Below are 136258 nucleotides of genomic sequence, written 5' to 3'. Positions count from 1 at the left end.
GAAAAAACCCCTTTTAAATATATCAAGAGGAGTCTGGATTGGAGAACCAGGCATCTGGAGCTTGACACGAGAGAGAGAGAGAGAGAGAGAGAGAGAGAGAGAGAGAGAGAGAGAGAGAGAGAGAGAGAGAGAGAGAGAGAGAGAGAGAGAGAGAGAGAGAGAGAGAGAGAGAGAGAGAGAGAGAGAGAGAGAGAGAGAGAGAGAGAGAGAGAGACCCCCGCAAACAAAACAGGAAAGATAATGGTGCTTGAGGCTAGAGCTCAATCAGGACCAGACTCTTCCCCAGACTGAGACAGAGACAGCCTTCCCTCCTCCTCCTTCTCCTCCTCCTCCTCCTCCTCCTCGTCTCTTTTTCCTATTCTGAGTCCTTTATCTGTTCTGGGTGACAGGGAGCTAAGGGGGCTGGGTGGGCCTGGTTGTCACATTACACTGGTTAGTTGTCTATGGGAAGCCCTTAACCAGAATTGGATTACACACAAATATGCGTGAATATGTTTATTATCATCCTGGCTGTTTCAATGGAGAGTTTTAGTCTGGGGGATCTGGGGAAAACACTGAATAGCACTGAATAGTCATGATTTTTTTTTTTTCCGTTGGCATGAAAATGGTTTACTATGAAGGTAAAGAGCAAGTGAGAGATGTCTGCACAAAAGAAAAGTGAAAAGTCCTATGATGTAGAAGGTCTGTCTCAGTTGCGTGCATTAAAAAAAATCCTAAACAAATAAAAATGAGCAAGAACTTGCACTCCAAAATAGCCCAATTGATGCAAAAACGACAAGTGAAGGTGAAGGAAAGTGCTTTTTTGCCAATAAATGTCAGTCCAACACCCATACTGGTCAAACCCTGGACTCATCATATTGCTGCTGTCAGACGAAAACCTCATACTGTCAAAAAGTTGACTGATTGATTGATTGATTGATTGAATGATTGAAACACTCTAGGAGTCACATAATTGACTCAACAGAAAGACGGCCATTCAAAATTTCACTTCAAGTAAAAAATGAAACGTATCATCCATAAAAAAACATGGCAACAGTAAAATGTCATCCGCCACAAATGATGCTCTCCAATTGTGCCAATCAGCGTAATTTTGAAAATGCTGGAACTTTATGGTGAGATGCATTATTTCCTCAAATTTAGTCAAAATCTGATGAGCAGTGTCTGAGATATCGCGTGTGACGGACAAATGGATGCATGAACGAACAGAGGCAGGCTGATCCATAATCCCTCCTCCCCTCCAATTTTAATTCCGGGGAACATTAATAGCGGGAGTTTTCTGGAGAGGCCGGCTGGGATCGGGGTGATTTGGCGTTCCCCCGGTGGTTTACGAGCGCCTCGCCTGCTGCCGGGGCATGCCGACACAAAGCGATGCCCCGCAGAGGTTCATAATATCTGTTACTCAGATATTGGGTGAGTAACAGCTCTGCCTCCTCCCTCCTATTGATTCATACACTGACGAGTCCAGACACCACATGTATAAATCACTGCTCCACTGTTTTACTCACACATACACACAGGCCCAGACACACACACACATAAAAAGGGAAACACAACCACCTGGCAAAGTCATAATATAGTATGAAACAAGTCCTGAAGAAACCTGCACACTGCTGAATATTAGAAAAAAAAAAATTTAGTAGCACAATATTATAGACAAACCCCTCTAGGCTTGGGCCGATATTCAATATTATTATCGGATATCGTGAAATTTTGTGAATATTGCAATTTTTTCCACAATATTGAATATTAATATAATTAATAGCCTAGAAATTTCATGTAATTTAGGAGAAATCAAATTAATAAAAACAACAACAACCAAAAAACAACCCAAAAAAACCTGAACCCCCACCCCAATGGCGATAATATCGTATATCGCGATATTTTAGTGGGACAGTATCAGGATATTAAATTTTGGATATCGCCCAAACCTAGACCACTCACAATATATACTGTATACAGAATATAGACTTATTTCCATTGGCACCGACTTCCACAACAACAATTTTTTTCCTTATATTCAGCAGTGCAGATTCTTCAGGAACTACTCACTCCACATTACGTTTGGAATCAACGTACCTGCAGGTCAATGTTATTTATGAACTAATTTTTCATGGACTAATTCTTTCGCTCTTTTCCTGCTTATTAACAAAGTCATAATATGGGCATTCGCCACCACATCTGTCTCTCTCTCTCTCTCATCTCCCCCCGCACGTTAACCTCAGATAGACAGCAGAGGTAGCAGAGCTATAGGCTACATGTGGTCGTGTGTAAATAACAAACCAGCCCAAAGACATTAGACGAGCTCCGGAGTGGGAAAAAGAAAGCATGAAAGACAGAAAGCAAAGAAAGGGAGGGCTGTTTCTGAGATGAGTGGTGCACTTCCTTCCTTTTCCCCTGTGTAAAGGCAGTTGTGTAATGTCAGGGATGGCATTCATGTGGGCACAGTAACAGACAGTGCCAAGGGCCTCTGCAAGACTAATGGACAGAATTACTAAGGCTGTCTGTATGTGTGCAAAGGGGAGAAAGAGAGGTTACAAAGAGCAAGAGAGAGAGAGAGTGACAGGAGGAGGAAAAGAAATCCTTCAATCTGTCCATCCGCCGCCAAGACTTTCAGTATTTTAACATCTGCAATCTTCTCCCCCCAAAAAAACGGCTTGTCTGTGTTATGAGGAGTGGGCTTGAAACAATGCAGCGGCTCCGAGAGTCTGGGGGGAAAATCTGCAGCAGACAGAGCTTTGAGGCTGAAGTGTCTGGCCGGTGTTGTGTAATCGTACGAGCGAGATAATTAGTTCGAAAAGGAAAAAGGATACTGGTGTCCCTGCAGGCTGGTAATGAAGAGTCTCGCATGGAACAACTTCATTATAGCCGCAGTATCAAAATAACAGAGTTACTGTAAGCTGGGATCTGGTGGGGATTCACACCGGTGTTGAGGGTGGAAGTGATACGAAGCAGGTGGCTGACTCGCATGACTGTGTTTTCTGTGCAAATGTTCAAAGCCGGATGTCTCTTAATTTGTTACAACTGAACACAGATAAGTAGGAAGTTGTTATTGTTAGACCTACTACTGTTAGTGCTCACTCCAAAAATGATCTTGGCCCGCTCTCTACTAATGTATCTTCAGTCTGGGGGATCTTGGAATCGTTTCCGACTCCGATCTCAGCCCGTACAAACACGCAGAGGCAGTTGAGCAGTCGGGTTTTCTACAAACTCAGGAGACTTTCCAAAATTTTAGCATTTCTGTCTTTTAATCACCTGGAACCTGTGACCCATGCTTTGCTTTTTTTTCAAGTCTCGACTACTGTAATTCCCTGTACAAACATCTTAGCCAGCAGAGTATATCCACATTACAGTTGGTCCAAAATACCGCAGCCAGACTCCTGACAGGAACAAGGAAGTGACATTGGCTCAGAACAGTTCAAGATTGATTTTAAAATGTTAATGATCACCTTTAAGGCATGTTTTGGACTAGAGCCTACTTTTCTAGGTATTAGAACAACCTGCCTGTTCATTACCCTCCCTCATTACACCTTTAAAAACACACTTTTTTAGGCTTGCCTTTATTCGAACAGTGATTTAAATTGTATTTTTAATGGTTTTAATTATTCTGTGCATTTGCCGTTTAGTTTCTTCTCCTTTACTGTTCACGTTTTTGTCGCTACAGTGAAATCAGGGGAGGACAATGGATCAGTCTGCTTCTGTTCGTTCATCCATCAGACGTCACTGATCAGATTTTGATCAAACTTGGGGGAGTGATGATGCGTTACAGTGGAAGTGGAGGAGACGAGACGAAATGTCGGGAGTGAAAACTGATCATTTCCCTACAGACAAAACCAGCCAAGGCTCTGAGGAGGGACACTGTGCACGATCATTTGTCTTCCTGTTACACTTCACACCTTTTTGCCACACACACACACACACACACACACACACACACACACACACATACACATGCTGCAGTTATCCATCAATGCAAACCCTTACTATAATTTGTACACAATCTGTTGAGGTGCCACTAATGATTAGCCTCGTCTTGCAGCCAGTTAACACAGCGGCTCAGTGTGCATCATCCTCTGGGGAAGACAAGGCTGGCTAGCTTCTGTTTCGGGCCGCCGGTCGCCACGCAGGGTGGGATGCACGAAGCCAGCGAGGGGCCGGGGACTTTACACAGGGGCTGAGCATTGAAAGAGGCCGTCAGGAGAGGGAGGTGAGAGGCCGGAGGCAGACAATCCCCCCTCTGTCCTGCCCTTCACTTCTCTCTCCTGTTCTGCTGCTGGCAGCACCTGACAGCCCTCAGCAGAGAACGGGCCCTTGAAAAGCCTCTGTGTTGAAAAAAGCCCCGGGTCTTTTCCTCTTCTCTCTCCTCCCTCCCTCCCTAGCTTGTTCCTCTCCTTCACCTCCCTCTCCTCTGTCACGTTCTCTGGGAGAACAAGGCCCTCTCTGACCTCACCTCTCATCACCGCCGCAGAAGAGGAGAGGAGCGGAGAGAGAGCGAGAGGGGAGACAGAGAGACAGAGGGGGATATTTATGGGGAGAGAGGGAGACAGAGAGAGAGTCGTGACCCTCTCCACAGAGAGCCTGACCTGCCCTCCCTCAGGCCCCCCAGTGTTGGCTTGAAGTGGTGTCATCCCCGCAGACTGGAATGCACTGCGGTAGTATCAAATGCAAGGCGCTGCCCACACACACACACACACACACACACACACACAAACGCACGCACACACACACACACAGCGCTGATCCGTCCAGACAGAGAGGGAGAGTTACAGCCGCGGCGGTTCGCGACGCCGTCACGTCAAATGACATTCCTGCTGATAGTGTCACATTCCTGGAGCGACCCGGCCGCTCGCTTCCCTCTCTGTCTTTCTCTAACTGGGATCTGGGAGTACGGCTCGACTGATATGGGTTTTTAGAGGCTGATACCAATATTTTTGGACTGAAGCTGCCGATAGCTGATAGGCCTATATTGTTTAAATTTGACCATTTTCCTGCCCTGAAAAAATCCCCAAAATGACAAGGAGTCAGTGTTTCCCACATCATTTTATTCTTGTCAGGGTGGAAAAAGCCTCTGGAGAAGCATATAGCCCATCATGGGACACTAAAACTCTTCTGGTCAATGATGGGAGAAACTACCTTTAAATGAAGAATTATTTTACAATAAATATTACTGAACAATTTAATGAATACATGTGCAAAGAAAAGAAAAAACAACAGCAGTCAGGGAGAAAGCTCCATCATATCAGAGGCGGACGACACTGACTGGATGATATCCGATTTTTAATAAACTACATCTGCAAATAAATATATCGGTCTAACCCTTTCTGGAAGCCTAATGAATAACCTGGCCTGTAGCGTGGCAGGGACCGGATGCTACAAGCCAGCTTCCAGCCTCAGTTCAGTGCAAATCAGCTCAGCAAACATGCCTTCCCCCACGGTGGTCTGGCCGTGTCAGTGCAGGAACGAAACAGACTGGAGGCAAGAGGGAGAACTGTACTCCATCTTGATGTTCACAGCTCCTGCCTTTGGTTCATTTTCCATGCTCCCTTTACGAGCCAAATGGGTTTTTTGGTGACAGCGCTACAAGAAAGGCTCGACTTGGAACATTTACAAGGACTTTCTTTATGAGTGCAGGTTGTGGCGCGCTGGCACATGGTAAACAATACAGAGTCTGTAAAAATCACACCACCAATACAGCCGTCTCTACGCAGGGCGCTGAGCAAAGCCGACACATGTGTCCGACGTGGCATCGGCTGTCAATAAAAGAGGTTCTCTGGTTTGGTTTGAAGAAAAGAGCGCTCCAATTTGTCCACATCTGAAGAGGAACACGCTGGGGGTTGTCGAAAGGCATTCTGGGAAATGCAGGAAATCGCTAACACAAGTAGAAACAGATGAGGCAGTTTGAACCAAAGTGGATAAACCAAAAACAATGTATTGAACATCACAGACCGATGATATCTGACAGTGTAAGAGTATCGGAGGGTGAATTCTTCATTTAATTGCTCCTTCTTATAGTTTTTCCAATCAGGCCAATTCAGCAATGAGCGTGCCTTTGTCCAATCACAGACGGCGGTGGGGCGTGATTTCAGCGCAGAACTCTGTTGGGAAACTAAGTAACGGTGTTGTAGCAGCTCTGCCCAGCGCCGGCCCGGTGTTTTCCACCCGCCGCCTCAGATGTCGGGGCGGCGCTGACGGCTGCTGGCAGGCCCGGGGCTCCGCTCCCATACAAAAGGCCAGAGCTCCCACCATGGCCATTCAGACGGGCCCATTCCAGCGGCGCTCTCCATAGAAACACATCCCAAACACAGGGCCAACAGGCAGCCGGAGACGTCAGTGGAGCCTCAAATACTAATTTGTCTCACAGGGACGCAGAAAAGACCTTCTTTTACACACGTTAACGCACCCTGTGTGTGTTTGTTCGCCTTTCTCAGAGGGGAAAATACACACACAGGCAAGTAGGCACACACACTGGCATGCATGTAAATAAAGCCATATACTATCTCTCTCACTCTCTCTCTCACACACACACACACACACACACACACACACACACACACACACACAGAGTAAACAAGAGTGATGAATGGCCGACCTGCACTCACACATTCACACTCACACCCTTAATAACACGGATATATGAGTTAGGCCTTACCTGATGTTGCCTGCCACGCCTACAGTCAGAGAGCTTGAGTAACAGCCTTTCATCAGGTCTGTCTGTCTGTCTACAAGTCCTCACCTGATGAGAACTCACTCCAACATATCATTGAGCACAGTCACATCCTTTATCTTTACCGCCGCAGAAACAACTCAAAACTTTCCATCTTATCAAAACATCCATGATAACAGACTGTGGTATCTGGATACACCTGGAGAGGCAGGGCAGAGCGGAAAAATGCACAAACCGGGTACGCACTCATCCCTCAGTCGGAGATTCCCATCCAACTCATGTAGTTTTAGATCAAGGACTCGGAACGGCAAATGAAGCGGTCCTGGTATCGATGTGTTGATGAGATGTACTTTGGCAAAATATTCAACTTTTCTAGCAGGGCAAAAAATGGAGGAGCTTTGGCTAAATGTCATTCTGTTTTATTAGGCCTAACCTACCAGACTGTTCTTTAGCTGTTAACCTATTCTGAATAAGCCTTTTGAGAGTCCGTCAATAAGCCGTTTGACAAGTGTTAATATATAGTGCTATACCCTCTAGTGAGTTCAATGATCAAATGAATAAATAGATACATTTGATGCACTGTTCCTGTAATTGTTTTATAATAATATGCCAATACTAGGCAGCATGAATGACTGTAAGTTAAGTAGCACTTGGATTGGTACTCATATCAGCCAATCTACCTAATAAAGTACTTGGTACTTGTATATGTTCTGAAAATGATTGGTGTGCCATCAGTGAACCAAAGCTAGACATGTATTTTTGTTAGCCTGTAATGTTAGCCATGTCAACTTCTATGTATCTGGCTGTATCTGTTGTCAGCAGACTGTAAAACGGAAGAGATGAATAACTTTGTAATCCTAACAGGGATAACATGAGACTACTAGCGTTGCTAGTGATTTAGCTGTGACACACAAGTCCCTGGATGGTGTGAGTGTAGCTATAAAGCACGTACACAGCAACCATAAAAAAAGATGAACCTCGTGAACACAATTACTGAGTGCTGCCTGGCTGTGCGTAAACATGATATGACATAAACGAATGGAGACCTGAAGCGGCGGACACTGCCAGGACTGTGGGATATTGTGCAACAGGAATGTTGTGTTAAGATGCTGAGTGTGATTGCTGCAGTAGAGGCGGAGCTTCGTCTGTGTTTAGAGCTACATAGCCCAGTGCAGTGCCAACGGCACTGATGAATAATGAAAGACCTTTTCCTCCGCTTGAGATCCACGGTCCCCATGGAGGCTATTAGCCCCAACACTCAGACACACACACACACACACACACGCACGCAGAGGGGAAAAGACATGCTAATGTTGCTTCCCAAACATATCATCACATCAGCTATGAAAGCCTAAACTTTTTCCTGCATTATTTTTCCTCCTCTTACTCGCAGTAATGGCCGGACGCCCTGGCTGTCATCACTGCATTGAGCCATATAGGCTCTTTGTAAACACTCCTATCTAATCGGTCACGGTCCAGCCCTCTTCTCCTGACGCCCCTCGCTGACCTATGACCCCGCCGGGCTCCACCCCTCAAACCCCCTGCCCTCTGAGGGGCCAACAAAGGCAGAGGAGGAGGAGGAGGAGGGCTGGAGATGCAGAACAAACACTTCAGCATGGCTCAGGACTGAGCCGGTGATATACAGTGTGCCAACATTCCCGCTCTCTGACTTGTCTGTTTTACTGCCCTCTCAGGGCCGCAGCTTATCTAAAGCTGCTCTTTGCTCGTTGTCTGCTGCTCCCTTTGGGCTTTTGTTAGGCCAATGCCGTTTACTTAAGCTGAAAAGGCACCAACTTTGACAGTTGTTTTGTCCAGGGGGCCATTAAGTCATGTATATCAGTGGTGTATACAAAGCCTCCTCATAGACCCAGCTGAACTCTGCTTCACACAACACACTTTCTGGGACTGAAACATTTGGGCTACGTTTGGAGGAGTTTTTATTGTTTTTATGGTCTGATTGATGAACTGATTGATGAACTGATTAACAGGATGGTATTCTATCAAATACTGAGAGTTACTGTGAAAATAATCCCAATAATAAACTGGAATGAACTTCTTGAAAGGCTTTACAGGAAGGCAAGAAAACAAGAATAGAAAAGTATATGAGGAGATAGAAACAAAAACATTGGTTAGAATAAAAATAAATGCATACAACAGATAAGCATAAATAAGCACATGGATGGTTTTGGCAGCTGGTGAGGCTGTCTACAAAGACAAGACACCTCTCAGAGGAAGAGAGAAACAGCGTGAGAGGAAACAGGGAACAAAAAAAACCTTTTCACAAAGAGAAATATTGATGAGGAGAGAAGCTAGGCCTAACTTTCTTCATCTATTTCTTCTTCCATGCTAATAAGCGTCGAGGGGGGAAAATTTAGCAGTCAGCGTTTCCACTGGCTGACGGGGCAACTGGGGGTTAGCAGACTGGCGGTGGCCCCTGGTTCAGAAACACCTAACCGAGCTCTAAATGAGTGTTTTGACACCAGACACAACTACCACTTCATTTTAGCTGCTAACTCAGCTAAACAGATCAAAAATGAGCATGACCCTACCCAGGAGCAGAATGTAGCATGATGCTAAAGGCATGCATGTCTGATATAGCTTTGGTTTCCAATTCCACAGCTTGAGTGGTATAGCAGGATATATTGCATAGTGGAAATAGTGTTTTATAGATGCAGAGGGAGCACCATAATGACTGGACACAGGAGAGAATTTGGCTCAACAGCGACCTCGCTGCGAGAAACGTGTCCAAAAATGTCTTTTTATAGCATTGACTTCATCACTTACCCATCTGTATCCTGGTAGTTGACATTCAGTTTCTTGGTAGAGCCCAGCAACTCTGTAAAAAAAAAACACAAAACAACAGGTAACATTAATATTTGACTAGGATATGTTGGCCCAATCTGATTCTTAACTGAGTTACCTATAGTGGCGTCAATTCACTAAACCCTAATATATGGAAACTAATATCATGTACCAACAAAACTTCCAAAACCCAATTATATAAAGAGATTACATTTATGAGAAGTTGAGCAAGGAATGATGACTGACAACATTATTATTTGGTCAATGTGATAAATTATTACCAAACTATCAGCTCAGAGAGAACTGATTGGTCCTGAATGCTCCATTGATGTGATTTTTTAGATATGGCTTCTAAATAGATTCCTGTGATTTTTGCTTGGTCTTTGCTGTCCATTTTAATGATAAAAACTACAAGATTAAATTTGTATTCACTTCACAAAAGTATGGCTAGTGTCACACCTTCCCGTTCCCAACTGGTTACCTACATTAGATACAACATCCTAGTGTCTATGCGAGGGAGTGTGATGCCTTGAAAATAATAATGTTTTTGGAGCTGGTAAAGCCGAAGTCCTGCAGGCTATGTAACTAAAGAGACACAGATCCTCATAAAGATACAGTGTCTAGTAGGACAGACAGTGGGAGTCAGTGTCCCAGGGAGGGCAGACTATGGAGACTCCTAAGTCTCCTTAGGGTGCCAAACTAGACCAGTACTCTCTCTCATAAATCTGCCCCTTTCTCTCGCCACCTCTTGAGGAAATCCAATCAGTGACACAGACTGTGATTACAGGGCCGCGGTAGCCGTACATTTCCTACAGAGAGTGCATTCAGCCAAGCAGGACACCTGACCGGTGCGAGGGTCATAAATCCCTCCTCTCTCTCCCTCTCTGTTGGGTCTCCTGAGGAAGCTTCATTAGCCTCTGACCCCGGCTTGACTTCCTCGGCCAGGTCAGAGGACGGTACACCGCTAAGACCGAGGAAGAATAAAACGCAGGTCCCTTTGATCTCCTGCTGGACAATGACTCCCTGCCTTACTCCCCCAGGCCTTTACATAAGGACAATGTTGCTGTCAGCGATCACCACGGGGACTTGACCACAGACCCCCCCCTCCCTCTCCCCTCTGGACTCTTCTGCTCAAAGCTTCAGACCCCGTCAAGTGATGGAGACATCCACCGAGACCCCTTGTCTTGCTACTGCCTCATTTTGCCACTTTTGTCACTCTCTTTTGAGTGACTTTATATCTCCGCCCCCTCCGCCTTACTGGAATGTTCCCTCGCATGGCATTTAGGCTACATGTGATGCAGAGAGTGGCGTTTCTTTTAAACTCTGCGGATTCCCCTAACAAAGTCGCTACTCTGTGCGGTACAGTTGTGGCCTGGCTTGCGTTTAATCAGCATGTCATTATAATGCCACGGTCATTGACTCTGCACTGTAAGTGAAAAAGCTGCATTCAGTGTGAGTACAAGTCACTTAGCCTGTTGGAGCAAAGGCCAGAGTGCTGGCTCTGAATCGTCACACAATCACGGCATTGTGCGATGTCAGAAATGTTGTATTTAGAGGCGGAGATACAGCCATATATCAGCTGTGTTGTCTCCCATATGATATAAGTAGGGATGGGTTCAATGACAACAAAGTATAACTGTGCAGAATTATGTTTATTTCTGAGACACTTATGTTTCTAGCAATGGCATTAGCTTACTAGAATCATGTAAACAATTTAAAAATGTCATTACAAAGTGCAGATAATATCATTTGGATGGAGAGCTTGTGAAATTGTGATGGTCAAGCCGTCTCATTTGTGATTACTACAGCAGAATAAAATGGAGCTAATATCACCATTCATTTTTCTGCCCCACGTTACATATTGTCACATTTTCGTATTGGGATATATTGAATTTCAATATATCGTCCCGTCCCTAGAACAAAGTGTTTGTGTGCGATTGAATGATCGTCTCCCACGATGTCTGCGAAGGTGCGTCTGACGCTGCCAGAGTCGGTGTTTACTATCAGAGGTGACAGGGGGTCAAGGGTCAGTCGGCAGGGGGTTAACAGAGCAGAATGGCAGAGCGATCCCAGACACTGGATACACCCACAGCGTAGAGACCAGGCGACGCACTCCTACCCTACTCATTATGGCTGCGCTGGAGCCCAGAGGAGGGCAAGGTAGCACCGCAGCCTCTTTAACATCTCTGCCCCCCCCCCCCAAAAAAAAATAATCTAACCCCCCTCCCCAAAAAAACGACAACAGTGCTTTGAAGTAAGTTCCTATTCGAGTTCTTAGCAACACAGCAGGCTTTGCCCCTGGGGATTGGAGTGCTGCTTTGATAATGACCTGGATTCCATAATTAATGGGAATAAATCAGACGCTGCTCATGCACGAACAAGCAGGCACACACACACACTCACATATACAAATTGATACCCAAACATGCACACTTAAGGGAGAGAGAGAGAGAGAGAGAGAGAGAGAGAGAGAGCGGCAAGTGAGAGCCATGAAAACTTTGTCCTGAAAAATCTTTTCGCCAGCATGTAACAAGGCCAATCTGATATCAAACTCCTCTCATCATGTGACTGACAGCTTCGGCAGGTTGGCTTTCGCATTGCTGCAGCAAGCAGTCGCTAGTTGATGCTAAATATTGCAGCCAGTGCTCCTCTTAAGGCTATCATCTGCTGCACATTTGTTCAAAGTTATTTTTAATGTTGTTTATGGAGAGAGAGTGAGGGCCAGAGCGGAGCTGCAGCCTGTTTCAGTTACAACATTTGCAGGGACTCCATATCTTTTTATAATTTGAGCTGAAAGTAAAACATCCCATGGATTTGCTGCCACAAGAATGCAGGGCAGCAGGGAGGTTTTGCAGGAGTCTGCAAATTTGAGAAGTCTCCTTGGGATAGGGCAAATGGATTCGAGTCTCAGCCTGCGCTTCTGGTGCAACAGGCTGAAAGGGAATCTGTTGTAAAATCTCCTGACTAAAATTAGACAACCACTGTGAGTATCAAAACTATGATTATATGTCTGTCCATAAAAGAACAGGCAACGCCTCAGAAATCTTTTTGTTTCTTGGGGCTCAAGTGACTGCATTTGGGACAAGGCAATAAACAAACTAGGCAAAATGGCAGGCCATCATTTTCCTCTCTGCTCTCTTTGTGGTACAATGCAGAGACCATGCCACCATTCTACATCCAAAAGCTGCTGCGCTAAAAGTAAAAGTTACTTCTTTTTTTTTAAGAAAACAGGCTGTCCTCCAAAAAAACACAACAGACCCTTGTCAAAAAATGTTCCCTGAAAAACATCAGCAGTTTAATTCCTACCACTTATGACTTATACTTCAGATTCAATCTTGTAGTCTAAATATAAACAGGCACTAATAGTTTTAAAAGGAGCCATAAAAAACAACACGTCTTCATGTTGCTGATAGAGTGGGACTGGATCCACATGGCTGTTGTGTGGTTTCAGATTGCGCGGCTGATTGGTCTCCAGCAGCATTACTATGGTGTCAGCTCTCCACTACAGCACAGCTCAGCTCAGCCTGCTGCTGCTGGGACCGCTCAAGTCAACCAATAAGACTGAACACTTCCCTTCACCCAGATATTAGACTGCAACACAGCAGATATTTTTCTCTGTATATATGAGCTGACTAGCGGTCATTCGCAACTGATATACTCTTTGATATTGTCCTTTTACTAAAAACTGGACATGGGCCAGTCAGTGTCGTCCACCTCTGATGTGATGGATATAATGCAGTTTAATTGATTAGATATTTATTGTAGAATTAATCAATACTACACTGGTTGTTCATGGGAAGCCCTTCACCTGAACTGATTCTAATGAGACATTTTGATCAGATTCTACAAGAATGCATGAAAATGTTTACTATTGTTATGATGATCATTATTATTATCATGGGTTTTAATTGAGAGTTTTAGGGTGCAGTCACACCTACAGTTCATTTTCTTTGGTCCGTACCATAGTGGAAAAGTTTACTTTTGCACTGCATTTTCAGGAGTTGTCTGTGATTTTTGTTGTAACTGACCTGCTCTGGTGTTCACACCAGTTAAAACACATGAAGACAAAGCTGAATATGTCAGTCCAAACTTCATTTTGTTATACTAGGCTTTCTAAGCATGAGGAACTGCTGGCTATCAGATGTCAACATCCATCTCCTTCTACCCATAAACCCTTGCGTGTTGGGGTCGTTTCCTGTAGTTGGTTTGGATTACATTCTCACTCCTAATGAACCGCTCCACAGTTCTCTTGGAAGAGAACCAAGACCTGCATTTTCAGGCGTCTTGGTGCAGTTGTTTGGTGCCACCCGAGTTTGAATGGCATGAACCCAAAGGAACCAAACTGAAAGAGTAAACACTGCAGAGTTCAAATAAACTGCTCCAAGTATGCTTGGTGTGAATGCACCATTAGTGTCCCACATCAGAGGCTTTTCGACCCTGCCAAGAATAAAATTCTGTGGTAAACACTGAACACTTGTAATTTTTGGAATGATATAGAATTTAAAGATATAGAATATTGGAACAAAATATTGGCTATCGGCAGCTTCAATCCAAAAATATATCAGTATCAGTATTGGCATTCAAAAGCCCATATCGGTTAAACCCCAGTGTGTGATAGTGTCTTTTACAAGCACCACTCAAAAGGATTCAACCACTTGGCAAGCAAACATCTCACATGATTAAAGGGCTAGTGCAAAGCTTTTTTCCCTCCCCCTGACAAATGGAAGGCTGATTGTTTGGTGTATCGGAGACAGTAGCTGGTTTGTTTGATCCAGCAGCTCTGTTTGAAGATGGAGGAGTCTCAGAGGAAACCCTGGGCAGCAATCGGCGGCTGCAGTCTCCAGCTCCGAGTTCACAGCTCCGCTGCTCTCCTCCCCTCTGGCCTTCACAGGGCCTGGCACAGGAACACAGGAAGCTGTATGTGTGTTTGGCCAAGGCAGGAGCGGGACAGGATCTGTCTCTTATCTGCTGAGTGAATGGGGACGGCCAGGCAACTACGCAGCGACAGCAGTGGAGTGGAGTCGCTAAGACTGTTTTTTTTCTTGCTTATCTGTGCTTTGGGACGGGGACAACAACAGGGTCTGAAGGGACACAATGGAGGTTTTTCCCTTTGGCCTGTCCTCCACCTCAATGTCATGTTTGCACAAGGCTCAGCAGCAAGGAGACAAGAGCCACCATCCCCCCACCTCCACCCCCACGTCTAGACACAGTGCCAAGTTGGACCACGATCACACAGATGTAAATACAGATCATTTTTATCAGTTTACTTAGTCCTGTACAAGCCAAATACATATATACCGTAGATATCATACAAATACCCACAGTAAGGATCCAGCGATAGATCCAGTCTCCTGTTTGTCTGATGGCTGTGGCTCAGTAAGGCGAGACATTATTGACCATTTGGCAACGCTTTCAAAATCACAGACATATATAACAATCCCTAACTCTTATTATGACCTGTTGAAGCTGAACCTGTATGATTAGCTCTTAGAAGCTTTTATGCTTCTTCTTGACCAGGTGCTCCATGAAAAAGATATTCTTAATCTCAATGAGTCTTACCTGGTTTAGTAAAGGTTAAAATAATCTATATACATGTATACAGTAGCCAAATTCCAGATTTAACATGACCAAAACACCACCAGGAACACTCATAAGCGGTTAAGAGACAAGTTACAAGCTACAGGTTGCTTTGGAGCACTTGACTGCATTTTCCTCATAGATATTTATATATTTTAACTGCCATTCTCGCCACCCCCAATCATCGGTAGCTCAGCAGAAGCGTCTTTACCCGTGAGATGCATGTCTAACTTAATCCTCACAGCCTGATCCTGTACAAACATCTGCCCACGCTGAGCGGGAGAAGCCCCTCTGTGAACAGGTAGAGGCCCTTCCTGACCCAGGAAGAGGTGGAGTGAGGGGGAGACTAGCTGCGGCAGCAACTGATGGCCATTTCCTCAGACCTTGGTCATCACTTTCTCAGCTCATTAAGCAGCTTTGGGCCAGACCACCCATGTTATTGGTGCAGACGCAGCTCCAAAGAATAGGCCAAGCCATCAGGGGCGTTAAGAGTTAGGAACACATCAGAGGCTTTGCGTTTTTACATCTGAGGACAGAGCAACCCAACACTGGTATGCTAGTAGTGTGTATTCTATAAACAGTATATATTGTGAGGGGTTTGTCTACAATATTGTGCCACTGAGGAAGATGTAAAAATAAAATATATTTTTCTACGCCTTTTTTGAAATAGATTTTTTTCTAATATTCAGCAGTGTGCAGGTTTTTTCAGAACCTGTTTCACACCATATTATGACTTTGTCAGGAGGTGGTGTATCCCTTTGTGTGTGTGTGTGTGTGTGTGTGTGGTGGGGTCAGTGTGTGTGTGTAAGCAGGGATGTAAACAACGTCCTCTTCGATGGTGTACCTAACTCCACATAGTTTATGCTAAAGTGTGATTTTGGTGTCTGTGTTCTCATCATGTAACAGGTTAGGTTGATGAGCCAATCTCTGTCAAAATCTTTTTGTATTCCTTTACAAAGCTGTGAAAGAAAGCCGCTGTACCTGAAAGAGTTTGCAGTATAGTGAGCCAGAAATCAAGGCACTTTTGTATGATAATCTTGAAGAATGAGGTAGGTCAGCGCCAGAGTCTTATGTCAAAGTACAGTAAAGTCAAAACAAGTGTGATATCAGTCAGGACACACACGAGGGTGATGAAGGCCAAGATGGCTGAAATGCATCAGCGGCTATTTTGATTTCCCTATATTTAATCTGCGTTTGCTTTACTGTGAAATAAAACTCTCTTCTTCTCTCATCCTCCCTGTACAAGAATGTTTTAATTTCTGGAAGAGCCCATCCTCACCATACTGTGCGCTCTTTCAGGTAAACTAGCTCTCTCTTGCAAGTGTTTCACAACCCCAAAAATGTAAATCCTGTTGTTTTACAGAATTTTAGGTGTTCAAGATCGTTCTGCGCTGGTATTTTCCCACAGTGCTCACTCGGTACATGATAGCCACTCAGAAGGCAGAAGAAACGGTGAAACAGCAAACGCTCACGCTCGACCGGGCAGAGACAAGCCCATCTCAGTTCACCTCCCGGCTCTCCTCCTGGTCGTCTTTGTTTATGTGTTGTTTTTCCCTGCGGTGGAATGCACCTCGCATTGTGAGCCACTTTTCCGGTTCGCTCCATCACCTCCTACAGGGTGGTGCCTGTGTGTGTGTGTGTGTGTGTGTGTGTGTGTGTGTGTGCCGTTGTTGGTGTTCCAGTGCAAGTGCAGTGACCCCTGTGTAAGTGGCAGGGGTGGAAACAGTACCAAAAACTACTCAAGCAGAAGTTACTTTTTACTTTTTAGTCAAATTACTGGTGTAGAAGTACTTGAGTCAAAGTAAACTGCAGCTCACTCAAAAATGTACTCGGAGTAAAAGTACTGAGTTACCTTTTTACAAAAGAGAACATCGTTATATATGATCTTTCCAATGCAATGCCAAAAGCACGAGAGGTAATAGAGCTCAACCTAGATTCTTTTAATTACAAGTTCAGAAAAATTTGTTAGAAAATAAGCTAGAAAATAAAGTGCATAAAAACAGTAAACCATGAACCAACATGATTCATTAAGATTGGCCAGTTTCTTATGAGATGTTTATGGAGAGCCTACAAAACTTTGTAGTGGATGCGATTTAAAGGTGCTCCGTGTAGCATTTTTAAACATCAATATCTCATTGTCAAATTTATTGTGATGCCTTGGTATAATTACCGTAAACAAATGAGACCATGGTCGACCACATTTCTCATAAACCCAGTTACTACAATGTTGCCGTTGCCAGAAACTCTGAAAACTTGATCTCTGTTTGCTCTGGAAGAACAGCGCCTTCTTCCTGTTTTGTGCCGTAAAGCAAATCCGACCAGGTGGAGAAACAATGTAAAATGCAGAGTAGAGGCCAGTAGAGCCTGCCAGTTTTCTCTGCGATGGTCTTGTTTGTTTACGGTAACTTAACTAAAGTCTCAAAAAAAATGCTACACATAGCACCTTTAAAATTTAGTGAAGTATTATACTTAAGTCAGAACACACTAAAGTAAAAGTAAAATTAGAAACAGTTGCACAAAAAAGCTACTCCATTATAGTAACGAGAGTGACGAGAGTGAGTGTAATTTATTACTTGTACCCTTGGTATGTGGTGTGTGTTTGCGTGTTTGGTGTGTATGAAGAGACACTCAGCAGGGGCTTCTTTACTGGAAAACAGTAAAGGAACAAGGAAGTAAGAGTTGGGGCAGGAACAGGGGATGTGTGAGTGTGTGTGTGTGTGTGTGTGTGTGTGTGTGTGTGTGTGTGTGTGTGCGTGTGTGTGATGGACCTCCGAGGCGTTTGGCTGTAACCTGGCCGTGACACGGGTGTCAGAGGAAGAGGAGGGGGTGTGTTGACAGAGGCTCTCCTAGGCGTGGAGGAGCTCTCGGGCACAAAGCGGGGACTTGAGCAGGGCCCCTTCTACACTTCCTTTCCCAAGACCATTGTTCCACAGAGCGGGAGGCTTAACTATTGTGTCGGCACAAACCCCTCCCCGAGGAAAAAGAAAAAAAAAAAAGAAAAACAGACGGAATGATAGACAGAGAGAAAGGGAGAGGAAAAATTGACTGAGTGGGTGTCTAACTCCAGATATAGTCTAAGTTGCTAACCCCCTCTCCTTTTCTGATCACAACCTACTCTCGCTTTTTTCCCCCTTCTCCATCTCCCTCCCCCCTCTCTCTCCCTCCCTTTTCTTTGCAGTCTATTTCCCTCTCCTGCTCCCAACTCTTCCTCTGATGATTAGGGTAATGCCTGAGAAACGAGGACCTCCCCCTGCTCTGTTCACAATCTATTATATTCTGCTTTACATGCCAAACAGGAGCGCTTCTTGTACTCCTTGTACCAGCAGACTGCAGCCGTCCACCTCAAACTGTTGTTATTTTGCACACCTTCAATACGCTGTACTTTATATTCCTTTCATGCATTTCTTTCATTGTCAAGTTGTGTTAAGTTTAAATGCCCTCTCCGTTTGCTATATTCTTATCTACAATACATGTACTTCCTTACAATTTGCTGCTGGAACGACCCAATTTCCCCTGGAAGATCAGTAAAATCTCATCTTAACTTTTCTTAATGCACACAATAAAGCAGCCTTAATTGGACAAACAAGAGAGAAATGACAAAATGCCTTTTCCCAAACAGCACTGATTGAGTTGAAACATACAATTTCACAAATATCACTGAAAAACTGTGAAAATCAAGCTATGAAGAATCAATGTTTTATATTTCTGCCTCAAACTGATTTCAGAAAACCATGTCCGGCAAAACACAAAGCTGTGTCCAACCACAAGAGACCTTTCATACACTTCCAACCAGGGTTCAACCAATATGGGTTTTTGAAGGCCAATACCAATACTGATATTTCTGGACTGACGCTGCCAACATCTGATATTTTGTGCACAGACAACCAATTCTACAATAAATATGCTATCAAACAAACATATCTATCATATCAGAGATGGATGACACTGACTGGCTGATATCTGATTTTAAGGAAAGGGCCAAGATGAGCAAACCCGTATATCAGTCTACCTACATGGACCTACCTTCCTACCATTAACTGAACTCCATGCGTCCTATATCCCCGCCCAGGCCGGCCGCCATGCCCAACGCCTCTCTGTTGCTTTGTTCGCGCCACACTCTTATCAGCAGACAAGAGCCGGCCGATAACACAGACGTCAGACGCGTAACAGGTCAGATAAGACCGGGTTTGTTCCTGTATCCCCGTCCTATCTGCACAGCCTGCTCTCCTGGCCGACTTGGCGCTAAACAACCTAACGCTCTAATGGCTTGACAGGAATGTCAACAACGTGCGAGCGCCGTCTGCCATCTTCAACAGAGGTTGGAGTCTGCAGGTTCAAAAAGCCAAATTTAAGACTTAAGGCTTTTTAAATGCTAATGGAAACAACAAAACAAACAACAAAAGAAACATACAGCTGGCAAAATCAGCCAATTTCCAATTGGATATAGCTGATGAAAATTCAAAAACTAGGAAATAGACAGTATGAGGAAAAAGCACACTTGTATTAACAACTGTATCCAAACCTACTGTGATCAACTGTAAATGCAAGTAATGCAATACAATATAATTTAATGTAATACGAAACCAGTCCCATTCACATCTCTTGGTGAAACTACACAATTCATGGCATTTGCCTTATATCGTTTGTGTTTGTGTGTGTTTACAGTAATTATACTAATGTCTCACAATGAATGCAGTAATTATTTACTGATGTTAAAATGCCACACGTATCACCTCAGACTTAAGACTTTACTCAGATTTTTTCGAACTCGCAGACACCCAGCTGAAATAGCCCAGTGTGTGGAGTGGAGCGGAGTGAAACTTGAGGCCCTGCGCTGTCTTCCCAGTCTGGAGGGAGTCTGGGGTTTGGAGGGCCGGGACAGTTTGGCATGAGGAGGAACGCCACGGCATGGAAATACAGAAGCCCTGCAGATGAGCCTGGAGGAGGAGTGTGTGGTCACACTAACACTAACACACACACACACACACACACACACCCCACACACTGCAAGGGCCAACACAAACATGGGAAGATATGAGTACTGAATCACACACACAAACAGAGGCTTCGACACAAGTATATGTGGGCAGACGCAAATGGATGTCTAGACATATTCAAATTAATGACAAGACACACACACACACACACACACACACACACAGCATACTGGTTAAGGGGGTCAGTTACTGGGAAACAGTGATTTGTCCTGTCAGTGGGTTAAACTGCTGACCTCTGAAACGGCCTAAAACCCTCAGAGGGCCAGACTGCGATCGACAGGGATTTCTGTGGTTTCAGGAACATTCACACTGCAGGTTAGTCAGCCTGACAAAGAGATAGAGACGGTCAGCCAGCGTTTATTCACCGGCTGGATCAAGGTATTGAGTCCGGGAAGGGGAGAAAAAACAAAGCCCTGATTCCCATCTTATGAGAGGTTGAAAAGGCCAGGGGAGGATTAAGGTTGAAAGCGGGGGGTTGCTTCACCTCCCCTGGTCTGCAGAGTCTCCAGTCAAGGTGTGTTTGCGTTTGGCTTTCTGACCGGTCACAGGTCCGGCGGTGAGACCAGACGGGGCTGAAGGTGGGAGGATTAGTCCTAATAACGCTGCGTGGTTTTAGCTGGGGGAAAGGCTGAACGACCCACTTACGCTTTACTTAGGCCTACATCTGTGCTGCGTGAGAGACTCAGGTGGTCATGAGAAAAGCAGCGAGGACCACTCACATTGGGATCGAACTGAGTTTTAACTTTCAGATAAACTGTGGAGATAGGGAAACGTGTTACAAGCAAGGAACAAATAATATTGTGCATGAGAACAAAGGCGACCATATCTCACATGACGTCCCTCACTTCAAATAAAATGTGTGTTTCCTGCCCAGAGCCTACACTAAGCTCCCATGAATTAAGCACTTTATTCTACTGGCCAAAGTGAATTACTCTTATTTAATTTTTTCCCCTCGTGAATATAATGTTCTCATCGGACCCCGAGCGCAATCATAAAAGGATCACCGATATGATCCTGTTCTCAATTTATAACAGACCTGATATTTAGTGGATTCACTCTCATGACGCAAGTGGTCACAGTTAAAGACATGGCCGCTTTCAGCTTCAACATTAAAGAAGCTGTACATCAACGTCATTTGTTAGAGCTATAAAACTGCTCAGAAATGTTGCACAATGGCCAGACTTCCTTGAGTCGGCCTAGCAGCTGGGCCATTCCCTCTACTGTTGGTCAACTGATGTCTATCAGCCTTTATTCCACTAGCCATTGAATTGTCCTTCGCACATCCAGTGCCTGTTCAGGGAGGCCATTCTTCTCAGTTCACTGAGATCAGCTCTTAAGGGTCAGTTTCTGTTAATCTATGTATAGTTTAAGAGTTGTATAATATAGGCTACGCATGTGTATGAAACAGGCTAATTTCTGCTGTCGAACTTAGTACTTAGCCTAAATGTTGACGCTTTATCATTCCTTTGTGTTTGCAACTGTAACTGTGATTATCACAAATTTTATTAAACAAATGCAGCAATCAATTTCTATCCAACTTGCTACGGCCAAACTAGTCGGCAATATTACTTTGTCAACAGCACCAATGAGCCTAACAAATCTTTTCCTATGTAACCTAAGCCTTTGTGAAAGTGCACTTGGTTCAACCACACTACACGGAGAAACCTGGTGTGACACGATAGAAAAGTACTGTAGTGCTGCACTCCAAGGCTAATGAAGTGTACTCTGACTGCTGTCTTGCACTGGACTGAAAATCACATTTTCATCCTACTTTACACTTGAGACGCAGAGAAGTGTACTATGCAGTATACATGGCCAAGGCACGAACCTCAGCATGCACGACAAGATCATTAATAAAGCTTCCAGCTGAGATGCCTTGGATGTTGGTTTCTGATTGGAACTGAACTGTCTGTCAGAGCTGCTTTAGGATATCATTAAGCATGAAGAAGACAACTTTATGGCTTGTCGAAAAGGAGCCGGAGGCAAAGCACCCGTCCAAGTGCTTGAAATTGACACTCTGCAGCCCGGCTTAGCCAGATGCAGCAACCATGCACTGAATTTATGACCCATGAAATGGTGTTCAATAAAGCACTGCAAGTCCAAACCAAACACATTCTCTAGGTTTTACATCCATAGGAGACACAACACTGGTTTGCCTTTAAAGTCGGGGAAAAATGAACTTCCCAGAGAACACAGGGGGGCCTGCTGAGTCGTAATAAATCATGAGCGTGTTTGATGGGTTTCACAGCTCTCTGCTTCAGAGTGTCAGCGTGTAGCTTAGGTCTGTTGTATATCTGAGTGTGTGATTGTTCATATTTGACAGTTAAGACGTGTCTATTAATGATATTTTGTGCCGACATTCAACATTGTTAAAATTCTGGGGAAAATACTGAATCCGAGTACAGTTTTGGCATGAAAATATTCAATTTTATTCTTCACAGGGTGGAAAAGCCCCAGGAACAAAAGCATTTTTTCACCATCAAGTAACACTAAAAGTCTCCATTGAACCCATAACAAAAGAAATTGTTTTAGATGGGTTAACAGCTCTTTAAGGCAGGGTGACCCACACCACTTATTCAATGGGAGGGGAAGGGTTAGGGATACATTACTGCCTTTAAATGAAGAATTCATTTACAAAAAACATTACTGAACAATTAAATGAACAAGTAAAATGCACAAAATATTAAAATTGAATTGGGTTACAAGCTGCCACCCTTGAAGCTAAACATGCTCATTAGCCGTGGTCAGGGAGGAACCTCCAAAATGGACGACACTGCTTGGATGATTTTTAAAGACCCCATGAAGTGGCATCTTTACTTCCTTGATTTGATGTATTTCCTGTTGAAACAAGATGTTGGGGCGGGACATAACGCAGGGAGGGATCATTCAAAAGTCTAAACCAATGGGATGTCTGTCAGGGAGGGAAAGGCAGTTTTATTTGATAGGAGGGGCGGAGGGGCTCTTCAAAAATCTGTGATGGTTTAATTGGTTGGTATTTTTATTTACACCTAGTAGTGCAGCATGAAGTCACCATTAAAGATATTCTATTTTCAAGGGAGTAAAAGTAATGGGAGTTCATTTCATGGGGACTTTAATAAAATTCCAGTATCTGCCCCATATAGATATATCGGTGTATCCCTAGTGAGTGTTCTTCTTCTGCCTGCGTTGTGCAGTGACCGGGGCTGTCAGTCATGTTGACTAATGGACACATCCGTGACGACATGGCGGTCAGGAGAAGGAGAAGGGCTGCACCGCGGACTTTCATCTCCGGGTCGACTGACATGGCTCAGCAGCTGCAGGGCAGGCCGCTGGGGAGCTGAGGAGCTGGGAGGCCTTCAGTATCAGCACCGAGTCCCACACTGCTGCACCACACACACTGAGGAGAATCTATTTCAGCATCACGCGAGTTGCTTTTCTGACGAGGGGTCTCGATGTGAACTAGTATATGAAGTTGTTGGTTATTGCGTAGGATAAAGCCACCGCACACAAGGATGTTTCCAAAGTGTTGAGTTCAGAATAAAAACACAAAATAAGAGGCGTAGATGGGGTGCAGTGGGGGTAAGGGAAAGTTTTCCTTGGCAGTGGGAGAGCAGAAGTGCATTCCTGCTGTTTCATGACAAACAAAGAATAACGTGTTTTAATTATATGTGTGTAAAACACTAGTTCCACCACAACTATAATTTGTTAGGTAGATGCTGAGCAGTGTGAGGACGGCACGCACTTAGGAAAGCACAACACTGAACGCGACGGTTCCTCTCAAGGAAAACCTCAGAAAGTTCAGCTTGAGGATTCAATAACTTCAGGTCATTTTTTACGCAAACAAAATTTTGGATGATTAGATGTGTTTTCCGTCTGTCAAGACTTTGCCTTGATGTAGTATTATCTTATTAAAGGAAATATCAGTCTGCACAAATACACAAATCACAGTGTTCTGCAATACAAGAGAAAAGCCCACAACCACTGCCACCCCCATTAGACAGTGGTATGTATGTGCCAATGTCCCCAGTAGAGAGAGCCAACAATGGATCAGCCCAAAACTGAAATAGAAGTAGGGATAATTTCCCTGACCACATCCTATTTTGTCTTGAAAGGCTGGCCAAAAAGTGGGAAACAGAAAATGCCTCACAACGGGAAACATCTGTACAATCTTCAAGGCTCTAGTCTGCAACTTAGCTGACTAATTGGAGGACAAAATGAAATGATGAATGAAGCACTAAGTATTATTGTCTGGGACAACTAGACATACCCTTAGCTATTATCATACAGCAGGAATATTTTGATTTAAACACAAACACTAACTCCCAAACTAGCGTGAGAAATATTCCTGCCCATACGTGACACTGGTTGAATTCTAGCTATAGCGCAGTATCCATTCTTTTAGCTGGCAAACGGCACTCTGCCCATTCTTTTGGGGTCTGGTCAAAAGGAAAACCTGTTTAATCCATGTTTAACACCAGGCTTTCATAGCAGCTACAGATGCCACATCACATCTGGGTGGCCCGAGACCTCTGTGCCACCTTTGGGGATAATCCAGCGGCCTCTCTTTGGGCCGGCTGTGTCCCTCCAGCAGCCCGTGTTGTTATTCGGGCCACAACAGTTGGAGGATGCTGGAGTGAGCGGAGATTGATGCCAAGCTACAGACCTAAGCTCCAGTGTTGGAGCTCTGCCTGGAAAACGGCCACAGATACCAACCTGCCTCAGCTTCCCCTCTGTAGTTTTACCTTTTTGAATGCATGATCTACCCTCCAGCACAGCAATACACGCCTAGTGCCGCACGTGAGGGAAAGAACTGAGACAGGATCACATCAATGGCAGCCATGTCCTCAAAGACATGTTTTAATGTGATGATCAATTTGACCCAAATTATTTCATACAAATCTCCCTGTCACAGATCTTTTTCCAAACCTAGGGCCTATTTGTTTATTTTTAAAGATTGCCCTTACATACCAACAGCAGTCATTAAAACCTGTTAAAAGGGAGGGGCTTTTTAGATACTAATTGCTTCGACAAAGTGCTTCACTCTGTCATTTGTTCCCAGACCAGACCTTTCCTGAAAGCCACGGCTGGCCGGAGGCCCGTGGGAGCGGGATGCAAAGCAAGACGACAAGTGGAGATAAGGTTGTGTACTCCCCCTGCTGAGGCCCATAAGACAGCTGACGTAAAGGTTTGCCAGGCATGCAAATGACCTGCCCTTGTGCATTGTGTTAATTCCCAGCTGGGAGCCAAAAGAGAAAGAGGATTGACAGAGGTGTGATGCATTATACTGCAGGTTTATCAAACAAGAGATATGATGCGATGAATGAGGAACAGCATAATTGTCTAGACGGGGGTTCCACCGATAGGGAAAATGGGGCAGGGGTAACCAAGAACCAGGTGCATGATAAGGAAGAAAGAACAAAGTTTGCATATGATGCATACCGAAAAAACACCCTAAATAACCATTGTTGGCAGAAGTAAAACTAACACTGAACAGAAGGATCTTTCTTGACAAAGCAAACTACAGTCACAGGAAAGGAATTATTCTGTTCCTTTGTGCCTCTTTGGGCACCTGTAGGTTTATGACACACTATGAGTATGAAATACGAAAGGGGGACTTTTTTTTTTCATATATACATTGAATGGTTAGCAGTTTGTTTTGGTTGCTATTTGCCAAGGGGCCAGAGTCAACAGAGCCTAATGAGGAGAAAGAGAGATGGAGAGGTGGAGGGAGGACGGTTGGTTTCTGTGTGTTGATCCAGCTGGAAGCCGCTGACAGCAGCCTAATTCACACTCTGCTGTGGAAATGCTAAGCAGGACCCTTCAGCCCCGTACGCCACTCCAGACTCGGTGACAGAAACGGACAGCCAGGAGACGAATGGTCCTCATGAATATGGCTGATTGCAGGGCAGGACCTAATGGGACCTAATGGCCAGTTGACGATGTAGCGGCAGCCTCCTGGGTCCTCTTCACTGAGCCGGCCAATTACTGCACGATGGTGCTGGTATGCATTTAGCAAAGGACTCACCCATATGGGCAATAAATACCCACATTATAACACCAAGCTGTTAATGAGAGCCTTATTTTCCCAAAGCACAGCATGTTTCCTCTCAAATAAAACAAACCCTTCATGAAGTTTGGTGTGACGCTCCCTGATGACGGCCACAGCATGGCTGAAACATGTTGGAGTATGTTTTTCATATGTTCTTTTGAACTACCCATGAGTTTCTGCTTGAAGAGCGCCTTGGAACTTCTTTTTCACTAAGCAACAACCCCAAACCAAAGAGCGCCTTCAGCAAAAGCCTCTGCACACAGAAACCCAAGAGAAGCAATCTGTATCCTCTCTTTGAAACCCTTTCACACCCGCCTTGTTTTCTTCTTAAAGTGGCAGAGGGTGGGGTACAATGTAAATTGTATGCATTTTGTGTTCTCGAGCCTGTTCCTCTTTCACCCTAAAACAAGACCTTGCAGAACACTCCACACGTATTGTTCACGGGATATGAGGAAAACTCCACACCCCATCCTCTGCTCATAATGGACTTCCTCGCGGCAAAACTTTCATCTTTCTGGCCAGTAGTAGAGTGGCAGGCCGGCCCCCTCCCCTCGTCCTGAGCACGCGCTTCTAGCATGTGACCGGCAGTGTCCGCTTGGCGGTCAGCCTGGGTGCGCCGCATCAAGCCTTCACTTACAGTAACAGCGATAAGGTGACATATTAACCGCGGGAGGGAGAGATCAGAGCCAACTCTCCCTTTCATTTCTGACAGTTTTCTCTCCTCTCCTTTTCCGTATCGGCGCTGCAGCACCACATTTCCCCATCTCCATGACAAAAAACTAGACTATTTTTTCGCCTTTGAGTGAAATTCCGTTTGAAGTCGTCTTAAGACTCCTGGGGAAAAGAATAGTAATAGTCTGCTGGCAGCGTTCCAGCACCCATGAGGCGATGCTTGCCCTTCTCTTTGTCATCAGCTGAAAACTTCACCAAGTCTTCGGGAAACTTGTTGTATACTGCATTTCAACCAAGTGGAGTCAAATTCCAGTCCCAGAAAAGGCATCGGAGGTATTGCTGTGGGGTTCACATACCAGTGCCATGACATCACCCCTCCTATTCTTCCCCCTGCATTCAAATGCACTGTGTGCCGCTGTGGTGCTCCTTGGACAATGGTTGGCACAGATACAACGTTGGGGATTTTGGAAAAATAACTGTGAAACCTTTAGTAAGTCCGCAGCTGTGAGTCATAAGTCATGCTGTGCTGTTGGCCTCTTCTGCGGCTTGAACTGCAGCAGCACAGCATCTTAATGTAATGACTGTTCAGTTTAAATGTATTAAAATAGGCATACCTGGACCTATAGCTTTTAGTAGTCGCATCCTTAAAGCTGCACTAGGCAAGGATTTTATGTAAAAATACACCTGTCTTATCAGCGTAAATCACAAAGTGGGGCTGCAACAGAGAAGAGTGTCCTATCCCCACTAATTAAGACGCTGTAGATTCGCCCTATTTGCCCAAATTATTATTATTTGGGAAATCTTCTCCAAGCACAAGAAGATATGAATCAAAATTTAAGACCTAAATCCAAAAGTGTCTCCTAACCAGCAGTGAGTGAGCGCTCCGTCCAGAGAAAGCTGGACTCACCAACAACGGCTGAACCTCCTCACCATTTCCACACCGCCACCAGACACTAAGAAGCGGACATCGACGCCACATTACAGGATTTCTGGGTATTGCAGTCCTCAAAATGCAAACTCTTCTTGCCAGTTGGGGCCACCAACATGCAAATCTGCCTGGTGCAGCTTTCACTTCTGCTCACCAGAGGGATTGGTCAGCAACTGGTTCAAGCTGTTGACAGAAGGTGTTGCTCAGCACTGGTGCCAGTAGGAAAAACCAGTAGGCTCAAAATAGCAGCTTTCCACTATAATGCACGTGTCCAAAATGCAACAAGCTTGTCCAGCAGCAGAGGTGCAGAATAAATTTGTTGTGGAAATACTTGGTGTTTCTGATCTTAACTGGACAGAATTATTGTTTAATACTTGGGAAAATGCAATACTAAATAATAATAAAGTCATAACCTTGTGGTTCAGTCATGTAACTTCTGAGATGGATAGTGACAAAGCAGAGAGTTTGGCTTGAGAGTTACAAGAGAGCCTAGTCTGGAACAACGGTTACATAACACACAAAACAAAGAATAGCTCCCCTACACTCTACTGTGCTACACACACTGCATCCCACTACTCAAAAAATATAGCCTAAAACCAGATCCATTATCATCTAGTTTTCATTTCAAAGCCCATGTAAAAAAGTAAGGGTAGGCCAATTACGCAGTTTACCGCACCATTGCCTTTGGTATGCTTGCTGGCTGGTTGTTTTGGAAGAGACCATTCCAAATTGCATTAGAGCAGGCATTTATGTAAAAAATAAGAAGAGGGTTAACTAACAACATGAGACTGACAGTTCAGCAGCAGTTCAGCAGTCTGCCTCCTGCACAGTCTTCCTAAAGGGACGATTAGAGACGGCTCTGTAGGTTCGGAAAATGCATTCAAAAATAAAAAGTGGGTTATCTCATTCAGCTCAAAACAACTGAAACACAACATGGATAAAAACTCAGCAGTAGGCCTCCATCCCTTTTATAAACACTCTTCAGCAATGATAACCTTTGCTTATCCTTCCGACTTCCAGTTTGGCCTTTCTTCTCTTCCCCATTACGTCACAGACAGGACTAAACCCCTGACAGCCAGAGGTCCCGAGGGGCCCCCTTTCCACCAGACACTGTTTTCTTTTTTCTTCGCCAGAGGTATGACTGACCTCCTTTAAAGGCTATACGGGACCTGCCTGTTTAGTGGACCAATTAAACATTTAGCACACCAACAGCAGAGTTGACGGGCAAACACTAGCAGCTAAAGTACAGAGACAGAATTTCACGGTCTGTCTAAAAGGTTTTAACACTCTCCCAGCAATACGTCCCGTCTGAAAGAGAGTGGAAATTTCCCTCCTCATTATGCTCTTGCCATGCTTGCGTTCTGTGATGAGGTGAGCGGGACGGGCAAAATGTAGAGCGCAGTCCCACAAACTTCTATAACACACACACACACATTCTTATATATTTGCCTAACCCCTTCCCCAGAGGAAAGTACACATAATGTATAGGAAATTTCCCATTCCTTGAGTTGTTGGGAGTTGAGTGTGGATGGAATAATGCGGGTGTGAAATTCAGAATTTGTTCCACTTACATACTAAGCATGTCAAGTGACTCCGTTATTTTCCATTTGTCAGCAGGAAAACCAAAAAAGTTTAAAGCTAAACAGAAAGTGATTTGCTGGTGAAGACTCTGCAAATTTCATTTTGTTTGCAAACATCTGATCCACAACAGTAGAAACAGCTTGGTAGAGGAAAACAGAATTAGTTTGAAAGAGAGCAAGTGGAGAGAGGAGCCGGAGAGTAAATTGGTCTATAAACCAGGAGCGGTGCCAAAAACACTCAAGAGAAGAGCCGCAAAGAGGGAAGATTTTGTGGGGGATGATTGGGTGGGCTGCGTTTGAAAACTCATGAATAATACATAAGTGAGATATAGTCTAGGGTAGCGAGCGGATAGAGTACAGACAGGCAGAGTGGGCGATAGTGGGCCTGTCCCGACAGCTGCTCCCTCCTCCAGCGACAGCAGAGACTCCACCACGCTGCTCTGCGTTTTGTTTGGGGGGCTTTCTCAACGGCCCGGCCTTTCATAGAGGCACGACAGTTTTACGAGGCTCCAATAATGGGACATTGATGGGCTTCAACACCGAACATCACTCCCTCTGGTCAATAATAATGCCTTGTGTGGCACACTTGTGTATAAAAAAGACAGATGGTGATGCTATACGCCGAGCAAGGTTTCGTTTGCAATTCCTTGTGGTTTAAATGCATGCAAGTCTAAAACCCCACTCACTTCTCTGGCATTGCAGATTTTAATTAGCAAATAAGTTGTTGAGGTTAAAAGCGCTAATGAAGCTTAGCTTTGATGAGAGTAATGAAATGAAATAAGCTTTAATACATTTACTATCTCAGACTAAGTAAATCCTAGCTGCAGTGGAAGGAGATAGCTCAGTCAAAGCCACAATACACTCCGCTACACACCGTTTCAGTCCATTTACAAGTACTCTAGTCTTGGGTTTGGGTTTAATTTGCCATTCTGATTAACTCTAAAAAGTACTGAAAATGAGCTGAGCCTTCAGTTCACTCTCTCAAACAGCGTTTTAGCTGCACAGGAAACTGGGGCTAATTCCAATTCAAAGTTCCTGATGAGGATGGAATGAGAGATTGGATGACACAAACATTTGCGGGAGTAGATATGAGGAAATGAGGGGGAAAAACCTCAATAACAAGAGTTTTCAGCGCTTTATCCCCTCTGCAATACCATAGACGCATCATAATAATGATCTAATTATGAAAGCTCTTGACTAAATAAAACAGAATTAACCAAACTGGAAAGAGGAGTGTGAGTAAAAAGAGATTTTAAAAACAGAGATATTCCTGGTATTTGATGTCTAGGAGGCTGGATACAGGACTAGGTCATGGATTTTTGCTTCTTCTAAGTAACTCCTGCACAATCCAACTGGGCTCCTGCATCTCTTGGGGCAAACATGAGCAAGGAAGAGAAAGGTGTAAAAAAGGGGGTTTCTCAACAGCCCAATAGGCCAATACTCCTATATCCTGCTGGCCATGGAAACCCAGTTCTGCAGTCCGTTTAAACAGCAGTGGTAGCAGCCTTTTGAAGACCTGTATGAGGATGGGATTCCAGTGTATCTGAAACGCAGAACCCCTCTTCCTCTTCCCCCATGCTTTAATTCCCTTTAATCCTGGCGTTGCACCATCTGGGTGCTCCTTGCGATTTGGGTAATAGCAGTTGGGCATGGGGCAGATAAGGGCAGACATTGAAGTACCAGATGTCAGTGTGTGTGTGTGTGTGTGTGTGTGTGTGTGTGTGTAAACCAAGGGGTATGGGGCATACATTCCCCTTAGAGTTCATAAAATCATAAAATACCCCTGAAATTCTGATGACAAAAGCATCATCTGCCTGTGAAAAAACATCAAGGACAGAATATGCAAAAAAGTCTGTCAATATTTGGACTAGTATGGCCTGGTATATATCAATGTAGTGTCATAATTCTCGTCTTAAAGAGTAACTAAACCCCAAAAACACTTTGTGATTACTACAGAACAAAATGTAGCTAATATTGCGATTCATTTTTCTGCCCCATGATACGTATTACATTTTTGTATTGCGATATATTGAATTTTGATATATCGTCCCATCCATAGTATTTATTAGTGTTGTTGACGTATTCAAGTCCAAATCTTGACATTTTAGTGTGTATTCTCTTTATGGTACGGCAGACACAGTTTTTTGTGAACATTGCCTTAGAAGTGCTTAAAAGCCTCCCAACATCAGCTCACAGGGGCAAAATGAAGTTCATTTCCGACCCTGCTGATCTGACGGCAGAAGGGAGGGGAGGAGGTGATCCTGATTGTTCCAAGCCATTTAATAGGCTGGTGTCGCCCAAAACAATGGCTGAAAGCTCTCGCGTAACGTATAAGGTGATAAATTGGGAGGGGCGGGATGCAGAACAATGGGCGGGGGTAATCTGACAGGCTGTAGGAAGCCCCTCAGGGAGCAGAGACAGACACATGCAGAACGGGCCTGTCAGCTGGCTGAGGGTGGAGGCCTCCTGTATTAATATGAACACATTAGGAGGTTTTATAACCCCGCATCACACAGAGAGGCCCGGGTCTGTGGCCTCCTTCCCACCTGGCACTAACATGTATCCGGACTGAGTCTAGATGTGATTTAGCTGCGTTACATTTTCACACAGGGCTGGGAGATATTTCAAAATCATCGTTTATTGTCTTTCAGTGGAATCGTACCATGATAATATGGTGATTTTGGGATATCATGACACACAATTCTGCTGTCTAAATAGACCATATCTCATTTCACTCATAGTTTTTCAATAGAATTTGCTTGTTATCATCAATTTAGACAACAGAATTGGGCGTCACGATATCCCAAAATCGCTGTGTCCTCATGATATGATTCCACCGAAAGACGATAAACCATGATATTGAAGTGCAGCTTTAATGCAAGGCGTAAAGGGGAGTCTATGTGTCTGCCATTATTACAATATAGCCTTAACAGCCTGTCTGAGTTTGATAAACAGGGCAGAAACATAGTGCAACTGGCAAGCACTGTTGACCCTATCAACAACCTTTTAAACTCGCAGCACTCCATCATTTATCCCCCAGAGGTCAGAGCCAATAATGACGTTGGACGTTGGCCGTCTGGAGAGCCCCGGGCCCCAGAATAGCCCACGGGGTGATAGGTTATCACCGTGATAAAGCCTGACCTCCTGCCGGCCCGGGCCATCACCAGGCCTTTCTTAGTCACTGGGCTATCAAACAAAAACGACCGTCAGGCACCATCTCTGTGGTGAGGAGGGAGGCAGACAGAGGCCACGCAATTAGTCATAGAGATAGTCTAGAGAAAACAGAGATAGAGGGAGAGGAGGAGGAGCTAAAAGAAAATCAAGAGAAGCAGAAGAAGCAGTGGGAGTAGTCGGACAAAATAACCCTTCAATATAAGTCTTTCTCTTTTTTTGACAAGTCTAAGTTTTTCATCTGATTATTTTGAGATAACATCCACATGTCACACTGTGGCTCATTTTGGCAAACACTGCTGTCACAAGCCTTCATTTTTCTCCCAATTATAAATGTTATGGAAAGATACAGAGGCACACACACAGCATACACACAGCCTGCAGGGAGTGGCCAGTATTAACACAAAGCTTGCAGAAACGTTTCCCAATTCTCTCCAACACATTCTCCACTTTGACAGCGCAGACTCTGATTGGGTCTACTTCTAGAGATGTAGTATAGCCAATGGGTAACTTCCCCAAATAAAATTATAAGTAGAAACTGTCATGATAGTGAACATGATGTCTTTGTCTTCCCCAACCAGCAAATGACATGATTTTAAATAGTAAACTAAACTCTATAACACTGATTAGTGGACAGAACCACACAAATGACCATATTACAACCCAAGCAGGCCACCGCTGCATTAAGTTATTTGCATTTTGTTTGGCCAATCAAAATGTGTCTGCAGGAGCTTAAGGGTGAAATAAATGATCTACACGTGTTTTAACTGCTTCTGCTCACATTTAGGTTTTCCAACAAACCTAACACAACTTTCAAGGCCTCGTTCACCACTATTATCCACTGCAGTATGACCGCAACAAACGATGGATTCCCTCAAAGCTGTACACCTTCCATCTTAAGCTTCTGGGTGGGAAAACACTCCAAACTCCAAACAAGTCCACTGCAATTTGGGTAATTACACACACAAGTAAACAACACTCATTCATTGTGTCAAGGAGAAGGTCATCCCAGGTGTGAGCGAGATACTGTGTGAACCTGTGTGTGTGTTGTTTCCTCAGAGCCAGTGGGCGAACTATTCAACGTAACCAAACCCAAAAGAATGGAGGGATAAAGGAGTGGTAAACACGAGTTGCCGTGCTATTGTAATTTGAGATAAGAGCCATTGTAGGGGAGGATGATGATCGGAGGACTTGATATCTAAAGCTGCACCTGAGTCACCCTTCTCCAGCTTGCTCTCTTTGGAGCCTTTGAGGAATATCTGATGAGGATCCGTAGGAGGGGTCCCATCAAGGTGCACCCCCCACCTAGTAGTAGTAAGGGTGGAGAGTAAGGTTCGACCAATATTATGGGTTGTTGAAAGCCGATACTTATATTTTCGCATTGAAGCTGCAGACAGGCGACAATTTGTGCTAATATTCAAGATCTTTAAACCATATTAATGCCAAAAAAAATCCAAAAAATCCCAAGGATTTGGTGTTTGCCACAGAATTGTATTCTTAGCAGGGTGAAAAAGCCTCTGAAACAGCATTTAGACCATCATGGGACACTAAAGCTCTCCATTGAAACCCAGACTAATGAAATTCTCAGATTGAAGGTGCTGGTAGGCAAAATTTTGTGCTGATATTCAAGATCTTTAAATCATATTAATGCCAAAAAAGTAAAAAAATTCCAAGGATTCAGTGATTACTGCAGAATCGTATTCTCAGTAGGGTGGAAAAGCCTCTGAAACAGCATTTAGACCATCATGGGACACTAAAACTCTCCACTGAAACCCAGACTAATGAAATTCTTCTAGGTGGGTTAGCAGCTCCTTAAGGCAGGGTGAGGCAGGTTTCACTGCAGGTTTATAGACTTAAACCCTTGAAGCTGCTTTAGAAAGAACCTCAGTCATATCAGAGGCGGACAACATGACAATGGAAACATGACGTGATTTTTAAAATAAGGCCAATATCGTCTATAATCGGTCTAACCCTGGTGGAGAGGCCCTGTGCAGAGTTCATGGTCTAGTAAGCAGTACTCCCATGAATTAAAGCCAAAGGGGGAACGTTGAGGATCGGCCCTCAGTGTCCCGGGACTGAGTTCATTATACTGAGCCGTCATCAGGAGGGGCTGGATTGGAGCTGGCTCGGTCTAATCCTTGGGGATAGATTTCCCCTTAAGCTTTAGCTGGGGCTCAGTGTCTTCTGGAGTGAAGTTATTCCTGAGCCTCCTTGGCCACAGAGGAACGCACTCACCTCACGGCTGCATAGCAGCTCCATTCTCTGTACAAACACACTTAATCACTCAACACGAGGATCACTCTCGCTTTCAGCAGGGCCGGTTCACATACTCCACTTTCATAAACAATGTATGCCTCTAAATCCAATAAAAGAGGATTTGTACCTTTTTTTCCCCCCCCCGCTACGCACAAAAATGCAGCTGTGTGTTGGAGGTTTTAAATATTCATTGAGGCAACAACGAGACAGAAAACTGGTTCATTCGTCAGTAAGCTACCTTGGTGGAATCGTGTCTGAACTGGGAGCTGTCAGTTTCAGCTGGCTCGACAACTGCTGTTTGAGAATCACTGGCATCATACATTTAGGAGTTTGGAGATTTTTACTAGGTGCGACAGCAGCAGTAGACAAAACTCAGCAAACTGCTTGTTTAAGCAAGTTCCCGAAGCCTTTCCTGTCTGTGGGTTTTTTTCTAGAAGATAAAGTAAAGCACATATTTAATTGTTCTGCTTTTGAACTGTCTCTCTGTAAGCCTGAATATCAGATCCCCTAGAGCCTCATTCTGCCTGTGTATTACCTTGGTGGGAGCAGTTGAATAGATCAAATAAGATTGATTTTTATATGTATTGCAAGGGTTGTTAGTAGGGATTGACAGATATGGGTTACTGAAGCATGATATGTCTATTTGCGGATTGAAGCTGCCGATAGCGGAGTTTTGAGCTGAAATTCAAAATCTTAAAATTTGACCATATTCATGCCAAGAAATTGCAGAAATTGTCACAGTGGAAAAGCCTCTGACAGCATTTAGACCATGGAGGAAGAAGAATACCAACATATTCATGCATTCTTTTGTGAAATCTGATCAATCAATTCAAGTTAAAAGCTTCCCAAAGACAACCAGTGTAGTATTTATCAATAAATACAATAAATATGTAATCAAACAAGCTGCATATCCATCATACTAGAGGTGGACGACACTGCCTGGACGATATCTGACATTTAATAAAAGGCCAATATCGGCCCGATACATCGGTCCAACACTAATTACAATGCAAGTGAATGCCCAGCAGTGACAGACGATTAGCTGATGCATTTCAGTATCAAACGACAAACTGGACTCACTGTTTCTGTTGGCTTTGAGCTTGGCCAGCAGCTTCTGAGTGGAGGTCAAGTCTCCGCTCTTGACCGCCTGCAGAAGGTCCTGCTCCTTTCCCATGGCCCCGCCTCACGCTGAACAAGCTTCACCGGCGTCCGACGCAGATCCAGCCGCCTCCTCAGAGCAACATGCTGAGACCCAGAGACATCAACCCGCCTCAGGTGAGACCCTCCGCTCCCTGTCGCCGACCCACAGCTGACAGGTGAGGAAATGGGACGAGACGGCAGACGGATTTAAAAAAGGAGGCTGAAGCGGCGCTCGGAGCTCTAAATTCTAGCCTGTGGTACTTCCTGGTCGCCAAGCCGTGAGAGATGGAAAAACTATTTTGCTGCTTAATTTCCTGTTCCAACTTTTCTTCTTTTCAGTCTTTATTTGGGAGAGATGTTATTTCCAGAGGCTGCCAGGGGGTTTGGAGGCGTGCGGAGCTACTGTTGACGGGACCGGGGGGCCACCGCTGGGTGCTGCGGTCGGGGGACTGAGAGGGGGCTGGAGCCGTCTGAACCAGCCGAAACAGAGCCTGAGAGTGGAAGGAGATGAGAAAAACAGCTCAGTTAATATATTACGGTACGCCAGGCTCAGTGCTGGGCAAAACCACACCAGCGCTCGTGTCTGTCGATGCACATGTGTAGCTGTAACATGAATGGAAGTGAAACTAAAGCAAAGGTGCTGGAGATGGAGCAGCTGATAGCCTTCTAACCACAAGGAACCAAAGGAGAGTAACAGGACTTTGGCGTGTTTCAATCAGCTTCCAGCTAAACAGTAAATGGATGGATTTACCATGATATCTAACAACTACGCAAAACAAATAGGGAGGTTGGCACCATTCCTAGCATGCCAGGCTTTTCTCCAACAACCCCCACTATCTGGGAAATCAGTCAAAGGAGTTGTTGCTCTCAGGAAAAGTGAGGGAGGTAGTAATATCCTGAAACTGAAAAGAAAAGACTCCTCATACCCTAAACACACCCATACATTCACCATATATCTCTCTCTCTCTCTCACACACACACTTACAAATACAGTTACATTTTAGACATTCAGCAGACGCTCTTATCTTGAGTGACTTACAACAGTGGAAACAGCAGAATAAGTGAATGTTGGCACAAAGCCACAGTAGCAAGTACCCTCGCAATAAAACAGTAGATGGAGCAACAACACAGTGCCAAGATATTAAAAAGGATAAAGGAAAAGTCTTTTAGTAGTGGAAGCAAGGGGAAGCTAAGAGCATAGTTGGTTTGGGTGCTGGTGTAGATTTAAGAGGAGGTGGGATGATGGAGAGATTTGGTTTTCGGTCAGCGACAGAAGATGGGGGTGAAGAAGAAGTCTTGACTAAGGAGAGTAATGCTGCATTCATGAGTAATGCTGCATTCACGACCATCCGACTGGGAAAAAACACTCACATCAGGCTCCTAGTGGCAATTACAAGTAGGAGATGTGGGATTTTTTGTGGGCTCCGATATCTCCCACCTTATGAATTACGTCACGAATTGCTGAAGTCGAAATCAAAATTACAGAGTTATATTCACACTAATACTAATACTTACAAAATGCGAGCAATATCTGCTGCAGTTGGTTTACGGCTGATTTTATATTCATAAATAACAATGATATTGGATGTGGGCGTTCCGAATTCAACAACACTTCAAACACTTCCAAGTTGTAGCAATAAGATTCGTCATCCTGTTCTTCCATTTCTTCCGATATGACGTGAACGCAGCATAAGGGCAAGGATAACACACTCAGATATGGACGAAGAAACACACGTGCACACACACTTCTCAGGTGAGGCCGGGCCCGCATGATGTGCTGCTACCAGGGATGGGATGATATATCGAAATTCGATATATCGCAGTACAAAAATGTGACAATACCTATCGTGGGGCAGAAAAATGAATCACGATATTAGCTCCATTTTATTCTGCTGCAGTAATCACAAATGAGATGACTTTCCCATCACAACTTTATAAGCTCTCCATCGAAATTATATTATTTGCACTTTGTAATGACATTTCTAAAATGTTGTTTACATTCTAGCGAGCCAATGCCATCACTAGAAAGATCTGTGGCTAAGAAATGAACATAATTCTGCACAGTCAGACTTTGTCAATTAACTTTTATTTATTACATCATATCGTGGTTGTATCGAATCACGAACCCCATATGAGGGTACCCAGATGAGCATATCTTCCAATCCCTTGCTACTGCCACAGTGTCAGGCTTGTGACAGGGCCATTTAAGCTGCTGGAGCTGAGAGGACAGTTTAATCACTGTTAACCAGACCTTTACGGACAAACAGCTTGTGAGGGATCCACTTGCTGCTTGCCTGTGCTATGTAAATATTGATGCCACTGCTGGTGCCTTCCCAACACGTGAGCTGGTGTTGTTTTACAGCTTCCCTCGGGGCTCCATGATAGATTTTATGCTTGCTTTGGCCACGCATGGACTTCATTTCAACCGGAGAACAGGCTACTTAAACTCTTCCAGCCCAGTGGTCAAGCAGGCACAACTCAACGATATAGGGGGAAGAAGTTGCCACAGTTTTTGTCACAGAAAGCGATTACATGTTAGTCCGAGCTCTAGGTCAGCGAGTGTTTCTTGTGGGTTATTCGCATTAGTGATGACTGTCCCACTCTCTGTAGCTATAGTGGGGGAAAAAAACAGCCTGCATGCATGATAACTGGTGCAATACCTCCAACTGCGAAAGCTCTAGCCAGGCAGATCATGCAGGGCCTAAAAACAGTGTTGCTATATAAACATCAGCAGTGTTTTGGGGAATGTGCACAGTGTACACCAGTCGAAATATGATGGCTCCTGGCTTGTACCCCTGTGCTCTATTCTGCACTGTTTTCCTGGTTACAACTTGTTTCATTACATAACCAGGCAGCCAGAGCACACCACACACCCAGAGAGGAGCGCAGGGCGTAAGCAGAGCTGTCATTCCCATTAACAATGATCATGTCCCCCTGCTCTTCCCCCCCAAAGGCTCTTTTCATGCTCACTGCATTGATGACAGGGACAACAATATATATAAATGTGAGTTTGAGACAGTAGGGACTCAAAGTCTTACTTGACTGATCCTAAGTGGGTAACAAAACAATGGAAATGGAAATAAATTAGTAATTCTGTTGGTCACAAACTAAAGTCACTTCACATCTATTCCCTCAAGAAAGGTTAGACTGATACACAATGTAGTATCCCATCATGTTTGCAAATCCTGTTGCTTAGTAAACATGATTGTGTACTTAGACTTACAAGGGATTTACATGCCAAGATTGTGTTAGTCTATGTTTATGAAGCTGTTTGGATATGTTTACACTGCATAGCTATCAGCCAGCAAAAAGTTTGCACAGTGCTCTCTCTTGGTTAGCCGCAATACGTGCCGTTCTTTCTCCCATGCAGCGATTGTCATGCCAAACTTCGTTCAAAGATCTGCAAATTTCACGCTGCCTTGCTTATCGACAAACACACGAGATTAAATATGACCTTCTCTGAATCGTTAGGAGACACTTTCCAATTCGGCATACATCTATTCCCCTAAACAGCACTTTACTTCAACAAATCTTCAACTTTTATAACTGGTACGTCTGTTATTCCCACTGTCTTCTTCCACCAAAATAGCGAGCAGTGTAAACCAACTCTAAAACTTTACATTTACCTGAATTTAAGTGCTTTTTCGGGACATATATGAAAGCCGAATTCGTGAGTGGCTCCTAAAGATCCAGAAAGGGTCTTGAGTCATATTTATGTAGCATGTACTTCTGCGATAAACAAGTACACATTAAAATTACACATTTTGTTTGGCGTGACGTTCTCTCCATACGGAGAGTGGCACGTCTCGCGGCTAGATTCAGGCATGCAAACATGCCAGACGAGGAGTTTGCCAGCGACCTTTGTACTGAACTTGGTAACTCATCAGGACCGTTGTCTTGTGTATGATAAACTTGGAACTCATATTCGACTTACCTTATTAACGTAGCTACTTATTCCAACATGTCAAACATTGATCAACCCCTAAAGTTTAACCAAGGTGGCAGTTTGTAGGAACACTCCAGTCCTGGCAGTTGCTGTGTTGATATTCCAAAAGTCAACGAAAAGAGTTTCTTTTGGTTTCTTTCATATAAGGTAGTCACCCTACTTTGTCTCATCCACGCATAGATATCGATAAAAGATGTGTATTACTTGTTCGTACGCCGGTTAACGTTTATCCTGCTATTCCTCCTCGCCGTGAATGCCATTCTCCGCTACATTGTCACTTGGATACTCCAAAATGTGACCAGTGTTAAGCCAGCCACAACACATAATAGAACATCTGGTTACAACTTTCAAAATAAAACACCCTTTGACGACTATGCGTTACTCACAACAGTAATGTTACGGGAATAATTTTATTTTGAAGGAAAACAATCACCTTACTTCCGGTCTTGTTCTGGCTATCGCTAGCTAGCTTGACGCAGCTCAGTGTATTCGTCCCTCCCACACTGCTAACTCTCCCCTCCCAAAACAGGCAGAGAGGATAATTTTTTAAACTCGGTTTTTGTAAAACTTGATGACAGGATGCAATTTGGAACGATTTAACAATATATTTTGGTTAATTGATACCAAAAAAAGATAAAAAAATAAAAATAAAAATACATACGTATTATGATGATGTGTAGTAGCAGGGATTGTAGTTCACCACTATTTGGGCTTTAATATTTTGTATGTCAAATTTAGGGCAAGAGGAATTTCAAACCATGCATTCCTCTGTAACATTTACCTACTATTAGGCTTCTGCATGTACACACACCACACACACACTTGTATTAAAGTACGTGTAAGGACCTTTTATTGACTACATGTATTCCCTTAACCCTCATTTTAACCCTTACTTTAACCTAAACTTAGCTCTCATATTAACCCTAAACTCAAGCCATAACCCTAAACTAGCCCCTTGTAGAAGTGAGAACCAGCAAAACTGGTGGCATCTTTCTATCCTTGTGAGGACATTTGGCTTCATAATGATAAAATTAAAGAGCACACACACACACACTCACACACCAAGTTAACAGGGGATCAAAGCCGGACTCCCTGCCGTGTGTCATGTTCTTTCTTGTGGCGCACCATCGGCCTATCCTTGGATAAGCACTGGACAAAAGCTCTGAAAGTCAGATGTCCCGTACAAAAGGGTTAGGGTGAATGGACTTTCCCCAACACATAAAGGTGAAAGCTTCCAGTACACTTCAGCCCCGGTCCAACCAAGCATTTAAAAAAAAAAAAAGGAGAACTAAGGCATGTCCAGGAGTACAAGAAAGAGAAATGAGGCTGTTGTGGTGTGAGTGCACCTGCCTTCACAGAGAACAGATAAGGCTTCTTCTCCACATGATCAAAGACGCTGCTGATCCCACAAACAAGACGCTTGACAACACCTGAGCTTGGCTTTACACGGTCAAAAAGGCCTTTAATGTCGGTGTGTGGCGGTAATGACAAAGAGCCGCTCCTTCACAAACAGCTTCCAAGCAAACAGGAGGTTGAAAAGGCACAAAGTGGTTTTAAAACAGAGAAGTGCAATAAAAGAATTCTTATTAACAGAATTATCATTATAATTACTGATCAGACTGGCTAAACATTAAATTAAATGATATAGCAAGTATTAAAAGATAAGATTAAAAGAAAAAATCACATAATAATCTGCTATATACAGTATAAAACATCAAAATCATTATTAATCATCACATATTTACAGCCAAATTAAGCATTGTAGATACTCTGAATATTTGGGAAATATGGCATAGAAAGGTGCAGTTAGTCTTTATAGTCACACGGCCTATTACTTACGCAGTAACTTTGTCTTTTGGCATTAGGAGATAAAATATCCAGCCCTTGTGTCAACAGGATGTTTGTATCCAGCTTTTTAGATGCACCTAAGGGCAGAGGTGGAGACTCAAGTCATGTGACTTGGACTCGAGTCAGACTCGAGTCACAGTCTTAATTGTTTGAGACTTGACTTGATGCATGAAGAGAAGACTTGAGACTTGACTTGACTTGGGTTCTGGTGACTTGGGACTTGACTCTGACTTGTACTTTGATGACTTGAAAAGGTTTCTAAAGTCTTGACTTGAGATCTTGTGTCTGTGTAAATGAAGACTGAAAGTGATGAGATTTGTTCCAGCAGACGACTGAATTTAAATTCTGTTTTCTGAATTTGTATGGAATGATTGAATTTATTGAAGTTGACACTGATTATAGAAATCAAACTCATGATGCTTTTACCAAGTTTTTATCCTATTAAAACCATATTGCATTGAAAAGTCCTAGATATTTAGTTTTCTTTAACATATTAAATTGATACTGGACTCTTGGTTTGTTCTGACTCGACTTGCTGTTCTACATTTAGACTTGGGACTTGACTTGAGACTTGTGCCTCAAGACTGGAGACTGACCTGGTCCCACCTCTGCCTCAGGGTGACAAAACCCAAACCAGACTCACTCTTCCCTAATGAGGTGGAGTGAGCAGGTCTATGGACTCGTTCCTCTCTCAGTGTCGGCTCCCTCTCTGGTATAACCGCATGAGTTTTCGGTGGTTCAGCATTTCCCACAGCCAGCCCTCCATCTTCATGTCGTGGTTGGCGTAGAACCGCAGGGGCTTCTTCACCGAGTCGTAGTAGTGGTCCGAGAAGTCCGCGTAGTTTCTGGTGATGAAGCCGTAAGCGGAGACCTGAGGAGGTGCGAGAGGCGTGATGCACATGATTTATTTAAGGTTTATCTGACCAAAATGACGGGAGATTTCCTGCACTATTCATGCGTCAGCACAGTTTACGTAAGCTCAGTTTACCTGCCTTGTTTGCAGAATAGAGTTTACCCACCTTTTTAGGCTGATATAAATCTTGATGAGTTAAATTAATAGTATGCATCATAGTAAGAAGTATCAAACTGATGTAAGTTATATGAGGATAGGGTCTTTAAAAGGGGACAAAAACCATAAATTCATGTTTCTCTGAAAGTATTATTGATGTTTGTTCAGTTTTGTGGTTGAATGCCTGATGTTGACCACTGACAGAAGGTCACAGTTTACCCTCCTTTTTATTTACCACCTCATCACTGCATATCCTTCAATACAACTACGAACTAAGGGCAAAGCCAGTGAACAACAGCAGATACTTGATAACTACGAGTGGGCAATATGGATCTGACACCAATGAATGAGATCCATGTGACGATTATTAACAAAAAAAGACAGAAAAAACAGCATTGTACCGTGCATTGCACAGTCCAATGCACACCCATCATTTGCTCTGCCTCTTCCTCTCTGTCTGAACTGACAAGGGCAGATTGTTGACATTTTATGCACTGTGGGATGGGTATCAAAAGAATTAATGACATCAAACCAGGATGCGGCCATCTTTAAGCACATGGCGGCAGGTTGCTGTTTGCTGACCTCGTCACATGTGTGCAAGGCGGCCATCAGCATCAGCGCTCCGGTGCTGGGCATGTAGAGGTGACTGCTCTTACTGTAGGTCAGCAGTGGAGACTTCAGGAAGCTGGGAAACAAACACAGAAAACAGAGAAAATGCAAAGTTATTCCAATACTGCAGTATCTGTCTGTCTCTATGTGTCTCCATATTGCTGAGATCTGTCTCCATGTCTGAAACTGTGACTTCCGAGTGCAAATATTCAACAGTCACATCTTTTTCAGGCCTGACCACAGCAGTCCTTTACCTTTGTGTCACGTATGTAATAAAATCTGGGTGGAGCATCTTGAAGTGCTCAGGCGGTTTATTGCCAAAATACCTGGAGGGCCTGTTGGAGGGGACACAGCCTGGATAAATAACAATGACAGACAAAAGGCAAAAAGAACACAAAAAAAAGCAAGGTGCAAGAAGCAGAACATGAAAGAAAGAAGGCAAGAAAATAAAGATCGATTAAGCTCATCTTCAAGTATATCAACTGAACTGATGTCATTGAAACCCTCTGAGTCAGGTCCTATCTGAATCTTTACCCATGATGCAGCACCATCTACAGGCCATGAGTGGCATTACAGGACAGAAGTGGAGATGGAATAACAGATCATTTTTACTGCTTGCATGTATTTCCGAAGTGGCTCATACATTTTTACAAAAACTATCACAGTACTTTGTAATTTATCACAGTACACAGACATCAGTGTTTAATAAAGAAATCCCCATTCCCAGCTGTGGAAATAGTACTAGAATGTCCTACTCAAGTAGAAGTACTGTTACTTTGCTGATATTTTTAAGTAAAAGTACTGGTGTGAAAATCTACTGAAGGCAAAGTAAAAAGTAGCTCATTTAAAAGGTACTCTAGTTAGTAAAAGTCTGCTGAGAAACCAGTCAAGCTGAAACTTGACACAGTATGTACTAGGGATGGGACAATAGATCGAAATTCAATATATCGCAATACAAAAATGTGACAATACGTATTGTGGGTCAGAAAAATGAAGCGTGACATTAGCTACATTATATTCTGCTGTAGGAATCACAAATGAGACGGCTTGCCCATCACAGTTTCACAAGCTCTCCTTCTAAAATTATATTATTTGCACTTTGTAATGACATTTTTAAATTGTTGTTTACATTCTAGCAGCCAATGCCATCGCTAGAAAGATTTGTGTCTAAAGAAATAAACAGAATTCTGCACAGTCAGACTTTGTTGTCACTGAACTTTTATTTATTACATCGTATCGTGGTCGTATCGAATCGTGAACCCCATGTCGCGTATTGAATTGTGAGGTCAGAATATTGTCCCATCCCTATGAAGCACCCAGCAGGAAAGGACTTTACAACTGGCCTGTCCCCGGCGTCGTCTCCAGCGGTGACGGTCCGACCCTGAATGGCAGCTGCCATCATGACATAGTCTCGGAGGTTCGATGGAATGAAGATGTATCGGATTTCCTACAGATAAGACGACACACAAAGAGAGAGAGAGACAGTTTCATTCCCACAGCGGACCAGTAACATTCATTTCAGCCTTGCTGCACTGAATGTTTCCTGAGCCGCTGGGCGTGTGGTGTCTCACCGGGCCTCGTGGGACCTTGGTGAAGCCGTCTCTCCGGTAAAACCGCAGGGAGTGCTTCAGTGTGTTTGTGGTGAACCCGTAGAAGGAAGTCTTTGTCCCCACGTCTTCTTCAAAGCCCTTGATCACAGCCCCGTTGACTCTGAAAGAACATTTCCCACATCAGTATCACACTTCCAAAGCCTTAGCAGAGGTGGGGACTCGAGTCACATGACTTGGACTTGAGTCAGACTCAAGACACAATTTTTAATTGCCTGAGACTTGACTTGATGCATGAAGAGAAGACTTGAGACTTGACTTGGGTTCTGGTGACTCGGGACTTGACTCTGACTTGTACTTTGACGACTTGAAAAAGTTTCTAAAGTCTTGACTTGAGATTTTGTATTTGTGTAAATGACTTAGATTGAAAGTGATGAGATTTGTTCCAGCAGACGACTGAATTTAAATTCTGTTTTCTGAATTTGTATGGAATGATTGAATTTATTGAAGTTGAAACTGATTATAGAAATCAAACTCATGATGCTCTTACCAAGTTTTTATCCTATTAAAACCATATTGCATTGAAAAGTCGGAGATATTTAGTTTTCTTTAAGATATTAAATTGATACTGGACTCTTGATTTGTTCTGATTTGACTTGCTGTTCTACATTTAGACTTGGGACTTGACATTAATGACATGAACTTGACTTGGGACTTGACTTGAGAGTTGTGCCTCAAGGCTTGAAACTGACTTGGGAGTCAAGCTAATCAAAGCTAATCTGAGAAACCCAGAAGCTCGTCGCACAAGTTTCTGGGTTTCTCAGACACAGATATTGTCTTTGATGGTGTTTGTGTAAACTTTTTTCTGTTGTTGCCATGCTGACCAACGCAAAGTTCCTCAAGATGAGTTTCCTACGTTTCCATTTACAAGATGAGATGACACTGAGGCTTAAAATCCCCGCCCTCTCAACCATGACTTGTGGTTTTCAACGTCACCTCCCCCTCGGCACAGGATCTGGATACGTTGCTACCAGACCCTTGATGTATTATTGAGGATCTGAGTGTGAGACTAACGGAAAGCTCGGAAGGTTCCAGGTTCCACAGGTAGGTTTTGGTATCTCCAGTACCTGAAGACGAAATTGTGGCTGTCAATGGCCCGCCCCTGCCTGGATCCCCTGAGGATGCCGCCGTTGCCGACCACAGCGCAGCGCACGCACTGGTCAGGCGACCTGCGCTCAAAAAGACGACTGCTGGGAGAGCTGTTGAGAAGAGCCAGGGCCGATCTAACATCTAGTGAGGTACATAGAACAGAAGCAAATGATCATCAACCTGCAGAACTCTATTTTCGGGCGTATGAAGCTAGTGTTTTCCCCGTCAGAATCCATTCTAGAGTGTAATGTATAATTCACACGGGGACAGGAGGAGCATACCCTTCAAAGGAAGCTGCTTCCAGCCGTAGGGAGGCGCTTCGTTCCTCAGTCGCTGCCATGCAGGTTTGGAGAAGCTCCCGGCCCACTGGAGAACAGGCACCGAGAAACTGAAACTGTTCCTGAGGAACGGGTCCTTCCTTGCTACCTTTCTTAAAGAACAGGGCCCTTCTATCTGGAGAGAAAAACACTGATTTTAAAAAGGTGCTACATGTCACATTTTAACGTCAATAAGTCACTACCACATACATTTTGAGATGTTAGTATAATTACCATAAACAAATGAGACCATCACTGAGAAGATTGGCAGCCTCTACACTGCATTTTACACTGTGTGCCACCAAGTCGGATTTGGCGGGAAATCTGCTGGATTGCTTTGTGGCACAAAGGCAGGGAGATTGATTTACGGCACAAAACAGGAAGAGGGCGCTGTTCTTCCTGAGCAAACAGACCTAAAGCTTTCAGAGTTTCTGGAAATGGCAGATGGTGGGAGAAGTGAAAGACTGATGGAAAAAAGCAGGGTTTATGGGAAATGTAGTTTTAATTCAGAAAAACTAGCACTAACACTAAGCATAAGATGGAGGCTACCAATCGTCTTGCTCGACCATGGTCTCATTTGTTTAGGGTAATTATACCAAGGTATCACAATTAATTTTACAATGATATAATGATGATTAAAATTGAAACATACAGAACCTTTAATCATCCTATGTATATGTGTAGCTTGGACCTACTAGCTCAAGTTTTATCCTAGTTGTTACTCCTGGCTGTAAAGAGCAAACCCAGTGATTTAGCTTGCTGCCTCTTTAAGGAGGCGAGGTGAAAGGGGATCGCACCGTCTCTCGGGGGAACAACAAACCCACCATCTCTTCTTCAGTTGCTGTGGTGATGTTCCAAACATCCTGATCATCATCTTCAGTCCAGCTGCTGTCGCCGTCAGTCTGCCTGCTCACACTGCAAAATAACAATCCATTATGCGAAGTGAAATATGTTGATCCTCAGGTTATCGAGGCCATACTTTAACTGACTGGAGGAAAAGATAACCTGAATTGCCCTTATCCGAGTATAAATCTCACAGATAATGATTCACCAACACTGAAACACTTCCTCAGCCATTTAGACTGAACATTAACTGACAGCCACATGACTTTACAGGTTTTTGGCTCAAAGTTCTCTTAAATGCCAACAATAGTTGAAAATGTGTGAAGTGTGTCTTTGCCAATTCCAGAAAATGCTCTATGATTTGCAACAATCATCTGTAACAGTGGTTCTCAAACTGGGGTCGGGGGGTTTCACCCACTAGAGGTTATCACAAAGAGAGGATGTATAACGACTGGTTTCCCCCTATACAACTCTGTAATTTCTAACTACCTTTCCTCCTCCTTGGGACAAAATCTTATCAAATGGGGAACTGAGAGCAATTAAATGTTTTATCTTTGGAGGCCTGTGAGCTGCATAATGACCCTTGTAAAACAGGTCTTGCTTCATAGCTACCTGCATGAGCTCCACTGTCTGTTGTCATAAAAACAAGAAGCCCGAACTGGCAAGAGCGCACGAGGCAGAAAACTAACGCTAAAGTTCATTCAAAAACCTTTTAATTAAATGCCATTTTGCTTTTGACAAAAGCACAAATACCGCATACATATGAATCAAGGTCTTTTCCGAATATTGGGGTGACGCTTTTCAATTCGGCGCACATACAATCCACGAAACAGCTCATCAATCACCATTCACTCATATTGTTTGTTTGTGAACTGTCATGCGAATAAAGCACCTTGAATTGAACAGCACGTATGTCAATAAAATTACAACTTTTATAACTGCTTCGTCAGTTATTTCCACGATCGTCTCGAACAGCGTGAACCACATGATATAAAGATGTGAAAAATGTAAACAAACAAGGGCTGTTTCGCGGAAGGTAAGATTTCCGAATCGCAGAGTGGCTCCTATTGGTTCAAAACGATCTTGGGTTTTGTATTGGGCGTGGCGGAAGTCGAGTGCCCCAAAAAGTTCTAATTTTCATTATAATCATTCCAACATTTTACTAAGATTTTGCCCATTTTAACTGACTGTCAGTAGTTTAGAATGAACCAGCCGTATAAATCCTTCAGGTGTGTATGCAGGTAGGCTATATCCTACAACAATAACATGAATATTTCAGGGTTTACAGACTGAAGGGACCCTACCTGAGGGATGTGAAGCCGCGATGTCCGTATATGATTGTCCATATGATAAAACACAAAGTCGCCACCACAAAGAAAGCACACTTGTTGCAACACGTCCTCATAATTACCATTAAGAGTCATCAAAACCAGCTTTCAAAACTGATAATTGGCTGTGTGATGTGTTTCTGTCTCTGCCGACTTGTCCTCTGCTGTCATGCCTGCAGGTGGATGCTGCTTCCAGGTGAGCGAGGCGCTGCACGGTGGAAGTTCACTACAAAACCAGACTGAAGTGGGAAGTCATTTGTTTGAGCGACGAAACACGAAAGTGATTTCCGACCAGCTGAGAGGGTTTTAGCTGGTTAATAGGCCTACTGTATTTCGGCTCGTATAGCTCATTTATTCACCGCAGCTTTCCATCATATTCCGCGGGTCACCTTTCAGAGATGTGCAGTTAGAAAACAGGTGTTCTGCATAGGCTATTAAAAAAGATTAAAAAAAAACAAATGAACACAGATCATCCTAAGTCACTTCTGTTGCTGGCTCCAAAAATCCATCAAAATAAATAAAAGAAACACTTTGTCTTTGTCTTAATAAATAAAATATTAAAAACGCATAAAGCTAGGTTACCATAGGAATGTAGTTAAAAGAAAATGTAAATCATAATCAACTGCATCTGAGTAAATCAAAGGTGCAAAAACTCACTACATTACAACTACATGTAGTCGCAAATATGGAAATGTGATGTTTCATTAATCTATAGATTATAGGCTACTTAAAATTGCTAAAGCCATGCCTAATATAACCTATTAATTAAATGGTAATATTTTAAACAATCATAACTTGGTTTGGTGTCTGTATACATTGTGAAAAGCTATAAGTCTGTCTTCTGTGATGTTTTGGTGTCTCTTTGGGTGAAAACTGATTTTTGGACTGGGAGTGACAGCAGGAGAAAAGCTCAGCTGTCCTCTAGTGACATCTAGAGGCGGATAAAGACATTTCAGCTCATTTTCATAGTATTTCTGTGACCCTTTCTTAGTGATCACCAACGAGGTTTTAGGATGTCATATATGTGAATACATCACACATATTACTAATATTAATATCATGACCATGCCACCTAAAACAATCCCAGCACAATATTAGGGCTACACAATTCTACAGCAGGTGACCAAACATTTGCCTTTTTTCAAATAAATTTATTGTCATGAAAAAGAACCTCACCACATCACTCATTTGAAATAAGAAATAAAATGTCCAGTATATACATAAAAATCGCACACACAGAAATTCTTTTTAACAAGGAATCATTGAATTTCAGCTACCAGAAAACATGAGAATCCAAATTAAAGTGCGTTAAAACTCTACCCAAAGATCAGTGATTACAGTTGCTGTACCGCCTACTTCTTCAAAAGGTTTATCTGAACTTATTTAGATTAACTGAACACTATACCAATGTGACTGACAAGAAAAGACAGTCTCATGTTTCATTTAGGCTACAATAGGCTTTTGGGACGTTGTAGGCCTACATTTTGTATTGGTGCTGAAAAACTTGTACAGTGAAGTCTGTAAAGTTAAGCTACTGCTATTACTTATTGATTTAAAGGACAAATCCACCTCAAAGAATAATTTAAGTAAAGGAAAAGATAAAGGAGGAACTCTGGGACAAATAGAGGCCTAAATAAAAAATATAAAGGGCAATGACTTTTTTACTTATTCATGACCATGGCGTTCATGATGTTGGAAGCTCAGCAGCTAGCTAGCTAGCTTACCTAGATAGTAATAGGCTAGTATGGCTAGTTTGAACTTGGAAGGTTAACTAGCTAACTTAGTATGGATAGATTGTATTTGTTCAGTTAGTAGCAGAGAGCTAGTCTTCATAATATTACCTTCCTCCTCTTTTACCTCTTATCTTTTTCATTGGGGTTCAGTCTAATGTTACTTAGCAAGAGAAAATGTGGTTCTTTGGCCCCGCCCACTGAGGTTTAACTCAACCAATGACATTATTTCTGCCTCCAGTACAGCTCTGCCTCCGAGAAATGTTTGAAAAACTACAATCTACATTGTGGTGACACCATGGTAAAAATATGAGTTGTTAAATGAATAAGAAACTTCATGATCACAGCGATCCAGTGATTATCTGGGGATTTAACAATCAGCGATGAAATAAATTGATAGAGCTGCTCAAGATCATAGACATACCATATGCAAGATTTAAAGGTGATTTTTTCCCTTCAAATCCAATCTTGCATCAACTTTATAAAGATAAGCCATGTCTGTGTTTAAACCTGTTTAAATCTATTATACATTAAAGTAGTCCAACAGTTTGTGCTGATAGTGACAGTCCATATTGATTGACTCTGAATTGAACGTAGTTGCCTGACAGGACTGTCTCTCTCTCAGTAGACTAGAGGGAATAGAGTTTGAGCTGCTCCTCCATGTCTCCCTCCGTCACCTCACCGAGCGCCTCTTGGTTCTCCCTCAGCAACAGGAAGATGGCCGCCAGCTGCTCCTGTTGCACCCTGGGAAGTGAATCAAACACACACACCATCCCATCACCACCGCTGCTGCTGACACACAGAAACGTCACACCCATTTCACCTGTGGCATTTGAAAAACCAGAACATAACACACAACATAAGCACTTGTTTACTACATGCCTGAGAGAGGTGTGTGTGTGTGTGTGTGTGTGTGTGAGACATGATATATAGATCTGTACCAAACACAACTTCAAAAATAACCTGAGACAGATGCGTTTCATTTTATAGACATCAGACATCCCAGGACATTCATGTGCTGGCGTGTGTCCTGAACGCTGCATGACACTTCTCATAGAACATTATATCCACCGGGCTTAGACCCATATATCAGTTTACCAATATATCAGGCCGATACTGGCCATGTGTAAAAAACCTGATATCATTCAGTCACGTTGTCCACCTCTGATATGATGGATATTTATTGTAGAAATGATCAATGCTACACTTGCCATCCGTGATTCTGTTGATTCTAATGCAACATTTTGAGTTTTAGTGTCCCATGATGGTCTAAATGCTGCTTCAGAGGCTTTTCCACCCTGACAAGAATACATTGTAAGGGGAACACTGAGTACTTGTTGTTTTTGGGAATTTTTTGGTATGAAAATAGTCAAATTTAAAGATATGGAATAGATATGGCACAGAATATTGGCTCACAGCAGCTTCAATCCTAAAAATATCTGTATCGGCTTTCAAAACCTCACAGTGAAACCCCTAGTATCTATGGATGTGTTAAGATTTGTGGTGTCCAATGTGTGTTTTTAAATCACAGAGATGTCTTAAGTGTATAGAGATGTCAAGCACTGTCGAGAAGATTTATCTTAAGGCTTTGACAAGAAGGCGTGACAAGTTGAGATACAAAACGTTTCGATCTGAGCTCTAAACAACACTGATGCAATGTCACTATGCGTCCAATCACAGATGTCAATCGTTTTCTATGCATTTTCCAAAGTTTGATTCATATGTAGATAAGTGCATTTTGTCAACAGTAGTCAAACCAACTGTATATCACAGTCTTCCTCAGATAAGACTTTAATAAGAATTGTTTTCGTTAAAAAGTAGGGGGAAGGGGAAGAAGATTGTAACATGATAGGTTAATACAAATGCCTGGCCATGGTAAGCTAAGCATTTAAAGTAGGACTATACAACCCTGTTAGTTACAGTTAATAACAGTAAAATTACTTCATAATATAAGTGTATAAATCAATATTTCAGACATCTAATTTGTTTATTTGAACAAGAATGAAAAATGAATGAGTGGGGGGGGGGGGGGGGGGAAGGAGGAGGGCGAAACCAACAATGGTTTGGATAAAGTGGCTTTTAATAAGACTTTACAAAAGCCTCAAAAACTTCCATGTTGAAACAAATACAGTTATCAACAACATCTCTACGGTTTCAGAAATTTAATGAACGTCAAGCATTTCTGCCACACTCACCATTCAAGCAATAAGAACTCGAACCCCATACTGGACCAAAGACTGAAGCCCATTCATTGTCAGTGTGCAACGACATTTGATTTTTGGTAACACTTTACTTGAAGTGCATTTGTGATGCATTACAAGCAGATTATAACCATATTAGAAGCACAGATATACAATATAATCAGACAATTATATTCTATTTACCTCAAAGCATTCAACTCCGTACATCTTCTGCAGTGTTTATTATATCCAGCTCTGATTATAACAATTATCATGCACTCACAATGTGCTTATAATGCACTTTTGATCCTTTCTATGAGCAAAATTTCAAGTAAAGTGTTACCAATTTGGTTTACACCAACTTCTACCTTTGTGCAACTGAGAATAGGAGTGGGATATTCGTTGTTATGGCAAATATACAATTTCATCAACAGGCTAGACTGCTATTTTTTGTTAGGTTACTATTCAAAGTGTCTGGGACTGGCACACAAGCTAGATCAAGACTGGCTGGAGGAGGGAGGAGTTCATCACTTGTTTTGGATTTAGATCACAGCTTAATAATAGTTACAAAGGCTATTAACAAAAATGTCACACAATCCGTTCTCTGCCCTGTAATCATAATAACTACACACACTATTCTGTTAATGCAAGTCGTTTCCCTTTCAGGAGTCTAGACCCGAAATTTCTCCATTCACTTCAAAATCCTTTAAACACCGGTAAGACAACACATGAAAAGCAAATGAAAGAGTACAGTTTCCTGTAGGCACTTGGGTGTACGGTGTGAAGACGTCTGCTATTCACAAGCAAAACAGAGCTGCTGTCTGTAAGCCATGCCCCCCTCCAAAAAAAAAGTGAAATGAAACAAAAAGGAGGGCAGGATAGATGCAGTGTTTAATTTCCCGTATCAACAACATAACTGAGAGCCAGTTGGTGAAAAGAGGCTGATCTTCGCTGCAGGTCGATCTACTCTTCAGTGTTCCTCTTCAAACATCAGCTGTAAAAAAAATAAAGAGGAAGAAACTGAGGGGTGTACGTCGTCTTTTACTCAGCCGCTCTGAAAGAAAAAAGGGAAAAGGGCAAGGAATCACATTTTTGGATCACAGAGTCTTATAAATCTGGTGTTAGACGCTAATTGAGAATACAGGTTTCTTCAACTCTTAGTACACAGCGGTGTTAGCAGAGTAAGTAATGTTAGCGTTAAGCATTTTGAAAATCATGCTAACGATATTAATCCATTCATGCTGTAACACCAAGTTTTTGGGAGATTGTCCTGTTAACTTAACAGCTAAGTGATGAGAACATAGACACCAAAATCATCCATGTGTCCCCAGTAGATAATTGGCTCTGGTGCTCCATGCTAACACTTTAGCATTCACTATGTTGGGTGATAGTATGCTACTAGCCACTAGCATTATCCAAATTAGACATTTTAGTAATAAAAGGAAGTGCATTGTCCTGTAGATTCAAAAATATAAAAAATGAATTGGCATTAACTCAATACAGCTGATGTAGCCGGGGTTATTTTTTGAGCCAGTTCAGGTGAGCAACCACGTATTCAGCCACTGTGCAGTGAATTTTAGCTGCACACAGTCAGGGGAAGTAGTCCTGGTTACTTTTACACCAGACTTTGTGTAAATTTTACCAATCTCCTATGCAAAACTGCAGCATATAATTGAAGATTACTTGTATATTAGATTACCATTTAGCTTTAGAGCGCTACAAGTTCTCATTTCCTCACTTCTGAGATAATGTTAGGGGCTACCATCACTCTACATAGTGTATGCTAAAGTGTTAGCATGGAGCTACTACCACTCTACATAGTGTATGCTAAAGTGTTAGCATGGAGCCTACTATCACTCAACATAGTGTATGCTAAAGTGTTAGCATGGAGCCTACTATCACTCAACATAGTGTATGCTAAAGTGTTAGCATGGAGCTACTACCACTCTACATAGTGTATGCTAAAGTGTTAGCATGGAGCACTGGAACCAACGAGCTACTGAGGACACATGGATGATTTGGGTGTCTTTGTTCTCATCCCTTAGGTTAACAGCTGAGTGGACCAGTCTTCCAAAAGCAATTTGGTTTATTTCTTTAAAGTTGAGGAAAACTGAGTGACACCACTCACCATTGGCTGTGATGTTAGAGGGCAGCATGCAGAGTTAGCAGGTGAGTAGCAGAGCTTGTTGGAAGATGAGAGAAGTGACCCAAGACTGGAATTTAAAAAAAAACCCCAAAGAGAAGACAACACTCTCTCCTCCATGACAGTATACCCACCACCATACATTGTAGATTTGACCAGACCTACACTGGTTGTCTATGGCAGGCCCTTTCTAAAGTGACTGTTATTAAAGTAATTATCATATCATTGTTATCCTGGGTTTCTCACTGTTATCTTCAGGAGTGTCCCATGATGGTCTGCATGCTGTTTCAGAGATTTCCCCCCCATGCCAAAAACAAAATTCTGGGGTAAACACTGAATACATTTTACATTTTGGGACTTTGGCATGAAAATGGTCAAATTTAAAGATATTGAACATTGGCACAACTATCGGCTATCAGTGGCTTTCATCCAAAAATAACAGTATCAGTGTCAGCCTTCAAACCCTGTATCGATCAAACTGTAATAATTAGCACTGATGCTATTCAAGTTATTCCAGGTATTTTCAGAGCTGCAACAGGCAGCTGGTCTTGGACGGCTGACTCTATGAAATGAAACACTGACACTCTCACGATTACAATGTGACTCGAGCGGAGACAGACATAAAGATACAGAAACTGGTGCAGGATGACACTGGGGGAACATGGAACATAATGGGAGGAGGGGAAATGGTGTGGTGACACTTTACTTGAAATGCACTGTGATGATGCATTACAATCAGATTAAAAACCCATTAGAAGCATACAGTCGTTAAACTTTTCTTACCGTATAATCGTCAGACAAACGTCAATTCAAGTAGAGTTACCAATGGAAAAAGGACCGTGACTGAACATTTGGTGGGTAGGTTTATTAACTTTGCAGGTGTTAACAGGTGAAGTGAGCATCATTGGCTTTAAATTGGCTGTATTCCAAGAAGAAAAGACAAAAAAAAGGGCCTGAAACTTGCCAAATTTCTCCTGGAACATCATCACATTATATTTGCTAAATCACCATTCACGTAGATTCAAGTAGACAGAGTCCTAGTTATTGTATTTGTACTGCAGAGGGCACTCAAGTCCAACCAGCAGGGACTGTGGTTTTACAGCAGGGCTAAAATAAAATACCAAACCACTGGCCTTGCCACTCCCTGATCAGATACGACAAGCTAGAAATAATACAGAAGACTGCATTCCTCAGTAATTCTTTTTTTAAAAATGAATGTCTAGTCTGGCAGTGGCATTGGATGTAAGCAAATATGAGTGGGACTTTGTTATAATAGAGCTGGAGAGAAAAAAAAATCAAGTGTCCAACTGGACTTGCCAATGAAAAGTGGAAAAGAGACTCGAGAGACAGAGCCATTGTGTAACTCACTGTACATTAGAGGAACATCCTGTTATAGTTGGGCTGCTGGAGGCTGTCGTCAAAACACACTTTTAACAATCAGTACAAGACTCTAATTCGCTCCTGATGAGACTGTGGTCGACATGCAGAGCGACAGATATGTGCAAACGCAGCTTTTGGCATAAGACTGATACAAATTTTGCCAGGTGGCTCCTAGAATCTGAGCAGCAGTGATAAAAGTCCCACCCATATAATATTAGACATGTGGTACAGGCAAGCGATTTTGGTTGTTGGGAGAGAAAAATGATGCTCTCCGGTGTTTTTGGTTTAATATTAGGTACATTTATTAGTCAGGATTAAAAACAAGAGGTTCACTAGAGTTTGGATCGACCTGCCTGAGGAGCTCAGGCTGTAAAAACCTGTTATTGTCTTTTAAATTATATCTTAAACTCAACTTTATAGTCTTGCTTTTATGTTATATGTAATGATCTTTTAATTGTATTTCATGGTTTATGTTTCTTGCCTTGCTTCTGTAAGTATTACCTTGCTTCTGCTGTAGATTTTATCGGTTTGTTTGTTTTTTTACTCCTTTTGTAAAGTGCTTTGTAACTGTTTTGAAAAGTTATATACAAACAAAGTTTATTATTATTACCAATTTAATTAAATTCAACTAATTGCATTTTATTTATTTACTTATTTAAAACCGCTTTTTCCACAGTGGATTCCCCCTGGCATCAGTGTTAAGATGAAGACTGTGGCCTTTGTCAGTGGGTCCTGAGAGATTCCTTCCCAACAAAAGGCTGGTGCAAGGTCCCTATAGGAGCCTTTGTATTTCCTATATGAATGTCTTATCCCCCCCTAAGCGCACATGACCCACATTGGTTTGGCCTGCGTATACGATTTCCCAGGATCTCAGGCCTGCTTTGTCCTCTCTGGGTGAGACAGAGAGTGCTTGAGGATCCACTTTATAGCCACTGGGAGGCTTAAGCTACAGGATATTGGAGCGACGGAGGACGTGGTTTGGTAGAGGTGAGGGGGTTGGGGGTGGGGGGGGGGTGGGGGGGCTGTTGGCTGAGATCAAACAGAAGGTGAATAATAAGAGGATAACGCGAGATCTGAAATCATCCGCCATCTGGAGTCGTTCTATACACACCATCACCACGCCGCCGCTGTAGCAGCACTAGCTTAACAGCTGGGTGTCGCATTGTAAACAAACATACAGTGTGACCCATTTACCCAGGAGTGAACACCCATAGATGGCTCCGATGGAAGCGTGGCAATAAGAGGGTGATTCAAAGTGCGTCTGAAAAGGGTTTAAAAAGGGAAGTGAGGTTGGTGAGGGGGTCAGAGGGAACATGGGTGGACTGGTGAGGGGGGGGTCGGTCATTTAGGGCAGCGGTTTTCAATCCTACTCCTCGGGACTCAGATTTTCATTCTAGCCGTCTAATCAGGGACTAGTTTACACCTGGGAAGGCAGGTGAAGGCGGTTGAAGACCTCATGAAATGGCATCTTTACTTCCTTCAAAAGTCTAAACCAATGGAATATCAGTCAGGGAGAGAAAGGCAGTTTGATTTGATGGGAGGGGTGGAGGGGCCGGATTGTTCAAATATCTGTGATCGTTTTATTGGTTGGAATTTATGCCTAGTGGTGCAGCATGAGGTCACCATTACAGATACTCGGTTTTCCAGGAAGTCAAAGTAACGGGAGTCCATTTCATGGGGACTTTAATAGCAATTAACTAGCTGGGTTAGGACAGAAAACCAGCGGTACTCTGGATCCCGAAGAGCAGGATTGAGAACCTCAGATTTAGGGGAATGGCAGGGGACAAAAGGGGGCGGGGTATAAGTGGATGGTCGAGAGGTTATTTAAGAGAAATAGCACCTTACCATATCCTTTCTAACACATTCTCTGCCTGCTGAGGTTGTTTATAGAGAGGTAAAATCAGATGTAAGCTCTATCCTGAAAAGATAAAGACGGAGTGAGAGCTCTTAGGAGCGGCACAGAGTTCCAGAGAGTAAAGACACAAACAACTCGGTATCCCAAAACATTTTTTGTTTCCCTGCAAGATGTGGGCACATACAGTATATCTGCACAGATTGGGTTGACATGCTTGGATATTCCAGTAAACCTGGAATCAAGGGGAGGAACAAGACAGTTGGATGAATGGAAGTTGAGGACACTGAAACTGAAGTAAAACTCTGGGCTGGTGGTGTGCAGCACATGCTGTGCTCATGTGTGCAAACCCAACTGAAAGGCAGGGTATAGACTGCTGTAGGGGTTACTTTTTAGGTGTATATATAGATGGGATGGGTGCAGGCATCATTCATATGGGTCGAGGACAATGTTTATAGCAGCTTAGTGGGAGGGGTGGGACGAGGAACTTGGATGGGGTTCAGCGTCCCACTCCGTTCCCCCGACGTAAGAAGTATTTATTCGTCTCTGATGTTATTAGGCCCTGACTCACAACTTAAGACTTGAAACAGGAAGGGAAGCAAACTCAAAGAAAGACAAAGAGAAGTTTCCTAAAGCGGTCATACATGCCTTTCCTCCCTCCTCTCCCTCCTCTCCCTCTCCTCACAACTCCATGGGAACACAATAAAGCAACACTGCCAAGCCATGGAGATATTTTAGGAGCTTGACTCAGTTCTGGAGTTTAAAAGAAATGAGCCTCCAATCAGGGAGCCTTAGACATCCACTCCCCATGCTGAAAAAATAAAAATAAAAAAAAGGGAAAGGGAAAAAAGCCAGACCCAACACTGTAAACTTGTGTCTGTGTGCTGCTGCCCTACCAAGACCCCATAAACAAAGGAATTTATTTTTTCCTCACTTGCCCTCTTTCCTCTAACTCAAGTAGAAACCTCTGTCCACCTTCGGGCCCCAGGCTCACTATTAGATAGAGACCCTACTGGTCTGTTACGCAACACCTCACTCTGTTCACTTTAAGTTAAGGCCTCAGGATGTGGTGAGAGAGGGGGAAGACAGAGAATTGAATGAAGACAGAGGCTGCTCTCTATGTAAATCCTCACCAGTCTGCAGACAGACTGACCTGAAGAAACCGGGCAGGAGAATGCTGGTTCAGGAAAACCTGTCTTAGGAACAGGCTGGACTTTGTTTAAAAGGAAGAATCCACCCTAAAACACGTTAGCACTGTTGGCACAGAACAGCGAGTGGCGATGTACCATGTATTTCTGGGACCATTTTATTGTTTGGTGGAGTTGGATAGCAGGAAATGTTTCAGCGATCTAAAACATCAACGGGAAACATCAGGTTTTGGTGTCAGTCCCTCAGAATCAAAGAGGAGGGCTTCATTCTAGAGCCGCCATTTTGTACCGACGGTCAACAATCATACAGGGAGAAATCGTAGAAGAGGGAGAGAGACCAGACTGTTGCGTTTTGAGTAAGGAGTACGGCCACAATTGTAGACACACCCCAATGATCACAAACTTGTTGGCTAGCTAGCAATATTTACCTTTGATTGAATGCAACAAGCTCATGCCCGTTGTCGAAAGGCATTCTGGGAAATCAGTAACTTAAGTTTCCGGAAATGACGTCAAGTTCGGCTCCTTATTGAACATCACAGATTGATGATATACAGCAGTGTAAGAGTATCTGAGGGTGGAATTTTCCTTTAAAATGGAGACAGTTCACACACCAAGTGACAAATGGCGTCTCAACTGCATATCATTAACTTGCTATGGTCTATTCCTGAAACAATAGGTGTGGAGGGAGTCTGAGCAGAGCCCCCCCTCCTCTGCAGGATTACAGGTTTAGCTGCTCTCTCTCAGACCAGCTTGCCTCTCTTATCATGTCAGGTCAACACGCAAGGATAGAACAAAATAACACGGGACGAGGAAGAGGAAGTAGAGAGCAGGTGGTGTAGTGTGTGTGTGTGTGTTTGCATTAGCATGCAGTCGGAAAACATGTCAAGAGTCATGCTACAGTGCCATTTCATTAAGGCAGGTAGGCAAGGCAGGTTGTCGAGGGATGTAGAGGGACGGGGGGTTAAGTCAGAGACTTACCTCTGCTCCTCCTCCATCTCCTCCTTGGTCATCAGCGTCTCAAACTTGCTCTGTTTCTTGCCTGGGGTGAACTTCACTTTATCTTCAGCAGCAGCCACGTCTGAAACAGATGAGATCCAAGTTAGAGGGATGCACCAAGTTTTTGCTAGACTGTCCTGTTTGGTCAGCTTACCATTTAAGTGTTTAGAGCATAGACCCCAAAATCATCCAAGTGTCCCTGGTAGATCAATGGCTCTGGAGCGCCATGCTAACACTTTAGCATAAACTATGTTGAGTGATAGTAGTAGTAGTAGTAGTGGAAAAAAAGAGAACTTAGCGGCTCTAAAGCCAAATGGTAAGTAGTCTTAAATAATATGTGGCTACATCTGACAGCTTTGGTAAAATTTACTTAAAATATAGAAAGAAAAATGAAGAGAACAAGCTCCCACACGCTGTCCATTGTACTTTGCTATTAGCGCATCTTTATCAGGAACTATATGTTTCGGCACCGAGACTTTCATCAGGTTACATTATATCTTATATCACAAAATGTGATATATAAATAACTTGGCTAAAGCTATCCCACCACCTTCACTTCCTATGTAAACAGAGCAAGCAGTCCCAGGTGGTTCAAAACAGTTTGCCAATTTTATATCATATTTCATGTAAATTTCACCTACTATGTTATTTAACTTTTTGGCCTACTATCAGTCAACATAGTTTATGCTAAAGTGTTAGCATGCAGCACCAAAGCCAGGCACACATGGATGATTTTGGTGTCTTTTTGTTCTCATCATTTAACAGGTCAGTTGACCAATAAGCCAACCTCCCCAAAACTTGTTGTATTCCTTTAATGATGCACACATGTATGCACGTACACACAGAGAAACACCCAACCACACACACACCTGTTACAGCATCTGTTGTGGTTACACCAGTATCACAGGTTGGAGGGACATAAGGCAGATTGTCTCCCAGTCTTAACAGCGGGTGCTGAGCAGGGCAGCCAAGTGCTTTAGTGACTGTGCGCTCTAGATTAAGTATCATCCTCCTAAGGCAGATGGCTGTTCTACTTTTATAACTGCTAAAGTCAATTGATTCAACTGATTGTACACGGATTGACATTACATTCCTGTCATTGGTGGAAGCAGACTGAGATACCGGTCTTATGTTGCCACTCATTGTGAGGGGAGACAGTGTGCTGATGTAAGCTGTAAGCAACTGGTCCAGACTGGCCACTGGCCATCATGGTCAACTCCTGTGGTTGAGATCGAATTACACATCTGAGTAAGCAACAGTTGGCTGAAGTATAACTCTACAAAGAGTTTATTCATATTCCAGTATAGCTTGATGCTGACAAGTCTAACTTGTGAGGGTCAGACAGTGAGGTTGTAGGGCAGCGCCTGTTGCAGTGAGGCATTGGTTTAGCTGGCACGGTTGTAGTTTGATGGAAACCAATTTGACTGAGCAATAGTTAATCTCATGGGCAGAGGATTTTCTGCTTTTTAAGGAATGAAGAGATTCAGTATATTATTTGTAAATGTATTCAATTTTAATCATTTTTATTCTAATTCTAAACCCATACAGCCATCATTCCATATCACTCAATGAAACCCTGTGTCTGTGTACTGTCAAGAAGAGAAAACACAAGTACACATGCCGTGACAGGCACTAAATACTCTGCGCTGCCCCATATCGATGTGCACTAACGCAGCTCTGCTCTGCTCTATTGGCTTTTCCTGGAAAGGAGTTATCTGCCTTGCACAGCCACTGGCGTATGCCTGCTAGAAGCAGCTGTTTTGCTGTTCAGAGATTATGCACGCAGTGTAGAGTAAACAAAGGATGCCTCCCTCCTACAAAAAATCCAGTTAGATATACTGTATAGAATGAGTGATACTGTAGTGTGTAGACACAGAGCTCATGTTTGTCTGAGTGTTCCTGTATCTGGCTCCTGGAAACACTTACAGTAATTAGGACCAAAAAGACTTGAACCACTGAAGGCTAGAGCTAACTGAAAGGTCCTGAATGAAAGACAAATCTGTAGCTGGTTTGAATGGACCCAGTTCTAGAGAAAGAAGGATAGATTTCCTTCACTGTAATGGGAGCATTTGGAGCGAGGAGGCCTCCATGTAGCGTTCCAGGTAATGTTTCTGTTGGCGGCCTGTGGAAGGAGCACTTAGTGCGAGCAGGAGACAGCAGACAGCCACTCTGTAAACACCTCAGGACGGCTCTCAGCGATCAGCACAAAATATGCAGTACATGTTGATGAAAAGCTAAGCTACGTGAGGTTCTGATTTTAGCATACATAAGGAACAGCATTCAACAAATCCTACCGTTGTGCTGGACGGCCTCTGGTGCAGGTTCAGGGTCCAGCTCCAGCACCGCCTCGACCGCGGGTTCAGGGGCGGACAGACTATCTTCTGTTGATCCAGGGATAAGCTCAGGCAGGGACTGGTCCACCGGGGTTTGGTCAGGCTCAACCACAGGCTCTGGAACCGGTTCTGGTTCAGCCACAGAGACTGGGACGGGCTCCTCCACTGGTTCTGGGACTGGTTCAGGCTCTGGCTCAGGCACGGCTTCTGGTTCTGACACAGGTTCTGGGGCAGATTCTGGTACTGCGACTTCTTCTGGGACAGATTCCGGTACTGAAACCGGTTCTGGTGCAGGTTCTGGTACTGCAGCTGGTTCTGGAGCAGGCTCTGGTACTGAAACTGGTTCTGGGACTGCAGCTGGTTCTGGGACAGGTTCTGGGACTGAAACTGGTTCTGGGGCGGGCTCTGGTACTACGATGGGTTCTGGTACTGCAACAGGTTCTGGGGCATGCTGCAAAGACAAAAGGGTTAAAAAAACAGTTAACTTCTATGATGTGTGAAAGTATAATCCGGCCAAATAAATGGCTGCTGAACTGAGCAGGATGTTGTGTTATAACAGCAGTTTTTCTCATCAGCAATTTGTTGACAAAATGCCTCGACTTGATGTGGCACTGATCTGTGTTCCTTTGTTTGTTACGCAGCGGAAGTTAGGATAAGACCTCTTAAGCTTTCTAGGGACAAAGCTCAAGAAATACAAATGTGGATTCATTTAATAATTACTAACAAGAGTGAGAAAACACCCCTGACCAATAAAGAGATTACCGTATTAAGTTTGTTTATTACTTTGTTGCAGTATGTTTTTGTCATATCTATTTTCAGATGATCACGAATAATCACTTTGTTATGAACAGTAAATCACAAATCTGTAATTGTGGTTACAAATTGGGCTCAAGTAGCACAAGCTTTACTGATTTTTTCACCTCCAGTGATCAGAGTAATGATACTAGCACTTCTAACCTTAACACTTTCGAATCTGTTTTTGTGCTGTATCATTGGCTTACCCTTGTTCATTTGGTGGTATTATATATTCTTGTGTTTATTTGTAACTGAAATTATCTTGTCCTCGTCCTGAAGCGGAGGTTCACCCACTGGCCCTCTGGGAGACTTAAACCCCTTTGGCACATTTCTTTATCCTTGCGGTTTCCTTTGTTTTGACAATTAGTTTTTTTTTTAGCAAAAACTCAAACCCAGACTCCACATTACTGTCCACAGATAGATAACCAGACCAGAGAATAAGGCTGAAGGCTGATACTGATGTTTTTGGATTTAAAGTGCTGATAGCTGATAATTTGTGCCGATATTTAATATCTTTAAATTTGATCATTTTAATGCCCAAAATTATATGTAGTAAGTGTTTCCCTCAGAAATGTATTCTTGTCAGGGTGGAAAAGCCTCTGAAAGAACATTTAGACCACAGAACACTAAAACTCTCCACTGAAACCCAGGATGATGATGATGAGAGTAAGAAGAGTAAGAAAATCATATTAATGCGTGCTTATATAGAATCAGATCAAATTTATTGTTTATTTATTACAATAAATATCCATCATGTCAGAGATGGGTGACACTAATTGGATCATCATTTTTTTTTCATAAATGCCTGATACATTGGCAAACCGATAGCGAAGTAGGTGGTCGACATGCACAGACACGCTGTGCTGACTGGACTGCTGACCCTGATAGTGTCGTGTCTTGACAGAGTAACGGCTCTGTGAGTGATGAGTGTCACTTGCAGCTCCCTCTCATGTCCTTGTTAAGGAGCTATATCCTCCCTAGAGCCGCTGCCTGCCACTGACACAGGGACAAATAAAGCCCTCTTCAATGCACCGCCAACCTTTCCTTTCCCTGGCCCTGACAGTTCACACACACACACACACACACACACACACACACACACACACACACCTCTTCAGTGACCGACCTCAAGGCCGCCGCCGTCACTCATCCTGCCCGCTCCTCTCCTCTGTACAGAAGCACCTGTTTGTGCCTTTTGTGAAGTGCTGAGGCTGCACAGATACATTTGAGCTCAGGATCCGGTTTCTCTGAACAGCCTCTATACATTTACAAGAACCAAACACGGCGTGCTCAACATTCTTATGCAGCGTTTGGCGACTGGAAGATTCATCACAGATTGGAGTTTTAGTTGGGCTATATAAACATTTCTCAGAGGCAGCTCTGCCTCATTGGTTGAGTTAAACGTCAGTGGGCGGAGCCAAAGAAACAGTTTTTCAAGTTAGCTAACGGGCAAACCTGAATGACAAACTCTGGTCAAAATATAAATAAAAATAGAAAATGGCAATGATTTATTTTTTCATTCATTCATGACCATGGCATTCATGATATTAGAAGGTCAGCAGCTAGCTAACAAGCTAACCTAGATAGCTGTAGGTATAGACTAGTTTTAACTTGGAAGGTCAGCTAGGCTAACTAGCTATCCAAGATAACGTGTTAGGCTAAAGATCAGCCAATAGCAGATGGCAATTTCAGTAGCATGCTTTTTACCATTATATATATATATATATATATATATGTCAGGCTTGTCAGTGGAGTTACACTTGCAGTAGCTAGCATTCTATGCTAACTAGCTAGCATAACTAGCATGGGGAACGACATTTTATATTGTTACATTATATACAGTACATCTCGCAGCCATTCATGTTTCTTCCCTGGTTTTCCCGGCCTTCACTGTAACGCATGGAGGTCGTCATTATAAACGATGAACTGTGAATTTACGAGTTTGAATGGAACCAGCATTAACCAGAAAAACTGTGGTTCTTTGGCTTCGCCCATCGAAGTTTAACTCAACCAGTGAGATTATTTCTACCTCCATCTGAGCATCTCTGCCTTCGAAAAATGTTTGTAGAACTGAAAGTCCAATCTGCTGGTATTTCCCTAAAGAGTAAACCAGAGGAACACTGTGAAGAAGTTTGATCTCCCAAAAGGATTAAGTGTGTCGGCTGCAGAGACAACACGTGGAGGAGAGGGCACAGTTAGACACGATAGGGTAAGACAACCAAAGGACACAAAGAGACAAACAGGACACAGAGGGACAGTCTGGGGTTACATTTTGCTCAGGGCTTCACGAGCTGCCAGAGGTCTCCTGTCATATCGGATCAGATCACATGACTACACAGGGAAACCTCACAGTTTTAAAAGAGAGAGCTCATGCATTTTAGATGCTCCCAAAACCTCACAGGGAACTAAACAGACTAATATGGGCTGAAACCTGTGCCACGAGACTAATTAACTGGAATTATCTGTACTGATTTTGTGTGTTATTCTTGAAATTCAACTGTACCTGTTGTTCAATATTCAGTTACAACTGACTTGAAAAACAATTTAAAATTGACAAATTTGCAAGCTGTATTTAACCGTTCAAATAATGGACAAGCCACAATTTCAAATGAAACTAATCTTTCAGGCTGTAGCAACGTCTCGGCACTTAAAAAGTAAAAAGCATCAACCACAGGAAACACTAGTGCTGATACGATTAGTTGATTAGTCGATCAACAGAAAATTAAATAATCGATTAGAATTTTGATATTCGATTAATCGTTTCAGTCATTTATCAAGTAAAAATACCAAACACTTGTTGGTTACAGCTTCACAAATATTAAGATTTGCTGCTTTTCTCCATTTCATATCATTATAAAACGAATACTTTGGGGATTTTTGGCTGCTTGTCAGACCAAGTCAGACATTTTAGGAATCACTTTGGGCTGTGGTAACTTGTGGGCATTTGTCATTAGACTAAATGATTAATCGATTAATGAAAAACACAATCAATAGATTAATCGATAATGAAAATAATAGTTAGTTGCAGCCCTAAAACACACACACAACTTCACTGGACATAATTCAAATTCAGCTGTCTAGTGGCACAAGTTTCAGCCCCTGCCAACGTGAGAGTAAAGACGAAAAGTGCTGAAACGTCTTTGTTAGAACATCTGTATCGAGTAGAAACCGGTGTATGGTATTCAATGACATATCAGAAGAAAAAATAGATGCAAGAACACAAGTAATGTATTCAGAAAAGAGCCACTGAAACAGAGCCGACTGTACTGTAGCTCTGGCACTCCCTGCCCAAACCCCTGTCTGGTCCCATCAGTCAGTACCAGTCCGCCCTGACAGACCGCACATTGCTGGGCGACTCATGACTCACTACAGTGACAACTGGTAGCATCCCGGTAGATGGAACAGCGGATTCCATCAGGCCCGGCTGTATTAAGCTATTCCTGCCGGGCCCGTCCGGTGCCAGGTCACTTAATCCACACAGCAGCCCTCCCTCACACCCAGGAACTGGAATGGCATCCATTTAGCGGGGAATGCTGCTCCCTTCCTCTGCCCCGAAAATCCTGAGCTATTAAACACCGAAATTATCTGCACACCGAAGACTGGACAAGCAAATAAAACCAAAAAAAAAAAAGCTGTTCACCTCAGGGTCACGGAGCTAAACGTAGGCTCATTAAATCCTTTACGAGGCAGTAAGATGATACGGATGAACTGTATATATAGCCAACAGGAACAGGAAGGCCCGGCTTTTGCCATTGTCATGCTTCTCACTCCTAAATTGGTCAAATGTGTTCCTCTGATGAGTAAGCACTCCATGACATCATCCTGCATGAGGTTTGCCTTTTTAGCAATTACAGACAGCAAGGATATTTTTTCTTTGGGGAATGGACCATCCAAGTAGCATTAAAATTTTAAATAAAAAAGGAGAAAAAGCCAGAAAACTTGGAAAAAGGAATTGTGAAGCCTTTTACCAACTGCCTGCCTAATGACGCCCCTATGCAATTCATACAGTCGGTGTGTGAGACCTCTGTCATCCCGGATTAGTACGAGTCAAATGGCCTCCAGCACCTCCATGAGGGCATTTTCTGATACAGATATCCGAATCTGTAACATTATACAGAGCGCTTCAAGCCATTTTATCTCTGTAGTGCGGCACAGAAGGAAGAGCATTAGATCTCTCAGCATGTGGGAACTGTGAATACTCCGGCTGCCCGAGCAACAACAAAACAGAAAAGGTGTTACGCAGATTCCATTTTGAAGACGTGAGGGTGACGGGCCCGAGGCTCGCCATGTGAGAGCCTCGCTGGCTCCAGACAGATCAGCAAGCTGTTAAGAGTCCTGAGTAGCGAGGAAGGGAGATGATGGCTGATGCAGCTGAAAGCACTTGGGAATGACGGTGCATTTCTATCCCCATTAGACTGCATCAAGGTGAATCCAGTGCAGAGTTTCAGATTACTTTTTTTTTTTTTTTTTTTTTTTTTTAAAAGGTGCTGTGTGTAGCATTTTTAAAACATCAATATATCATTGTCAAATAAATTGTGATCTCTTGGTGTAATTACAGTAAACAAGACGATTGGTAGCCTCTATCTCATGCCAGTGGTTTGTTAGTGCTAGAATCTCTCAAACTTAAGACTGCATTTCCCATAAACCCCGTCACTTCTGGTCACAAAGAGGATGTTGCTACTTGTTTTCTCTTTGGCTTTACTGAGGAGGATAAAACGTGCCTTTCCCTCCTTCCACCATCTGCTGTTGCCAGAATCTCTGAAAGCGTTATCTCTGTTTGCTCTGGAAGAACAGCGCCGTCTTCCTGTTTTGTGCCGTAAAGCGATCTCCCTTTGTGCTGTAAAGCAATGCAGCAGATTTCCCGCCAAATCCAACCCGGTGGCAGTGTGGCACACAATGTAAAATGCAGTGTAGATGCCGGTAGAGGCGGTCAATCTTCTTGCCAATGGTCTTGTTTGTTTGTGGTAATTATACCCATGTCTCAAAATTAATGTGATAATGATTTATTGATGTTGAATGGTATAGATAGCACCTTTAAAAGATGAAATGTCTTATTAAGAATCATTTAGAAATCTCTCTTTCTATCAATCAAACACCAAAGGTGCTTCACCAAGCAATGCTTAAATACTAGGGGTGTAGTGGCCACTTTTCCCATGATGCAGTTCAGAGGGTCCCATGGAGGGAGGGCGAGGGCAGTGGGCCAAGGCATCTGGGGCGGAATAGGCTCTTCTTGTGTCAGCGACCTCCCATCCCTGCCCTGTGTCTCTGTCTAAACACAGACACATTGTTCCCTCTGCCCCCTGCCTTATCTCTGGCTGAGCTTACCAACGCCGCCCCCGTTTATGAATGAAGCAACAAGAGACTTACATTCTGCTCTCTGAGCCAATCGGCCGACAGGGGAAAATGTCTGCCAGACCGTCTAGTCTCAAGAAATGTAGGTGTGGAGGTAGCTGCGTGATTTTGCATGTGAAGATGAGTTGGTCATAGTCTCATGGTCTAAATGCTGTTTCAGAGGCTTTTCTACCCTGCAAAGAATACAATTCTGGGGGAAACGCTGGAATTGATGGTACCAACATGTTCAAATTTAAAGATATTAGAAATCGGCACAAAATATTGACCAATTGGCAGCTTCAATCGAAAAATATTGTCATTGGTGTCAGCTTTTAAAAAACAATATTGGCCTATCATTAGACCACTGGAGGTGGAGGGAAAAGTATATTCTTACAAATCATCAGGTCTGGATATCAGTTAAAATTGAGATCGTACAAGTTTTTGCAGAAAATAAGTGAATTATCTATAAATGTGGGTAACAGTTCAGTGTTTTGGCAAGACAAAACACAGAGCCTTGAGGTGCAACAATACTGTATGAGAAAGAGCTCGACCCTGCCAACTTCCTCAATGCAAACCAACATGATGCAGAACAACACGTGTACTGTGCTGTGAGCATTAGTCACTTTCTGTCTGTGTTTTAAATGGTCAGTTAAAGGCTCTCTGGTCTTTACAAAGAGCTGCTGTTAGTTAGCTTTCACTGTGGGATTAATGCAACCTTTACAAGTGGAAATTACTCTTGAACACACTCTCACTCTCTCTGTTTGGCACCGGCCGCTCTTCCATTCCTGTCTCCTGACTCATCTGGTAAACCATTTGCTGTGGAATGCCTCAGCATGGCCAAAAAAGACCAAAAACGCCAGGGTTTCCGCTCACTGGTGAGTTAGAGGCCGGGGCGGGGAGGGAGAGAGAGAGATAGCATCAGTGTGCCAGTTCCAATGCCAGCCTCTTATCACAGGCAGGGCAAGGCGCCACGGAGGGGGTGGGGTGGGGGGGGAATTAGCTGCGATGTTGTGATTTAAAGCCTTTGTTTTCTCACGAGGGGCTGAATGCGATGCCCGGCCAAAGCCTGCGGGCGCTGGGAGTCGGGAGTCGGGAGGGGAGGGAGGCCAGGCTGACGGAGGTGGGCAGGAGGAGGAGGAGGAGCGGGCAGGAACGTGGCCAGGTCAGGGGGAAATACCAAGAGAGGTAGGTCAGGGAGGAGAGCCGGTCCAATCAGTAAACAGCTCCATGGATTCCATTACAAGCTACTGTTAGGAGTCTGATGAAGTCCCGGGAGACGAAGAGGGACGAGGAATGTCTGAGGAGCTTAGGAGCCGTCTTGTAAACACCGTACATGTCACACCCACGGCCTCAAGATAGGTTCGGTGATTCATCTTTACTCGACAACCGACTCCTGGGACGTATGATGCGAACATATACACCGTCGGGACGCTTCGCCAGGGTACGAAAATACCTTGATGACCGTCCCAACAGCACTTCTGGACCGGACGCTGTTCATCCCTGGATACTGGGTCGCCCCGCATCTCAAAAACAGAACCGCTCGCTCTAGCAGTATCTCTCTCTCCTTTCTCCGTGAAACAGATGTGCGCACACACATTTCCATTTATGGAGAGCTGCTGCATCTCCATGAATGATCCAGTAGGTCCATTTGGAAGAGTGGAGAGGCAGAGGAAATGTTGGTCAAAGAGGGTTAAAGGAGGGTAGTGTGCTTAACAATTTTTATTTTTTTTCCTTTTTCCTTGCAGACCTTGAAGCCAAACAAATTAGCAAGTCTTTCATCTCGCTGGCTCGCTTTCATCTTTTAAGCAAAATCAGCACGTGTTTAATTCCATCCTAATTAATGCATAATTTACATGTCCTCATATGCCCCAATTAGATAAACAAAAGACTGCAACGGTTCCAATGCATTCATTCGAGCATGGTTACACAAATCCACCTCCCTTTGCCTAAACATTTAGCAAAGACAAGGAAAGTGGACAGAGATGAGAGTGTCGTAGGCAGTGAAAAATGTAACTTTAGAGGAAGGTACAACATGTTAAGCACACAAAAGGTCAGGGAGCCAGATTAGGCTCTGGCACCGACGGAGCGCGACGCATGGAGGGGCCGGTGGGGGTTTACACCGCCATAAATCTAGACGCTGGAAGCCGGCATGTGAGCCACAGCGGGGCTTTCCCCTACACATCGGTCTCAGCGTGCTATATGAACATACTGTACATGAGCTTTTTTATTGCCGTCTGGCGCTGAGCTCTGAGCACAGGAGAGACGTTGAGCGGCCTGAACGTTGCTCCTGGGGTTCATAAATTATGATCAAGCCTGGCCATTCAGCAGCTGCAGCAAAAAAAAAACAAAAAAAAAACCATTGTGTGCACGTTCTGCATGTGGACACTCCAGAGACTCCAGAGGTTTCACCAAAATGGATTTTAAAGATATTCTAACCAAGATTCGTATGTAAAGATCCGCCCATCTTATCAGTAGAAATCACAAAGTGGAGCTTCCCATTGCCACTAATTGAGACGCTGTAGATTCACCACGTTTGCCCAAATTAAATTCTGCTCTCGGGGTATGAAGTGACAAATCAAAGCTTGAGAGTAAAATACAAAGTTACAAAATTCAAGGTCTACTTGTGCTGCTGACTTTGGGACGAATCTTCATATCCAGTGTTGCATATCCAGTTTGGGTCTTCAGCTCTTGAAAGTGGTTTGTCCAGTAACTGTTTTTGTGAAATGGGAGTAATCTGTGTGCGTCTGAGTAACGTTATACTGACAAAGTATCGAGTGGATGTGGAAGGACGATGGAGAGAGAGAGAGGTTGGCATGTCGTCAACGCAGTGGTGTTAATGTTCGACTGCAGTAAATATACGTCTGCGGGGTTTCGATGAAACGCTGGGTCCAGGACACTAGTGAATCTCTTCGGTATCTTTTCCCATGCCAAGTGTGCTCCAGAGGCAGGCATGCATGAGTCCAGGGAATGATTAGAAAAATGACGCAGGACATGGCACAGCTGCTCAGCAAACACAGATATGCAGGCTAGGGAGGAGAAGACAGGGAAGAGAAGACTGAGGGAGTGAAGGAGAAGGAGAAAGACTGGGGCGGACGTCAAACTCCAACGGCTGGGGAGTTTTTGGCCGAAAAAGCCAGAAATCTCAGCACCTGGCCACGTAATCACTGACGTTTCAAGGGGGTTCGTAGGGTTGTCGATCAATACCAAGGACTCCACCAGGTGCTGAGATTCCTGGCTTTAAAATGCCAATGAGGAAGAAGTCCTTAGGAAGACTTTGTCCTCCGTTTTAGCCCCAAAATCCACAAAATGCACGTTTTATGTGACGGGAGGGGCAGCGGGGGGGGATTATTTAAAAATAAGTGATGGTGTTATTGGTTAGAGTTGTTATGTAGGCCTACTGGTACACCATGAAGAAGTAACCGCAAAACATTTGGAAAGCTATTAGGAAAGCCCCGTTTTCCAGGAAGTAAAAGTCATGGGATTTTTAGAGAAGAATGAGAAAACAACATTTTTGTACATCTTTTGGAATGTATTGTTAAATAGATGCACATTTCTGATATGGAGAATTGGCTAACAAGGTGAAAAGGTGATTTGTCATTTCATTGTGACCGTTCATACTGTATGTTGGCTGGCCAGTCTTCTGTCTGCTACAGCCTGCAGCTCAGATGGGCCGACTCCCACTCAGCTCCGTCCCAGCAGAACAACACACACTCTGTTTCAGCTCTACTGGCAGGAGAGATACAGTATGCTCCTTCATGAGCTTTTATACAGCGTAAAAACTGCAAAAACAACACTGTAAAATACAAATAAAGCACACGGTTATCGCATGACACGGGCAACTGTGAGTCTACCACCTTATCCAGTAAATAAAGCCTTTACTTGTCCGCTGTCTGTGTTGCATAATGTAATCGGTGAAGAAGTGGGCGTGACTGAAAAGTTCAGCTCTCGGTTGGTGGCCAGTAGCTTTGCTCAGGGAGAGATTTATACCCATGAAGGTTTTGTAACAAACACAGCTTCCACTGTGGAAGCATGTGCCTCTGGTAAGAGAAGGCAGAGGTGGTTTATATTAGAGTTAAGACCCATATATCGGGCCGATACTGGCCTTTTATTAAATATCAGATCTCAGCGGGTCATGTGGTCCGCTGCAGGTTCCTCCCAAACCACAGCTGCAGCAAACCGTCTGGAAAACATGCATATTTTATTTTCTTTGCACATTTTATTCATTCATAATTGTTCAATTAAGTTTTTTTTGTAAATGAATTCCTCGATTAAAAGGCAGTGATGTTTCCCAGAGTTTCCCTACCATTGAATAGATGTGGTAAGGAGCTGCTGAAACCCAAAAGAAACCCTGAAATTCCTACTTCAGGGTTTCTTTTGGGTTTCAGTGGAGAGTTTTAGTGTCCCATGATGGTCTAAATGCTGTTCTATAGGCTTTTCCACCCTGACAAGAATCTAATTCTGGGACAAAACACTGAATACTTGTAATATTTTGGCATGAAAATTGTCATATTTAAATAAATACTGATATAAAATAGTGGCTATCGGCAGCTTCAATTCAAAAATATCAATATCAGCTTTCAAAAACCCATATCAATCAGTTTATACGCCTCAACCGCCGACATCAGCACAACAACCTTTAATTATAAGGACATTAAAAGGTATCAATCTGTAAACTGTCTACCTCGCCGTTTATACAGCCTCAATCAGCGGGGTGAAATAACACACAGCAGGTTTCTGACACACACACACACACACCCCAGCTTCTCAAACATCACATGTGTGTGTAGGTGTCACACCCTCTCCCATGGGTGGCACTTCCACCTCTCCCTGAAGCACCGGACTCGGTTTCAGCCATGTGACACCATGTACGCTACATATATCCATAGGTGTAAATATAGGATATAGGTTCGGCACCAAATATAGAGGAGCACTCGCTGACTTCTTTGGGACATGCGAATACCTCGTGTTACAGCAGCGGAGGGCAAATTCTCCAGGCAGAGGGACTTTAAAGGACGCATAGGTGGGGGAGAGGTGGAAAAAGGTCAGGAAAAAAAAAAAGGGGGGACTTGGAAAGACAAGTTGCAGGTCACCATGCTGAGTGACCTGCGGAGACTAAGTACCAGAGGTGGAAAGGGCACTAGAGTATCCTGCTCAAGCATACTGAACAAAAATATAAATGCAACATGTAAAGTTTTGGTCTCCTGTTTCATGAGCTAAGATAAAATATCCCATCATTTTTCCACAAAAAAAAAAAAAGCTTTTCTCTCACAAATCTTGTGCACAAATGTATTTACATCCCTGTTAGTGAGCATTTCTCCTTTGGCCAGGAATGATTTACTCATGAACTGTAACAAAGTCAAATCCTCGAAGGAAAATTGTTGCATTTTATATTTTTGTTCAGATAGGAGTAGGCTACGGTTACTTTGCTTATATTTTAGTTCAGTAACAGTAAAATTACCGGTGTAAAAATCTACTAAAGCAAAAGTAAGAAGTGTCTCATTTAAAATTAACTCAGAATAAAAGTTACTGAGTTCCTTTTTAAACAAGAGAACGTTGTTAGCTGTGATCTTTTCCATGTGATTCTAACAGGAGAGAGGACAGAGTTCAAACTAGATTCTTTTAGATTGGAACATTTGGAAATTACCAAATAAAGTGCATAAACAAAATAAAGCCAGATTCCTCCTCTAACTGTGAATGGATCCACAGTTTTATGAATTTATGAGTGGCCAGTTTCTGTTGCTGATGGAGAGACACAAAATCTGTCCTCTGTAATGGATATGATTTAAAATGTAGCCAAGTACAAAACTTCAGTAAAAATGTACTTAAGTAGAAGTATTACAGTAAGTGAAATTACACAAAATAAGCTACTCGATTACAGTAACGTGAGTAAATGTAATACTTCCAGCCTGGCTAAGAACATCCAGTCCTGCTCAGTCTGACAGGTGCAGCAGACAGTGAGGAGCTGCTGACTGTCTGTATCACTGCTCAGTCTGTTGTCCTGTCGGCCTGCAGGCCTTTAGGTGTCAGTCACTCAACCCACAACGCCTCATCAAGGGCCAACATGGCTCCACAGCTGCCTGCCATTTCATTCAGCCTTCCCTTCCTAACCCCAACCCTTGAAATCAAACAGTTTGACGTTTTCACAGAAGGCCCATCAGGTAAAATCAACTTTAAGAGATGTTGCAAGAAAAAGAGATGGTGACCACTCCCCATCCCTTAGTATATGTGAGTCCAAAATTGATTAGTGTAAGTTTTATCATTATAATAAAGAACAAAGCTCGACCTTAAATAGCCAGAAATCTATTTGGAAGCCATATGTTACAAAGCCAGTGGACTGATTCACACATGGGACCACAGGTGAAGGCAATTACCTGCAATTAACTAGCTGTTAGGACAGAAAACCAGATTGAAACCCAGTTCTGTAAGCTGACAGTATGGTGACCCACATCTAAAAGTGAATCACACTGACTAAAAAAATATTAATACTAGCCTATCTTGTCAGTCATCTATATGGATATACTGTCGTCTCCATAAGCAACTATAAGCTGTGGTAAAGTCTCTGCATCTAATAGCCTATCATCTGCCACCAAAACATCCATAACCTGCTTAGATAAATAGACTAAGTGGATTAATGACAGATAAAACAATAATTAGTGGTGAATTATTAGATGTAGGTCAGAGTAGAGGGGGCAGATACAGCTTCCAATCAGATTTCTGGCCGTTTTTGCTCGATGTTTTCTTTCCTTTGTAATGAAGATCAAACTTGGTCTCTCACCTTCACCTGTGTCTCTTGCCGGACTGGAATAATTTGCGGCTCTTCTGCCGCTCCGATCTCCTCCACGACGGGAGTTTCCTTGGGACGGAAAACAACTTCGGGTTCAGCCTTGACTTCGTGATGGGATCCGAATGAAGGGATTTCTTCTTCGTAGGAAAGCTTGGGCGGCTGCTGCTTCTTCTTCTTGCTACCTGCCGCCTCGGTCTTCTTGCTCAAAAAGGAGGAGGCGAAATAAATGGCAACCACCGTGAAGAGGATCGCGGGGATGATGACAGCCGGGTCGAGATCCATCTTTTTATTTTGTTGTTGTGTAAAAGTTGAAATGTGTAACGCTTGTTTTCTGTAAAGTTTGTTTTGTGGTCCGTGTCGCCCGAGGCAGAAGTGTGTGTGTTGTTCACGGCGCAGTCCCACACACACTGAGCAGCATCCCGCCCGCTCAACACTATCTGATAATACAGCCGACTGGAGAACCGCTGTCAAGCTCAACAGCGCTGAAGCAAACACGACTTCCGGTTAACACTTTCAAAATAAAGCTTTTGCTAACGGTGAACTTCCGTATCGACAATGTTTTATTTTTGAGTAATAACGAATAAAATAAAGGAGGAATCTGTAGTAAATAAGAGTAAATGTATTGTGTTTTTCCAATAGAGTTGTTGTAGCAACTGATAATGTCATAAATGTTTAAATTATGCAACAACTTGTACTAACTGTAAATCAACTGTAATAAAAAAAACCCTCTGAATTGGTCAAAAGTTTAATAAAACCTGTATTAATTAAATTAAATTGACAGAAAATCTAGTAACTTCTTCAAAACTGATATTGAAATGGGCCAGAATTTCAAAATAAAAGCCCTATTGATGGACGTGTTGTGATATTTTTTTTGGGTACAACTTGTTCCAAAGTGAAAATAAACTATGAATCAAGTATCATTTTGGAAAAACATACATTTTTGCATTTTTCCCCCACTTAAAAGACCAAAACCGCCTTAAAAGGTGGGTAAACTCCAGTCTGAAAATAAAAAAGGTGGAATACCAAGTTTACGTAGGTTGATCCTCCACTACATCCTTGCCTAAAACCACCTAGAGCTATTTACCTAATGTCTGGTATTTTTCTGGCTATCACTGGCTGGCTTGATCCAGCTAGGTGGCTTACATAAAACCTGGAAGAAGCTGCATCCCTGTGTCCTATATACAGTCTATTTTAATGCCGTTTCCCAATGTTCACAGTCAGACTTTGCTGTTATATACAAAAAACATCAATAACTTGTCGTTGAGCTACCAATGGTGACTCTAATTTAGTTGATTCTAAACTAAACTTTGAATGACTAATATCTGCCAATGGGCTTGATCAAAGAGAGGAAATGAAAAGTAAAATAATAACAAGACTAATTAGAGAAACACAACAACACCTTTTGATTCATAGAAAAGATTTTATTGACCCATCAACAAAATGACTTTATTCACTTTGATCCGGATAAGTGAGTGTCCCATCTCAAACATCTGAAGAGGCTCCTTCCCTCATATTCACTTTATCAACATTTGCACTGATCTGGAGAGAAGCTGAGAGACGGAATGAAAACATCCATCCTGCTGTTTATACACTTGAGGAGGGATTCCTTCCAGATTACGTCCGGTTTCCCAAAGTGTTTGCACCTCAAGGTGTTATTTATCCACTTCTCGTCTCCCCTGAAACCACAAAATGTCTGACTTTACAAACTCTGACCACCAGTCACTTTTATCATCACTTCTGTCTTGTGGTTGTGGAAGATATTTGTAAAATGTCTAACAAAGACCTACTGGTGGCTATGGACATTTTGGGAAGCCCATCTCAGACCAGTTCAGATGATGGGGGAGGAGATGAGGACAGGAATCCCTTAGACCAGAGAAAGAGACGAGCCCCAATGCAGCCTCTACCAAGGCGGATCGAAGGCACTGTGTGACCGACCCCGGGGACCGCGTTAGTGCTAAATGCCTTTAAATTAGGTGAGAACAGATTAAAAACACCAAAATGCAGTGACCAGACCCAACGACAGAAACCTCCGCTGCGGTCGGCGGCCCGCAGCCAGTCACATGACACACCGACGCACCTGGCAGGCCGACAACATGGTCAAACGGTACTTCATAGGCACTTTTGTCTAAGATCAACACGTACTGCACGGACACAGATACAGCAATTCATATATTTGAAGTACTTCCGACTGATTTTTAGAGGATACCATTTTAAAAAAACAACAACAACGCCAGTATCCACTTGTCTCCATGTTGAACAGCACACAAAACAAAGTTGGACAAGCAGGATGCGTCTCATTCACATCATTAATTAGTTGCTTGTACGTACAGTGAACAGCAGCGCAGTGGTTGCTTTAGCTTGAAGACTGAAATCAAAACATTAGAGCCTCGCAACAGCTTTAAATTGAACCTTGTACTTTGTCGCCTCCCTTGATTTCCAACCCACATATTGGTTTTGAGATGTTAGACGACAAGATGCACGATGCAGAACCTGAATAAATGCTATTACACTTCGCTCACTTTGCCCTGTGCCAGCTCCCGTCTCCTGAATACGCTGAACAACCTCTTAATGTAAATGGACAGTAAAGCTTATGTTACACCCATTGGACAGTACAAGCTAAGACCCAGCAGTGCATTCTGGGGAGTGCAGTGCCCTCTGCTGTTTTTGCTGGATAATATACAGTGTATTCTTCTAACCGCTCTGAGTTTAAAGCACAAAATCAACGTGACTGAACATTTAGCGAGTCTGCCTCATTTACCTCAATTGCAGCATATGGCACACTGTTTTAGAGAGAAAGCTACTGTGTGAATGGCAGCATCCAGTTGTAACCCTCCCTGCGTGTGACTCGCCAGGCAGAACACCATGAAAATCATAGTGGCAGATATTGGTAATCTTGCTGATGAATTTAAGCACATAAACCTCTGGCACCTGAGAACGGCTAACTCTACAAAAGCTACTGCTTATTCCAATTTCCCTCCCTAAGGCCGAGCTTCTGAGCGTCCAGTTGAGACTGCTGCTGAAACTGTAAATAAAACTGGAGTCATCTGGAACAAATACACAACACCTACAGCAGGCAGGGACTCTCAAAAAATAAATAAGGAAAATTCAAACGTTTCCTCCATCTGCAGAGAGCTGTTAACTGCGTAATTTCATTAAGGCTAGCTGACCAAATTGACAGTTGCAATTCCAGCATGAATTTATATTACCAACGCAAGTAGTACAAGCAAGGCGTCAAATCATTTAAAGTAGAAAACATCAAAGTGGCTTTTTATGCAGATTATCACTATGTGCAACAATACCATTTGGTGGCGAGTCTTATCATTGAGTGCTTCTAATGATGAGTGCCAATTTGAGTACTGATGACATTTACAGCTTTGGCTGGACCATTGGATCCTATAGAAAACCGAAGAAGACACTTTTTTTTTTTTACAGTCTGTCACATTTATAAAAAAAAAGAGACGTTAATCTCTTCTGTTTTTGTAGTGTACTTGTACAGATACTTGGCTGTTGGTACTGGTAACCCTCACCAGAACCCACGACACAAAATTCAGTATGGTATCGAGCTGATACTGGTATTGCTGCACCACTACGTATGACACAAACTGTTACGCTCTGGGACAGTACGCATGTTAGACTACACAAGCCCTAGCAACGTGTTTAAACCTCTTCCGCTGGCTGAATGTGTCATAACTCAATAGCTATCCTTTGTACAGTTAAAGACGAACCTCTAAAATTCACCCATTCCTCCATTTCCACATAAGCTCACGAAAGAGAAAGCAGCTCAGAGAGATTTTTAAGACGATTAAGCCCTCTGTATCGGCCCCCAATGCAACAGGGGGTTCCCAGTATCACCTTCCTCCCTAAAAACACAATCAGTCAATTAATTCACACCTCTGTTCACCCCCCTCTCCCCTCCTATAGAAGCTACAGCGACATACAGATATTCATTCATGTTGAAAAGCACAGTGGTGGCAGGTCTCCAGCAGGCCCGCGCCCCAGAGGATCCTCCTCCTTTATCCCAACCCCTCGCTCTCGGCAGCAGCCATCTTATCTAACAAGACGGGGAGTACGGCATCGCCAGACGCATTCCTTCAGGGACTCCCAAAAGAACAAAACAAAAAAGAAAACAAACAAAAAACCCAGTAAGAGTTGTTGCTCTGTGCGTGAGTAAAGGAGTCGCCGCTGGAGGTGGGTGGAGTGGATCGGATCGTATCGCGGCTGCAGGTCACCGGGAAGAGCTGCGCTCCTTGCTGACGCAGTCGTCCTGGGTGGTGGTGTCTCCGTTGGCCGTCATGCCGCAGGTCCTTCGCTTTTTTCTGCGGTGAGACATGGCGTCCCCCTCCGAGCCCGACTCCGCCTGCAGGGAACAGAGTGTACAGACGGTTGGTGGCCGATACGTGCAAAGTGTAAAGTTCTACCCGCTGGACCGTTACAGTGTTGAAGCATTTGAATTGCGTTAGGGCGGAGGGAGGTGGAGGATGCCGGTCATGTTTTAACACCTGTTGCCGGCACTAAGATTTAGTGTCCCTGCTGAGAGGTGTGTGTTCCTGGATAGAGGGGATTTAAACAGGCGGGTCTGCTCAGATTCCTTTGTCAGCAGAACATTAGATCCTACACAGAGCAGGAAGGGAAGATGTCTTAAAGGGACGGCTCTTATCCTGTCACCTATTTTTCCCCTCCTTTTCATTTCTCCTAGTTTTTAAATTTTATTCAAGGTTCCCACCGTGGCAATGACATAAAAAAAAAAAAAAAAATCCTACTTTTCAATGACTTTCTGTAAGTGCTTCCACAAAATATTCTTCCCTTCTGGTTTGTCAATGTTTTTCTAAGCAGAGTGAAAAGCCTGGTTTCCACTCCAGCTGGGCTGAAAACCATCTAATGCAATGAATGTGTTAAACAAGCTGGAAAATACATCCTGCTGTATTCCAGATGAAAAGTGTATATCTTAAAAGTGACCCATTTGTCCCTGAAATTCCCTGACTTTCCCCGTCTGAAATACACCTTTCAAAATTCCACGAAATTCCATAATCATTGGGAACTCTGGATATGTTTTATCTTGTGTGAATGACTGACTGTTATTTTGTGCTTGATGCAAACCCTAGAGAGAGTTTTACTGTGCTTTACTTGCCACTAACAAGGATACAAATAAACCATTTTGACTTTTACAAGAACCCGCCTATGTCTGACTGAAGGGACGAACCGCCAGCCAAGAGGGTTCAGCGGAAAATGCCAGAAGACATTTAGCACAAGAATGACCAACGCAGGAAACCTAAGAAGGTCACTTCCATATTTCACTGGCCCAGGCCACCAGCTTAAAGGAAACACTATATATTTAGGTCCAAATCACATGTTTTGGACCCATTGGTACAGAATCTACATGTGTATGTAACTGTATGCACCTACTGAATAAATCATATACAAAACAGTACTTTGAGAAACTTGTGTCCACTGCCTTATATATTTGTTTATGCACGTAGATACCTCACTCTGCGTGTGAGTGTGTGTTTGTGTGTGCGTGTGTGTAGGGGACAGCACGTACGTCAGAGTCCGAGTCAGATGAGGAAGAGGAGGAGGAGGAGGAAGAGTCGCTGGAGCTGTCAGATGCGATACCAGTTGACTCCTGCAGGTCCACTTTGTCTGCCAGTGCTGCCAGGTCAGGCCGCTCCTGCTTCAAAATACTGAGGAGAAAAAAAACACACAGCGAGGATTTTATTTAGGCCCACGAAGCACGACTCAATACACACAGACAGGATCTGGTACTGAAATCAAAACGACAGCTAAATGAATAATATCCTATTCCCATCACAAATCCCTAAATAGAAATTAAAGCCTAAGCCTATAGAGACTGCTAAGTAAAGACATTACTATCTTACCCACTACTGCTTTAGCAGATTTTTAACATTTTAGAATTAATCTTCATTTAACCTGACCAGGCAATAATAACAAAGCTTAAAATAAAGTAGTGATTTACTTTTCCTTGTCTATTTAAGTCTCCTCTGAGTCCCACGTATGGGTTTTTATGAAAAGCTCAATGAAAATGTGAAACATACTGTATAGTTTATATATTTTCCTTGCAAGGAACGATTTAAATTACCTCAAATTGTGTTTTTTCCTCTGCTTAGGATTCCTGAATAACTGAGAAGCAGCTATTCTGTACAGTTTATATGATTTAGCTGGTGAGTCCTTACCGATACCACTTCCTGGAAAGTTTGGGGCGTCCTCGGACGGTCTTGTGCCACACGATGGGGAAGTTGGTTGTGCTGGCAAAGTTCTGAGTGACGGCGATCGTCGTGTCCATGTTGAGGACGACGTGCCACCAGCCGCCTGGAGACACAGTTCGTTACCATCAACTACAGCAAACTAAGCCACCATATTGCTTTTCATTAGCCATTTTTCAAAAGATGCACTTCTGCAAATTCTCATCTAGCTCTTCATGGAGGAGCTGTACACATTGTCAGACTGATATATCCGTTTGCTAACATATCAGGCCAGTATTGGCCTTTGATTAACAGAGGTGGTACTCGAGTCAGATGACTTGGACTCAGGTCAGACTTGAGTCACAACTTATGGAGATTTGTTCCACCAGATGACTGAATTTAAATTGTGTTTTCTGATTTCAGAATGATTGAATTTATTTCAATTTAAGTTAAAAACTGATTATAAAAATCAAACTCATGATGCCCTTACCAATTAACACGATATTGCATTGAAAAGTCCTAGATATTTAGTTTTCTTGAAGATATTAAATAGATACTGGACTCTTGATTTGTTCTGAGTTATTCTGTTCTACATTTAGACTTGAGACTTGACATTAATGACATGGACTTGACTTGGTAGTTTACATTTAGACTTGGGACTTGACTTGAGACTTGTGCATCAAGACTTGAGAATCGAGCAAAGTTGACTTGGTCACACCTCTGTTGATTAAATAACAGATATGACCGGTCATGTCGTCCACTGCTGATATGACGGCAATGTAAAAATATCGTTATCTGGATCAGCCTTCTGAAACCCATACTGGTCGCACCCTATTGTAAACAAGGTAGAGGTGGATTACTTGAATACATAATTGAGCTTTCTGGGTGACAAAACAGCCTGTCAACAGATGACACACATCACACCCTCCTCTGGAGTTCACAACCTTTTTGTTGTGGTTGTGATCAGCTAGAGAGTCAACCAGGAGTCCAGACCGTGGGCCGAAGCAGCTGAGGGTTTAATCCAGTCTCGACGCCGTCTTAAGCCCAGTGGGAATTAGGTGAATCTAGGTCGCATTGATATCACTCCATGCTGTCTCCTTGACTACGTTGACACACCAACTATTCCTCTGTGTCCGTGCCTCTGTCTTAACACGGTCATTATGCCTGTTGTTAAGTCACTGCTATGCTACTGTGGATGTTCACAGAAAAAAATCCTCACCTCAAACCAGTTTGGTCTCTCAAGTTACAAGTTAAAACAAACAAACCAGCACAGTTTACTCAACAGTTCAGTACAACTCAACCAACTTTCAGCCCAGCTGTAATTCTATATTTCTGACCTGTGCTATATTTTGCAGTGCTATATCTACCACACTCCCCATTTTATGCCCAGAAGTCTTTGTAAACTCTGGCTCCATCTGTCCAACAACAGCAGTGCATATAAAATGTGTATTCTAATTAGAATGTCTATATATAAAAGGCAAGGTTTCTCAAATGTTTTAATGTCACAGATCCCCCAAATAGACACAAGTTAGGGAATTTGATAAGATTCATTCCCAGGGACCCATGCAAGGCGATTCTTGCTGTTGTTGATTCAGTACTGAACTGTAGAACCGTCTGCACTGTACATGGGGAGATAATAGAGGGTGAACCCAATGATTGTACAAGAATAGTTATTTGGGATTGTTTGTAGTGAACTAAACTAATCCTCAGTTTGCTGGGGGACCCCCTGGAATCCCCTGATGATCCCTGAACTGCACTTTGAGAACCATTGCTCTGAGGTATATCCTCAAATCGTACACATCCTTCATTTTTATTTCCTTTGTCTCTTGTCTAAAATGCCTACCATTCAAACTTTCACTCATACATTTCTACCTAGCAGTTCTAGTGTTAAAACTGTTGGCTGCGTATGATTATATGACCCTCTTCTGCTTTATTCGTATTTCTACTAGATTTTTCTTTGCAGTATCCTGCTACAATTTGCTGCTGCAACGGCCCAATTTCCCCACGAGGATCATTAAGCTCCATCTCATCTTAAATGGTTTCTAAAGCAGATCCTATTAACTGGACAATAGTGGCCAAGAAGATTAAGACGGACATGATAATGAAACGGCCTCCTCACTGACCAGGGACAAAGACGGTCTCCCCGGGTCTTTGCAGGATCTCCAGGGGTCTGAACTCCGGAGGCCAGTTTGGCTGCTGGGTGCGGGGGTAAACCACGTTGAACCAGGTGATCGCCTCGTCCTGCTGGTTGCCTCCGTCATCCCTGGTCACCTTGATCAGCTCACGGGGCGTGTGGGTCGGGAAGAGGCACCAGCGCTTGTGCCCCTGAACCAAGGCGTTCCAGGCGCTGGTGCCCAGTGGGTCGATGTGGATGCCGGTGCCGGAGCGGGACGGGCCCATTACAAACCATCTGTAATGGAGAAAAGATGAGAAGATAACTGTGTATTCACACTGTGAGCAACATGATCAACAAGTCACCAGAAATCCACTAATTTCCCTTAGAGCTGAGCGACCAGGGAAACTCAGTGTGTAGACGGTCAACAAGCTTGTCAGCCAAGAAACGTTGGCCATAACTGAACTTTTCATGGTCATTTGATTTCTGTGCTTCCTTGTTTACCTACTGATAAGATTTTGTTTGTTTCATGAACCATAGTTCTGCCTGGCAAGTGCAAAATGGAAGAGAAGTTGACTATGGACTTTCAAAGCTTCCCAGTTCTCTACAACTTTTATTTGAAAGACTACAGGAATTAACATCTCAAGAAGGAAGCTTGGAGAACAGTTGCATCCATCAGGGTCGATGGTAAGCTCTGAAGTCATTTTATTGAATTTTTGCATTTATTTCCACTTAAAGGATAAGGCTGGTGTTTTTTAATGCATTGCTTACCGTCAACAAATCCTATGAAAATAACAAAATCAACAATGTGTTTGCTCTACTCCCGTTACTTTCTGACTTCCCACGTAGCGTTTTAGCTGTCAACCCGGAAGTCATTGGCTCCGATTGGAAGCTAAAAACCTTGAAATACAGCTCACAAAGACATAGTTTCAATTTTAAAAATCGCTAACTGTTACCACGAAAAGTCAGGCTGTTGTAGTTATTACCAAATCAAATTCAAATGGGAACAAATTCTTCATTACGCCGGGGACTATTTTCGGTGCTATGGAACTACTTTCCTGAGATCGCAAAGTGTTTACAGCTGGCTTATTAAGTTGTTTGAGGAAAAAGTCGGCTGGCCCGGTGCATCGTGATGATGAAATATGTTGCCCAGAGCAACGGCATGGCTCAGTGACATTTTTTTAATAGTTTTTTAATACAATGGATTTCTATGGCTGCTGGGACATGGCTTCATTGCGCACTGACTACATGGACGAGACATGTTGGCAAAACAAAATCATTGCTGATTTTGTTATTTTCATAGGATTTGTTGACTGTAAGCAATGCATTAAAAAACACCAGCCTTTAATGCTACGGAATTAGTGCTGGCTAGCTAGCTATGTTAGCTCTTCAAAACAAGGTAATGTTATGAGAGGCAATGCCAAAGTACTAAGTACCAAAATACATAATTTGATCAGTTTCACGCTTTGTAGCTGCGTACCACTACATAGATGCTATCAGAGCGTCTCGCACTGCCCACAGTGAGTCAGAATAGAGCGACCCATCAGCCAAGTTTCTCACAGTGTGAATGAACAGGAGGGAGAGTATAGGATGATGATGACAGAAAATACACAAGATGGCAAAACACCAGTGTTTATCAACAAATAAATAGTACTAAAAAATAACAAAAACAAAACATATTTTATTTCACCTAACACTAACAGCTGTGTGCCATGTTAATTAGACAAAAAGTTACATAAAAGTCATCCAAACCTGTAGGGCGGCCTGCGCTTCTCCCCTGCAAACTGGAACAGGTCGTCCCTGAAGAAGAGGGGCACCTGGTAGTCCTCCAGCAGCTTGCGGCGCTTGGCGTGCTCACCGTAGCTGCTGTCGAAGATGTACAGAGGGCTGTCATCCCTCGTGGACTCCAGGTACTCCACGTAGTACTTCATCTTCATCTTCACCGAGTAGCCGTCATTGTCCTCCCCGCACTTGAATTTCTGGTTGCGGTACTTGCGTTTGAGGCGCTCCAGAGTCCATTTTTCTCGGGCAGGCCAGGTTTCCTGGCAGTTCAGCAGTACAACAGGCTTATAGGGCCTCTCAAAGCGCTGGATGAACTCTTCGGGACTGAGTCGCAGGGCATCCGCTCGCTCAACGTTGTCCTGGCAACACAGCATATATCAATGCATTAAGCAAACAGGCGTGTATATTTGAAAAAGACATCCTTGGATTGAGGAATGCAGGTTGGTAGGGTGACAAATTGTTTTTTTACAAAAGCTCTTTCCAACCTCAGGGCACAAACAAACAGAAGAGAGTGGGGGTTATTTCTCAACCCCCTTTACTTGGAATGTAAAGGATATTTTTAGCCGCCCAAGCACACAGACGAACCCTTCTTAACTATCTTGTGACAATATCAAATCTTCTAAGCTACTCAGCAGCACTCTTGACTGTCCAAAACCAGACAAAGGACTAGCTGCCTTACACAACAAGACTTTACTGCTCATAGTAGAGATGAGCTGACAGACCAATGTTAGTAATGTTGACTACAAGATACAGACCTGTTATTTTTGGAAGCAAATGTGTCCGGTAAACACACATTAATAATGTTTTATTAGTTAATCAGTGTATTACACATATTGTCCCTCCAATCTAATGCCAATTAGTTAACGACAGGAATTTGACAGTTTACTGGCTAAAGGTTCAATCTTGGGATAACGTTAATTTGCATACACATTTTTATATTGGCCCTTGTCACTCAGATTTTTGTTTCGTTCAGTTTAACTTTAGTTCAGTTTAAAAGATGTACTAATCGAGTTCAACAATCACTGGAGGTGCCATTTCAATAAAATTTCAACTTTTGGAATGTTTTCACATCCACCACAGTGAATTTAGGTGGAAGAAGTTTATATGAATAACAGGCAAACCGATTATGAGAGTAAAAGTTTTATTGAACGAAGTGCTGCTTGATGGATTATATGTATGCCGAAATCACTAGTGGAACCTAACGACTCAGGAAGAAGTCTTAAATAATATTCAAGTTCTATGAGGCATTTACTTTTTTCGATAAGCAAGGCAGTATTAAATTTCCATATTTTTTTAATATAAAGTTTGGCGTGACATTCTCCTCACACAGGAGAGAAACGCATGTATCGGGGCTAGCTGCCTACGTGACCAACTGCACTGCCGGGTTGTGCAACGTGAAACGTTAGCTAGTAGCAGCTACGATAGTTTAGCGTGAATGCTACATTGACAGTTACCTTTACTGTCCGGTGTGACAGGTCGAAAGTCTCACAATAATCATGCTTTGTCCAGTCTACTGAATCCTTCAACTCGGGTCTGGCGCTCCGTTTCGCCTCTTTAATCCTCTTCTTACTCTTATGATTCATTCCTCCTCCTATAATAAAATGTGAGTTATCGTTGTCCTGCTGTGGTTAGCTATCTAGCTAAACTGGGGTTTCTAGAGAAACACATTCGCTAGCCTGCACTGGTTTGCTACCCGGCTAGCTCCGTTGTTCTGACAGGCTAGCTTCAGTTAGGATAAGACAACAAAATCAGAAGTAGCTTACTATGTTAAAATACGTATTCAGATCTATATCAAGAAGTATAAGTGCACATTTGCACCTGCCTGGTCGATAAAATACGATAAACAGCTAGCATGAGCAGCTAGTTAGCTGGCGGACGACACAATGCAATTGCAACGAAACTTGATTGTCAACAAGAGGATCCGCCCCTGCTGTACCGAGAGAAAGCACATTGGCCACAGTCATGCGAAAATGAAAGCATTGATTGGGTGGAATATAGAATGGACCTTCCCGCCAGGTATATTACGTAGATTCCATTGGCTGTTCCCCACGTCCCTCTAATATTTCGGTTGACGCGGAAAGGAAGATGTACGCGTTTAATGCAAGGAGGTTCTATGTGAATTTCTCAAGACTTTTAGACACGGCGTCAAAATAATAACAGAAGATGCGAGACAATGGACCACAGTGGAGCCGAAATACCTAACATAGCTTACAAAGCCTTCACATTTGAAGCAAATAAGAACACATTGCAGTCACTCACTGTCTCCATACCCGAGGTTTGTTGTGGTTTTTAATACATATAATCCTGGATGTAACGTTAGCTGTCTGCAACTTCAAATCGTGCACGACAGGACACGTGCCGTACTCTCGTGCCAAACATTTCTAAACAATCTTTATATTTAATTTAGCCTTGCGTATCAGCAGTGGTACATACATGGTAGAAGGAATATGAGTCGTTAGGGTCCACTCTTCAATTCGGCATGCTTTCAATACACCAAGAAGCACGTACTCCAGTAAAATTTCAGGTTTTATATAATTGGCTCACCTGTTCACCCCTTCTTCATCCACCAAAATAACATTACTCAATGAAGGGCGGTCGAGCACTATGAACCAGTTACAAAAGATGAAATTTAATTGTAATAACGTGCAGTTGGGTGGATCATCTATACGCCGATTTGACCAGAAGACCCCAATGATTCGTAAAAGGTCTTGTATCACGTATGTACATTTGCCGATAAGCATGGCAGCATTAAATTACCAGATTTTAGAATGGACTGTGGAGTATGCGTCTCGCTATAGGAGGACGGCACCTATCAGGACTACTGATGCCTATGATCTGTTATGTCACTGATAAATAATTGCTGCATGCATTGGAGGTACCATACACTATTTCATGGTTTGCTTGTAAATAATTTCTCATAACTTTGATCCATGATCTCAGGTGCTTGATCCACAATATGGCATGTATGTCTGGCCCTGTGCGGTGGTGCTGGCACAGTATCTATGGACACACAGAGAGGAGCTGAGGCAGAAGACAGTACTGGAGGTGGGAAGCACATTTCAGTTCACAATATGATAAACTGAGTAAAGTCCAGCTGCCATCTTGAAAATTGACTTGTGCCACAACTCCCTGATGAACACTTTGGGATATTTCTTTTCAGCTCGGTGCAGGTGTGAGTCTACCAGGTGTGGTGGCTGCAAAGTGTGGGGCCAAAGTGATCCTGTCTGACAGCGTGGAGCTTCCACACTGTCTGGAGAACTGCAGGCGGAGCTGTGAAGCCAACAGGCTGCCCCATGTGCTGGTGTTGGGGCTGACCTGGGGCGAGATCTCACCCGATCTTGTTCTGCTTCCTACACTGGACATTATCCTGGGATCAGATGTTTTCTACGAGCCAGAAGGTTACTTTCTGCAGCAACATGAACGTTTAGTATAAATTGTAGGCTTAGAATCATTTGCTATAAAACCACCATAATTTGTTTTACCTATTTCAGATTTTGAAAATGTTCTTGTGACCATCGCTTTTCTGCTGAGGAAAAACCCCAAGGCCCAGTTTTGGACGACGTACCAAGAAAGAAGGTACACTTGCTTTCTTCTTTTAATCTTTATTTATCCAGGAAAAGTCAGCTGAGCACCCTGCAACACATTCACACTGGGAGCTGCCCAGTATAACCAGTTTTCTCCTGTTGGCCACTGAGCAGTTGAAGTTGTTGCAGGAGGGGAGAGCGTTACTCATTCACTTTCTCCACCCACATCTTTAACTAATAAGTGGCTTGGGATTCATTCATGAATTGGATCTATACCATCGTAACCAGCTACATCTCCCCTTCCTGTTTCAGTGCTGACTGGTCCATTGAAGCGTTGCTCCACAGGTGGAAGCTGCGGTGTGTCAATGTTCCACTGGAAAGATTTAACGCCAACAAAGCTCAGCTGGCTGGATCAACACTGCCAGGTAGCCACACTGTACAAATGATGATAATCACACTGAAGACGGAGGAGGATCGGCTATAGACGACATGCCACCCAGAAGACTTCCCTTGGATTGACAACCTCAATGTTTGTTCGATTCCCAGTTATGCCTCATCCAATTTCCAGTCAGATTTAGGAACATCTGTGAGACTTACAGCCCAAATAACTGTGCAGCATGCTTTTAATGATGTTTAATTGAGTAATTTGAAGCATTGTGTTGCCACGATGTTAAACAATTTGAAGTAGGAACCTACCATTAAGGTTTTCATTGAATTTTATACACTGTGTGTATCACTGTACATATGACAAATAAAATTCAAACTGGAAAACCTGAGTAATAAAACATGAAGCCATTTTAGACAAAACACCAAATCTTTAATGAAATTCACATTGATCTAAACAAGAAAAGGGGAAAAGAATGCAATCTGGGCGAGGCATGATGCACTAGTTCTGTTAGAAGAAATTTTAAAAATGCCATACGTTTGACATACAAATTACCATATGGAGAAAATAAAATTCATCCTACAAAGGATGAAATTGTAGCAACCATACCATCGGTAGTCACAGGAGCATTCTGGAGAATACTGGACACATCCAAGCACTCAGCAGAGCAACACGCCACCTTAACAGCTAACCAGCAATACTCAACTGCTACACAACTGCGCCTAGTGCACAAAAAAAATACGAGGAGGATTAGAATCAAAAATGAAATAAAAGAAAAACTAAAAAAGACACAAAGCCTACAGGCCAGTAAATGAGTGCCATGTTTTGTAAAAATCAAACAAATGCGTAAGAAACGTGTAATACCTTAAAATCTGTGATGGCCTTTCATTGACCTGATAGTTTTCCAACTTAGAAAGGAGAATACCGGTGTCATTTAGAGTTATAGCCCATTTACTGCTGTCTGCATCTAGTTTACATTTCCCCCCAATTATTTATGCAATTGTTTTTTTTTTTTACATTTACTTTTTTTTCACATACAAACTTTACAGTGTCAAATCTAGCTTGAAATGAAACTGCTGTCCTGCCTAACAAAGATGTCCCTAAATAAAAAGACATGGACGTGAGTATAAAGTTTATGGGGCAACATTTTTCTGAGGGACTATTTTCCTGAAGGAGACTTCCATTTCTTACTGTGGGTGTCAGCAGATTGACAGGAACACAGCGCTGATATGAAAACACTCAACTCAGCGCAATGAAATGAGGAGAAAACAGAAACTTTGACCAAAACCAAATGAAGGCTTCGTGTTTAAGGGCAGTTTATAGTACAGCGATTTATGATCGTCACCACCGGCGATGATCATATTCTATCGTCGGTCGCAATGACATGTTTATATTTCCAGCGATAGGCGATCTGTCATCCTTGCGATGGTCATTGCGCCCACCGCTGAGACTTAAATTGGATTGAACTTTGACCCCAAGTTGTCATGACAACATTATGGAACTCTCTTATCCTAATCTCGATTAATTCTCTGAGCTCAAATTAAACGGTAATCAACAGCTCTGGAAGACCGTACTTTTGTAATAGACTGTAGAATAAAACGTACACTGAGGAGACAATTTATGTTATTTATCTAGACCTGGATAAAGACAATAGATTTACTTGAATGAAACTTCTTATTTAAAAAGAAACAGTGAAAAATAACATTGCAAGAGCCGTTACATAACATGTAGGTACATTAGGCTATTCTGCAGACTGGCTTACAAACTGTATTATTATTATTTTCCTTTCAAATGGTTACATTTTCAATTAGTGCAATTAAGAAAATATATTTAGTTACATTCGTTACGCGTTATTAAAAGCAGACTGCAGCAGCTGGTTGGAGTCTGTAGGCTCCGACTCGCTTTCAGAACGGACACAACAATAAACTTCACAACCTGGGAATATTTACATTACTTTGAACTGATGGAAGAAAATCGTAAGAACATTATTGTTACTGTACATCTGAGAACTGAAAGCACTTGCCAATGTGTTGTGAGCGCTGTTTGCTGTTTATTTTTTAGACCAGACATGATTAATCAAGGCTTCCTTTACCATAAAGACAATCAGACCCCAAATAAATGAAAGCTGCTTGTAGTAGACAGATAAGTAGATAACAGCAGTGTACTCGGTGATGATTTCTATAGCCTGCTAGTGAGAACATCACCAGAAGACATAAAAGTTGTGAAGTTTTTAAGCGGGTAACTTGAAAGCACTCGACTAAGTTACTTTTAATAAAGACTAACTTAGTAAAGTAACTAGTTGCTATTTAGAACTATAGTAACAAAGTAAAGTAACTAGATGAGAGCAAATGACTGAACCTCTGCCATGCGCTCTATAATCGCTCTAGTGTTTCTACTTTTTATGAGCGACAGCGTCCAACATCAAAGTTGAGCGATGATGTAATGTTGGTGACTTTGTAGCGATGTCCATCGGGCGATCATAAATCGTTGTACTATAAACTGCCTACTGTGATGGATTCTCTGTGGAATTTGTTTTTCATACTGGACAAGAATGAATGGCAGCAAATGGCTTCTTCTCAAGGGAGGAAAACGAGTCTTGATATCTCCATACAAAGGAGAGGGGGAACCTAAACTCCTGGCGCAAACTTTAAAAAAAACACCGGTATTATCCTGTGAAAGCATTACAAAAACAGGCCAGAAAACAGGATATGGCTGTAAATTACTCTCCACACTTAAACCATACAGATAGAAGAATTCTGCATAATAATTGTAGGTCATTAAAAAGGAAATGAAAAATCACAGCACATTAATGAAATGAAAAATCAAGCCTTTTTTGGAGGCCGGACAAATAGAAAAGAGACCAAGGCATGGAAGACACAAAAGTAACCTTTTACACCAGGAAACTGTTGCTTGGGTGGGATCCAGTCTTGGACTTGAAGCTCTGAAGTAGTCGCCTGAAAAATGTCAAAACAAGCAATGGTTAGAAAATGAAAAACTACAAGAATGTTTTACTTTTTTTTTTTTTTTTAATCTCCAATATTGATGTGCTGAATCCTTCCCACCCCCCTGCAGCACACAATTTACATGTCAACTAGGGTTGGACCAATATATTGAGCCGATATTGGCCTTTTGTTAAAAATCTGATAGTCATCCACCTCTCATATGATGGATATGATGCAGTTTGTTTGATTACATATTTGTTGTATAATTGATCAATACTACACTGGTTGATATGGGGAGAGCTTAGCCTGAATTGATGCTAATGCAACATTTTGATATATGCATCAATGTTTATTGTCATTCTGAGTTTTAATGGTGAGCATCAAATATCAGCACACAAAATCTTTTAATCGGCTGCATTAATCCCAAAAAATATGATTAAATTAAAAACCCATACCGGTCGAACCCTAATCTCAGCCTCAGGCCGTGATCACATCGGGTGCTTTTTTGAACGAGCCTGCAGTTTTTTTTTGTTTTTTCAGTTACTTTGATGGTTTGGTCACGGCAAGCGCATCTCCTGCAGATTGTGCGCCTCAAGTTTTTGATGCAGTGTGTTGCGGCGCTGTTTAGCCGCACTGTGCATTATATCAGTGTCAGGACAGAACAAATCAGCGGGAGGAAAGTCAGAGGGAAGTAAGAGTTTCCCAGTGAGTAATGTTAACTTTAGTATGGGCTCCTCATACTGTACAAGAGCAAGCAGAGCAATCGCTAACTTTCTCTGCCATTTTTATTTTCAACGTTATCCCCTTTGTTACTTCAGGTTACCTAGCTAACACTAATTATATAGTTGCATGAGCTCCTTGTGCTCTTGCTCTCTGTTACTTTCGAGCAGAAGGAAGCCTCCTATCTGATCACGGCCTTAATCACCCACAATGGTAGGCCTCATCGATAAAAATCCATGTGTAATTGTAAATTTGCTGTATTGAAAATGGGGTACAAGGATAGAAGTGAGCGAGAAAATGGGAGTGAACAAAAAAAAAAATGAAACAGACATGGGATAAGAGTTGGACAAACCTTGGTTCCCCTCAAGTACCATCATCCCCCTGGTTGGGGACGCGACCTGGAGGACAGTTTCTGTCCAATGGCGGGCAGACAGACGTACCTCAACACCAAACCCCAACACTGACTGCCTCCAACCTGCTGCATTGAACCCTCACCAGCAGCAGGCGGCCCGTGGGCAGCTCACCACACCCCTTCTAACTGCTCATACTGCCTCAGCTCAGCACAAACTCCAAACTCCACTTTTGCAAACAGGATGCCGCAGCTTGGGAAGGAGAAAATTCCAGATTTGGTTTACCATCAAAACGTTTTTTCAAAACGACTTAGCTTGATATTAACTGGAAAAATGAACCTGGTGTACACTGGGTATGACATGTCGTAACACTGAATCCAAGAACACAGGTTGCAGATCAATTTCTTGGGGGAGGAAAGTGCCCCCCCCCCTGTATCCTGACCAGGGCAGGAAACTTTTTTTTTTATTGATTGGCTACAGTGGCTGGTTCAACTCAAAATGTCCCAGCCGCTATCACAGTTTTACCAGCCAACTAGGCTAGAATAGAATAGGACCTTCAAAATGATGGTTGAGTACCTGCCAAAGTGGCTGGTAGAGTAGATAAACTTACCAGCCACAGCCAAAACTTACTAGCATTTGGCTTGTGGCTGTAGTTCATCTCCCTCCCTGACGCCAACCTCTTAAAAATGACACTGGGAAAAAGGAATCGAATTTTAAAAATGTGAAAATCTTTATCATTGCCTGTGCAGCAGACTTCAAAATTAACAGCTGAAATAGTTTCATCAAACTTACTCTGCTGTTGATGCACTAAGGGGATTCGCCTCCATTCTCCCCCGCCGACTTGGGCTGACTTTTAGATCTAGACCTGGAGCCTCTTTTGGATGACGGAGTGCGGCTTCTGGACCTCGACTTGGACCTGGACCTGGAGCGGGACTGGGACTTGGCCTTGGTCTTCTTCCTCTGGGGAGAGCGGGACTTGGACCGGGAGTAGGACCGAGATCTTGATCTGCTGTAGCGGGACCGGCTTCGGGAGCGAGAGCGGCTCCTGCTGCGGGACCGGCTGTGTCTCCGGCGTCTCGGGCTGGGGGAACAGCTGTATACATTTAGTGGGTTGAGTTATCATCTACAATTTGAAAACAACTGTCACCGAAGTGTGCATCAGTGGCATTCACATACTTTGGCATTAGAAAAAGAGGCCCGTCGTTGTACTGTGTTGTTATTATGGAGCTACACTGGTGCAAAATCAGGCCATTCCAGTCTCTCATTATGCTAACTTTTAGTGAGTGAACTAATAGATTAAACTATTCTTCATTTTTCTGGGGACCACTGGAACACTTACAAGGACCTTGGGCCCCACTAGATTACCAAATTTACATTTTGCACCAAAGTGAGCTCAGTAAATCAATACTTTGGGGCTTTTCAGATGGGTTACCAACAATAAGGGTGTAGCTGTAACTACTGAGAGGGAGAAATTAGTTCAACTAACGTTAAATCACTAGGCCAGACACCTTCCGTATGGAGGGAACTCGCGCCAATTGCATTCATAAATTCGACAATTTAATGTTGGCTTTCTTATCGGAGACGGTACACATCTGATAGAACATGACTTATCGCCTCTTCAGTATCACTAGGGTCTTCTGGTAAATTCGGCATACAAGTGATCCACCAAGCAGCCTGTTATTTCAACAAAATCTCAACTTTTAGAATTGGTTCACACTGCTCACTCCCGCTCTCCACGGTGTGTTTTGGTGGAAGAGCTTGTGGGAATACGAGGCGAACCGGTTTTATAAAATTAGATTTTATTGAAGTAAGTACTGCTCAGGTGATTGGATGTACGCCGTTTTGAGGAGTGGAGCCTAAAGATCCATAAAACGTCTCCAGTCTTGCTCTATGAAGTGTGCAAATTTACCAATAAGCAAAGCCACATTGAATTGCAAGGTTTTTCAATGCGCAGCATACACGCGACAACGGAACGTATGGGGGGCTCGTTAACCAAACAATGTGCTCACTCTTACCTTCTGCTTCGACGACCATAACCGCCGTACCTCCGGGCCGGTCCTCCCCCACGCCGCCCTCCTCCTCCGCCGTGGTGGGAGTCGGGGGGTCTCCCGTACCGGGCCATCTGGACCCGCAACTCACGCCCGTCCAACAGCGCGCCGTCCATGGCGTCCATAGCGTCCTCGGCGTCCCGTTTGTCGTGGAAACGCACAAAGGCGAACCCCCGGCTTTCTTTCGTGTAACGATCGCGGGGAATGTAAACATCTCCTACCCGGCCATACTTCTCGAATACGCGTCGCAGGGTTTCGGGCGATGTCCGGTAGGTCAGATTGTCCACTTTGAGGGAAGTCATGCCCTCGACGTCGGGCGGAGGCCTACCGTAACTCATGATTAAACTGTGAGGCCCGAGAACCTTCCTGAAAGAGTTTAGCGAGGTAACGGTAACGCTACCTGCCTGTGGAATACCACAAACGGACGATGGTGCAGCGTGTATTAAATCTCCTAAGGTGTATTTGGGCTATATTAAATACACAGTCACAAAGATAAGTGAATCCCTCCAACAGCCCGCCGTCGATTGTGTCGCCACGATCTGCCTCAAGCCAGCCAAAGGAACTACAATAAAACAGGAAGTTAAGTGATTTCGCCTTCAAAATAAAAGCATGAACCACGTCAAAGTACAACCCTAACAATAAAAAGGAAATTTTTGTAGAAACAATTGTGTTATATTTTAATAAAGATTAATCCTTAAATACATGATGGATTTTTACTTCTAGTTGTGTAATATACATGGCCACACGTTTGTGTTTTGTATAATTTTTAAATTTCGGGTTTTATTTTATTTTTAACCGGAAGTTGTATTATTTCTTCTGGCAGCTACCTGTAGTTGTGGCTCGAAATGAAGCAGTACATCGCGCTTTAAAACAACAAAAATATATATTCACATTTCTTTAATATTTCTATGATTCAATCGTTTTGGATTTTGTTTTGTTTTGTTTTTTCCTCTGCCAATTACCCGGAAGTAGAACTCCCCCGATCGGATGTTTGCATGCGCCTTCATTTTGCTTTAACTAAACACAACTGGATTGGTTTAAGCAGAAGCGTAGTTACAGAAGTGCCTCTGGTCTCAGCATATGTAAATTGACGATAAAGGAGCACGAGGGCATATTCCGGGATGGAGGAAATTGCTGAGATGATACACAGCACTTCGGTCAGCTGATTGATTCACATGACAGCCTTTTCCAGTTTCGGGGCCAGTCAGAGATACTGCTGCTGTGAAGATACTCCAGGAGAATCTTGTTTTAGACGACGAAAAAGTGTCATCTTCATCTTGCAGCTAACTTAGTAATTACACGGAGTACATGAATGGCTGAGGATATCGGGTATTCCACAAAGTGCTAACGTTAACTATGTCCCCAAAGAGACAGTGATTTTGCACAAACAAGAGCAGCCGTAGGGTTAGCTTCAAAAGCCACAGCTTCAACACCGCCGGTGAGTTTTCCGTGTCATAGCTTACTACAATAACAATAACAATAGCTTACTTTTCTTACACAGTAAAGAAAACTCTTGTGATCAAGGTCAATCGGTGTCCCGATACGTTCCTCTTTCTCTTGTGTGAAGAGAACCTCAAGTCAAACACCATTCAGAAATCTAACGGTTTAATGCTACCTCGCTTATCATCAAAAATACAACATGTTACAACAGGAATTAACACTTTATATGAATCTATACGTCCCACTTTATAATTCGGCGTATACCTAATGCACCAGGCAACACTTCTTTCAATACAATATAAGCTTTTATTATGGCTTCGCCTGTCATTTCCACAATCTTCTTCCACCAAAATATACCGTGTAGGGTGGCGGAGAGCAGTGGAAACCAATTCTAAAAGTTATGATTTTAGTGAAATAAAACTGCTGTCGGTTGGATCTCTTGTACGCCGAATTTACCAGTGGACACTAAGGTAGCGTAAAAGCTCTTAAGTCATGATGTACGATGTGTATGTTTGGCGATAAAAACTGAAAGATATGTGAATAGCGTTTGAGTATGAGGCTCTCTTTCTATTCAAGAGAGAACGCAAGCTACCGGAACTAGGTGGGTTTTAAAATGACAGAACTATGCCGGACTGTCCACTAAGCAATCTTTTAATGGGTATATTAAAGTTGCTTCGGTGTTACACACTTTTCTGAAGTGTATTTCTGTTCTTTTATCCTCAGATGTGCTGTTGGCCCAGGTAGATTTTTCTATTCATTTCCATCAGGGAATTTTGACAACCTGCAAAATGAGTCCAGAGGGGAAGACGCTCTTGAACATCATCATCCTAGGCTTTGGCTTTATGTTCATGTTCACTGCTTTTCAAACATGCGGAAATATAGAGGTAGGTTTGAACTGTATGGATGCACATTCCAGATTGATCACAAAGAGCCCAATCTTCCATGTTGTGTGTGTGTGTGTGTGTGTGTGTGGGGGGGGTGCTGATACTGTAACAGTTACTTTCTTTATCTTTCCAGCAAACAGTTATCAAGAGCTTCAATAGCTCTGAATTCCATGGGAGCGGATACACAAGGTAATCTATCGGTATTATTAGAGCCACACACAGCTGCTGCGTTATCCATTCACGTGACATTTTACATTTTGACTCACAACATCTCTGCAGCTCTTACTATGAGCACAACATGCTCTCTTCTCATAGACTGAATCATTTCCTGGGGTGATTTCAGACCTGGTCGCACGTTCTACCAGCAAAGTATAATCAAATCTGCCACAGTCAAAAGGTCTGAAGGATAATTGAATCTTGGGTCACCAGTTTAGGGAACAAAGTTTACTTTGAGTTCCCTGCATGCCAGTGAGCTAAGGTTTCCAGAAATAATCTATGACTGTGCTGCTGCCTGTTTTAGCAGTTGGTATCTTTTTAAACAGTTGGAAGAGTTTAAAGCTGCAAGATTTTCTATCTCGAAATACAGCAGTAATATCAGTCTAAATCACAAATAGGGTTCTGCAACAGAGAAGAGTGTCCCATCTCCACTAATTGAGACGCTGTAGATCCACCTTGTTTCCTCAATACTTTGAGTTGTTAAAGTCTAAAGTCACTACTCCATTCACAGGAAGTGGTGAGTCGAAACATAAGAGCGAAGTACAAAAGTCCTGGGTAATGAAGTCCTTCAAACTTTCAGAAACTCAGTGATCTCCCACTGCCACTCGGGGCCGCCAAAGTGCAAAGTTGCCAAGTTCAGCTTTAAGAAGGGTTCAAAATCATCTGAAAACAAATGTGTGTGCAACTTGTCAGTCATCATTCATCTTCTGTCAGGACTGTTCTTCCTGGTTTGGATGGTGTACTAATTGTCCATTATTATATGCATTCACCCTAACTGTGCTGTTATTCCTCTCACGCAGCATGTCCATCATCTATGGAGTTTTCTCTGCATCCAACCTGATCGCCCCTTCAGTGGTGGCTGTCATTGGCCCACAGCTATCCATGTTCTTTAGTGGACTTCTATACAGGTGAGCCCACTCTCCAGCACTGACCGACACAGCCCCAACCAGTCCATATAAAGAAATGATCCAACCGCAAGAAAAATAAAGATGTCATTACATTTTCAGCAAAGCCCCACAGTGTGCGGTTGGATAAGATAATCTTTATATGGACTGTTTTGCATTCCTGCGACCAACCAGCACCTGATTACAAGTGGCTGTGCACAGGCGTCTTGACTCTTGCTCTTCAACAACCCCAACAAGCTTAATATATCGTCTGTTCAGGCTCATCCAGGCTCCTAATGTTTCTTAATGTTGTTTTCCACAGTGGCTACATCGCTATGTTCATTTACCCGTACACCTGGAGCTTCTACACAGCGTCTGTGTTTGTTGGAATAGGAGCAGCAGGTAAAGTGACAGTGTCTTTATATCATTTCTACCTGGCATATTCATTCTATTGCACCTTTTTTAATCTGTGTAATTTCTTAATTCTTTCATTTTTGCGCCCTAGTGTTGTGGACGGCACAGGGGAACGTGCTTGCCATCAACTCCACCGACTCCACCATCGGCAGAAACAGTGGCATATTTTGGGCCCTGCTGCAGTTCAGGTAAATGTTTGACTCTCATAACATTTTGTGCAGAAGTGTGTTTTTTTTCACTCTTGAGTATGTATTGAATTTTTGAACGCAGAAGATTTTCTCAACATCCCTTATCTCTTTACAGCTTATTCTTCGGAAACCTGTACATATATTTTGCCTGGCATGGACACGTTCACATAACGGGTATTTAGCAAGTTTTATTTTTTAAATCTGTGAATAAACGCCTGATAATTACATTTTTATTGCTATTCATGGATTTCCGCTCCCCTGCCAGTGTCACTTCTCATTTTGAAGTGTGTGACTCATGCCGGTCGTTCTTGTTTCTCAGACAAAGACCGCCAGACGGTGTTCATCTCTCTGACGGTCATCAGCCTGGTTGGTTGCTTCCTGTTCTTCCTGATCCGGAAGCCGGACCCTGAAGCCACGCGCTCTGAGTCGTCCGAGGCGCTGCCGCAGACCGAATCCTCGGAGAGCGCCTCCGTAGCCGGGTGAGTGCCGTCCCGCCCGGAGCAAGAATGATACTTTTTTTTTTTTTTTTTTTAGCGGAACGGCGCGGCACAGGACAGGTGACCTTCAACTGTAAATGTTATCCTTTGTTGTCTCTTATATGCTTCTCATTGAGACTGCTGTGATACAGTCGCCATGGCAACCAAGTCCAGTTTGGGAATGGGTTGAAAGGTGAATTCTCCAAGGAAAAAAAAACCACATGTGCCTGCAAAAGGACAAGGGCCAGACTCCTTTAAGAAAAAAAGATTCATGAAATGTCTTTTTTTTTTTTTCATAGTTTAGCATTTTCCAAGCATAATACTTCCTCAATTACAACATCAGCAAGCATTCATAAGTTTATATAACTGATTACAACAGGAGAATCCATAAATGATCTACTTCTCTCCCAAATTCCACGTTTACCTTTACCAATTTCTTTTAATGACAGTACTGCATGTTCCATGTTTATAATATCCAGATAGTCATCCAACCATTTATAGACTGTAAATGTATTTAGGTTACGCTTTTTGCAGTTCAGGAGTATCATTCGTTTAGCTGCCAGCCAAACCTAATGAAATCAAATAAAATAAGAACAAGCACAAGAAATTTCTGGTTGAAATGTTTTTACTGTCCGAATGTGAGAGAGAGTTTTAATGTCCCATGATGTCTCTAAAATGCTGTTTCATAGCCTTTTTACAACCTGCCGAGAATAAAATTCTCGGGGGAAACGCTGAATCCTTTTTGGAATTTCTCGGCACGCAAATGTAAAGATATTGATTATCTGCAGAAAATGTCGACCGTCCAGCTTCAATCCCCAAAAATATTGATATCGGCCTTCAAAAAGCCATATCTGTCGAACGCTAGTGTACTATAATGTTTCTAACTTCCTTCTCTTCGCAGATCGCCTGGCCCGAGCCTCTGCTCCCAGGCTCTGGACGCATTTTGTAAGTTTATAGAATATCGTGTCCCACATTGTTTATGAAACCTCCATGAGCTTTTGGCCTTTAGGTAACTGGACTTTTCTCTTACGTGACGCTTTGTCGTTGCAGTCAAAGCGTGCAAACTGTTGGTGACCAAAGAGATGTTGCTGCTGAGCATCTCCATAGCGTACACAGGTGGGTAAAAGAATAAAATACAGTGGAATACAGTGTGGTATGTGATAAAAGTAGATATAAAATGGAACTAGTAAGTCTGAATTCATGGCCTTTGCTCCCTCTTCACTGGCAGGTTTGGAGCTGACCTTTTACAGCGGGGTGTATGGGACGTGTATTGGAGCCATGACGCGGTTCGGGCAAGACGCCAAGAGTCTGATCGGCGTCTCGGGCATTTTTATTGGCATAGGGGAGATCTTAGGTGAGTCCGCTTTGCTTTGCTGTGCTGTGGCCCTTTTTAAATCTTTATTATGCAGCATGTCACGTGAAAAACGCAGGATTGAAACATCAGAGACAACAAGGAAATGACCTGAGGAATGTCACAAGGTATCAGGTTTTCTTCTTTTCTTCTTTGTTGGTGTGGCTTCTTGGCGTGGCCAGGAGGGGGCGTGTTCGGGATGCTGAACAAGTGCAACCGGTTTGGGAGGAACCCAGTGGTGCTGCTGGGGCTCATCACTCACTTTGTGGCCTTCTACCTGATTTTCCTCAACATCGCCAGCGACGCCCCTCTGGCCCCGGAGGAAGGGACGGACCTGCAGGCCTTCATCACCCCCAGGTACCGAGAGAGCCGACTAGAAACAGAGATCATGGACCAGAAATGGAGATCAGGGCTCCTACACAGGGCTGGAAAGTCTAGAAATGTATGGAAAAATAGTTTATTTGCAGATAGAAAGATAGAAATTGCCTAAAAAAGTTTGGAGAACTATGGAAATGTTGCACTATCCTGATATACACACAACTACACTTTTTTTGTGATTTCACATATTCTGATATTTGTTGCTGTGTAGAATGATCATCTATAGAGTGATATAACATATAATATTGAACACCAACCAAAATATTCAAATCGAACCAAAATAAATTAAAGTCACCATGAAAGGAACTCCCATTACTTTTACTTTTACTTACAGAGTATCTTTCATGGTGACCTCATGCTGCATCAGTAGATATAAACATATATTCCAACCAATAAAACCATCACAGATTTTTGAAGAGTCCCGCTCCTCCCATCAAATAAAACTGCCTTTCTCTCCCTGACTGATCTCCCATTGGTTTAGATTTTTGAATGATCCCTCACTGCGTTATGTCCCGCCCCCAACATCCTGTTTCAACAGAGTAAAGATGCTGTTTGATGGTGTCTTTAAGGTCTGGAAAAAGTGTGGGATTTTGAAATTGAAATTGAAACTGTGTAGGAACCCTGAGACAAAGCTGACTTTGTTTTGATATGAATTGTATGAGGATGTGTAGGAGGAGACGATGTTGCAATTCCTACAGGTCGCCAGTAGAGATTGATAAAGGTCATCATAGACTAGTTAGTGCCCCTTTAACTTGACTTTGTGCTGTGTGTGTGTGTGTGTGTGTGTGTGTGTGTGTGTGTCTCAGCATCAGCGTGGCGTTGCTGTGCAGCTTCCTGCTCGGTCTGGGCGACAGCTGCTTCAACACTCAGCTGCTCAGCATCATCGGCTTCATGTTCCGCGAAGAAAGCGCTCCTGCCTTCGCCGTCTTCAAGTTCATTCAGGTGCGTTTTAAATTCAGCGCACTGTTACGATAAGATGAGGCTGAACTGACCCCGGTGGAGAATATGGGTCGTTACAGCAGCGAGTCATAATGGGATACAGCAAAGGAAAAATTTGGATAGAAATTATAATTACAATTTACAATTTCCCATTTGGCAGACACCCAAGTTTTGGGTAGACTTTGCAGGAATGAGCTGAGCTGATTCGAGCTGGATATTGATCTGTTGGTGTACAGAGGGACTGGCTAGGATGACAAGGAGCTCAGTCTTTGACAGGTTAAGCTGAAGGTGGCGTTCCTTCATCCATGTCGAGATATCGGCGAGGCATGCCGATATCCGTGCCGAGACTGTGGGGTCGTCTGGCGGGAACGATGGGAAGAGCTGGGTGTCGTCAGCAAATCTAACCCAGAAACAAAGATTCAAAACCCTTACTGACCGACTGCGATCTCCTGGATCAGAGCTTGTTCTGCTTTGGAGCTCCATAAATAAGAAAAAGAAAAGATCAAAGAACATGGCAAATATCTCTATATCTATAGAGGTATTTAAATATAATGCAGCTGATAATTTCAACATTATAAGAAATGTATGAATGAAAAGTATGAGGGGAAAAGTGAACTGCAGAATGTAATATATCAGGATGTGAAAAATAACAGCAGTTGAACATATTGAGGCAAAGAAAGAAATGAATGAAAAATATATACAATATGAAAATATACCATAGGCATGAAGTATATGGAGTATGTGAAAAATTATAAAAAGATATTATACATTCAAAAAATATGTAATATTTATTTCATCTAAAAATGACAATATATTTTATTAGCAAGTTCCTTTTATTGTCACACAGTTGCCAGTGGAAATTGTTTTGGTGCAGGTGAAAAATAATTTCAGTACAAATGGAAAAAAGCTCGTAGCAATGTGCTTCTGACTTGATTAAAGTTATGATGCACATTTTGCACATCATGTGTATAAATGTCATTATATACATACAAGTTTCTGGCAATAGCAGATAGTGGAATTGGATTCTACCAAGGTATCACAATAACGAATTGTCAGTTGTGTTATGTTTAAATATTTGCAACAATCATATTATGTTTTTTTTCTTTGCTGTATCCTGTTATTATTTTGCTGCTCCAGGACCAGTTTCCCTACAGGAACCATTAATGTTTCAGCTTATCTTAAGGTTCAGAGTCAGTTGATGTTGGCTGGTTGAATCTGACTGGATCCCAGTCCAGTTTGGTTCATCTTTCTAATGCGTCCTTGTCGTTGTTTTCCTCCACAGTCCATCATGGCCGCTCTGGCCTTCGGCTACAGCAACTACCTGCTGCTGCACTGGCAGCTGCTGATCCTGGTGCTGGTGGGCTTCCTGGGCTCGCTGTCCTTCTTCGTGGCCGAGTGGGTGGTGGAGTCCAGGAGGCGGGACTCGGACTATGACAGCATCTGATGTGTTGGAGCGAGGAGGAGGAGGGCGGAGGCGTTTCCACTCTTCACTGCTGGAAGAACGGTCCGGGGAAGACGCTCTGTACAGATATCCCAGCTTCTCCTGGGGGATGAACTCTGACCCCCTCACCAGCCTCCCCGGCCCGCCACAGCCTCTCCAACAGACTGACACTGTAACTCCTCTGGTTTTCACAGAGCCAGCTGGTCTGCAGGAGCCCGGCAGCGGCTGCAGCAGAACACAACACTTATCTCCAGGCCGCAGTTTACTACACCAGAGGGACGGGTGGTGCTGCGTGCGCACGAGATAAACCTCGTTTCGCTTAAATTCATGCCCTCACATTGTTATTTAGCATTATTTTGAACGCACAATTTCACAATTCATGAACAAATTAATTAACACTAATAAAAATATACTTAGCTGAATCAGACTTAAATAAAGCATCATGGATAGAAATGAATCAAATTTTGACAAGGACAGTAAGAGCTGATGGGCTCGTCTGTTGTCAGTTTGCAGGGATTTTGAGAGACTTTATCGACTTGTTAGTGAATCAGCTGCAATAATATTATAGCTGTCAACGCAAAAATCCAACACCACATTTCAGAAAAGCGTTTGGTGCGGTTACTCTGGCAACAGATTGACTCAAAACATTCACACATTTGATGTCTTCTATCTACTTGCATGCTTTTATGCAACTCATGCATGTTTCATATCTCATGCGCACACAATAGCATGTAATGTGCACAAATTAAAACTTAATTACCAGAGGTGTGACCAAGTCAATTTTGCTTGAGTCAGTCTCAAGTCAAGTCCAAGTCAAGTCCATGTCATTAATGTCAAGTCTCAAGTCTAAATGGTCAGAACAAATCAAGAGTCCAGTATCAATTTAATATCTTAAAGAAAACTAAATATCTCGGACTTTTCAATGCAATATGGTTTTAATAGGATAAAAACTTGGTGAGAGCATCATGAGTTTGATTTCTATAATCAGTTTCAACTTCAATAAATTCAATCATTCCATACAAATTCAGAAAACAGAATTTAAATTCAGTCGTCTGCTGGAACAAATCTCATCACTTTCAATCTAAGTCATTTACACAAAGTCTTCTCTTCATGCCTCAAGTCAGGTCTTTACTTGAGTCTGACTCGAGTCCCACCTCTGTTAATTACAGCCACTCCCGGGCTCCGTAAGTCAGTAATAACATTTTTTTTTTCCTTGTGTAAAGTGCGAGGGACGCTGTTGAATTGTGTGTCTTCACTCTATATGGAGCAGTCGTGTTTATGCACACTCACCTCTGTCCTCTCTGTCACTCACAGTAGAAGTTCAGCTGGTATCACAAGGCCATGCAATATAAAAGTTTACTTTTATTACACAGAGTGCAATTCCTACCAAAGTAGCCAGTCTGGACGAGTAACTTAGACAACTTTCATTCTTACACATCGATCAGTTGGGAGCAAAGTAGAAAGGGAAATATGATCAGGAAACGAAACTTCCTACACTTCATTTTTGTTTACCATGAAATCCATTTTCTCCCTCATGGCTCTATGCTGTAAATGTATTTCTTTGTGTATGTTTTTTTTTTTTTGTATTATTCATTCATCTATACTTTTAAGTGCTATATAATTGGGTTAGTAGTAATCAGATCCAGAAGGCAGTGGGAGCCTCGTGACTCTGCACTCTGTTTGGATTGTGCCAAAAAAAAAAAAGAGCAATCCTTTTTTTCTGTTCCTTGCTATACTTTTCCTTCACCTCCTTTACTCTCATGGAAGAAAATCCCCAAGGAACAAAAGTTAGAGGGTAACTGGGGAAATAATTTAATTTTTTACTTTGGTGACAAAAGAGGAGATGCAGTTTTTCTTTTCTTTTTAACGAAAAGGGTTATCGCACGAGGACGAGGATGGGTTATTTGAGATTTTAGACCAATATGACACCGAAAACACACATTGCTAAATATGGGCCTTACATATTTCTGTCTCTCAGACTGCTTTATGTCTGAACTATATCTTACATGCTGTATTTTTTTGTTGAAAATTTCTGAATCACATACTCTGTAGGTAATCTGTTGTGAAATGAAAGGTTAGGGGGTTTGGGTTTGTTTATGGTTTACTTAACACAGTTTGTGCTGTGACTGGGTTGAATGCAATCTGTCTCTAGGATGTTAAGGGAATTACATGTGTACTATGAAGGTGATTTTATACTTGAATGGAGTAATTCAGAATGACACCTGAATTTTCATGCTTGCTTGTTTTTATTATATCAATAAAATGTTATTTTGAACATTTGTTTTATGCTTTACCAGCCATGTTTTATGCTATTCCAAAGAACTTATGTTTTATTATGGATATTATGAAAAGACTTGATATGAATATGGATGGTTAAATTCACCTTAACTCAGGTTATTAACCTTTTTATGTGGAGTAAGTAAATAAAAGTAAATCAATAATTACTGGTGGGTGGAAATATTATCAACTGTTTCATTGTTTAGCAGTCTTTAATTTCACCACCAGTGTTAATGGAGAAAGTTAATAGATGAGGATTTGGTGCCTAAATGCTGCATTCGGGTTCAATGAGAAATAAAGTAAATATGAGCTTCCAAGCAGAAAATACTGTTCACCTGCCCATTTTTGATTTGTGGTTGACATTGTAATGTATAGTTTGTTGTAAACATGAACTCAGATGTAGGCCTTTATCACTAAGTTCATGTGTATTAAGTGTGAAAAAAAACTGATCAAAAGAAAGCCACTAAAGTCTATATAAAACTTCAGTCGTGGCGTCTGAAACCAGTGTGAACGCATTGAAAACCAAGCGGTCGATTTAACATCCAGCCGCTCCGCCGGCCTCTCGTTGCTTAGCGACCGGGAACGCTGCGAGTCCCAACGTGGGAAGCGATGGACGATAGCAGCGTCAAGCTAGAAAGAATAAAACATAGCACATCCGGTTAAAAGTTTCAAAACAAAACCCTTACTTACAAACGCGTTGCGTCAACATTTGGATACTACAATTAGGTGAAAATACATATTTAAAGGGAGGGATCTGTATTAAATTGAAATCTGGTTGCAGTGTGTTCTTTCTTTCTTCAAACTGTCCTTTGATATGGTTTGTATTGTTGTTTACATCCCATCTAGGATTTTACTAATAGGCCATATTGGTTTTTGATCTATACCAATATGTTTTGAGTGAAGCTGTTGAGAGCCGATATTTTGCGATGATATTGAATATCGTTAATTGTGACCAGTTTCACATAAAACATTTTTTCATTGCCTCCCCCAAAATGTTATTCTTGCCAGAGTGGAAAAGTCTCTGAAACAGCATTAAGACAATGGGAACCCAGCATAATATGAATAACAATATAATACTACTATGACTACTACTACTAATAATAATAACATATTAATTCATGCTTGTGTGTATTCCCATAGACAACAAGTGTAGTATTGATCAATTATATAATAAATATTCAATCAAACAAACTGCATCATATCAGAGGTGGACCACATTGACTGACCCATGTCCAATTTTAAATAAACGGTGAATATGATGAGACTGACTTACCAATACTTTCCTTGACAAGTTTTACGCTTTTATTTTGAAGGCGCAATCGCTCCACTTCCGGTCTAACTCTGTCCAGCTTGACACAGCTGTGCCCTGGTCTGGGACTGGGTCCAGTCAGTCAACCGACGGGAGGTTAGATTGCTGCTTTCGTTTGACCACCGGTAACGTTCCACAGCAGAAACAGCAGAACCGAGCTTCAGCGTTAAAACGTCCTCCAAGATGGAGATAACATAGACTGAATAGTGTGTTAGTTTAGACCGCTTTACTCATTTTTATGGCGTATTTTTTATTTTTTTTTAAATCGAAATCGACTTCACTAAAAGAAGCATTTGTTAGCTAAAATGTACCGTTAGAAGTGTGAGTTTTGAAGTTTCACAAGCTAACAACGGTCCACCGGATTTCTTCTAGTAACGTCTTTTTTTAAGTATGAATTCCGAGTAAAACTCAGCCATGTCAGAGGACATCAGCCTGTGTGACTTGGTGAACTTATCCATCGGCACACCCGAGGTGGGAGCTGTGAACTTCACCGCCCTCCACACCCTGCTCCACGCCATGCTGGGCCAGCTGGGCATCCGGGAGGTGAAGACCCGGTGGACGGAGGCTCCTCACGGCCAGACCCCCGCCGAGCCTCCGCTGCCTCTGCCCGCTCCCTACCTCCGCATCGAGGACAAACTGCGGCAGATCGAGAAGCACATCGCCATGGTGGAGGAGCTTCCCACCGGCGCCGAGCTGCTGGAGAGGACAGCCTCATCTTCATCCTCCTCCTCCTCCTCCAACACCCCGGTGAACGACATGTGGAGGCTGATGCAGCTCCGCTCCCGCATCCAGACCAACGAGGACGGCGTGTCCAGGGTGAGGGCAGGTCATCCATCCACCCATCCATCCATCCATTCATTCATTCATTCATTCATTCATTCATCTATCTATCTATCTATCTATCTATCTATCTATCTATCTATCTATCTGCCATTGTCTGTCTTGTCATTTATGAATTCATCTGTTGACTCATTTTTTGTTGACTCTTTTTGTTGTTTACCCTTATTTATTTCTATAGTAATTTCATTAGTTGGTTCATTTGTTTACTTGCTTGTTTATTTATTTTCTCACTTTCTATCTTACTTACCTATTTATTTATCTGTTTGTTTAGTTGTTTGTTTTTTATTTCTTTTAATTTACTTATGGTATAACAGTACCGCACCTTGCCATACCCAGCTGACACCCATGTTATCTGTGCTGTAGGCCTAGAGAGCAATATTGTGAATTATAGGACAGGCAAAATGTAGCTGAGATAATGGCACCAACCTAAGCCTGGGCGTCTCTCTCAGTCAGCTGTAGACCTACACATGCAGTCCTGTTCTGTCAGTTAAAATTATGGAGTTTATTTTTGTTTACTATCCAGGATGTGAGATGGTAAATGTATTTCTGGCAGCTCAGCCTGCATCAGGACAGATGTAGAACAGAGTTGGTTTTATTTAAAGCTGCATCACCTCTAACTGAGAGGCCATAGATTCCCCCTATTTGCCCTGATGAAACTCTAGTGTTGGTATGGTCACTGGAGGGAAATCTCCATTGACAGGAAGTGACGCACCCAACGTTAAGAGTGAAATACAAAAGTGTCTCCTAAACAGCAGTGAGTGAGTCTAGAGACAGTTGGACACAACAGTGTCTGAAGCTCTTCACCTCCTCCACCCCTACACTCGCTAAGAAGAAGACATTTAGGTTTACTGACATCCTGTTACATGATTTCGATTGCTTTTTATTACACTGTGAAAAATGCAAAAAATTCAAACAGTTATCTCCTGCGGCCACTTGGAGCTGCTAAAGTGCGAAGTTGCCTGGTGCAGCTTTAACGTGAGACTTAAAGAGGAACTAACTAAACCCCAAACCCAAATCTGTGTAAAGCCTGACATCTAATGGTAAAAAGCATGCTACTGAAATTGCCGTCTGCTATTGGCTGATCTTTGGTGCCAGGTGATGTCACCACCTCTTTCCACTCTATAGAAAGTGATGTCACCTGGCACCAAAGATCAGCCAATAGCAGACGGCTAGACTTGTTAGCACTTTCTTTAATTTGTTTTTAATCATACATGTTTATTACTTATTTATTGTATATTTACACTAGCTGCATTTCTGGACTGCCGCTAAACTGATTTTCGTTGTACTTGTTATAATGACAATAAAGAATCTAAATCAAAATCTATTTCAGTAGAATGCTTTTTACCATGAGATGTCAGGCTAATACACAGATTTGGGTTTGGGGTTTAGTTACTCTATAATTAAAGACCCCATGAAATGGCATCTTTACTTCCTTGATTTGGTGTATTTCCTGTTGAAACAGGATGTTGGGGCGGGACATAACACAGTGAGGGATCATTCAAAAGTCTAAACCAATGGGATATGAGTCAGAGAGAGAAAGACAGTTTTATTTGATGGGAGGGGTGGAGGGGCGGGGCTGTTCAAAAATCTGGATGGTTTTATTGGTTAGAAACTTAAAATGTCTACTAGTGCAGCATGAGGTCACCATGAAGATACTCTGTTTTCCAGGAAGTAAAAGTAATGGGAGTTAAACTTTAATCCTCATAGGGAAGTTTCGGCCACAGAACAGCCACAGCTGGATCTGGTAGGCGTTCAGTGTCTTGCTCACGGACACTGCGGCAGGCCGGATGTTGAAGGACGGCCTCTTTAACCTCTAGGCCTTCAGTGTCAGCAGTAGGCTTCCCCTCCGTCCCGTCTGGCTGTCTGTGGGGAGCGTTTCAGCGCTGTGTACGGCTGCTGATGACAGAGCAGAGGACAATAGGAGCCAGGCGCCACCCTGACTTCTCAAATGACCTCTGTCTCTGTTCAGGTTTCTGTACGGACACTTCCTATAGAGAGCTGAGGCAGAGGGGAGTGCCGTCCGTCCGTAGGTAGACCTGTGCTCATATTAACATCATAATACGATTATAGTATATAGTACGACACACACACACACTGTCAGCTCTTATCTTAAAGAAACAAAGCGGACTGAAACTGAAAAAGACTGAAAGAGTGAAGGGATGACAGCGTTTGGTCCCTGTCTCGCCCCTGATCTCTCCCTCTCTCTCTCTCCCTCCCCCTCTCCCTCTCCCTCTCCCTCTCTCTCTCTCTCTCTGTGATAAGGGGTAATTAGTCCCCTGCAGAGATGACTCTGGCTGTCAGTTCATGAATAGCTCTCGGGTGAAAAGCGGGACATCGGGGCGGGAGCAGGTGATGCTGCGTCTTTGAAAAACCCACCTGAATCATTCATGTCCTCGGCGGCCATACTTTGGGTCGACCGCGGTATCCGCTGACTTCACCGTGCCGGCGGTAGCCCCGGCGTGCCCCTGTCCCCCCGGCTTGTCTTGCCTCCAGTGACCCCTCGTTCTACACAACACCGAGTCATTTGGCCTGCAAAACTATAAGCCTCATGTCCCGGGGATCAGGCCCTCTGCCAGGCTTCACCTATTAACCTGTCAGGGGAATTGTTTGTCCTGAAAGGTGTGTTTCACGGTGAAACCCCCTGCGGCGTCTGTTCTGGTTCTCTGAGGGCGGCTGAGCGGCGTTTCGTGCTCCAAGTGCAATATTAGTCCAGTTAATGGCTGACTGTTTAGAGCGAGGCAACGGCTTAAAGAGTAACAGAGATGAAGCTTAACGCCGCCTCTTTTTATGTGACAGATAACTTTTGGATATATTGGGATGGTTACAGTGTATTTAACACAATGCTGATGAACTGCTTCGAGACTTCTTCTATATTTCATTAATGTGTGTTTGATTTGTGGTTCATTTTAACCTGTTTGCATCCTCCTTGTATTTATTCAGCCCAGTGTTTCCCTTCCGGTTGCTACTAGCAACCAACAGCCCAGATAGTGTGATGCTTTCACAGGCACAGAGCCATGCAGGAGGCTTAACAGTGGGCATGATGCCTAATGTGAAGGAATACACCAAGTTTTAGGGAGATTGGCCAGTTGGTCAACTTACCCATTAAGTGATGAGAACAGAGACACCAAAATCATCCATGTGTCCCCGGTAGATCATGGGCTCTGGCGCTCCATGCTAACAGTTTAGCATACACTATGTTGAGTGATAGTAGCCACTGGCATTATTTTAAAAGTGAGAAAATGAGAACTTGTAGCAGCTTTAAAACTAAACAGTAAGTAATAGTAAATGATATGTGGTTAAGTCCTAAGGCAGTTTTGTGTAGGAGATTAGTAAAATTTGCATGACACATGATACAGACACATCCTGTTTGGAACTTGCAGGGACTCCTTGCTCTTCCTGCAAGTCGTGGAGCGTGGAAGTGAAGGTGGTGGGTGATGGGAGACTGTGTACAGCTAAAAATCACTGCACAGCAGATGAATACGTGTTTGCTCACCTGAAATAGTTTCAATAATAACCCCGGCTCCATCAGCCATACTGAGTTAATGATATTACTTTACTTTAAACTGTATGAATCTACAGGCCTACCAGGGACACATGGATGGTTTTGGTGTAAAGCCAGTACTTGTTCCTGGGATGGTGCTGAGTCGTCCCAGAGTTCATTAGCCGACAGAGATTCAGGCGATTTTGGAGAATTTATTTCAATATAAAGAGGTATTAGTTTTATTGAAAACAGCCCTGAGGCTGACAATACAAGGAGGTTTGGTGACATTGCCCAAACCAAAACTATAAGCGTTTGCTGCTCCCTGACACAGAAAAAATAGAGAATTGCTGGATTAGGCTGTCTTGCCTGAAGCACTAATTGACATAAATGTACAGTAGCTATACTGCCTAGCTGTAGGATTTTAAAGAAAATGAATTGTAGGGTAATCCTTTCAAGCGAATACAACAGGCCATATATCTGCTACACTGTCACTGCCCACTTATTAACAACCTGTTAGTCATTGAGCCTGTGAAGCTGTGTGGGGTCGCTATGCATCATTTCATGTCTGGGCAGATCTGACACAAGTTAAACACACGCACAGCAGCTTGGTCAATACATTCAAATCCACCTCAGGAATTTCCTTTGTTTCAGCCTGGGTTTGTAACACATACACACACACACACACACACACACACACACACACACACACACACACAGAACATTCCTAATTTGCAAAACCCAAATGAAATGTAAGTTTACTCTGCCAACAAAGTCTCACAGCCACACAGGAAAACGAAATAACTAAATAACTAAAACAAATAACTAAACTAAATGGCTGACTGCATGTGACCAGCATGCCGACTGTTTGCACTGAACCACACTGATTACCAGCATGGGATGCCACATCTGAAAACAGTGTAACAGCTTGATGTGTCTTATCTGTAACCCTTTGATTGTGCTTCGTCCTCTTTGTCAACCTCTGTTGAAATCCTGGCTCCTCTGCTGGGGGTCAGAGGTTAGAGGGACGCTGCCATGAGGAGGATTCCTCAAACATTTCTCCATTTAGGTTGTTGGGGACTATCAAAGGTAGCAGTTGTCAGGGGGGGGTCGGTTTCATAACAAGTGTCCCTGAATCCCACAGGGAGATTAAGCAAAGTAAATTATATGTATTTTAAGTGTGCAAAATGAAACAAAGCTGTGAGGATGCCCGGATATGCAGTGAGAAGCCTTTTTTTTGGTATCATATATGTTGTCGGATAGAGCATATTTAACTCCGTGAATGATGATTTGTTATTATCATGAAAAACAAGTTTATTTGTATGCTTGGTGATCAACTTTCTAGTATCCCTATGTTGTATTTGTAGGCCATGGCGCTGGTCCAGGATCTGCTGAAGGAGATCCACAGTCTGAAGGAGTTCAGAGACAACCTGAAGAAAGAGATTAACGAGTTTCACCACCAGCTGGAGAGGGTGAGACTGCTGAAAGGGAACGAGGGCTGGGCGATAATTCAATATTATCGTTTATCGTCTTTCAGTGGAATCATATCGTGATGATATGGTGATTTTGGGATATCGTGACGCACACTTCTGATGATAACAGGCAAACTTTATTTAACAACTCTTACAAAATGAGGTATGAAACATTTTAAGGAATATTACTTGAAAATTTCAGTTTAGTTTGACATCACACCTAACATTACCATTCGTTTCAATAGGACGAACATTAATTTGATTATTTAACGTAATTTTGCATACACGAGCCATATCATGATACGTATCAATATCGAAAAAAATCCTTATGATTATCATGATATTGATTTCAACCATATCGCCCAGAAGTACGTGCAATGCTGATAAAATCTATATAAAGAACTATTCTGTTGTGAATTGGTAGCAGTTGGGATATGTGTAGACATTGCTTTTTCTGCATAACTTAAAATAAAAATAAAATACATAAAAATACAATTCCTGGGTGAAAAATGAAGCGCTCATCTTTCTACTTTGAGTTTGAGTTTGCTCTCCATTATAATGATACAAACTACAAGATCAGTTTTGGCCTCACTTCCACACAGTGATGAGCGCCACACCTTGCCACACCCAGCTGATGCTCATTTGTTTCTTTCTTTCTCTGTGCGCAGATTGATGTTGGTGGTCTGGCAGAGCGGGTCACCGCTGTGGAGAAGTGCTGCCACCATGTGGAGGAACTGAAGGAAACTACGGTGAGTGTGTGAAAGGAAGAAGTTCCCCTCCTCTGCACAAGGCAAAGTAAAGTGAACTCAACTTCTTACTTTTTACTTTGTTTTGAAATGAGATCTCTCTTCTCAGCTAACACTGGAGCAGTAATGCAAGCACTGACAGACAGTTTCTCATTTTAATCTACATGCACCCTTGCACTTTTTCTGTACATATGGTGCCTCTCCCCACAAGGATCATTAAAGTTTCATCTCATCTTATCTATCTTCATTGTGACAGAGATCTCTGAGGGAGACAGTTCAGCAGTATCCAGACCCGGAGGAGCTGGATCAGTGTGTGACCTGGGACGCCATGCAGTCAGCTCTGCTCAGTGAGCGAGAAAACCTTCAAAAGGCAAGAGACACCTGCCATCTTCTCATTGTGAAAATAGATAGTAATGCTGCATTGCATTCACATCCCATGGGAAAGACAGTAGATACCAGCTTCATATTTGAAAATACCGTTCACATCGGCTTTCAGATGGTAAATGCTGCAGTCAAGCGTAGGGAATGACATATTAATTTCAAATAAAACCAACAAAATAAACTATTTTCATCACATAAGTAATTTTGTGACCACAACTCCTAAGATGCCATGACAGGACTCAACTACTGGCTGGATTTTTGTTTTGTGGTTGACATTGCAATGTTCAATTTGCTGTTAAACATGAACTCAAATGTAGCGCTCACTAAGTGCATAATGTGTAAAGTGTGGGTGTGCTGATCAGAAGCAACCGAAGTCTACAGAAAACTTCGATCATGGCCTTTGACGGCTTCAAACAAGTTCAAATGTGTGAACACTTCCAGTTCGTTGCTTTTAACCACCAAGTCATTCCGACGGTTATTACCATGTGACGTCAGTGCAGCATGACACTCAGCAGTAACCCCTATTTCACAAGGCAAGCTGACAAAGAACACAATCTTATTTACAAGAGCCATAAAATTAACTTAAATGAAACCTAGAAACCTGTGGATTAGAGTTTCTTTCTTTCCTCCTAGTAATTCTGTCCTCATTTACAGGAACTTGCAGGCTCAGGGACTATTGATCAGGCCACAGTGGCTAAACCAGCAGCCACGCCCCACAAAAACAGCCTCACTCCTGTAGCCAGTGTGCCTTCTGATACCAGCGTCTCCTCCTCTAGCCCTCCGGCCAAGCCGTCGGCTCCTGGTAGTCCGACGATACCTGGAAAGCCATTGAGTTCTTCGAGACGTTTGGCTCCACAAAAGCCATCGACCCCTCCCTTGCCATCGCCTTCTAATAATACTTACACCGGGGCTGCAAGCTTCACTCTGGACAGCCGGCAGGAGGACGCCCCGCCAGCCCAAGGGGAAGCCCCACCAGCCCCCGAAGCTCCTCCAGTCCCGTCAGCCCCGCCCCAGCAGACTCGCTCTGACACGGGCCTGACGGCGGTCGGTATGCCCTTAACTCGAGTGGCCAGCGGGGCCAGGTGTTACCCAGAGACACTGGAGGCCCTGAGGAACATCGGCAAGCTGAAAGACAGGCACAACGACCTGGAGGCTCGCGTAGCGGCGCTGGAGGCAGGCAAGGCTGACCAGGCCCAGCTGGTGCGCCTCAAAAAGCTCATCACTAACACGGGTGAAGTTATTTTCCCAGATGTACCATGCTGATGCCCTTTCAGTGACTCCTACAGTCTTGACTGACTTCAAGGAATACAGCAAGTTTTTGGGAGACTGGCCTGATGGTCAAGTTCCCGTTTAAGTGATGAGAGACACCAAAATTATCCATGTGTCCCTAGTAGATCATTGGCTCCATTGCTCCATGCTAACACTTTAGCATTCACTATGTGGAGTGATAGTAGGCTTCTAGCATTATGTCAAAGGTGAGAAAATGAGAACTTGTAGCAGCTTCAAAGCTAAAAGGTAAGTAATCTTAAATGACATGCGGCCAAGTCTGGTAGTTTTGTATGGAGCACCAGAACCAACGATCTCCCGGGGACACATGGATGATTTTGGTGTCTCTGTTCTCATCACTTATTGGGTAAGTTGACCAACAGGCCAATCCCCCAATAACTTGGTGTATTCCTTTAACTGCTAGATATGAAATGAGGACTTCACAGATTGACTACCGCTTTCCATGTGCAAGTTTAGTGGGAAATCCCTTTCCTGACTAGGACTGACAGCTTGATGTTGTACTTGTAGGTGCAAGGGAGCTGCCTGATAACCTGATGGACCAGCTGAACCACCAGAGAGCTTTGATAGACAGCCTGATGAGTGACAGGGAGAAGGTGAGTGAGAAAAACACTATATGTACTTTTAGAGGAAGCAAAACACTGTCCACTATCCAAAAGCCTGTCACAACTTTTCATGCTGGCTCACTCTCACTCAGCAGCACCAAGACAAACTCCTCAGCATCATAGACTGTATATGTATATGTTTCTGGTTCTGACGATGCGATGTGCTTGTCCAAAGCTGGACAGTTTGGAGGAGATGTTTATGAACATAGGCAGCCAAGGGAGAGAAAACGCAGCAGAAGCCTCAGAAGCCTCAGAAAATGTGGATTCAGAGAGCATAGGCTTTCATCAGCTCAGACAGCAGACATCCTACCTCAGGTAAATGACAGATGGCAACTCACAGGGAGAGGAAACCCACCTGCTGAACGTAGATCTGCAGTAACAGACCCACACCCAGCCTGCTTTCCTCTAGCATCCAAGCCAGGATTATATTAGGCACAGTTTCATTACATCAGATCTTGTGTATGGGTAAAAATTTTAAGCAGGGTTGAACAATGCAAACAGTTTCAGATCAACACTGTAGTTGTTCACAAGTTGCTGGTAACCAAGAAAGACGAGATGCAAGGAGAGCTGGCACTCAGCAGTGGAAGAAACTTTTCAAACAGAGATGTTTAAATGTAAAGTTTCCATTTTTGACTCTACATCTGACCAATAAAATGTGTGTGCTCAAGTGTAAAAGCGCAAAACTTTTTTGAGTTGCCCCATCATCAGTGCAATTCATCAGTCAGGCATAGAATAAAAGTGGAACTTTAAGATTGCATTTAAACATCGGTTTGACAATTGTTTTTTTCTCCATTTGTGAATGTGAGCTTCCCTAGAATCATGTCTACATTGGATTTTTGGGTCTATGCCCGCCTGTTGTTTTTTATGTCCAGCCAGTACAATAGGTACAGACAGTTTATGGTATTTTTAGCTTCAGATAGGTCTTGGTGAAGCACTGGGCCAGTGTTTTGACCGGTTTAGAGGCTGGTCTGTGTTTCATGTCCCACCCATCATGTCCAGGAGGGTTGTGCAGAAGCTGGAGGAGGACATGAAGCAGCTGAAGGGTAGAGGAGCCTCGTCCGGCCAGAAGACGACAGACCACCTACAAGATCAGGTCAGACAGGCAGGCGCTGTACTGAGGGACAGACAGATTTCATTCAACTAGAAATACCATTACTTTTACCCGAGTCAGAGTAAGAGGGAGTTTGTTTAGAAATTTACTCAAAGGTTTGAAAAACCTTTGAGTCTAACCCTCAGTCTAACCTCAGTCTAACCCTCAGTCCAACTCTCAGTCCAACTCTCAGTCCAACCCTCAGTCCAACCCTCAGTCTAACCTCAGTCTAATCTCAGTCTAACTCTCAGTCTAACCCTCAGTCTAACCTCAGTCTAATCTCAGTCTAACCCTCAGTCTAATCTCAGTCTAACCCTCAGTCTAACCTCAGTCTAACCTCAGTCCAACCCTCAGTCTAACCTCAGTCTAACCCTCAGTCCAACTCTCAGTCCAACTCTCAGTCTAACCCTCAGTCCAACCCTCAGTCTAACCTCAGTCTAACCCTCAGTCCAACCCTCAGTCCAACCCTCAGTCTAACCTCAGTCTAACTCTCAGTCTAACCCTCAGTCTAACCTCAGTCTAATCTCAGTCTAACCCTCAGTCTAACCTCAGTCTAACCTCAGTCTACCCCTCAGTCTAACCCTCAGTCTATCCCTCAGTCCAACCCTCAGTCTAACCTCAGTCTAACCCTCAGTCCAACTCTCAGTCCAACTCTCAGTCCAACTCTCAGTCTAACCCTCAGTCTAACCCTCAGTCTAACCCTCAGTCCAACCCTCAGTCTAACCTCAGTCTAACCTCAGTCTACCCCTCAGTCTAACCCTCAGTCTATCCCTCAGTCCAACCCTCAGTCTAACCTCAGTCTAACCTCAGTCTAACCCTCAGTCCAACTCTCAGTCCAACTCTCAGTCCAACTCTCAGTCTAACCCTCAGTCTAACCCTCAGTCTAACCCTCAGTCTAACCCTCAGTCTAACCTCAGTCTAACCTCAGTCTAACTCTCAGTCCAACCCTCAGTCTAACCTCAGTCTACCCCTCAGTCTAACCCTCAGTCTAACCCTCAGTCCAACCCTCAGTCTAACCTCAGTCTAACTCTCAGTCCAACCCTCAGTCTAACCTCAGTCTAACCCTCAGTCCAACCCTCAGTCCAACCCTCAGTCTAACCTCAGTCTAACTCTCAGTCTAACCCTCAGTCTAACCTCAGTCTAATCTCAGTCTAACCCTCAGTCTAACCTCAGTCCAGCCCTCAGTCTAACCCTCAGTCTAACCCTCAGTCTAACCCTCAGTCCAACCCTCAGTCCAACCCTCAGTCTAACCTCAGTCTAACTCTCAGTCTAACCCTCAGTCTAACCTCAGTCTAATCTCAGTCTAACCCTCAGTCTAACCTCAGTCCAGCCCTCAGTCTAACCCTCAGTCTAACCCTAATCCCTTGCCCTCTGACCCCAGCTGGACGACCTGCGAGGCATGTTGGAGGACATGATGGTGTCCTCGTCCTCGCTGCTGTCCAGGAGCCTCCAGGACGAGGCGGGGCAGGACGAGGCGGGGCAGGACGAGGCGGGGCAGGACGAGAGTGGCGGTCAGGGTCAGGCGGGACCGGCGCTCGCCACCAGCTCAGTAGACATTGGCAGGAAGCTCAGCCTGCTGTTCCTGCGCTACGAGAAGCTGCAGGACGCGGTTAGCGGCGTGCTGCAGCAGCAGACTGGAGGCAGAGCAGAGGCACTGCAGGACACGGAGGCAAGCTTGTGGTCAGCTAGTGCTCATAGTGTGTGGAGTCAGAGCTGCCTGGCTCAAGAGATCAGGGCATTAAGGTCTGAACGGCTTTGTAGACTTACACTCTTTAAAAGGAAAAGGGCTGGAAAGGGTGAAACCTGACTCCCATCGCTCAGGGCTCCAGGTCTTGAGTTCCTAACACCAGGTTATGTGTCTTTGTGCACTGGCTTTGAATACGAGCGGTTTCTAAATGGTAATTCTGCCATAAATACCAGCTTTGTGACGTTCCATGTTTGTCATATGTTGTCATGTTTATCCAGACTCTTCTCCTTGCTACATGGAATAATTTAGCAGTGTTTGTGACTGATGCTCCTGCAATTCATGCACCAACTGTTTGGCCTCCTTGGAGCTCTATTATTATTTGAAAACTCATAAGACTGGTGATGGTAACACCTCTTTTAAAGCTGACACATACCGCTGATCGGCATTCAACTTAATATGACACTTCTGTGTAGCTGCCTTTGTAATGAGTTACGTCAAGGTTAAAGTCCTTTTTCATGTGGTGTTTTGGTTGTTTTGTCCACCCCCGTGTAGGTTGTGTTGAAAAGTAACACGTGTGTGTGTTGTCCCAAAACGTTAGACTGTGTCGAAAATGACTCATCCTTTTTAAGAGTAAGGAAATGCTACTGAACCGTGGCCAGTATGGTCAAAGATAACGGAACTGAGACACATTTCTCCCACCACCATGTCTTTTAACATGACAGTGTATGTGTGTGTGTGTGTGTGTGTGTGTGTGTGTGTGTGTCCTAGAATGTAGAGCTGATGAGTGATGTCCAGAGGGCAATCCTCCAGCTGCAGGCCGAGTGTGAGAAACTCCATGAAACCACCAGGTGTCTGGTGGAGGATAACAGTCAGAAACAGAGTCACATCGAGGTGGGCAGCAAGGAGCTTTTCATATCCGGCATACAGTGTCTTTCATTCATTTTCTCTGCATGTTCTACTGCTTCTACTGCTGCTATTTTGCATGGTCTCATAATGCTGTAAACTATACTTTTTTCATACTTTTCTACTTTACACCTTCTAGTGTTGAAATTGTCAGTTGCGTATATTTAAAAGCTCCCCATTTGCTATATTCTTTTTTATTATATTCTATTTTCTTTGCTATTTTCTGTGAAGCTAAGGAAACAGATTACTTAATGATTTGTTTATTTATAAAGAAATCTAAATGAAGCAAAAAATAATTGGATACTTTGCATCAGAAGCCAGCTCTAATCCTAAATTACTAAATCATTTTTAAGTGCTCACTGGTTGGTTATTCTGAAACCATATTGTAAGGAGACATAAACGATTGACTATTTAGTGTCATAATATTGTATGTTATTCAGATAATTAAAGGTCGGCATTGGTATACATGTCTATATGGGAACACTAGGGTTTCAGAAAGTATTGAATCATTTTGGTTAAAGGTAAAGATAAGATCGGTTTACCGGTAAGTAATATACTGTACATTACTCATTATAGTACAATTTAAGTAGGCCTGGGCCCAACAGGGTGAAATGTATTCAGCCACCTCTGGTTCACATTATCACTATCAAATGATTGTTTCCACAGCAACTGTACAAGTCGATGGAGGAACTGGAAGAGAAGAAGGCTGACAAGCAGCTGGTTGAGATGGAGATTGAAATTGTAAGTGGCTTCATTTCAGTTAACTGAAAGGTAGAGACCTGCGTATGTGTTGACGGATGATGTGGCTTGACGGAGCACAGTGTGTGAAAATATCACAACCCAGTTGAAACCAATTGGACTTTTGACAGAGTGCAGGAAATGTCATCCATTAACAGACTTCATCAGCCAATGAAATTTGTAGAGAGTTTCAAAAGGCATCGAGACACACCCACAACAATGCAACCTCAGTGGTTTCAACGTATATTTACAACTGCTCCATATGAACGCCGCCTTAGTTCTACAAACATTTCCCGGAGGCAGAAATAATTGATTGAGTTAAACCTCAGTGGGCGGAGCCAAACAATCACATTTTTTTGGAGCACAATTTAGATAACTGACAAACTTGAATGGCAAAGTATATAAAAATATAAATAAAATGTAAATGTCAATGACGTCTTTTTTCCATTCACTCCCGATCACCTCTTGCTCTCCCCACACCTGAAGAAAGCAGATAAATGCGCCCTGGAGAGCAAGGTGAGCCGTCTGCAGTTTGACTCCATGACGGAGCAGCTCAGCACCATGTTCCACGAGCTGCTGAGCAAAGTGACGGGCCAGGAGCAGGACTGGCACAAGGTCATCGACAAGCTCTCCACCGAGATGGAGTGCAAGGTAGAGAGTATTGTACAGTTACAGCCATTTTTACAGGGAAATAATGTTTTTATGTGTTATTTCCACTGTCTCCTGTCACCTATCGCTCACCCTCTGTTTTTATTTATTTATTAATTTGCTGACTTCTTAAAATGCAACATCTCAGTGATAGATGCTAGGGTTTGACTGATATGGGCTTTTGAAGGCTGATACCAATATTTCTGGATTAAAGTCGCCAGCAGCCGATGCTTTGTGCCAGTGTTCAGTGTGAGTTTCTGTTCAGAATTGTATTTTTGGCAAGAAAAGCCAAGAACAAAAAGCCTCTGAAACAACATTTAGACCATGGGACACTAAAACCCTCCACTGAAACCCATAATAATAATAATAATATTTTCTTATATATTGATGCATACAATCATTAGAATCAATTCAAGAACTTCCCATAGAGCAGTTTAAAATTAATACATTTTAGATGATAACAAATTTCATCATATCCAGTCAAACCAGTATATCAGTTTATTAGGGATAGGACACATCTGTTGTATCTATGGTAATTCACTTAATATTTGACTTATTTCTGATCTCACCATAGCTGAACCGGATTGAGTTAGACTCAGTGAAGACGCAGCTGGAAGATCGCTGGAAGAGTATCCATAAGAAGCTGCAGGCCCAGCCGGCTCCGGAGCACGAGGACGCTGCCGGCATCAGGAAGTGAGCAGCAGCTCTGCACTCACTAGTCGCTGTCAGAGCTTGTGTAGTGAAAACTGGATCAATACAGGGAGTTAAGTGGCCATTTGCTTGGAGATAGTGAACAGGGTATTGATTTTCTGGAATTTAGAGAAGGGTTTTTCCAGTGTTGTCTGTTCATTAAACCGTAAGCTACGGCAAAGTCCCTGCATCTGATATCTTTTACCACCAAAACTTCCAAACCTGCTGGAGCAATGACTGATGACTGACAAGATATTATTTGGTAATAAATTATTAGTCGTAGGTCACCAAACTGTCAGCTTAGAGGGAACATTGGTCCTGAATGCTCCACTGATGGGATTCTTTTTATTTTACGTTTGGCTTCCCAATAGATCTGTGGTGGCTTCGTTTGCTTGATCTTTGCTCTTCATTATATTGATAAAAACTATGAGATCAAGTTCAGGCTCACTCACACTCAGGTATGGCAAGTGGCACAACTTGCCATACCTGAGGGGAAAAGTATACCATTTGTAAAAAGATAATCACACAGTATCTCTGCTCTCAGGCATGTTCACTGATGTCAGAACAGCTTACTTTCTTACTTTCTGCTCCGTCATAGACAACTTGTGGCCAGATTCCACTGCATCTCTTGTGACCGTCCCGTCGACATGCACACCTCAGGACCGTGAGTGTATAATATATATATTTATTTTGCCAGATAACATATTCTCTATGACTGTAACTATACATTTACATTTACATTCTAAGCTTTTAGCTGACACAGTGGGACATGCTAGACTTCCTGGAGTAAAAACATTATTAAGCCAGTAGTACGGTCAGAGCCACAGTAACAATATGTTCTCGTGACCCTAGAATGACAAAGTATGATGGAGTACTTTGAGACAAGATATTTGTGCAAGTAGAGAAGGGTGATATGGGAAAGAGGGGATGTAAAGTATTTCCTGAGAGTTTTCAGGTTACAACAGAAGATAGCAAGTGACTCCGACTCTACTGTCTAACTGAAATGTCACTGAGCTGCTCTTTAAACTCCGATCTCCCCGTCTATTTCTGTCTGCTCCTGGGGAATTAAAGGCATTTAGTGACGGTGCCCTCCACCCCTGGTCTTCCCTCGCACAAGTCCAACAGGCCCTACACTGTGTACGCTCTGGAGCAGGTTCGTCAGCACTACAGGAGGTGAGATCAGCACAGTGAGCACAGTTCATTACACCCTACCTGACTCTCTCATGTCCTCTCCTCCGCAGCAGGTGGCGCAAGAGTCTCAAAATGTTACTTACAACCCACTCATTCATTAACACTAAAGGGTTAGACTGATTGGTTTGCTGATATCTGCAGCCTAATCGGCTTTTCATTAAAAACAGGATGTTGTCCAACTTTTATCTGATGGATATGATGCAGTTTGTTTGTCATCTTTATTGTGTAATTGAGCAGTATTACACTGTCTACAGGAAGCTCTTAACCTGAATTGATTGTAATGTAACATTTTCATCAGAGTCCACACAAATACATGAATATGTTATTATTATTTGTAGTAGTAGTAGTAGTAGTGGATGCTACTGGACGGGTATAAACGCTGTTTCAGAGGCTTTTCCATCCTGCCAAGAATAAAATTCTGGGGGAAACATTGAATACTTGTAAGTTTTTCAAATTCTTTGGGCATGAAAATGATCAAATTTAAACAATTACTGGCACAACATATTGGCTATTGGCAGCTTCCATCCAAAAATATCTAGAATCGGCCTTCAAAAACCCACATTGGTCAAACCCTGAAACACCTTGTAGTTTTCTCAGTATCTGATGCTTGTAAGCCGGTCTCGCTATCTCAGCCTGAAGCCGGGGACCAACCTCTGCAACTACGGGATAGCGCACTCTGACAGGAGCATGGTGCAGCTCCATAAGATCCACACGGCGATGTGCAAGCAGATAGAGAGGGTGCAGAGCCGACTGAAATGCCCCGACTGGTCAAACAACCGGGATACCGTGAGGGAGACCGCGTCCCGGCACCCCCCCATCCTGAGCGTAGTGCAGACCAGCAGCCACAGCAGGACCAGGCAGTGAGTCAGGGCCAGGCAGGGCAAGCAGGACAGTGGGGCTTAAATTAGTTGAAGATGTTACAAACAAAAGATTAGATCATCAGATGAAACTTTAATGATGCCTGCGGGGAAACTAGGTCATAGCAAACAGTAACAGGATACAGCAAAGTAAAGTAGAACATGAATAAGAATATAGCAGATGGGAGGTATTTAATCATAAAAGAAACGACAGTTACAACACTAGATCTAAGTAGAAATAGATGAATGAGACCTATGAACACATACAGTATGAATTACAGCATGTATGGAGGGTGTACAAAATAACAGCAGTAGAATATATTGAGACAAGAAAAAAATGAATGAAAACAGTTGAATGACAGAATGAAAATATGTATGATTTGAAAATATACCACAAATGACATATATGCAGTATGAAAATAAATGAACAGGTAAGCAAATATGAAGATAGCTGAAAAAAAAATGAGAATACGGAGAAAACAAGTATGTGAGCATGCATACCATAGAGATAAAAATGTTTTTTTTATCTCTATGATACATACAGCATATATACAGGATGTGCAAAATGACCTATTCACATTAGCTGGTACACATGTGCATAAAGTGTCTGGGTGTGCAGACGTGTGTTGTCGAAATTATTCTCCTTGTCAAATATATTCAGTTTACAGATGTAGATGCTAAGGACAGAAGGTACAGATTTGGACATGTGCATTACCAGCTGTTCACCTTTACAAAAAACTCCAGATGGAGTGGGCATTTGTACAGAAAAAGTGACAATGTGCGAAGACACGTGTGTTGTTGTCTATTCTCATTCTCATTATTGTATTTATAGGTGGAGGTTGCACATGTACAAAAATGTGTCCAGAAATATGACTCATATGAAGAGAGGGACAGAAAATGTGCAGATCAGAAACTGTGCAAGCTGATGCACAGTTTGCACTAAAAGAAATGCACTAAATGATCTAGATCAAACACAAAGAAACCCTCCAAAACATCCATAAATTGCTTATCTAAATTCCCTGGGTGTTTTTCCAGATATCCCCTCTGTGTTTTCATGTTGTTTTTCCTCCTGATGTCTCCTCCGACTGAGCAGTGAGCGCATCCCTGAGATGTCGGACTACAGTTACCTGGCCGTGTCCCGGAGCTGCGGGGGCAGTCACACCCTGACCTCCCCGAGCCGACGGTACACCCGCCTGCAGCACATCACACACTTCTTCCAGACCGAGGTGGACGGACAGCCGCTGTCTGCGTCTCCGCTGCGATTTCAGGTATTGACGAATAGAGTTTAAACACCTTTTTAGGCCGACATACATTGTATATTAATGATGTTAAATCATAGTATACATCACAGCAACTAGTATCAAACTGATGGAAGTTATTTAAGGAGAAAAACTTAAATTAATGCTTCTCTGTAATTGATTTTTTTTATGTTAAAGGGGTATTAAGTAATCAACAACCTCTATTGGTGACCAGTAGGAATAGCAACAACAATGGTAGAACTGATCTCCTCCTACACAAGTTTCTTGGACAGCTGTTGGGGGTTCAGTGCCTTGCTCAAGGGCACCTCGACAGTAATTTTTGAGGAAGCGGAAACCGTTACTCATTCACTCTCCTCACCCGCATTTTCCCAGCTGGTCCGGGAATTCAAACCCGCAAACAAACAAAACATTCCTCCCTGTGTTTAAGAGAATATACCGTATCTAAGAGATGTTACGGGTGGCTGTGTTAACCACTAACTGTCGCCTGTCTGTGTGTCGACTGGTCAGCCGGAGGAGGTTGATATCCTTGGACTGGATGGGCATATTTACAAGGGCCGCCTGAACACCCGAGACATCAGAAATACAGACGCTAAACTACCTACAATTTCTCCCAAAGACGGTACGTACATCCTCTTTAAAATGTCTGTCTTTCTCACCGGATTATTTGAGACCAAATATGATGTGAAATGAGATCAATTCCGGTTAAGGACTTCCCATAGACAACCAGTGTTGTATTGATCAATTCTACAATAAATACATAATCAAACAAAGTGCATCGTGTCTATCATATCACAGGTGGACGACACTGACTGGCCGGTATCTGATTTTTAATAAAAGTCAGCCTGATATATCATCAAACTGATATATCAGTCTAACCCGGTCTGTCAAATCGAATGCAGTACATCTATTCCCGCTGGTCTAGTCGTACAAAATAAGCCGTCTCTCTGTCAGAAGCTTACTCAATGTTGACTTGAACACGTCTGCACTGCGCGGCTGTGTGTGTGTGTGTGTGTGTGTGTGAAGGGGAAGCGGTGATGGATGTCCAGCACTGACAGCTCAGATGGACTCCTCATGGTCAGCGAACGCGCCTCAGAAGTCCCGCTCTTGCCCCCCGGGACCTGTTACACAACGGGTGCTGGGATAACAGCCACATGGCGTTGTGTTATGTCTTTACACTCTCTGCCCTCAGCCGACTTCCTCCCTCTGCGCTGACACTTTGTTAAAAAAAAAAAAAAAAAAAGGATGTAGGGGAGCAGAGAGGAAGGTAGAGAGGAGGTTGGTGGTGTTTGGGAAATGGAAAGTGGGAGCAACAGCAGAAACAGACAGAGAGATTGATGTCTGGGTCTGAGGAAGAATGCGGGGCTTGTGGTTGTTTGGGATTTTTCACTTGAAGAGGACACCGTGCCTCGGCGCCGGGGTGACGAAGGACGAGGCGGGCCGAGAGAGTAGATAGACGCTGGGGTTCATCAAGACAGGGGCTGTTTGGAAGTAGGGGAATGTGAAGCGGAGGAGGGATGTTTTGTGTTGAAATGGTGGCGTGGCAGAGTCTGGGAGGCGGCCCAGCAAGCATTTGAAGGACCGTGACATGCAGGAGGCGGCCAAGTTCAGCGTCTAACCCGTTTTCACAACATGACATTACGGCACAGTAAAGATTCATATTAAAACAGCTTTAGAAACTGATTTAAATTGATATCAGAAAGATCCTCAGGCCCTGATTTCACAAAACAATGCCGGTAGGATTTACATATGACTACGGACATCGTCTCAACTTTCATTTTGGCTCTATATTTACACCAGTGCAGGCCGTCATATCGACATGTATTCAATGTCAAATTGTTTGCTGGGAAGGTGAAGGGAAGGAAGTAAGACTGGCGTGTGCTGCGGAGAGGGCAGTGGGGGAAGGAGGACTGGTTTAATGTTCCACGCTGGAAAGAGAAGCAAAAGTTACTGAGTTACATAACAGCAGCAGGGCAGGTCTGTAACTGCCTGCAGAAATAACAGAGCTGAGGAAACGCTGCCTGATTCATCACAAAGCCCCAGCTGCTTTCATCCACCACCAGAAATCACAAGCTGTAAAGGCTGAGGTCAGACTGATGTGTCGGTTTGCTGACGCATGAGGCCGATACTGACCTTTCATTAAAAACCAGGTATCGACCGGTTCAGCGCCGTTCATCTCAGATAGGATGCAGTTTGTTCGATTACATATTTGTTGTAGAATGGATCAATACTACATTAGCTGTCTATGGGAAGACCTTAACCTGAACTGATTCTCATGTGACATTTTGATTGGACAAGTAATGCATGAATATGTGCTTCTTCGTATTATTATTATTCCTCCCCTGGTTTCAATAGAGATTGTTGTACAAATTTAAAGACATTGAACATCAGTGCAAAATATCAGCTATCAGCAACTTCAGTCCAAAAGTGTTGGTAGCACTATTGGCGTTCAAAAATCAGTCTGTGGTAAAAACAAAAGCCTGAGTGGTTTATATAGAGAGTTATAGAGTGATTTCACACCTGGTGAAACTATAACAGTGTTTGCCTGCAGTTTGTTTTTGCCCCATTAAATGTGATTTACGAGGACAACTGTCGTTCAGCTTGTATTTTGGGTAAGAGTCGGACATGTCAAGGATGGGTAAGGTATAGTTGGTTGGGGTTTGCAGTAGCTGTTAACCCGTGTCAGGGCCGACGTGCCACACTGTTCCTGTGCTTTGACGACTGCAGGCATGTGCAGGAGTAAAGACAAAGCCAAGCGCCCCCCGTCCCAGAAGTCTGTGAGTCCTGAGGCCGGACATGGATCTCCTGTTCACCCCCACAGTGCCAAGAGCCAGCGCAGCCGCTCAGGTGAGACACACACACACACACACACACACACACACACACAGAGACAACGCATACAGAGACAACAAGAACACAATATAAAAGAACACCAAAGCAAACTAACATAAAATATACAGAAAGAAGTTAAACAGAGATGATAAAAACAATAAAATCAGTGGAAAGCCAGGTAAAAAGATGAGTTTTAAGACACAGGTTTGATTCCTTTCTGTGTGCAGTTTGCATGTTCTCCCCTTGTTCTCCTGGGTTTCCCCCCTCAGTCCAAAGACATGCAGGTCAGGTGGAGTGGACACTCTAAATTGCCCATAGGTGTGAATGGGAGAGTCTGTGGCCTGTGCGACCTGTCCAGTTGGCGTCTCCCTACCTTCCGCACAATGCATGCTGGGATAGGAAAATGAATGTCTAGGCGTCGAGATGCTTGCGTCACACTGTCCTGCCTCGGTATGGTAACCCTTCACACATCCTCACCTCACAGCCTTTCTGTCCCGTCTGTCCCTCAGCCTCCAGCAGCTCGGTGCGGGACTGGCCGGTGTCCCCTCTCGGCTCTGCGTCCCAGAGCTCCTTCACCCAGGCTTTGGCCCCGGCAGACAGCGACCTGTGCCAGGAGGAGGAGCCCGTCACCAACCTGTAGGGGGCGACATGGAGCTCGGTGCGGCATCCTACCTGATACTTTTTAATTTTATTTTTAAATAAAACTGCAAGCTGCAGAGACAAGGTAGCTCTCCAGTTTGTGATGGAGCCAAAGTCAGTGAATTTGGGTAGGTGCACAAAGTTATTATTATTATTAGGTGTAAGTGACATCGGAGGAGGAGTTTTGCCTTGTGTTGCTGTGGTGGACAGACTGCTGGAACTCTTTACATTCAAATCCATGAATTCAAAATGTAGTATGTCTTTTCACACTCATATAAACAGTATTTACAGTGCAAATCTGTGACATCCTCGTTTTTTATTTTATTCTATTGATTTGGCGCTCATTGCTGTGGTGTTTCTGCACTGATCACCTGTCAATCAAACAGTGGGGGTGGGACTGTGACGTCTTTTTCCTTGGATTTCCTGTCGATGCAGTTTGAGTTTCTCTTTTTCACTTCCTGTACGCCACAGGATTTTTCCCAGGAAAGAGCTACCAGACACCGGCTGTTTAGAACAGACAATGGAAAAGCTTTCATGAACTGGATAGAGGTTGATTCACTGTTGTGTTATCAATCGGTGATAAACCGATGTGAAAACGGACATTTATTTATATGAGAATTATTACTTTAAGACCCTGAGCCATGATGCAGCCAATAAATACTCTTACCTTGCCTCAACACATGCTGCAGAGAAGAAAATACCGTCTGCTGTTGTCAATACTAAAATATACAGTATATATATAGGCTGTCATGGTCTGACAATGGAGAGCACCTGCAGCCCAGAGGGAAGCAAAGCAGCCAGGCTCATAAAACTCTCCCACATGTTGTTCCCTTCAAATGTCACGGTGCTTCAGTGTGGTCACAGGCCTGCCTTGGCATCTGTCCGGTGGACATGCCACGCATCGCAACATGCAATAGCGTGAAATGTCTCGAGCGCAGCATAGTGTAAGTGCAGCATCGCCTGCTTTTAGCATGGTGGCCTGTCAGCACTTTGGGCGTTGCGTCACGAGGGGAAACGGTACTACTACTACTACTGGTGCTGTACATGTTGTTCAGAGAGATGTGCGAGTGTGAAAGCAGGGCAGGACACGCGATTGAATAAACCTGAGAGGAGGAGCCGTGCTGTTAAAGAGGAGAGGCGGGGGCGATTCCTTGAAATAAGGTCACCGCTTGCACCAAATTATTTCCACCGAAGAATGCGGTTTTAATTTATGTCAAGAGGCTGTAATGCTTGTAAACCCGAGTGTATCGAGAGGTTACATGTGTGTGAGCAGACTCCTGTTCGTAAATGACTTGGAGAAGCTAGATTGTTGTGACTCTCTGTGTCTCTTATTCATGACTGTGACTGTAAAACTCCAGTTTGTTCCTCACTGACTGCAGATGAATGTTGTTGCTGTTTGCCCAAATTAGCGTTTTATTAAGTGTTCTCATTGGAAAACAAGTGTACCCTCCCTCTTTAAAGCAGTAATGTCATGTTAGGACACTTGGGTCTATCACACTATCTATCAGTTTCACAAACTTGACACCAACTGGGTTTGTGCTCCAACCACATCCTTCCTCAATCAACAGCTTTACTAATGCAAGGAAGAGTAACTTCAACGTTTACGGACCGCAATTGTTTCTTTTGGTTTTTTTTTAAATGTGTGTTTTCTCAACCGTCTTTGGCTTTTACAGTAAAGAGCGAAACAAAGTGTGATGAAACTCCCTTCAGCGGTGAAAGACTAGCCGAAACAACGTAGCAGATCATACCTTGTTTTATTAAACATATAAATACAAATTTCAACAGAAACAAAGTACTTGAGAGAAATCTATATAAAAAGAGCCATGGATTAGAACAGAATGAATTTCTGAGGGTCCATGAGAAAGTACACCGTTATCCAAGTGATTTGCACACTTGATCAGAGCAAAGTTTCCATCCAGAGACCGAGAAATCTTGAATGGGAGGTAAAATATCGGCATGAACATAAAAAAAAAAAGAAATTAAAAAAAAAGAAAGAAAGAAAAAACCCACCCAGTTTAGAAATCATTGGGGTGGTGGGGACTCTATTGGACACTGATCATCATGTTGGCTGTATTTTACTGTAAAGTGAGACTTGGATGGGGGGGGGGGGGGGGGGGGGGCATAGATAGAAGCTACAAACCAATGTCTCTTACAGTAGACACTTGTCCCTTCACCAAAACAAATACACACATCGATTTAAAGGAAACCTCCTCCCTCTGATACTCTCACACTGTTAGATATCATCAGTCTGTGATGTTTCATGCAATCCAGCAGTTACTTTGTTGTGTTTTAATTTACTTTTCTGCTGTACCCAATTTCACTCAACCCGTTTCATCTACTTCTACTTCAGTTAGTGATTTTCCTACGTTTCCCAGAGAAGGGGGGGGGTCAACGTGTTGCTTTCAATCAAAGGTGTATGGGCACAGATATAAAATATAATATTGTTTGTGCCGTGCCGTGTCTATGATTGCGGCCCGCCCGAAAGTCAAAACACAACCTGTCTTGTGGCTGCATTGCATTCTGGTCTATTTCCTGCTCCTGTGGGTGGAGAAATTGGTCTCTCTCCTCTTCTATGATGGATTTCTCCCTGTATGACTGTAATTCTGAGGGACTGACGCCAAAACCTGACGTTTACTGCTAATGTTTTAGATCGCTGAAACACTTTCTGATATCAAACTACATGTAGCTGTACTGGAAATATCTGGACTTGACGTCTACGTTGGGCCAGTTATCCAATGGAATAAGAAAAATACACCAGCAAACAACAAAATGGGCCCAGAAATGCGAGGTGCATCACCAATAGCTGTTTTCTAACAGTGTTAAAGTGTTTTAGGGAGGATTTTTCCTTTAAGTCACACATAACACACACTCTTTAACACAGATTAACTTCTGTGTTGCACATTATAATGTAATCCTATCAGGTCCTAGATTGGAACAGTACTCAATTGCGCAATTCCATAGAGGAAATTGACAACTTTGATATCACAACGGTACCAACCCAACCACCCCAAGACACACTGACTGACTGGTCATTCCTGCCCTGAAAAGTGAGCAGGTACAAAAATATGACTCGAAAATTTTAACCGGGGGAAACAAATGAAGAAGCATGGAGGAAATAGTTGATTGTCTGTGTGAAGATGTGAAGAACACAATTAGTTTAAAAAAAAAAGGGTGGCGGAAAGGATTTCTTTCTGCTTACCATCACAACCTGATGTCAACAATATTCTCATCCTCTTTCTCTAGTGGTGATCATAACGTGAAGGTGAACTTTTCTGTCTTTCACAATTAAAAGTGAAAAGTCACTACTCATCTACCGGTGATTTTTGTTTGTTTTTTGTTTTTATTTTTGTTTTGAATGTTGTGACATACACGGGATCTTGTGTGAAGAACGCGCCGCAGTGTGAGGCGGCTGAAAAGAGTCTCGTCCCTGGCTGAGAGGCTTCAAGGTTTTTCACTGGATATTTATTACTGTGTAAACTTGATCTGAACAATCACTTAGGATTCGCTTAGTCACCTGGACAGAACTCGCGTCATTTCGAGCATCTAAAAAAAAAAAGAAAAAAAAAAAGACACAAATTTCGCCTGTCCGTCGAGCCGTGCTGTAACTCCCTTTCTTTTGGCAGGAATCACCAGTGTGAAGCACCAGCGGAGTTTCTACTCGTTTAAACCCATTGATCCTGTTTCTGTAGTAGAGAATACATTCAAAAAGCGCATGTGGGGCCTCTCCCGTTCAGACAGAGGTAGGAGTGGTTGAGCTTCTGCAGGTTGTGTGGAAAATCACTGAGTTGGCCTCTACCCCCACAGACAGAGACGTGGCGGAGGGTACTGGCAGCTCGCGCCCATCCGTGTCGAAATATTCAGATTAACGTTTCGCGTGAGTCCGTCCTGCGCGTCGACGGCGGGACCGAGTTCTAGGTTTTTGCACTTTTTTTTTTTTGTCGTTTTGGCTGAGGCTTTATTTACAAGTGAGTCAGAACTCTCCCAATGACTGTCACAGGAAAGCGTTATCAAACGAAAGAAAAAGGACATCGCTCTGCCCTGCCTTGTTGATGAGTTGCCACACCAACCATCAGGAAAAACAAACACAGAAAAACCCCAAAAGTTCTTGCTGAATCGCCAAGTGATGCCTTATTGACAACAAGCCTACGTGACATCATTACCCCTGCTCAAAGTCTCTTCTTTGACGAGTCACAGGGTGAAATTATTCCATTAAAAACAAAAAAAAACAAAAAACTACAATATAAATGTGCCAGCTCTCTCGTCCGGCTGCGACCTCAGTCGAATAATCAAATTATTGCAAGCTTTTCCGTTCCTGCAACCGCACCGACGAAGCCGCCGATCACATTCCTCTTCCCAATTCATCTGTGTTCATCGTGTGTTTTCCGACACATTCCCAAACCTCAGATTAGTGTCCGCACACGTGGCCCCGCCTCTCCGATACAAGAGCATGCGACGCAGCCGCCGAGTCGAGTTTCACTGTGCTCAGCGCTCCTGAGGCTATGAATGAAACTCAACCTTATGGCCGCGGCGTTAATACATGATCTATAATCCTATCCACACTGTACACACAATTCATACCACAAAATAATATGCGTAGAAACAGATATTTTTGCCTTTCCATCAGCCAAAAAACATCCAAACCGCTGCGATTTGAACCACAGTCCCGTCCTTGTCGTCTGCTGGTTATTGCCGAATTCCTGTCAGATTGCTGGAACGTTTCTCCACCTTATGGGAAAGAAGAGTTTCTAAAAAAAAAAAAAAAAAAAAGACCAATCACAAAGCACTTCAACAGATCACATGGCTCCTATCCTAAGTAAGTGTAAGTGCTCTGTTGGGTCCTGGGTTTGCTTGCATTGATGACAAGAAAAAGAAAAACGTTTCTGCATTTCGCCCCAAAAAAAATGCTTTTGGGGCTCGGAGACTCCGGCCTCGTTAAGTTTCTCTGCCGTCTTCCCACTTCCTCAGTGTTGTTAGTGGTTCCCCCCGCCGCCCCCCTCCCCCCCCCCGGGTTCTTCCTAGGCTTGGATGACTTATGATGAAGACACAGAAGAAGAAGAAGAAGAAGAAGAAGAGCATCTCCTCCAAAGCCGGACTGCTCATCATCAGTTTAGAAAAACAGGAAGGAGGAAAACAGCAGGATCTTGTCTCTTCCCACAAGGCTGTTCAGACCTGCTCTTCCTCTCATTCCACCCTCAACCCACCCCCCATTCTGACCCCCTTTGACTCCTCCCACTCCCGAAACAGATTCATTTGGCTACACTCGTCGCCGCCCCCCCCCCAGGCTCCCACCCCCCACCCCTCCCAACCCCCCACCCCTCCCAACCCCCCAGCGTAGAGTCTCATCTCTGGCCGTGGAGCGCCGATACGACGGGGGGCTGCTGGGAGCCGCTGGGCTGCGACACGGGCGGCCACATGGGCGTCTGGTGCATGTGGTGCATGTGGTGGTGGTGCTGGTAGTGGTGGTGGTGCATGTGGTGGCCGGTGGGCGAGGAGGGGGGCAACCAGGCCGGCTGGTGGCTGGGCGGCGACGAGGCCCAGAAGGAGCCGAAGCCCGACGTGGAGGAGGGCGCCGGCGGGGAGCAGGCCATGGACACCTGGGCGCCGGGGCCGCCGCCCGCGCCGCCGCCGCACTCCGACGCCCGCAGCTTGGAGAACATGGTGATCGCGTCGGGGAAGTTGGGCGGTGTGGCCGGAGTGTTTCTCGGGGTACACATCTGGGGAGAAAACAAAAAAAAGAAGAGGAAGGGAATCAGAAGTGCAAACAGAAATTGAACACAGTTTGTACCAGTTTTGTAGGTGTATTTTTATCTTTGGCCGCCATGGGACCTAAGGTTTGTACGCCCATAGACATAATGATATAGAACACACACGTCGGAGTTGGGAGTTCATATCTAGGGCACTGCTTGCCTAAGGGGGGCGTCCATCTGACCAGCATTTTGAAACAGAGCAATCCTTCACTCTCACGGCCATAATCTGAACACCGAGGACTCGGATTTCCTTTACTTGCTGCACTTAACTCTGGATATAGATGATGTGTGACACTGTGCTAAATGCCAAATGCCTTCAATGAGGACATCAATTAAAATGCAATCTGAAAAGTGGTGTGGTGCCGGCCGGCCAAAGCACAGGGACAGAAACAAACACACACATCCACACAAACACACTGGGATCAGGTAGCAGCCATAAATAGAGGTGGGGACCTCTCAGCTGTGCAGCGGGAGGCCGGCTTTATTTATAACACACTGCTGGCATGGGGGCTTTCACATGTACACATCCAGAATTCTACACACACACACACACACACACACGTGCATACACAAATGCGTACACAACATATGAGATAGTGTGTATGGTGTATGGCAGGTCTGTCAGGTCTCTGTTTGTCCAGTCCAGCCTGAAGGAAACTAATCACATATCTTCACCTTAAAAGATTTAGCTTCCATTTATTAGTATCTACTAGGGTTCGACTGATTAGAATTTTCGAGGACTGATATGTTTTGGACTGAAACTGCCAATATTTTGTACTAATATTCAATATCTTAAAGCTAACAATTTTTTTTAATGAAATTTTAGGAATTGTATTCCTGTCAGGGTGGAAAAGCCTCTGAAACAGAATTTAAACCATCATGGGACACTAAAACTCTCCACTGAAACTCTCCAACGGTAAGAATAATAAAACATATTCAGGCATAGTTGTGTGAAGTCTGATCGATATATCATATAAGAATCAATTCAGGTTAAGGGCTTCTAATCAGTATAGTACTGATTGGTGGACAACACTGACTGGACTACATCTGATACTTATGTCAGTCCAACCCTCGTATGAATCATAGGACTCGTTTTCAGTTTAGTTTAAAAACCCTCGGAGCTTCGTTGGTACAGAATAAAATAAATCTGACCCTACAGCTGCTGGGTGTGGGAGCAGCGGCGAGGCTGAAGAGGTTAAAACAGTAACAGAGCCTGAACCGCACTGTTCTGTGTTTACAATGCACCCTGGGAGCTTCAGCTGAGGAGGCAAGTCTGGACTGGCCTGATCTGTCACCCGCATGACCCCGACACATACAGACACACACACACACACACACACACACACACACACACACACACACAGACAGACACACACCACTTTGAACTAAAATACAGACATGCAAATGCAAAGCCACACAATCAAATTTCATCTGTAGGGTCCGACTAATACGGGTTTTTGAAGGTGCCAATACTGATTGGTTTGGATTGAAACTGTTGACATTTTGTTCCGGTATGCAATATCTTTAAGTTTGACCATTTTCATGCTCAAAAGATTCCAAAAAATGTCAAGTATTCAGTGTTTCCCCCAGAATTTTTGTCTTGTCAGGGTGGAAAAGCCTCTGAAACAGTATTTAGACCATCATGGGACACTAAAACTCTCCACTGAAACACAGGATAATAATAATAAAACGTATTCATGCATACTTGTGTGGAATCTGATTGGAATGTCTTATTAGAATCAGTTCCGGTTAAGAGCTTCCCATAGACAACCAGTGTAGTATTGATCATTTATACAATAAAAATGTAATCATCAAACTGCATGATTTCTAACATAG

The 136258-nt window shown here is 43.2% G+C and overlaps 8 protein-coding genes across 15 annotated transcripts in view; 3 read left to right on the top strand and 5 right to left on the bottom strand.

The window, feature by feature from the left end:
- Positions 1 to 41194: 41194 nt before the first annotated feature.
- st6galnac2 (ST6 (alpha-N-acetyl-neuraminyl-2,3-beta-galactosyl-1,3)-N-acetylgalactosaminide alpha-2,6-sialyltransferase 2) lies at positions 41195 to 48604 on the bottom strand. Of its 3 annotated transcripts, XR_013504995.1 has the most exons (10): positions 48385 to 48567; positions 47062 to 47152; positions 46202 to 46373; positions 45899 to 46061; positions 44796 to 44934; positions 44568 to 44671; positions 43479 to 43559; positions 43198 to 43300; positions 42203 to 42477; positions 41195 to 41891 (listed from the first exon to the last, which is right to left on the bottom strand). XR_013504995.1 is itself a non-coding variant. In XM_071894758.2 (9 exons), the coding sequence occupies exons 2-9, from the start codon at positions 47062 to 47064 to the stop codon at positions 42298 to 42300; spliced, it is 945 nt and encodes a 314-aa protein (XP_071750859.2). In that variant the 5' UTR covers positions 47065 to 47152; positions 48492 to 48604; the 3' UTR covers positions 41910 to 42297. The 3 variants fall into 3 exon arrangements, 2 of the variants coding, with proteins under 2 accessions (XP_071750859.2, XP_078140938.1); XM_071894758.2 differs by lacking the exon at positions 41195 to 41891 and having other exon boundaries at positions 41910 to 42477; positions 48492 to 48604; XM_078284812.1 differs by lacking the exon at positions 41195 to 41891 and having other exon boundaries at positions 41910 to 42477.
- A 3596-nt stretch (positions 48605 to 52200) lies between these two features.
- Positions 52201 to 75492, bottom strand: LOC139907930 (uncharacterized). 3 transcript variants are annotated; one of them, XM_078284834.1, is made up of 5 exons: positions 75072 to 75492; positions 62132 to 62621; positions 59820 to 59919; positions 57687 to 57759; positions 52201 to 53372 (listed from the first exon to the last, which is right to left on the bottom strand). In XM_078284834.1, exons 1-4 carry the CDS (start codon positions 75360 to 75362, stop codon positions 57726 to 57728), a joined length of 915 nt encoding a protein of 304 aa, XP_078140960.1. In that variant the 5' UTR covers positions 75363 to 75492; the 3' UTR covers positions 52201 to 53372; positions 57687 to 57725. The 3 variants fall into 3 exon arrangements, with proteins under 3 accessions (XP_078140960.1, XP_071750569.2, XP_071750577.2); XM_071894468.2 differs by lacking the exon at positions 57687 to 57759; XM_071894476.2 differs by lacking the exons at positions 52201 to 53372; positions 57687 to 57759 and having other exon boundaries at positions 59816 to 59919.
- A 994-nt stretch (positions 75493 to 76486) lies between these two features.
- jmjd6 (jumonji domain containing 6, arginine demethylase and lysine hydroxylase) lies at positions 76487 to 87032 on the bottom strand. Its single transcript, XM_071894303.2, has 6 exons — positions 86627 to 87032; positions 85143 to 85531; positions 83401 to 83687; positions 81269 to 81404; positions 80620 to 80758; positions 76487 to 79437 (listed from the first exon to the last, which is right to left on the bottom strand). Exons 1-6 carry the CDS (start codon positions 86753 to 86755, stop codon positions 79306 to 79308), a joined length of 1212 nt encoding a protein of 403 aa, XP_071750404.1. The 5' UTR covers positions 86756 to 87032; the 3' UTR covers positions 76487 to 79305.
- A 254-nt stretch (positions 87033 to 87286) lies between these two features.
- mettl23 (methyltransferase 23, arginine) lies at positions 87287 to 89654 on the top strand. 2 transcript variants are annotated; one of them, XM_071894708.2, is made up of 5 exons: positions 87287 to 87447; positions 88113 to 88217; positions 88333 to 88570; positions 88664 to 88748; positions 89009 to 89654. In XM_071894708.2, the coding sequence occupies exons 1-5, from the start codon at positions 87346 to 87348 to the stop codon at positions 89178 to 89180; spliced, it is 702 nt and encodes a 233-aa protein (XP_071750809.1). In that variant the 5' UTR covers positions 87287 to 87345; the 3' UTR covers positions 89181 to 89654. The 2 variants fall into 2 exon arrangements, with proteins under 2 accessions (XP_071750809.1, XP_071750815.2); XM_071894714.2 differs by lacking the exon at positions 87287 to 87447 and having other exon boundaries at positions 88129 to 88196; positions 88329 to 88570.
- On the bottom strand, positions 89492 to 95686 carry srsf2b (serine and arginine rich splicing factor 2b). Of its 3 annotated transcripts, XR_011784447.2 has the most exons (4): positions 95109 to 95686; positions 93886 to 94186; positions 93096 to 93345; positions 89492 to 92035 (listed from the first exon to the last, which is right to left on the bottom strand). XR_011784447.2 is itself a non-coding variant. In XM_071894360.2 (3 exons), the coding sequence occupies exons 1-2, from the start codon at positions 95477 to 95479 to the stop codon at positions 93901 to 93903; spliced, it is 657 nt and encodes a 218-aa protein (XP_071750461.1). In that variant the 5' UTR covers positions 95480 to 95686; the 3' UTR covers positions 89492 to 92035; positions 93886 to 93900. The 3 variants fall into 3 exon arrangements, 2 of the variants coding, with proteins under 2 accessions (XP_071750461.1, XP_071750472.1); XM_071894360.2 differs by lacking the exon at positions 93096 to 93345; XM_071894371.2 differs by lacking the exon at positions 93096 to 93345 and having other exon boundaries at positions 93886 to 94174.
- A 532-nt stretch (positions 95687 to 96218) lies between these two features.
- Positions 96219 to 106027, top strand: mfsd11 (major facilitator superfamily domain containing 11). The gene is made up of 14 exons (XM_071894390.2): positions 96219 to 96579; positions 97305 to 97465; positions 97599 to 97654; positions 98482 to 98589; positions 98888 to 98967; positions 99071 to 99167; positions 99283 to 99341; positions 99487 to 99646; positions 100545 to 100588; positions 100694 to 100759; positions 100872 to 100997; positions 101177 to 101351; positions 102179 to 102314; positions 103594 to 106027. The coding sequence occupies exons 2-14, from the start codon at positions 97370 to 97372 to the stop codon at positions 103753 to 103755; spliced, it is 1365 nt and encodes a 454-aa protein (XP_071750491.1). The 5' UTR covers positions 96219 to 96579; positions 97305 to 97369; the 3' UTR covers positions 103756 to 106027.
- Positions 106028 to 126887: 20860 nt separating this feature from the next.
- Positions 126888 to 128833, top strand: LOC144539444 (uncharacterized). Its single transcript, XM_078284407.1, has 3 exons — positions 126888 to 126940; positions 127932 to 128051; positions 128546 to 128833. Exons 2-3 carry the CDS (start codon positions 127934 to 127936, stop codon positions 128674 to 128676), a joined length of 249 nt encoding a protein of 82 aa, XP_078140533.1. The 5' UTR covers positions 126888 to 126940; positions 127932 to 127933; the 3' UTR covers positions 128677 to 128833.
- Positions 128834 to 134001: 5168 nt separating this feature from the next.
- The window catches only part of ubald2 (UBA-like domain containing 2), a 9804-nt gene continuing 7547 nt past the window's right edge, over positions 134002 to 136258 (bottom strand). The window contains exon 3 of the mRNA XM_071927889.2: positions 134002 to 134389. Within this exon, the coding sequence (XP_071783990.1) occupies positions 134015 to 134389 (375 nt within the window). The 3' untranslated portion in view covers positions 134002 to 134014. The remainder of the gene's footprint in view (positions 134390 to 136258) is intronic.

The sequence above is a fragment of the Centroberyx gerrardi genome, chromosome 7, assembly GCF_048128805.1.
Source record: "Centroberyx gerrardi isolate f3 chromosome 7, fCenGer3.hap1.cur.20231027, whole genome shotgun sequence".
Classification (NCBI taxonomy): Eukaryota; Metazoa; Chordata; class Actinopteri; order Beryciformes; family Berycidae; genus Centroberyx; species Centroberyx gerrardi.
Note: the sequence above shows the minus strand (reverse complement) of the source record. Positions and strands in the feature narration are given on the sequence as shown.

Coding starts and splice junctions, on each gene's coding strand:
- LOC144539444 (XM_078284407.1), top strand. CDS start 127,934: ATGTGCAGGAGTAAAGACAAAGCCAAGCGCCCCCCGTCCCAGAAGTCT. Junction 128,052..128,545: donor GAGCCAGCGCAGCCGCTCAG/GTGAGACACACA, acceptor TCTGTCCCTCAG/CCTCCAGCAGCTCGGTGCGG.
- st6galnac2 (XM_078284812.1), bottom strand. CDS start 48,494: ATGGTAATTATGAGGACGTGTTGCAACAAGTGTGCTTTCTTTGTGGTG. Junction 47,153..48,384: donor CGCGGCTTCACATCCCTCAG/GTAGGGTCCCTT, acceptor GTTATTTTGCAG/TGTGAGCAGGCAGACTGACG. Junction 46,062..46,201: donor GAAGCAGCTTCCTTTGAAGG/GTATGCTCCTCC, acceptor GTACCTCACTAG/ATGTTAGATCGGCCCTGGCT.
- srsf2b (XM_071894360.2), bottom strand. CDS start 95,479: ATGAGTTACGGTAGGCCTCCGCCCGACGTCGAGGGCATGACTTCCCTC. Junction 94,187..95,108: donor TATGGTCGTCGAAGCAGAAG/GTAAGAGTGAGC, acceptor AAATGTATACAG/CTGTTCCCCCAGCCCGAGAC.
- jmjd6 (XM_071894303.2), bottom strand. CDS start 86,755: ATGAATCATAAGAGTAAGAAGAGGATTAAAGAGGCGAAACGGAGCGCC. Junction 85,532..86,626: donor TGTCACACCGGACAGTAAAG/GTAACTGTCAAT, acceptor CTGTGTTGCCAG/GACAACGTTGAGCGAGCGGA. Junction 80,759..81,268: donor CTTTCCAGGAAGTGGTATCG/GTAAGGACTCAC, acceptor TTTTCTCCTCAG/TATTTTGAAGCAGGAGCGGC.
- mettl23 (XM_071894708.2), top strand. CDS start 87,346: ATGGACCACAGTGGAGCCGAAATACCTAACATAGCTTACAAAGCCTTC. Junction 88,218..88,332: donor GGCAGAAGACAGTACTGGAG/GTGGGAAGCACA, acceptor ATTTCTTTTCAG/CTCGGTGCAGGTGTGAGTCT. Junction 88,749..89,008: donor ACGACGTACCAAGAAAGAAG/GTACACTTGCTT, acceptor TTCCTGTTTCAG/TGCTGACTGGTCCATTGAAG.
- mfsd11 (XM_071894390.2), top strand. CDS start 97,370: ATGAGTCCAGAGGGGAAGACGCTCTTGAACATCATCATCCTAGGCTTT. Junction 99,342..99,486: donor TGGACACGTTCACATAACGG/GTATTTAGCAAG, acceptor CTTGTTTCTCAG/ACAAAGACCGCCAGACGGTG. Junction 100,589..100,693: donor CCAGGCTCTGGACGCATTTT/GTAAGTTTATAG, acceptor TTGTCGTTGCAG/TCAAAGCGTGCAAACTGTTG.
- LOC139907930 (XM_078284834.1), bottom strand. CDS start 75,362: ATGGATCTCGACCCGGCTGTCATCATCCCCGCGATCCTCTTCACGGTG. Junction 62,622..75,071: donor GGCAAGAGACACAGGTGAAG/GTGAGAGACCAA, acceptor TTGTCTTTGCAG/CATGCCCCAGAACCTGTTGC. Junction 57,760..59,819: donor GAGATGGAGGAGGAGCAGAG/GTAAGTCTCTGA, acceptor TTATCTTTTCAG/GATAGAGCTTACATCTGATT.